The sequence below is a fragment of the Heterocephalus glaber genome, unplaced genomic scaffold (genome assembly GCF_053883595.1).
Source record: "Heterocephalus glaber isolate CG9 unplaced genomic scaffold, H.glaber_assembly_v1.0 deba00001509, whole genome shotgun sequence".
NCBI lineage: Eukaryota > Metazoa > Chordata > Mammalia > Rodentia > Bathyergidae > Heterocephalus > Heterocephalus glaber.
Genome location: NW_028258325.1, coordinates 44,484,121 through 44,628,299, shown reverse-complemented (window position 1 = coordinate 44,628,299; position 144,179 = coordinate 44,484,121). Strand labels below are relative to the sequence as shown.

The 144,179-nt window shown below is 40.0% G+C and overlaps 1 protein-coding gene across 5 annotated transcripts; it reads right to left on the bottom strand.

Annotated features, from left to right (window-relative positions):
- Positions 1-38,735: 38,735 nt before the first annotated feature.
- Positions 38,736-128,202, bottom strand: Kit (KIT proto-oncogene, receptor tyrosine kinase). 5 transcript variants are annotated; one of them, XM_087187667.1, is made up of 21 exons: positions 128,047-128,202; positions 93,380-93,649; positions 90,496-90,777; positions 89,131-89,267; positions 82,648-82,819; positions 78,440-78,629; positions 76,326-76,441; positions 58,253-58,367; positions 56,516-56,709; positions 55,176-55,282; positions 54,959-55,085; positions 54,595-54,699; positions 54,399-54,509; positions 52,515-52,665; positions 50,390-50,481; positions 49,856-49,983; positions 48,676-48,798; positions 42,637-42,748; positions 42,419-42,518; positions 41,957-42,062; positions 38,736-40,837 (listed from the first exon to the last, which is right to left on the bottom strand). In XM_087187667.1, exons 1-21 carry the CDS (start codon positions 128,111-128,113, stop codon positions 40,706-40,708), a joined length of 2,937 nt encoding a protein of 978 aa, XP_087043793.1. In that variant the 5' UTR covers positions 128,114-128,202; the 3' UTR covers positions 38,736-40,705. The 5 variants fall into 5 exon arrangements, with proteins under 5 accessions (XP_087043793.1, XP_087043794.1, XP_087043795.1 ...); XM_087187668.1 differs by having other exon boundaries at positions 50,390-50,478; XM_087187669.1 differs by having other exon boundaries at positions 56,528-56,709.
- Positions 128,203-144,179: the final 15,977 nt, after the last annotated feature.

Here is a 144,179-nt window from a genome sequence, read left to right as displayed (position 1 = left end):
TCTGAGTACAGATTTGCCCTCCCACTTGCTTTCCTCCCCTTGAAGTTTGCAGAAAGATGACAGCAAGAAGTACAAGACTAAGATGTGGCTCTCAGAGCCATCCTTCCTTTGTTTTCTTTTGTGTCTTCTCTCCTTCCTTTCTCCCTTTGCTGCCTTTCTTTCCTCTACCCACTTTATTTCTCACTCTTACAGATTAGTATCAGCTAATCTACCAATCTTAACTATAAATAGCTATTTTTTCATGTTAAATGGTTATCAATTATCTTTTATGTTCCAAAACTCCAAAATGTACATTTAACATTACAAAACTTTTACTAGATCATATGCAAGCTTTTATTTATATTTACACACACACACACACACACACACACACACATTATAGAAGGGGTTGTTGTTATTCACTGCCATCACATAGTTTTCTAGTGTCCCCCACTTGAGAAGTATCATGTAAGTTCTAGGAAGCAGAGTCTGCCTCTATATGTTAATATAAATTAGTCTTGAAAAATTCTTTCTTAAACCACCAGCAGTTGGTATTATAAAGTGTTTTTCAATATCAGACAGTCAAAATTCTGCTGTCGTAGTTTTTAAGTAAAGCAGGGACTCCTTGCCCCTGGCTGCTCAAATTCAGCCATTTCTGGGGGCAAGGACATCAACAATTTGGCAGAGAGAAAAAAAAAAGCTAGTGAAACCCAAGCGAAGTTTCAACACAGTGGCTGCTTTGGAACCCACTTGGAGGTTAACTTGCTCTTGTTTCTCCAGCATTGCCTTGCTTAGGGAAATTTGTACTCCAGTTCCAGCCAAGGTTCCAACTGCAATAAAACAGTGATAAGACGCCCTGGAGGGCTGTAGGCGAGCCTGCGGGTGGGAGCAGGGTCAAATCATATCACGGGAACAGGCTGGGATCTTACATCGCTTCAGTGTTGACTGTTTTCTGCTTGCCAACAGTGGGACGTTTGTTCTAGTTGTTAAATAATTAAATAGGCAGTTTGTATTTATTTAACATACAGACTGTAGCCAATTCCTGCTGACAGCTACCAAAATAACCCCACATTTCCTAGCTCAGAAAGGCGGTTCCCTGACTGCAGGGGCAGCACTGGAGATCGAAACTCTCCTCCAAGTCTCTGAACACCTTTTTTCATCACTTCAAACAATAAATCAGTTCACAGCGTGTGATCCAAAAACAACAGCCCAGTTTTATTGGATGAGATTCCATTCTCTGAGGCACTTCCCACTACCAGGGCTGAGCTGTCTTGAAACTATGTATGTCCCTGGGTAGAAAAAAGAAATGGCAAATTTTTCTCATTTGCACTTATCCGTTTAAAGAACATGAATTTTTGACTGAATTTTTTAAAAAGATGATAACCTGGAGTAGAAAGCTGGGAGTTGGGGAGAAGCCAGCTAATCCAGAAGTCAGGGGAGAAAAATACTTAAATACTACTGGATTAAGCTTTGGAACTATCTAGGATTAAAGTAAAAGCTCTGAAGATGGTCTTCTGAAGTGGCCAACAGAGGACAGGAAAGGCAGCCAAAGACAGCATCCTCTTAACCAGTGACAGTGGTGCTAAGAGAGACACTGGGACTATTCATATCTTATTTGTGCTTGACCTTGACACAGGCATATAAAATGCCATCAATGGTGATACAGCCCAGGGCCCTCCTGAAGTACACTGGAGCCCATGGTATGCAAGGTACAGTATTTAAGCAGTGCTCAAGAAGCATCCCCAAGACTCCAATTTAAGAGAAGCAGGCTACTTGCCCTGTCCTACTTGGCTACCCATATAAAGCATGGTGAAATGGGTGAGCACCACTGCACCACATCCCCTTATTCCTGGTGCTCCCATCAAGTGGCCACCAAAGGGTGACCCTGGGGTAGGAAGCAACCACAGGAGGAGGCAAGAGGGAAAACCCAGGGGGAAGAAGAAAGATAGCTTAATATCTTAATCAGCTTTCCCACTGTGGGACACAAAACCAAATACCTGCAATTTAAAGGAGAAGAGATATAATTTGGCTCATATTTTAAAGGGATTCAGTCCATGACCATTGATTTCAAGGCAGAAACATCAAGGTGGAAAGGTTCATGGTGGGTGGGAAGTAGAGCAAGGAACAGTGCCAGAGAGGAGGAGACGAAGGACCAGGCATAGACCCCAAGGCCATGCTTCCACGACCCATCCAGGCACCCCAAGAAGTTTGTTCCACCAATACCCCAGGTGGATCCCCAAAACAATCAAGTTAACATTCCACCCTAACCACCACACCTAATTCTTGTTCTCTTATTCTTCTCTGGCCTCTTAACCTATCTCTCGAATGTTCCATTTGTCTTTTGAATGGCTCTTCAGATAGCAGATGCCATGAAGGCCTCTGTTGTCATTAACAGAACTAATTATCCATGAGTCAAAATGGCTCCATCTTATCAAGTTCAAGTTTGGCAACACTGTAAAGATTAGAACTGAGGTCATTAAAACTATTCACACGAGTCAGAAGAAGGCCACTTCTCAGGGTGGCACAAGTACTTCCTCTGAAGTACTGTATCTGCAGCAGGAGGCCTCTTGCCTATTATCTGTGGCTTTTAAACAGTCTGAGTTCAGCTCCTTCATCTGTGAAATGGATCAGCCTCGCTTGTCCTAGTCACAGTATTGTCCTGAGGACTGAGAAGAAAAATGAAATGGAAGTGCTCTGTGCTCTGTCTTTCTACATTGGTCATTCTGTTCATTAACCTTAAGACACTACCAAATTCACTGTCTCTTCTGGGGATTAGAAACTATGGGTCCAACTTTAGAATCCAAGATTGTTGTTTTTAAAGTTGTCATCATGTCCTTCTTTTTCTCATTTGTAAAAGAAATAAGTTGTTCTATATGATCATCAAGATTTCTTCCAACCTTAAAATATGTCCATTATAATTCTTGATCTACTTGGGAATGAGAGGTAACATCTAAGTCAGTCTCTTCTTAGTGTCCGTTAGCTCACCCTGGAAGCACATATTCTGGACTTGGATGTTTCAAAAGCTGGACCAGAGGTCTTGGCATGTTTTTAAAGCATAATAATATTGGTGTGAAAGGTGGTAGTGGGGGTAGTGTATGCCTGTAATTTCAGCACTCTGGGAAGCTGAGGCAGGAAGATCATAAGTTTGAGCCCAGCCTGGCAACTTAGTGACTTAGTAAGATTCTATCCTAAAAAAAATTTTAAAAGGCTGGGGATGTAACTCAGTATGAAGGCCCTGGGTTCAACTTCAGTGTGGCAAAAAGTGGGAGTGTGGATAATAGAGGAATGTATTGCACTGCCTGAGATCTGGGAACTCATTCTTTGCAGTTGTTCAGCTATTCACAGCCAAGATACATTTTTGACCAGAGTCTAAAAGTCGTTCGATTGCAGTCTACAGTCTTTTTGCAGAAATCTCCCTCTAGCATATCACCTATGCTGCTGTCATCTGTTTCCTGGACCAAGAATCAAGTGACTAATGCCACAAGCAATGGAGTTGCTACATCGTTGACCTTTTGAAGAGTTCCTCACCTCTTTCCACATCTTATGTCTTCTCCACCGGCTGCCCCATCTACAGGATCCCTCTATATTCTTCTCCATCATTCATTTTATCCTCTACCACTCTCTATTCTCTCCATATTTTCCTTCTCCAGCCTCTCAGCTGAGGGCAGATAATATTTTCCATACAACTAACCTTCCATCAGGATCAACACAGCCAACTTCATTCCAATTTTCCATTCCTTTCTTCCTCCTTGTCCTACTCCAATTCCTCCCAAAGGAGGACGTGGAGACTTTGTCCAAACTGGAACTGAATACAATCAATAAGGACCCCAATAACCCAAGCCACAGCCTCACAGTACATTACACTCCAGCATAGTACTGAGAAGATCACAGAACCAAACAACCATCCCTTGTTAGGGTATAACTTTTTTATTTCCTATGGAGACATGGCATCCATAATATAGAGTAGACAAGGGTAAAGAAAGAAAAAATTACAGGTTAGATGTTATTGAAAAAGAAGATAGGGGGAATGAACATGTTAATATGAATACTACATGAAAGAAAAAAGCTAAATGAGATGGAGAAGCACTGGGGATAGTGTAGGAGTCAAAGGAAGCTATGGAGTGATATGGAGCACAAAAGAATAGGGGATTTAGCTCAGTGGTTCTGCCGCCTACCTTGCAAGTATAAGGACCTGAGTTCGATCCCCGGTACCAAAAAAAACAAGAAAAAAAGAATAGGGGAGAGAAAAAAGGAGGTGTGGAAAGTGTTGCTGGGTTGGTAGATTCTTATAACTTTTAAGACATTCAAATTAGAAGCTAAATTCCTTTTTGATTGCTTTTGCTGTTTGATTCATAAATCCTTGAATATAAATCTCTCAGAAACTGAGCCACATGGACCAAGGAGGCACACTGGTGACACAGGAGCCACACAGGTCACTGAAGGAGCTCCTGAGCTGTCTTTAGATTGAGCTTAGACCACTGAGGTTTTGAAAGGGTGACAAATCTCAGGACACACACACCACCACCACCACCGCCCCACCTCAGGATGCAGAGCATCTATCTCAGCAGAATTGGAGCCAGATAAACGGCAGTCCTGTGCATTTGCTACTTGACACATACTTCCTCCTCTGAGAAGCAATGCCTGGTTCTGGGTCTACCTGAAGCCATTAGGAGACTATCAAAGATGTAAAACTCTGCAATAGAGTGAAATACTGAAAGTAAGTGGGTTTAGTGATAGAGGAAGAATTGTCTCCCTCTGTAGTTCAAATGACACTCCAAAATCTAAATGATGTTGGTTTTTAAGGCAGAATCTGTAATTGTGTTCAATACTACCATCTGTTCAGCTTGATAATAAAACAGGCTACTCCTTAGACAGCCTGGAGTCATTAGGGAAAGTCTAGCTCTGCAGGATAAAATTCTTCTTTGGAATAATAACATTTTATATTTGTATAATTTCTTTCATCCAAGATTTCAAAGCATTTTCAAATAGTTTTGGGTGATAAGAAATGTAATGTTTCATAAATTAGGCTACATACATGTCAATACTTTGCCTGGGGACAAAAATTAATTATTCTGTGGAAGTGATGTTGATACCTAATTTTATCTCACCTACACTATAAAAGGATATTTATTAATATCCTTTATGGAAAAAAAAGAGTTTATTGGGGCCGGGGATTTAGTTCAGTGGTTTGGTCACCTGACTTGCAAGCGCAAGGACTCAAGTTCGATCCCCAGTACCAAAAAAAACAAAAAAAAAAAAAAAGAAAAGAGTTTATTTTCTTGGCATTGTGTTAAGTGCTTTATAGGTACTATCTCATTTAATCTTATAAATCTAGTTCAAAATCTAATCTCATTCCAGTGTGATTCTATCAAAGAAGTACTACTTTTATCCTTTTTCCACAGGTGAGGTAAATTAGGTTAGGGAGATAGACTTTTCTGTTGTCACATAGCTAAGAGAAGTAACGGAGTGCCCCTTTGTGGGTGACGGCCGATTAACTAGCAGTTTCTTTTCCTGTGATCAGTTTTCTTTTCAGCTGTCATGTGCATGACCACTTGTGCAGCCGTTAGATCTTGAAGAGATGGTCTTTATAATTCTGGAACTGTGTGGCTGGAATCTTTGCCAAGTCTTCATTTGTACCAGGAGCTCCATTATCCCTCAATACTCTATAAATAAAGAAAATTCAAGGGTGATTTTTTTAATATAGCAAATCACAATCCTCAACTGTCAACTGGTTCTCTAGAATTACAACTATAGGACATATCACAGCCAAAACTTTCAGAATTTGATGATGTAAAACATCATCTTTCCCCTGGATTGTTACAGTAACATTCTCATTGAGCTCCTTGCTTCTAGTTTTGTCTTCCTACAATGTTGACCAAGCATTTAGAATGATTGTCTTAAAGTGTAAAACCAAGTTAACTTCCATGCTTAAAATCATCCAGGGGTTCATGTCACATTTAGAATAAAGCCCGTGGCTACATGTTCTGCCCAATCTACCCTGGCTTACCCGTCTTCTGAGCTCAAAGTATGCCAGTCTCTTCCTGGTCCACTCCAATCCTGCCAGACTCAAGAAGCCTTCTTCAGGTCCTTAACACCAAAACCAAGTTCATTTTACCTCCATCCTATCATCTCCTGCTGATGCCTCTCCCGCTACTCCTCTCCCTGTCACTTCCCCCAGTTCCTCAGGCCTCAGCTATTGTCACTGGTCTTCAGTCCCTCTCATACATACATGCAAACACATATCCACAAGCACACTACATCGAAATTACACCTTTTCTTCCTTTCCCCTTAGCACCCTACATTATCTCTATTTACAATTTTCTATTTTTTGAGTACTTTTTTGTCTAATGAGTGCATCTTCAGCTGGACTGTGAGATGCATTTCTTTGTTTACCATTGCATTCCAGTGCCCAAGACATTGACTGACAATATTAGATGACAATGAAAAACACTTGATAAGGAGGATTTTCTGAGTTTAGTTCTTTATCCACCACCTAATTGCTATGCAAATTTTAAAAATATATTTAACTTCTCCAAATCTCTGTCTTTTCATCTGTTAAAAGGGTCTTATGGCACCAATATCACAGGATCTATGGAGAAGATACATGACAATGTAGGTAAAATGCTTCATAAACCAAAAACTGTATTGTAACATTTCAAACTTTAAATTCATTATAACTCCTCTAGAACAGAGGGCATTTTCTCCAATCTATTGGGCCAAACTTGCACAAACTTTGGAGAGCATGTGGTCAATTTTCGTAGTTAAAACCTGGGCACCAGGCCGAGGACACTCAGAGGTTCACCATGAGAGAAATAGGCCCAGCTTGTCCCCTGAGGATTGTATCAGTTCCTCCACTGAGCCAGGATGCTTATATTACTTATTTCTGCTTCATTAAAAACAAAGCCACCTATCTGGCCTTTTGTCCTCTTTCCTAACTTCTTCACCAAGCAAAAGGGAAACCCACAAGGCTATGTGTATCAACAGAGCACATGCCTCGGAGGATCATGGCAACTTGTGATTATTTAAAGTGACAAAATAATTAGAAAAGCTCTCCAGGCACCTCACACGTGTTCTCATCTGTACTCCAAGTGGACACTGTTCTCTTAACTGCTCCAGATATTTGGAAGGAAGGGCTCTGTCTGATGCTGCCTAGAACTTTTCCCGGGAGTTTGGTGGTGGCCTCCCTCTTCTTGGTGATCTACATGCAGACAGCAGTATTATCAGTAACTACATTAGGGCAAAGGCCAGAGTGGGCACAGGTCATTGATAGGGAAAAGGTCTGGTGGATGGAGGTCACCTGTACAGCCAAGGTCTAGGATATATATTTTCTTCTCACTTCTTTGACTTACCAGTCAGTTGACTGGTGACCCAGGTATTAGCTTTCTTGGAAGCTCCTGGAAATTGCCTAATCCCCCCTATAATTTTGAGGTGGACAGGGTAGCCCCAAGCAGACTAGTTCTGCTGCCTTTTGTTTTTCCATGTATTTATCTCTGAAATAAACAAGCAAGTACTCCAGTTACAGGTGGTATTCCAAAGACAATAGCTATTTGGGGTTCTTGTCTGGTACGAAAAGGCTGGAAGGTGTTTTCCAAGTTTGAAGAAGAGCCGAAGGGTCTGCCACTCACTGGGAATCCTGCTTTCTTTTCCTACAAAATGAAATGGCATCTGTGACCACTCCTTGCCCCAAGTCACTCCCTGCCACCGGCCCGTCTGTCTCTTGCTTGGGCCACTGGCATAGACTCCTAAGTGGATTTCCTACCACTGGTCTGGCTGGCTAGTTCATATCATGCCTAAGCTGTTCTCCCCACTTTACCTAGAGTGACCGTTCTGAGGCAAATATAATCACAACTCCCTACTCAAAGCACTATTATTATCCCCAAGGGCCCTGTGATACAGTCCATAGACAGCATGGCCACGAGGCCTGCCTTCCTCTCCAGCATTCTCTTGTGTAAGTCTTCTCTCCTCCACTGTCGCCCCTGCCCACTCTCATGGTCCAGACTTGCTGTTCTTCCAGCAGCTCCCCAGTAGGCTATACTCTCCTGGGGTGCTGAATCTTCACATGTCCATGAATTAGAGTTCATCTTCTCATTGCTACTTATTCAAAATATTTTCCTTGAGCTCCTACACTGTACCTAACATTGTACTTGGTAATGAGTAACACAGAATTTTCTCTTCTAGGAGCTCCTAGTCACTAAGACAGAGATGGATGAACAAACAACCACAGCTCAAATGTTAGAGAAGAGAAAATGAACCCATGTAATAGGTTGACCAGGGAGGAATTAAGGAAGGCTTTGCAAGAAATGAAGCAGAAGAATATCAATAATAAGAGCTCATGTTTACTGGACACTTACTTAGCTCTGTGCTAAGTACTTTACCAACCTTGTCTTATACAGTTCTTAAGGCAGCCTTATGAGAAGGATCTTATCAGGAAGGAGTGAAAAATGTTAGATATCACGAGTAGACTTCAGTTCAAACCCTGTCACCACCACTTAAAACTTTGTATCCTTGGGCAAATTATTTCAGTCCCAAGGCATTTCTACCATCTTCAAAGTGGAGATAATAATTTTTTAAAAATCAATATATCTTATGCTTTTTAAAAGAAAAATATATGTACAAACTTCAAATGATGCCTGGCACTTAGCAATGTGTATTAGAAGTTGGCTACTATTAATATTCTTCTGGGCTTAGCAGAAGTAACTTTCCCAGGGTCTCACAGCTAGGAAATGCCAGAGCCTGAATTCAAACAAGACCTGTCAGACTTCAGAACCCCGCCTCTAAACTAGAATATTTCTCCTGAGTCAGAACAATGAGTACAACTTTGTGATGAGTACTTGAAAGTATTTCTCAAAGTAGAAGTCAGAAAGAAAAGAAAAAGTTTTGTTGACATGGCACCAGCCTGGGAAAAGATACTTGGAACTGAAATCTGAACAACGATGCATCCTGCCTAGAGAAGCAACTGCTGAGGCTGTCAGAGTGCAGGTTGGTGTTCGCGTGGGAAGGAGCAGAAGTGATTGATATTGTGCCCGAGGCTGGCTGGGGGCAACAGGGGCAGCCTCCAGGAGCACAGAGCAACTTCAACTCACTCCTGTGGTCTTGCCCAGATTGGTGCTGCAGGGATCTACCTTGACTGCATAGGAGTCGCTCACTGAACACTAGCTTGAGCCTCTCCCTGCTGCTTTCCCTGGCTCTAACAGGAGCTGGAAGGATGCATCAAAGAAACAGCAGAGCTGGGGACCCATTCAGCAAACTTTAATTGCTGCAAAGGAACAGTTATGGTATATATACATAAAAGACTATAATTATCTGCGAACCCAATAAAACAAGTTTCAAAGGGCCCACAAAGACCTATTTACCAAATGTGTAATCTGTAATTACAAATCATCCACTGGGCAATCAATAGATGTTTTAAACCATTACTTGGCAGTTTATGGGCTTCTCAGTGAGATAGTTTTCCTGAGTTCTTTCATGTTTGTTTTTTAAACTGAAGCATATAAAAGAAAAGTTGATCATAGAAATGAGCTTCTCACTGCTACGGGGCTCATACCAGGGTGAAATATCTGAACTCTGGTAAGTTTACTGAGATAGATTATAATGTGGAGAATACTACCTAACAGCAATGTATTTGGACCTTGAAAACCGAAAGTAAGACTATGCTAACAAAATACTAGTCTTATCCAGGAAACCAGAATGTGAAGTCTAGGTCAATAGATTCTGACTCTTGGGCTGAATGGGGCCCTTGTGAAATGGTTTCTTCTACCTAGTCATTAATTCATCCAGAAAGTATTGGAATTGCTTTCCCACTCTGTGCTAACAGAGGAGGGCTGGATTGAAAAGGGAGAAGATAGATGAGGAGAGAAGTTTCAGAGGATAAATCTGCAGAAATTCTGCTCCCATGGAGCTTATATTTGGAAGTTGGAGTGAAGTAAGCAAGCCATAAGTAAATTTATAATATCAAAGACTGGTGGTTGCTATTGAAAAAGTAAAGAAGTAATTACCTTTACTAGATAGTGAATCTCTAATCCAATAGTTACTCTGCAGAGGGCCTCATGAAGATAGGTGCTCACAGAAGAATTCTTTGAGGATGTGATTTTTTAGCAGAGCACCAATTGATGAGAAAGATCCAATACCATGCAGGTCAGTAGTGGGCTTGCCACATTTGTAAAGCAAACAGAAGGCCAGTGTACCTGGAGCATCAACAGCAAAGAGGTATGAGATGGTCTCCAAGAGGCAGGCAGGGACTCCCTCACTGAAGGATTTGTAGGGATGGCAAGGAGTTTGAGCTTCATTTTAAGTGCAACAGGAAACTATAGGAGCATTTTGAATGGAGGTATGACATGAAAATATTCATTTAAAAAAGAATATTCTAGGTGCTGTGTGGATAATGCATTATAGGAGAACAGGAGTAGATCTAAGGAGTTAGGTAGAAGGTTACTGCAGTAATCCAGATGAGAATAGTGTAGCCAGCCTGGACTACATAGTGAGTGCAAGGCCAGCCTGAACTACATACTGAGACCCTGTCTCAAAAAAAATGGACATTTGGGGGACACTTATACAAACATATCACCATATATCTCTAAACCATGTGTTTATTGTTCTTTTCCTCTGTTACATTTCTTAATCAAATTTGAAATGTATAAGGCAACACACATGGGTCATTAGGAAATATATGTTAACAAGGGTAACTGATAAAAGTGGAAACAGTGAAGATATGCTAAATGAATGATACATTTTTTAAAATACAGGTTGATTTCAAAATACTAGGATCATTTGAGGAAAGTTATTCAGCTTTTGATCATCTTCTGACAAATTTATAAAATTTTGAGGACATTCAAAGGTCAAAGAGAAGATGCTTTGCCAGTTTAAAAATAAGACCTATGTAAGTCAGGATATTTTTAAATCCAGAGGAAATACCAAAGCATCATTTAGTTAATAGTCATAATCATTCTATTTTACCAAATCTTGTCTTACAGTTTCCAACAACTGGAAGAAACTCCTTTTCTTAGAGTCACAAACAAATTCTTGCCAACAGATTCCCATTATGCTCTGTTCTCATTTTTTAATTCATTTACTTTTACGAAATGAAAACACTGCTGAAAATGCCTCAAATATTAGCGATTCAGAGGGGCCAGGAATGTCCTAAGTAATCTTCAAATAACCGTAGAGTTAATCTCAAGGCAGAGGTTAGAAAAGCTGAGTAGTGCATTTTTCTTTCCATTATTCCTGTTGCTTCTTTCATTGGTGGCCAAGAGACATGGGACTCAATAAAGCCTTCCTGGGAATCAATGGGCCATGGGAAAGAGTGTTATTTGCACTGAAGCCAGATGAAAGGAAAGTGCAGCCACCCCACTGAGAAGGCCATGTGGAGAGGGAATGGACCTGGGACAACAAGGGGAGTGAGAGAATGGCTCAGTGATTCTGCCAAGCCAGCTGAGCTCAGTCTTCCTACCACTCCCACTGAGGTACCAGAAATGTGAAAAAGCCTGTTTTAGAAACTCTAGTCCATCATATGTGACTACCTGCATAGCTGGCACTATATGTTAAACAGAAGAACTTCCTCCAAGTCAACCCACAAAATCATATGAGATAATAAATTACTGTTTTTTAAATCTCTAATTTGTGGAGCAATTTGTTCTGCAGCAATCAATAATCAAAATGCACATTGCTACAAGAAGTGGGAAGCTTCCATAACAAAAACCTAAAATATGTAGCTTTGGGACCAAGTGGCAGGTAGAAGTTGAATGGGCCTTCAGAATACTTCTAGTAAAGGCTGGAAACATACTAAGGAAATGCTTATTGAAACCCACAAAAAAGATTGCCTGCATTATGCAGTTTCAGGAAGTTTATAAAATTGTCACCCATAGGGCCAGGGATTTAGCTCAGTGGTTCCGCCACCTGCCTCGCAAGTGCAAGCTCTCAAGTTCAATCCCCAGTACCAAAAAAAAAAAAAAGAAATTGTCACCCATAGTCACAGTGTTTACAGAAAGAGTAATTAATTAGTAACATATCTAAGGAAATTTTCAGGCAGACTGTTAAAAGTATCAAACTTATTTCATCTAGTTCCCTGATAAAACAGAGATTAAAGATGAACCATTCAGTTTTCATGCAGAATTTAGGGAACTTTTCAGAATATAGAAAATCCAAAATAGTCTTTCCAACCTGAAAAAGACTCTTAGATTAAGAAATGCTCTTGAGCACAAACCAAACCCAGAATGCTGCCAGTTAAAAATGGCCTCAGGACAGATTCAGATCCAATATGTGGTTGAAAAACTTTTTATGAAGACTACGAGGAAAATATAAAGTAGTGCCTCATAGACTCTCCCAGCTGGACAAAATAATTTTTAAAAGATTTTATTCTTTAGACAGAAAACACAGGTAAGTTTCTAAGTATCAGAGTAACAGAGAAAAAGAAATGCTTCAGAGAAATTCATCTGGCAGTAAAATGGAGGATGGGCTAGAGCTGAAAACCCTGAGAAATGAGGGGTAATTGCTTCTCAGTGACAGTAGTATTCTGTTCACACTATTTAGAAGAGTGTAGAACTTTCTGCTCCTGTTATAGTGCCTAGGACATAGCAGACGTACAAGAGGTACTGTTAAATGAATTGATATAGGAGTATCTTAAAAACGTCTCAGAATACTAACCACACAGGATACATGGGAATAGACAGCTCATGCAAAGAGCCGGCTTCAAATCAGCTCATTAGGTGAAGTTGATCCTGCCCTACTCTAACCACCTGCAGAAGCAAAAACAAACCTTTAGAACACATAGTGAAAAACTGACACACCTAAAAGAGTAAACAGAAAGATTTGCATAGTGGGAGATTTTTAACACATCTCTCTTAGTTATTATATAAGCAGACAAAATATTAATACAGATATAAAATATTTTAGTACCACTACAAATAAATTGACCTAATATATAAATATAGATATAAGTAAATATTAAATTGACCTACTTTATGTATATACTAGACCAAATACACGTACTTTTAAGATGCTCATGAATATTTATTTAAAGTGCCCAAATGCTGGGCTACAAAGTAAAATTTTAAAATTTTCAAAAGATTGAAATTATTTGGAATATATTATGTGAGCATTGTAGAATTAAGCTAGCTATCATAACAAAAATATTCCCAAGTGTTTGAAAATTAAGTAAAAGATTTAACAAAAAACTAGAGAAAATTAAAACTAAAGAAAGTAGAAAATGGAATAATCAAGATAAGAGCAGAAATTTATGAAAGAAAAACAGTGTACAATACAAAGAATTAAAAATTGATTCTTCAAAAAGACTAAAAACAACCTTATAAACTTATTGATGACCTGATTAAGAAAAAACAAGACAGACAATGTGCAAGTAACTAATATGAAGGGCCAGCACCCGGAAGGAAGCTCCCCCACTGCCATCCCAAGCTCCTAGGACAGAGAAGCTGAGCTGGTCCCAGAACCTGGAAGGAAGCTCCCCCGCTGCCATCCCAAGCGCCTAGGGCAGAGAAGGTGAGCCAGTCCCAGCACCCAGAAGGAAGTTCCCCCACTGCCATCCCAGGCTCCTAGGGCAGAGAAACTGAGTCAGTCCCAGCACCCAGAAGGAAGCTCCCCCACCACCATCCCAAGCTCCTAGGGCAGAGAAGGTGAGCCGGTCCCAGCACACAGAGGGAAGCTCCCCTGCCACCATCTCAGGCTCCTAGGGCAGAGAAGCTGAGCCAGTCCCAGCACCTGGAAGGAAGCCCCCCCCCGCTGCCATCCCAAGCTCCTAGGGCAGAGAAGGTGAGCTGTGTGGGTGCCAGAAGCACACCCCCGCCCCTCGTGGAAATGAGAAGACACATAAACAAGCCTCAAAAACAGACTTCTGGATCACCTACAGCAACCCCAAAGGGAAACAAGATGGAACAATCTGATACTCAACCACCTGGACTCTATGAACTGGCATCAAAAGAGTATCTGGGAAAAACGAAATCAGAAATAATTACTCAGATAACAGCAAAGATTTTGCTCATGGTGCAAGACATGATTAATAAATCTAGAGAGAACACAGATACAAAAATAGAGGATCTGAGGAACATGATGGAATCCCAACATAGGAAACAAATGGAATCAATAAAACAGATGCAAACAGATTTCCAGGAGATTAAAAACTCCATCAAAAGTCTGCACACCAGAATGAACCAATGTGAGGATAGAATTTCACATATAGAAGATAAGATTGCAATTAGTGACCAGGAAAAGAAAAATTGCTTTAAAATTGTAAGGGAACAAGAGAAATTAATCCAGCAGCTGCTAGATGATGCAAAGAAGAATAACATAAGACTGATTGGAGTCAATGAAGAAAGAGGAGAGAGTGCAGATGACATAAAAAAACTGTTCACAGAAGTGATGGCAGAAAACTTCCCAAGGAGGGGAAAAGAACTTGACATACAAATAAGGGAGGCATATAGGACTCCAACTGGCCTTGATCAAAAAAAATCTACACATAGGCATATAATAGTTAGGATTCCAGAAATCCAACAGAAGAACAAAATTCTACAAGCAGTGAGAGAAAAGAACAAATCCCATACAAAGGAAAGCCCATCAGAATCACAGCAGATTCTCAATGCAAACCCTCAAGGCAAGAAGAGCTTGGAGTGATGTATTTCAAGCCCTAAAGGAAAACAGCCTCCTACCCAGGTTGATGTACCCTGCAAAACTATCTTTCAAAATTGATGGAGAAATAAGATACTTTCATGACCATGAGCACCTCAGAAACTTCATGAATATCAAACCAGCACTCCAAAAAATTTTAGACAATACCCTAGGAAAAGACAATGAGGATCACAACCCCAGGAAACCAGCAGAATGAATCCATTGGGCGTGACAAATTAAACTCAAAGGGGGAGAATCCAACAAAAAGAAAAAGTCATGACAAGGCTTTGAAAACTTTGAACTTCATCTCCCTAATGAGTGTATAATTCAATCTTGTTATTGTACTGATTAGTATTTTTCTGCTTCTAGAGTTGTACACCTTTCCTTGTGCTGTACTGGCTATTTATCATCTTCTTGTGTCTACTTTTTATTTTTTATTTTCTTTTGGTACCAGGGATTGAACTCGGGTCCTTGTGCTTGTGAGGCAAACGTTGGAACCACTGAGCTAAATCCCCGGCCATTGTGTCTACTTTTTAATTGGGTTTTCTATTAATGAGCTCTGAGAATTCTTTATATATTCTGTTCATAGGTTATATGCATTGTAAATATGGTCTGTTTAAGGATTACTTTTCATTGTAATGATGTCATTTAAAGTCCTAAATTTTGATGTAATCTCACTTATCAATTTTTTTCTTTTATACATTATGTCTTTTGTATACTAGGTAGTTCTTGCCTACCTTGAATTCATAAACATTTTCTCTTATAATTTCTTCCTAAAGTTTTATACTTTTAGGCTTTCATATTTAGGTTCATAGATCGCTTCAAGTTATTTTCATGTATGGAAATAAAGGGTTGAGGTTAATTTTTTATATACGGATACCAGGTGTTCTAGTGCCATTTGCTGAAAACACTATCTCTTCCTTGGCTCTTGAATTGAGTTTATATTCTATAAAATGCTAATGTTAAATAATCTTTCAAAACTCAGTGGACCATATATGTGTGGTTCTATTTCTAGATTCTGTTTTATTCAAATGATCTATATGTCTTTCCTTACACCAACACTGCCTTGATTACTGTAGCTTTAGAAGAAGTCTTAAAATTAGGTACTAAACGTCTTCCAACACTGTTTTTGTTTGTTTTTTTTTAACTTTCCTAGGTCCATTGGACTCCTACATAACTTTTACATTTCAATATCCAATTCTTCATTTATAGCAAGTACACATAGTCCTGAAGTTTTATATATACCTTGTGTTTTCTAATCCTGATAAATTCAAATACAAGTTCTAGGGGCTCCTAGGGATTTCTTAGTATTTTCTCTGTAGATGATCATTTCATCTACATATAAAGATTTTGCTTCTATCTTGCCAATCCTGTCCTAATTGTGTCATTTTATTGCCAGACTATTTTGGTTGGGCCTAGGTTTCAAAGTTTAATGGACAGATAAAGAGTAAGCCTATCTGTCCTTGTTCCTCACCTTAAGGAGAAAGCATTGTATCGTCTCCATTTATACACGGCATTCTCGCTGGAAGTATGGAGTACTTGTCTTTAATCTGTTGAGAAAGTTCTGTTCTACTTCTGGTCTCCTGATAGCTTTTACCATGAACAGCTGTAGAATTTAGTCCAATACTTTTTCTCCAACTAGTGACAGGATCATATGGCTTTTTCCTTTCCTCTGTTAAAATGATGACTTTTGGGTGTGGATCTTCCAATGCTGAACCAACACTGCCATCCCTATAACAAAACCACTTTCTACATACTGCCAGATCTGACTTCTATTAGTTTGTTTTGTTAAACAAAAATTTCTATCTATGTTCATACTTTTTTCTTCTATTATCTTGATCCAGTTTTAGTATTAGCACAATGTTGATTCCCTAAAATGAGGGGAGAAGTGTTCCTTCTTTTTTCTGCTTTAAATGTTTGATATAATTTATCAGTTAAAATGTGTATGAGCCTGCTGTTGTCATATAGGTAGGTTTTCAAGCTAGGAATATACTTTCTTTAAAAGGTGCTATTCAAATTTTACATTTCCTCCAGAATTAGTTTCATTAATTTGTCTTCCAAGGTACTTCTTAGAAGTTGTGAAATTTATTTCAAAACAGATTTTTGAAATATGCTTTCTATATCCTTTTAAATTCTGTAAAATCTGTGGTAATGCCTCCTAGATCTTGATATTATAATTTAAAAAATGTACAATTGATATTGTGTAGCAGGAAGTAAAGGTCTAAAGGAGCAGGGGACGTGGGAGGGGTAGGGGAAAGGAAAAAAGGGAAAAGAAAAAATATGAGAAAAGGAAAAAAATGAAAACAAAGTCTTTGCAAATAGGGAAGGGTGGAGAGGGTGAAGGGGGGCAAGGGAAGGGGGAAAAGAAAAGAACCAAGAAACTCACGTATGGTACAAGATCCCAGTGGTGAATGTTACTGTATTTTATACCAAAAATATACCAATAAACTTAATGGGGAAAAAAAAATGAAGAGTAAAACAGTGATTCTTTCTAAATCTTACAGGCATTGAAAATATAATCAAAGGGTATCATGAATAATTTTTGCCAATAAATTAAAATATTTAGATAAAACGGACAAAGAGCTAAAAAAAAGAACCTTCCTCAAATCCATCCTGGATTGCATAGAATATCTGAGTGGGTTCTACACCTGTCAAAGTAAGTGCATCCACAGCAAAATCCTTCTGACAAAGAGTGGCTTCATCAGTGAAAAATCTTCCACCATTTAAGCTATTTATAAGGAAAACCCCATATCAATCTTAACACAAACTCTTTCTGAGGATGCAAAGAAAAAAGAGAAAATGCTTTTCAACTGGTTTTATTAGACCAAAAACAAACAAACAAAAAAAGCTTTTTATACTAAATTCTAGCAAACAGTGCAGGCCAGCGTCCCTCACAAACATGGATGAAAATTCTAAAAAGAGTATTAATGTTTAATGGTAGGTTGTATTCTCAGCACTTCCCACCCCTCCCCTCAAAAGAGTATTGGCAAACCCAAAAGAAAGAAAATGCATCAGGACTAAGCTAGGTTTATTCCACGAATGTGAAGTTGATTTAACATTTGAAAATCAATAGATATGATTTAGCATGCTAACAGAACAAAGGGAAAATCATATAATCATCTTAATAGAAGCAGAAAATGTACTCCACAAAATTGAACATCCACATGTGATTAAAAAAAAAACTATTAATAAACTTGAAAATACACTTCCTTAATCTAGCAAAGAATACTAATAAAGGGCCAGGGATTTAGCTCAGTGGTTTCGCCGCCTGCTATGCAAGCGCAAGGACCCGAGTTCGATCCCTAGTACCAAATAAATAAATAAAATAAAATAAAATTTCTATTAAAAAAAAGAATACTAATAAAACTCCTGGAGAACACTGAGCTTTGAGATCAGAGCATTGTGATAAGAGTCATTACTTCTAGTCAACATTATACTAGCATTGTAGGCAATGTAATACACTTACTGCAGTAATAGGGCCAGAAAGAATAAAAAGGAAATACATTGCGAGATAAGAAATGAAGCTGTTATTATTTATAAATGGCATGATCTGTGTGCATACCCAAGAAATTGATGTCTAAATTTTTATAAATAATAAATTAATTTAATGAGATTTTTGAATAAAAGATCAGCAAAGGTCATTTGTATTTGTATATGCCTGCTACAACTAGCAAAAAAAAATTTCAAATATCTTTTACAGTAGTCTCAAAGTAATCAAGTACTTATGACTAAGTCTAATGAAAGCTGTTTGAGATCTACACACAAAAAGTATTTGTCACTGAGAGGAATTAAAGAAATCCTAAAGTAAAAGTTGTATCATATTTCATAAACCAGAAGATTAATATTATAGAGATGTCCAGTTCTCCTCAAATTGATTTCTAGATTTAATGCAATGGCAATCAAAATTCTAGTAGATATTTTCATTAAAAATCAACAAAACAATTCTAAATTTTATATGAAATACAAAGACTTACAGTAACCCACTCAATCAATTATAAATTCCAAATTAAGACAACTTTCATTACCAAATATCCAGACTTGTAAAGCTCTGGTAATAAAGACTTAGTGTTGCATGAGAACATACAAATAGGCTAGTAATCCTATTTATCCTAGTAATCCTGCTGTAATCCCAGCACTAGGGAGGCTGAGACAGGATTGGTGTGAATTTGAGATCAGCCTGGGCTACACAGTGAGTTCAAGACCATTCTGAACTACAGAAGTGAGACCCTGTCTCAAAAAAAAAAAAAAAGAAAAAAGAGCATACCAAAAAAGCCAAAGGAATATAATTGAGAATACAGAAATAAATCTACACATAATTTAGTTACAATAAAATACTTTATTACGTCATACCTTATTGACAACAAAAGTAGCAATGTAGAATGGAGGGGAATTTTTTTTCAATAAATGAAGCCATGTCAATTGGTATCCACATAAAAACAAAATGCTGCTCACCCCTTACCTCACACCATACACAAATATCAATTTCAAGTAGGTTGTAGTTTTTAATATGAAAAGTAAAGCACAAATGACTCTAGAAGATAAAATTTGAAAGAGTAAAATATTTCTTAAAGCACAAAGTGCAATAATCATAAAGGGAATAGTTACTATATTAGAACATCTTAAAACAGATTTGCCAAAAGATCATTAAGAAAGTGAAGAGGCCAGAAACAGAGGAGAAGATATTTGCAATACATAAACCGACAAAGCACTCAAATCCAGAATACTTAAAGATCTCCTACAAGTCAAAAGAAAATCTTAGAATATTTATCATAGAAAACTCAATGAAATGATGGACAAAAGGTATGAACAGAAACTTGAGAGACATTAATGATGAAATGTCAAAAAGTCAAACAAATAGTTCTCAAATACATATTCAAAACACAATGAGGCTATTCCACAAATGCTCTGAATTGGCTAAATTTTTACAAGTCAGTGCATTACAAGTGATAGAATAATTTGGAGCAATAGGACCTGCTGGTTTGAGTGAGAATTAGTACAGGCATTCTGCAAAAGTGTTTGCCAGAATCCACTAAAGCTAAACCGTCATACTCTGTGGCCCAGCAATTGCACTTAGAATGTACCAGTGGTGGCGAACCTATGGCATATGTGCTGCAGCAGGCTGTTTGTTATCATTGAAAGCTCTAAAAGTTTTGCCATCACTGGAATCTACTAACAGAAAAGCAAACTCATGCTCAAGCCACATGTGCAAACGTGTCCATAGCAATACTCTCTTACTCAGTTCAAGCTGCTGTAACAAAGTATTGAAAAATAGAAGGCTTAACAAGTAAACATTTATTTCCTACAGTTCTGGAAGCTGAGGAGTCTAAGATTAAGGTGCTATTCCTGGGTGCTAGGCCTGTGAGGGCTGTCTTCTTTGTTGTATCTTCACATGATGAAGAAAGACAGCTCTAGTCTCTCTCTCTTCCTCTAAGGGCACCGATATAGGAGTACCATTCTCATAACCTCATCTAAACTTACTCATTTTTTTGGTATATGTGCTGCCAGAGTGAGCAAGTAAACTTACTCAGTTTTATACACCCCAGCTCCTGATTCTACCCCTTTGACATTTAGGATTTCAACATATGAATTTTGAAAGGAACAATTATATCGTGCATAACAGCCATTATTTAATAGCCCCAATCTACCAACTACAATGTCAGTCATTTATAAAATGAATAGGTTGTAATATCTCTAAAAATGGAATATTATGCAGCAGTTGGAATAAACTCTAGATATATATATATATATATATATATATATATATATATATATATATACACACATACACACACATGTGATCTTACAAACATAATATTGATCTAAAGAAGCTGGCTACACCAAAACAGAAAATTTAAAAATAAGCCACAGTAACCTATGCTGTTTGAAGTCAGCAGTTACCTTTAGGAAAAAGGGAATGGGGAGAGACGGGTTGTGGATACTGGTGCCATCCACCGCAATATGAATGGTGATAAGTGTGGGATCATTTTTGTGATAACTGACACAGCTGTCCACTTATTAATTATGGAGTTTTCTGTACACATACTATGATTCAATTAAAATGTTTAATTAAAAAATTACTTTGCCAGTGTGGGACAGATGGCCCTTTGATGCCTTCAGATGTGCATCTTGAGATGAGCATAACACCTCTTACATAAGAGTCTACCTGGAATGAAACATCTGAATCGAGCCATAGGGAAACAGCACTCAAACCCCAAATGAGGAACAGTCTACTAAAAGGGGGGCTGGAGAATTATACTCTTCAAAATGTCATTTTCATAGAAGACTAAGAAGGGCTGTGGTAACATTCCAGGTAAAGAGCCTGAAGACAAATTGCTGAGTGCAGAAACACAGGAATGGGAGAGAAGAACATCACATGATTCAGTGACTTAGAGATGGGAGCTTCCAATCAATGAATGTAAGTGATTGCTGACAACCACTGGAAAGCTGAGAAGGGCAATGCAAGAGTCTTTCTTAGAGCTTTTAGAGGGATCCCAGCCTTACTGAAACCTTCACATTGACTGTCAATCCTCTAAAACTGTGAGAAAAATACATTTCTAATGTGTTGTTAAGCCAATTGGTTTGTGGTACTTTGTTATAGCAGCCCAAGGAAACTAATACACCTAATATAACCAAGGACATTAGGACTCAATGACATTATGCACCTTACTCAAGTTCATGCACCTAGCAGTTAGCAGAACCGGAAGATAAAAAATATCTATCTGCTCCAAGCCCATCCTGACAGTTTCTATCTCCAACATTGACCTCTTCCGAGTCATACTTATAATACCCAGTGTCTACTTTAAATTGTCATTTGGATGACTCATGGGCATCGTATATGTGTAAAATTCATGACAAAACTAAACAGTAGATTTTTCCCCTCTTCTGCAACTACCTAGCCCATCCTTGCAACTTGTATTACCACCCAGAAAATTTTTTAATTGAAAAAACTGAAGTCACCCATGATTAGCCCCAGTCCCTAATTCTTTACCTTAATCTATCAGCAAGTCATGTTCATTTCACCTCAAAGTAAATCCTGAATGTAACCATCTTTCACTGCCTATATTGTGACCATGTTGGTCAAATCCACGTTATCTCTCAACATCCTGTGGTAGCCTCCTTCTTTCCCTCTTGCCCCTTACAATCCATTCTCCACCCCAAAGCCAGAAGGATCTTTTAAAAATATAAATTGGATCACATCACTTCCAGTTCTTTAGTGGCTTCCCATTGCACTAAATAAAAAAGCAGAGTCTTACCATGATGGAGTGGACATGTGTTGTTCCTTTGGTTACCTACAGATCCTAACTCATTTTCTACACTTGGGAAATTCCCCGTCTTTTGAGTTTTGATGGGTGACCGACTCTGCTTCCCACTCTGGAATGCTTCATACATTCACTTTCCCAGGCTTTCTTATCCCTGGGCAGTGGGTTTATGATTGCTCAGTAAACCAGCTACGCTTGCTTACTGCATCAACTTGACTGGGCCATGGGTGTCCAGGTATTTGGCTAAAAGTTATTCTGCATGTATCTGCGTAGGCATTGTTGGATTAGAGTAATATTTGAATAGGTAGGGCTGAATAAAGCAGATTATCTTTGCCAATATGAGTGGGTCTCATCCAATCAGTTGACAGTCTGAATAAAATAAAAGACTTAGTAAGAGATAATTCACTCTCTGTCCTCAAGTACATCAATCTTCTCCTGCCTGTGGGCTTGGACTTGGACAAGAACTTATACTACCAACTCTCCTGGTTTGCAGGCCTTAGAGACTTGGACTGGAACTGTACCATCTGCACTCCTGGGACTTCTGCCTCCCAAATGCAGATCTTGGGGCTTCTCAGTCTCCATAATCATGTAAGCCAATTTCTTACAACAAATCACACACTTGCACACACATCTGTGTGCGCACACACACATACTCATGTGCACATTCTATGTCCTATTGTTTCTGTTTGTCTGGAGAGCCCTGCCTACTACACCCAGTATGTAAATCAAACTTCACTGGCTGCAGGGACTCCACTCACACACATGTGGGCAGAAGCAGCACTGGCTGCCACCCAGTGCCCAAGGACCTGTGCTGGCAGGGCGGTAGCACAAACACTAGCATTCCAAGTGTCCAGTTGTCATCCTTGTGTCCCAATTGCTTTTCCATCTCTGTCCCTGGCAATCCTGTGGACACCAAAGCTCCTTCCAGTAAATTTCTTTTCTTTCTACTGAGTCCTGTCCCTTACAAAATCAACTTAGAGACATGGCTCACAAGGCCTTATGTGTCCTCATCACTGTCCTCTCCCTGTGGATGCCTATACTCCACCTGTGGGACCTTTATTCTCTAAAAGCTTCTGCCTCTGATCTTTGGCATTGCCTTCTGCTTGACAGAATGCCCTTCCAGATCTTTTTGTGGCTGCTGCCTCTTGTTTTTGAGAACCCATCTCAAAGGGCTCCTTCTTGGGGAGGTCTTTGCTGACCATGCAATTTAAATCAAACTCCCCACAGAGATTTGTTCATTTATTTTATTTTATTTATAACACTAGTAAGCCTATAAAAGTATCCTGTTTGCATTTCCACTTGTTTACGATCTATCTGCCCCTTAGAAACCATCTCAGGAGGGCAGGGCCTGGGTCATCTTGTTAGCTCTGCATTCCCAATCATGAGCAGCAGTGTGGATGTGCAGGGACCATTTTCACAGTGGAAGAATGAAGTCCTCATTGGGAGGTGGCCTGGCCAGACTTCCTCGCCTTTGCTCTGGCTCAGGTGTACTCTTCAGGCCTGAGCATTAATTTCTGAGTGTGCTAAACTCTTGAATGTTTTCTTTCTGAGGATCCAGGCTTTAGCTCCCTTAGGGTATCAGCAGGAGTGGTTTTCTCTGCGTCGACTGCTGCTGCCATTTAAACCCTGCGAACTGCTCGAGTTTGACAGTGAAAAGTTAGGAGACCAAAGCTGCCATCACCCCCGGCTACACATGTCACCCAGGAGCCCTGGCTGTGCTGGCAGCAAAAGAGCACCCGCTGGCACTTTCCACTGAGAAGCCACAGCAGCAAAATAGATTGATTTCCTTGCTCTGGTCTGTGTGGATCCTGAGACTACATTTCCTGCTGGTGGGGGTGGGGGGCTGGTTTTTCAGGGTGTGGGGGTTAGTCACAGGACCAGCTTGAGTGGGTGGCAGGGAAAGGAGAGCAGGGATACAGGGAGATGAAGAGGGGAGAAACAGGAAGGGAAGAGCAGATCCCAGGAAGCCAAAGGGAGACGGAGGGAAGAGAGGAGGGTGTAGAGAGCAGAAGGAAGATGCAGAGAGGATAGAGGGAACAGAGGTAGGAAAAAAGGAGGAGGGAAGGAAGGAGAAGGAGGAAAGGGATGGAGAAGGAAGAGAGCCTGAGGCCAGAGATGGAAAACAGAAAGGGAGGGCAAGCACAAGGGACTATGGCTCCAGCTGCCTCCTCTTTAAAACACCTCTAAAATTATATATTGACAAATTATAACCGCACATATTTATGGGGTACAAAATTACATTAGGACATTTTAATACAATGCAAAGTGACAAAATCAAGACTGGCCCCTTTTTAAAAATTCTGATCAGAGGAAGTTCCAGCAGGGAATTTCTGAAAAGCTCTGTTTTTCGTCCAGATCCGCAGCACAATCTTGACCTTTCTCTCCCCTGTGGGCTCCTGGCTGCCGACCGTGGTAATCAGCAAGACCAGGAGGTGCATGCGCTATCTGACAAAAGCCAGAGGAAGCACCCTACCTGTGCTACCTCTCGGTGCTCACAACCCTGTGAGGTGAGCTTGGCAATGGAGGCACATGGACGTTAAGTAACTTGCCCATCTGATAAAGCAATGGAGCTGGGATTCAGCAGTGTAGCTCTGAAGTCCATCATCTCAAACATCACATCCTTCAGTAAATACTTATTGAGTAGCCCCTGCAGTCCAGGCACTATGAAGTTTCTTCCAACTCCCCAGGTGGAGCTAATTGGCCCCTTCTCAGTGCTCCTGAGGCATTATGAGGACCTCAGGTCCCATGTAATGAGTGACATATTCATGGTCTAACTCCCCCAGGGGTCCACGTGCTTCTTCAGGATATTGCCTATGCCTCATTTCTCACTACATGATTGACATGTGGTACCCAGAAAATGTGTATTGTAAAGAAGACTATGAGGATTAATGATTAATTAATATTATCTGCTGTGACTTTGGAAATACAGCCTTAGATTCTAGACTCATGGGCTTCACGAAAACAGAAAATGTTAAGCAGCAGTTAAAACAGCCAAATGGGAAAGTATGAGTGCCTGCATGTGTCCTGATTAATATACCTCAAACTTAGCATCTCAAGGCAAGATTAAGGGAAATAATTTTTTAAGAAAATGTTTAAAAAGCAAGGGAGAAGGATCAGCAGGGTAGGAGACGTGGCATCATCAACTGGCAGTTCCCCAGGAACTGTCCATCCACGAAGGAATCCACCTGCTTTTACAGCTTTAGGTTCTGAGCAAGTGGGAGGGGCCCTGCGCAGCCATCTTGGACACTCACATCCAAGAGGGGACCTTGGTGGGATGACATGCAAGACACGGGTCACTACCTACTCTCAGCAGACTCACAGACCCTAGAGATCAATCAGTGAGATGTTTTCAAAATCTTTTTGAGTGGCAAAATGCCTTTTTCTAACCAGGTGCCTAAGCCATATAATTTTCAGGTAGCACTGGTTAAAACAAAGGTAGAGACCCAAGGTCCTATTCCCATCTTATCTGAAAACCACTGTTATATCACAAACATCTCATTTTAAAGATAATAAATCCACTCCCACAGAGTTTAAATCACCTACACAAAGTCACCTGGCTGCTTGACAGCATATTGTTGGGATTAGACAGACCCAAACAAGGTTTCCCCATTATGCCCTTCTGTTTCCTTTCTCATAAATATGACTGCTAAAAATAATGATCAGAATAGTGCTGTGTATTTTCTAGTGTGTGAGATTTCCAGGGCGATCTCTGAAGCCTACAGCCAAAGTGCTATTGCTTGTTAGGACCAGCCTAGTACCAGATCAGATGAAAAGTGAAGCCCTGAGTTATGCTCTGTGCATTTGTATAACACTTGACAAGTCTAAAACTCTTCTTCTTCAAATGTGGCAGTATAATTTGTTGAGAGATTAATTTGTGTGACAGGCAGAAGTTGCCAGAAGACAGCAGCCCTCTCTTTTGCAGCCTTCATTTTCTAAAGCCTAGGTTCATGGGAGGCATGATGATTGGTTTTCCCAGAGGGAGTGAAGAGGTGAGTGGGGATTTGAGGAGGGGCCACTGGGCATTTGGGGAAGTTTCCTGAGACTCACAGGGAATAGGAGTCTTGTGTTGTGGCCAATAACTGGGACTCAGGCTTTGCAACACCACAGCATTGCAGGGAGGAGCATTCTCAAAGGCAAAGGACTCCTGGGTCCCTAGGTGCACTGATTTTCAGCCCAAAGACCCAGTTTCCCACTGGCATGGAAGCAGCAGAAGTGCCCAACTTCAAGGGGCCATGCATGACTTTGAAATGAGCTTTTCTGGGCCAAGGATTTAGCTCAGTGGTTCCAGAGCCTGCCTCGAAAGCACAAGGTCCTGAGTTCAATCTCTGGTACCAAAAAAATAAAAAATAAAATAAAAAAGATAGGGCCGAGGATTTAGCTCAGTGGTGCCACCTGCCTCAGAAGCGCAAGGACCCAAGTTCAATCCCCGGTACCCAAAACAAAACAAAATGAACCGAAATGAGCTTTTCACAGTGGCTAAGGTGGACCTAACAAAAAGCCTCTCCTCCCTGTGTAGGTCACTGGGGAGGAAAAGAAGCCTCAAGACTGGGATTAAATCTCTGACCAGTTGAGTAGGACAAGGGTGTAGAACAGACAAAATCTGATTTAGAAAAATAAAGGTGATATTTCTTTTAAAGACCAAATGTGAGGCCAGTCTGGTGAAGCAAAGTGTGTCACCTGCCTTGTCTTTCGCCTCTATTCTCCACATCACGTGAGGCGGTTAGGACAGGTGTTATGATTTTCTTTGTTGCAGTGAGAAAACTGAGACTTGGAATGGCTTAGAGTGTCCCATGAGTAGGAAGGAGGTGAATCGGAGCTCAATTTTAACTTTGAGTCTCCAGTCTCCTCATCCCTAGAACTGTTACTTCCAATATTTGTCTCAGAAAAGAGAGGTGTAGTGGATATGACATAATGGGATAATTTGCTACTTAAGAAAAGATGAAAGGAATTGAGAGGAATTTTTTCTAATGGTGGAGCAGAAAGTATTTATGTCAAGTCACAAAGAGACCTAAGAGTAACATTTTATCCCAGGAATACAAATTTTTCTTTCTTCTTTTCTTTTTCTTTCTTTTCTTTCCAGTGTGTGTGTGTGTGTGTGTGTGTGTGTGTGTGTGTGTGTGTGTGTGTGTGATTCTGGGGATTGACCCAGGGCCTTGTACCTGCTAGGCAAGTGCCCTATCACTGAGCTAAGAAAAAGTGGCATATGTACACAATGGAGTATTATTTGTCCACAAAGAATGATAAATTTGAATCATTTATAGGAAAATGGATTACCTTGGGACCATAATACTAAGTGAAATAAATCAGACACATATATATTGAATAGTTTCCTTTTATATGAGAAACCCAAAGTATAAATAATTTAAAGAGCAAAATTTTAAAAATATGAAATAGATAAATCCTTTGCAAATGGGAAGGAGATCTACAGATGGAAAGAGGAGAGAAGGCAATGAGAAGAAAAGAAGTTAAGATGTGTTATGTACATGTAGCAACTCTCCACAGTGAATGTAATTACTATGTACTGAAAACATGTACTAATAAACATTAAAATAAAGGAGTATTTTAAAAATAAGAGTGTAGTGCATTGGCTCGTAGGATTCAGTGCAAACTTCTTTTAGCTTATGTGCAGCAACACAGAGTGCTTGACTAGGAAGCATTTCCTAGGCTCTTGGGAAGTGGGTTCGGTGCCACCCATCAGGAGTGCTTGCATGACGTTCAGAAGGTGGGAGTGAGGTGGAAACCATCTTTTCCTTTCTGCTTTGGCCTTTGCTTATTGGCACCCATGGGCATGAGGTTGTGTTTGTCTGCACTGCACTGCCTAGCCCTTAGTTCCATGGGTTTGAAAAGGCAGTGGAAGCAACCTTAGCCAGAGAAATTTCCTTATGTTTGGGTTGCATTTATGAGATGAGCTTTCAAAGTGAACAGTCCCCATGGGAGCCTTTTGACTTCCCTGAGTGCCCGAAAGAGCAGCATCTCTTGTGAGTCCATTTGGCAGTTTCTCAGGGAGAAATTCTTAGAGGACAAGTTTAGAATCTACTCTTCCTGCTCTTTAGGCCACACTATAAGCTCCTGATACTTGCTGTTATATCTCTCTCTGCTTGAAATAAAATGATCACAGGTTTGCCATGTGTACCCTGAATGACGCATTAAGTTACATAAAATAACATAAATCCCCCAAAAAGAAAAATGAAATGAGGGTGAAACAAGAAGTCTGGCATTAAATTAGTACAAAATATATATTATAAAATTATCTTCATTTTCAAGCGATGAATAACTATTTGGTTCTAAGCTTTCCAGGGATGTCTACAAAAAGGAAAAACAATGATTTTATTCACAAAGTCCACTAAGCAAAAACATTTTGATTCATGAAAAAGTACTACATGTTCTGGGACCAGAAAAAAGATTTATTTTATGTGTCTTAAAAGTGAGGTTAATGATAATAATTCAGTAGAAATGATCTGGGTCTAGTAACTCACTGGTTGATCAAAAACAACAACAAAGACAAACAAGCTGGTTAGATTTGGGAGTAATTATTTACAAATAACATCATGATATGGACAGATCTTAGACCTTTTATTTAAATTAATCCTAAGAATATATGTTTACTTTAATTTTTCATTGGAGGTTAATGCTCTTTCTGATTAAGAGTCCTCTGGCTTGACTTACAGTACCACTGTTCTGATATAAATCATATCCACAGTATATCATCTGTGATTTGGAGTTTCAGTTTACTTAACTTGAAGTGTGAAATTAGATAATTTATGAAGCATTTGAGCATCTCTTCTAGGATTTTTAATAGTCCTTTCCTCATTTTTTATAATTGTTACACTCATATCTTCTCTGCTAGCAACTTTTCTTAACTCTTAACTTATATAAAGTCTTTCCAAACATTCCCCTTGGCTTTTATTGCAATAACAATTCTAGTCATATTTTTTGGAATCTTTTAATATAAATAATTCTATATTTATATTAATTTAATATAAATATGAAAATATATTCTTGTAATAGCGACTTTGGCAGAAATTTTGGGAAACATAATTAACTTTGGTGGGCAAACAGCTTGGCTAGTGTGAGCACAAAGAGGGAGCCAAACTAGAGAAAACTGACCCAAAACATTGTGTGAGTTAGGATATCAGTCTTCAGGATTCACAGAAGGTGTAGAGGGTGCTGGTTAAAACAACGGCTCCTCTGGTAAGACCATGTATTGAGAACTGTACTGTCATACTTCACAGGGATTATCTCATCTAGTTCTACAAAGAGCCTATGAGCCAGGAGCTATTCTTATACTAGATGAGGCAACTGAGGTTCAGAGAATTTATGTAATTTCCCTAAAGCCTAATGACTAATACACAACAGAGGTAAAATTAAAACTTAAGTGCTGTTTCCACTCACCCAGTATTAATGTTCATAATAATGTTTATTCTGTAATTTCTTCTATCTGGGTTGGAAACTGATGGATCACCCCAAAATATAATTTAGCAAAAGCATCTCTGGGATTATGGCAGCATACAACCTGATCCATGCACACGGCTTTATTATGTTCGTGGGTAGAAATTGGATTTTAAAGGATGCACTGATTATTCTTCAGATAACTGTGCATAAGCATTGTTTCTATCAACCAGGCTTTTGATGGATTCTGAATGTCAGGGAGTTAGAGGTTGTATGGCCTGACAAGTACCTGGAGTGCTGCTATTTTCATTGCCCATTAAGAGCAGGCTAATGCTTTACCAATCAGGCCAAACAGGAGTAAGGATTGATTGACGTTCTTGGGAGGAGGGAGGCTGCACTCATTTGAGAGCAATTCAAAGGGAAAGTGATAACCTATTGTTATCTGAAGAGTGAATATCTCATGTAACTCTGCTGTGGTTTGGCTTTATTTTAATCATAGACAGCTAAACTGTAGAAGCAAGTATGTGATGGGAAAATAACTCCTTTTCTTCCAGTTTCTCTTGCAGACCTAAGAAAAGCTAATAATCTTTTTAAATACACTCAATAAAAGGCAATCCAGGCACACAGATACTCCTTCTACTTTTCTCAGTCCATTCTTACTTACTAAAGTATATTATATTTCAGATTTAATTAACTTTTAATGAGCACACACATGTCTCCCAGCACCACACCAGGCCCTCTCATATGAATTGTTTTTATTTACTAAACTAAATAAAATCAAATGTCACATATTTCTTTTATTTTGCTTTTAACCCAAACAAATGTATGCCATCTTCTACATTTGGTGGAAGTGAAGCAAAAAATATAAGATTTAGACTTCTAATAGTCAATGTGATAAGACCTTATGTGAAAATGTTAGATTTTTGTTATATCCATATATTGGGGAATTATAGATCTAATTTATATGTGATCTGGAGTGATAATCATGACACACTGTAAATCAAAATGTAAGTTGCAGAATGTGTAGTAAAACCCCATTTCTTTAAATAACATATATCTATATATGCACACACATGTGAAAATAGAAATATATAAAAGGAAACAAATCAAAGTTAACATTGATTACCTATAGGAGAGCATGAGTTGAGCAAGTCTTTTCAAAATATATAATCAGCCATCCATATCTGCAGGTTCTACATCCATGAATTCAACCAACCGAGGAGAGAAAATACATTTTTAAAATTGCATCTGTATCAAATATGCACAGATTTTTTGGTCTTGTCATTCTCTAAACAATACTGTATTTAAAGTATAGAGGAGAATATACATAGGTTATATGCAAATACTATGCCATTGCATATAGGAGGCCTGTGTGTTCTCAAACTTGGGTATCTGTGGGGGGTCCTGGAACCAACTTCTTGCAAATAGGAAGGAGTGACTGTATGTTAAATACACATTTAAATTTGATAATAAGGGCCTTAGTGCTGGAGAAAGCTGGAAAACCTACAGACCCTAAAGGTGTACTTCTTCTTTACCTTCCTGTTTGAGTCACGGAGGAGTCTATAAATGGCCAGGAGATATCTCCAAAGGGCCCCAGAGATAGGAAGCCTTCCAGGAAGAGGCGATATCAGATACAGTCAGCCTTATTTCAGCAGGATGGGATTCTTTTTTTTTTTTTGTATTAAATTCTTTTATTGGTACATTGTAGGTATACAAGACAATTACACTTCTCATTGGGAATTGTACCTTTATATAATGCATCTTGGTTCTTATTTTTTCCCCATTCCTAGCCCTCCCTTCACCCCCTCCACCCTTCCCTATTTACAAAGACTTTATTTCCATTTTTTCCATTTCTCAGCATTTTTTCCTTTCCCTTCTTTCCTTTCCCCTGTGCCTCCCACTACCCCTACCCCTTTGGACCTTTTATTCCTATTTTACATTTTTGATTATTCATTCTAATCATTGGTACATTTTAGGTATACAATATAATGACATTCATCATTGGAAATTTGCACCTTTACATAGTCTCTCTTGGTTCTTGTTTTTCACCCTTGCCCAGCCCTCCCTTCAACCCCTCCAGCCCTCCCTATTTACAAAAATTTTGTTCTTATTTTTCCATTTTCTCATATTAATCCCATTCCCTTCTATCCTTTCCCCTAGCCCTCCCACTTCCTTCCCCTTTGCCCCTTTTCTTCCTATTTCACATGACCTAAGCTGGTGAACTGCAGGGAACTTAAGAGTTGTTTCCAAAGGGTGATCTGTGAAGGGCTGGAAAGTCTGAGGTGTGGCTAAGGGAAGGGGCAGGGGCCTGGCAAATGGATTTCTTGGACCTCTGTTGCTACTGTCTGCTTTGTTGACAGGCAATTTCACGCATTGGGATTCAGCAGCAACAATAACAACACAAAGTTAAAATTTTTTATGCCACTAAGAGGGACTTTAGAGTCTAAGTATACCTTATCTTCTTGAGTCTCAGTTTTCTCATCTTTGTAATGTAAATCTCTGTCTCCCAGGACTGTTGTGAGAAAGGTGGACAATGGAATTAAATGCTTAGTGTTTAATAAATGTTGTTTAAATAAAAGAAGGGTCACTTTAGTGGTAAATCACAGCACAGATGAGATGGGTGATGGGCTTGGGAGTCTTTGGCTGTTCCATTGTCTTCAAATTTCCCAATCACCCTTAGATATCAGGTATTTCAGAGACCTGGGTAAAACTGTGCCCTGTGTGTGGCCTGAGCATCTATTCAACCTTGGGACTTTATCTTTTTCTGTCTGTTTGAAAAGACTTCCTGTTTGGGAAGTCCAATAATCTAAATCCCTGTCCACCTGGGAAGAAAAAAGGGCAAGAGAGTCTCATGAAGCTCATGTCCAGTAAGCATCATGGTGGAAAAGACTCCGTCTTTTGTCTTTGGCCAGGAGCAATCGGGAGGGTTTTTCTGAGCCTAGCTTATCCAGGACATCTGTCTTGACTGAAATGGGAACAGACACAGAAAGACAGTTTGACATAGTGGTTCAGAGCTCAAACTCTGAAACTAAAACTTCCTGGATTCATATCTGGCCTTGGCCACATACTAGTTCTGTGATCTTGGGCAGGTTAACTTGATCTATCTTTTAGTTTCTTATATATGTAATAATAACTATTACATATGGTTATTGAAAAGATTAGATTCATGTCTGAAAAGCATTGAGAACATGGTAAGTGCTAGATCAGAGGTGCTCTGGAAGAGTTAGCATACATGATACAATTTGCCATACCCATGTCCAGGCAGACATAACTAATCAACTACAGCATTCTTTTCTCATGGAACCTGTTTAAAATCTGCTACTCAATGTAGTTGCTAATTGATTGACTCACCAAATAAAAACTATCCTATTGGGTCGACTGGAATATCTGGCTGGAGCAGTAAAGAAAGTCAGTTCACCCATACAAGTATTCTATACCACACATGTGATACTCCCAAATTAAGCAACAATGATACTGTATGAGAGAGGTGTGGCTTTTGGATTAGGCATCCTCTTGTGCACACATAGGGTTTTCAGCTGCTCTAGAATGCCTATCCATATCCCAAGACCAGCAGCCATGAAGAAAATCCTTTTGCCTGTCCTCATTCTTCATTTGTAATAGAACAAGAGCAACTGTTAAGCCACAGACCACAAAGAAAAAGGTCAGTCTCATAAAACTCACCAAAGTCCTGCTGATGTGCGTGAAAAACCACTCACACTTCAAAGCCAGTCACGGATGGAAACCCACAGGTGAGCCACTAGAGAATGTTTATTTCAACCAGGAGCATTTACTGGGAGGACCCAGCCCTTGGGGGGTTAAACCCATCATAGAAGAACCCACATCATAAAAGCTGCATTTAACCAACAAAAGTGGAATCAATAGTGAAGGAGACATATGGGCAACAGCTTGTTAACTTATAACCAACAGTAACAACTGCTGAAGTGAGAGAAAGGTGGTGTTTTCACTTATACTAGCATTGATCTGAAATTCTTGCTTCACCCTGGCTAGGGCTCCTCTCTACCCTTCAGATCCCACACTCCTCTGTTGATTGGGGAGACTGTTTTAATCCCGAGGCTCAAATGGACAAGGCTGTTATTTGAAACACAGAGCGAGGGGTGTTCCTGGGGGACAGGGGAAGTTCTTATGTAACTTGGAAGCGATTGAGCAGATTGTGAACCTGTGAAATCAACAGACAATTCTGGGCCTTGACATTAGCTTTTAATTTCAGTCCCCATTCTTACCAACATCTTAGAAAGGTTAAGTAGCAAAGTGGTCGATTTGATTTCATTATTTTTTCTTGTGCTTTTGAAGTGCCCAAAAGAGCACCTAATGGTAAAAAAATAATAACAAAGGAGTCACTCATATATCAATTAGATTGATGAAGCTCCTGTTTTAAGAGGATCTAAGGTTGGGTCGGGGGTGTAGCTCAATGGTAGAGAGCTTACCTGGCATGCAGCAGGCTCTGGGTTCAATCCCTAGCACTGCAAAACAAGCAAATAAATAAAATCTTAGGATTTAGGGGTCACATTAGAGCTTGCCACTCAATTCCATTATTTATAGCTATCAGGTTTAGGGGAAGCTAGCAAGCTTCTCAGAAACAAAGGTTTCTTACCTTTAAGGGGAGATAGATAATATCTAACTCCTAGGGTAGTCATGGGGCTTAAATGAGGTAATATATGCAAAACATTAAATACAGGTACAGGTACATAGTAGGCATCGAAAACATCCAGAGAAAATCAGTGAGTGTGTTTGTGCTGTAAGAGTCAAATATGTGGTGTAATCTAAGAAAGAAAAATAATTAATTAAAATGATTTGAATACTTTAATGCCATGAGGGAAATTTTTAGAATAGCAGCAGCATTCTAAAACTGGGTTGTGGGGATAGCTGCATAATAAAAGCACTGAGGATACAACTGGAATGGTAGATTTTATGGCATGTCAATGAAAGTGCTGAAAAATTCTCCTTGGATAGGTACCAAAGGGGGATTTGGGTAATATAAAGGACAGAAATTCTCCTGCATGCAGCATAGAAAATCAAAAAGAAATACAAAAGATAGAGTTAGGGGTCTGGGGATTTAGCTCAGCAGCACCATGCCTTCCTGGCAAGCACAAGGTCCTGAATTCGATTCCTAGTACTGGAAAAAAAAAAGATAAGAGTTAGAGTAATGGAGGGTAGACTGAGAAGGTCTGAGATACACTGGGGTCCCAGAAGAAGAGGAGAAATAGGATGGTGCAGACAATTTAAAACTAACAACTTTCCAGTATTGATGAAAGACACCAATCCATAGATCCAAGAAGCTCAAATAAAATACAAAGAAATTCACATTTAAGACATAATTTTAAAGAAATTTTAAAGACCAAGAGAAATAGCAAAATGCAAACCACCATTCTGAGCTCTATATCTAGTGAGAATAGTTTCCAAAAATGAAAATGAAATAACAGCAAAAACTAAATGGGTCTGCAATCAATAGGCCTTTATAAAAGTTCCTCCTCTGTGTTTTATTATTCAGATATTGTACATTTCTTCCATTGTGCTAGATTTTGAATATCCAATGATTAAGTGCAGTCTTTAAATCAAAATCTACAGATTCAAAATCCAACTGAGGTTTACCATATTTAGCAAGCAAACTCAAGGGCATCAAGTTAAATTTGAATTTCAGATTAAAAAATACCAGAATAATTGAAAATGGGTGCTTTTGAGATCTTTTTGAGAGCCAGTTTTAGTACTCTGATGATGGGGTTGCTCAACACAATAAGGAGGTGAGACCTTTAGTTATGGGTTGAATTGAGTCCCTCCCAAATTCCCATGTTGAAGTCATAAACCTAAACTCTGATACTTCATGATGTAAACCTATTTGAAAATAAAGTCTCTACAGACGTAATTGGTAAAGATGAGGTCACACTGGAATACTATGAACCCATAACCTGATATGACTGATGTTCTTATAAAAAGGGGAAATGGACAGACACCCAGGGAGAGCACTATGTGAAGGTGAAAAGAGAGATCTACAAGCCAAGAACAGCCAAAGATTGACAGTGATCCACCAGAAATGGAAGAAGGGCATGAAACACATCCTGACAATGGCAGGGGCAAAAGGACCCATCTGCCACACCCTGATCTCAGCCTCCCAGCCTGCTGAACTGTGGAAGACAATCAAACTTCTGTTGGCCAAGTGAAGTACAGTAGCCCTACGGTAACAAAGTTTGCTTTATAGATGTTCCCTGGAAGACTGCCCAGCTAAAGCCCAGGTGGTCCTAAGAGCTCTCCTGTGGCAGCCCCCCCACACACACACATGCAGGTGCTGGCTCTGCTGAGCCTCTCCAAGGTCAAGCCTGGGGTGGTACCTTAAGCCCAGGGGTCTCTGATTGGCAGATTCAAGCTCCTCTCCCCACTTCTGGGACATGAAGAGAACATCAGCCATTTTCCCTTTTCCTCCCTACCTTTCCCCACTCACCCAAACCCTTCTTTTCTTTACCTCTCCTAATTCTCATGAGCAGCTGTGTAGGCCTCAGTAAGGCTGCCAAAGGAGCCTCCCCCACACTCCCCCCTTTTCTCTTCTCACCAAAGCCTCACCTCCCATCCCTGAGTGTGAAATGAAGCTCTTTGTAAGCTTCTTTCCTGAAGTTTTCTCTTTCCTGGAGCCACCTTCTCCCAGATGGCTCTCCCTCACTCTCAAATGATAGAATGTTTAATTATTTCCTCAAAAAAGTACTAATTAGCCACTCAAGAAGTACTAATTAACCACTTCAGGGGCACTGGCAGTAAGGAACACCTGTACCTCAAAGACATAGCAATTTGGTCATCACTTAAGTAAGGCAGGGAAGTCTCTCCTCAGCCAGCCCCAGTTGATGTGCATGGGCTCCCTCTACAAGGCTGAGACAGCACCAAGGCACCTGGGCTCAAAGGATGAGCACTGGGGTGGGTGCATGATGTCGCGCATAGAAAGGGAAGTGGAAGGGCCATCACTGATGAGCACAGGCAGGCCTGAATGCAAGTTCTGGCTATCAGTACTACTAAATGAATTTGGGCAAGTCTTAATGAATCTTTGCAAATTTGGGGCTTTTTAACCTCTGTCTACTAGTGATGGCGAACCTTTTGGATCTTTTAATGATACAAACAGCCCACTGCAGCACACATACCATAGGTTCGCCACACTGGAGGTAACTCACTTGAGTAAGAGATACCAGTGAAACAAGTCTGGGGATAGAAGTGGTGGGAAAGAGGATAAGAGCCAAAATAACTATAGTACATGGCAGAAAAAATTGTAAGAGCTTAGAAGTATAGAATGTCATGGGAATGCAGAGGCAACTTCCAGTTGAGACGATTTCACTGGCCTTGAAAAAATAGCAGTTTGTTGGAAAAGACAATATAAAGTCTGAAAATGGAACCAGAAGAGTATGGGGCATACTCATGGCTCAATGATTTGGAAGGAGACCCCAGAAGAAAGGCTGGAGTAAGAACATAGAAAGGCTTCAATTACTGGCTAAAATGCTGGAACCTACATAAAAGCACATAAATCATTACAGCAAAGTCAGTTCAATAGCATACTAGTACAATGTTGTTTGCATTTAAGAGACAGCAAAAAGCATTATTTGATTTTGTAATTCTATATGTGATATGCCAGCATTTAAGTATTGCTCATCTTCTCTACTTAACAAGCTTAATTAACCATAATGAAAGCTACCTTTCTGTTGTTGGTGGTAGTACTAGTGATTGAACCCAATGCCTTTGCACTGATCTACATCTCCAGCCCATTTTATAGTTTTTATATTTCATTTATTTTTATTAGTGTATGTTTGCAATATCCAATGGTTACATTTGTTTTGGGAAACTGGTACATACATGTATCTTGATTATTTTTGGTCTGTTTATCCCCACCCCCAAATCTCCAGTAAGTCTTCCCTTCTGATTTTTACCATCTCTTTCTCAATTTTTGAGATTGGATTTCAATAAGTCACTATATTGTCCAGGTTGGACTCAAACTTGCAGTCTTCTGCCTCCCAGAGTGGTGGGATTACAGGTGTGCAAAAGCTACCATTTTTTGAGAACTGTGTAGGTCTTTAGAGGCCTACACTAGTACAGTGTGATAGATACTACTACTATAGAACTGGAATATCAAGAGTAGTAGTAAATGGCAGACAGGGCTGGCACCAGTATTTGAATGCACTTTGAGCCTGGACACCAAGCACCCAAAACTACTTTGCAATAAAAAGCTGGGTCAGAGAAGGACTGATAACATGATTCTAACTCAAGATTTCACACACACACACACGCACGCGCGCGCACACACACACACATCCCTACATCACAGTGCAAACATTTGGAGAGAAAAGACACCTTTCTTTTACAGTCAATTAGCATTCATTTCTGTCTGTAATAACAGCAACCTGATTGAAATGTGGGTCTATTTCTGATTATTTGGCACATCCCTGGCCACACAAATCATCCTGACTTGAAAAGGATTTCTCATTACAGGTCACCTTTTAACCCTTCCCACTCTTTGCAGGAGATGCTTCTGCAGGTGCAGATGTCATGTCCATACGAAAATGATGTTTGGGTGTCTCACCTTTTCTTAATAGGATTACAGGGTGTAAAGTGGTGGGAGAACTCAGTGTCTCTCCAGGTCTCAAAGGTCTGGACAGAACTTTTTGCCCCTGCAGGATGTTTCAGCCACAGGTCAATACCTAACTCAAAGGCACAATGCACCTCCCTCCAATAAATGATGGAACTTAACTCCATCCTGGAAGCCAGTAAGAATAAGGATTGAGGGCAGAAGTCTTTCACAATGAAATTATCTCTCTTCAAAACCCAAGGCAGTAAGAATACAAATCACTATTTTTTGATATTCCTTATGTCAACTTTGGCCACCACTTTATTGTTCAAGTTAATTTTTTTTGGAACCAGGGATTGAACTCAGGTCCTTAGGCTTGTAAGGCAGGCGGCGGAACTACTGAGCTAAATCCCTGGCCCTGTTCAAGTTAATTTTTAGACAATCTCTTTTAGGAAACCTGTTGGGTACATTAGATTAGACCACATGAAAATTGCTGTTATTTTGCCAACAAAAATGGTCATTTCCCAAGAATCAACTTAATAATCATAGCTATGCGGAAATTCTCAAAATGTTTACTACTTTTTCAATTTAAAGACCTAAGGGGTAAGAATGAGAAAATGTAATGCATCGTAACATTTTTAGTAAATATCTATTGAATCTTCAAGCATATAAATCCTAGTATGATTTGATAGTCCTGCATGTATTTTATGCAAACTGGGTGCAAAATTTTCTGTAAGGGTGAATGCATTTTAAGAAAAAAAAAATCCCATTTGATTTGTATATTTACATTTTTATTAGAATTCTTCAGAACTGTCAACAATTGGACAACGTATCAGGAAAAATACACATGAAACACAACATCCTTTAAGCTTGCACCGCTTATATATTTACACATAAAGTTACTGTATATATAAAAAATATTTTCAAGGACTCATGGGCTCGGGAATATTCAAAAGACATTATTGCTACATTTCAATATTTACAAAAAAAGCCAAAAATAATTTCAAACATTAAGCAACTGCAAAAAAAAATCAGATGTAAAAAAAAATTATAAAAATATAAACTTTCAAGAATATCCAAGACAAAACTCTCAATGAAGTGCCCCTGAAGTACCTAGACATCTACAATTAACTTTTCTTACTATAATCAAAGTCAATAGGAATGCAAGGAATTTTTCAGACAAAGTATGGCAAATGGCAACAATCTCTTATGTGACAACACAACCCCAAAACTTGTTAACTTTGGAAAGGTGCGAGAGCATCAAACTCCAGTGCAAACAGTTACTTCCAAATTAATGGACAAACTACTTTAAATGTAGTCTAAGGGATGGATAAGGGAAAACCATGGAGGCAACATACCCGAATTTTGCAAGACAACACACAAATCTTGCCATGTACACATTTACCTCTTATATTAGGCAGCGATGAGGAGGGCGGAGAAAGAAGGTAAACTATCAAGAGTAGTATTTAGGCCACAGCCTAAAGGGTAACATTTAACTATGTTTCTCAGTGGAACAGTAGCATTACATACGGCCTAAAGAATGGGTACAGTATGTTGAGTATAAATAACAGAGTGCCTTAAGTGTGCATGGATTGCAAGTAGGTCAGTCCCTCAGCACTCCACTTCTGACAAGCCTCTACACAAGCTTTTGGTAAGCTATTCTAGACAGCTATGTACAGAAACAGGTCTGATGATGAAAGCCAAGTTACTTCTTGGGTACTTACTGAAGGACCCTATTGGACTCAGGGCAAAAACACCCCCTCAAATACATCTCTGCATGCATATATACACACGCACACACATACACTCTTACATGAGATACTGGCCCAATGTCCAGGACATGTCTGTAAAGGAGGATGAATCTAACTTTGACTTCCTGCTATACAAGAATCCAAACTAAGACAGCACTACTTTCTCACTCCTGCAGAATCCTGTGGTAGATCAGCAACTTCTTCAAACAGCATCAAATCCACTGAGTACAATGCTATTCTGAGGCTATCGGCTTATTCTGGACAATCGAAAGGGCAAGTTCATTGGCTAAAAGAGGAGGTTTTTGTTATGTCTGTGCTTGACAGTTACATTTTTTCCTTAAAAAAAACCAGTATTAACTGTTTCCTTCAAACTTGTATGGCTCAATCTATTCCTACACACAGCAGACATAACGCCAGGTTTGTACACAGAAATTAAACCTTGTGGGCTCCTCCTCCAATGTATGAACATGCACAATCTATAGATGAGTATATACAGACACAGGCTAGGGGGGCCTTGTCTCCAATTCAACTCCTGATAGCAAATTCTATTTAAAAACCAGGTCAGGTGTACAAAAGCTCATGCGATGGTCCACAGCCATGTCTTTATTCATGTTCAAGGGGCACTTTTTCTTGGCCCAGGTCTCATTCTCAGTGTGAAATACTAGATTTCATAAGGCCAGATGTTCATACTTGTATCCTTTGTTCTAATAATGTTCCATTTTCCACATGAAGGGCTTAGGTTTCAATTGGCAATCCCGATGTATCTTCACATCATCCTGGATCCTTTAGGCCAAATGTGCGTACTTCTTTTTATTCAAATCAACAACCAACCACGCTTTTCAAACAGAATTGGAGAAGCATTGGAAAGAAATCTGGGCATCTAGCCCATTCCACCCTCTCTTTCTCTAAATCAGAACTTTTTTTGTTTATAGTAGGAGCTACTTTGCTTTTGGGAATATATACAGTTCGAACCTTTACAACAGGTTGGTGATTGATGACAAGAAAATCATCAGCCACTAAAGTGTGCTCATGAAGTCAGGATTACCGTGGGGGACCCACTACCCTGGCACAAGATGCAAGTTGAAAGAAAACAAAAGAACCATTGTGGAAGCCAAAAAAATGGGGATTGCTCCTGTAGGGGAGACCCCAAAAGCTCGTCCTGCTCAGACATCTTCATGCACAAGGAGAGGCTGGGTAGAGGAGGCGCTGCTGCCAACTGAATTGACCCGCACAGAATGATCCACCACCACAGGGTTCTCTGGGTTGGGAGTACAATTGGCCAAGTTGGAGTAAATCTGGGAAAACAAGGCCAAAATTAATACTGCAGTCCCTACAGTGAACACAGTAGCAGAGCTTCAGAATGGCAAGGAACAGACAAGGACTTGTGAAGAGAAGTCGTTTACAAGATCTTGGCAGCTAAAACCTACATCATAATGATAAAAACAAATACAAGCTTGGTTCACTCTTCATTCTCCCCAAGAAAATCACTTTTCACAAGAAGTGGGACAAAAACATCTGTAAGTCTCACTCTTATGATGGGATCCATTTGGGAACAAGCACTATCTAACCCATTAGAAAGTTTTTACAAATCCCTATGGCCAACTGCACCCCAACTGCTGGTGTAATTTGCTGAGAAACTCATGGCTCTTCCAGGGGTCTTTAGTCAGGAATCAAAGCACTTGGGTGGAAAATACTGCTTCGTCTGAAATATGCCTTGACACCCTGCAGAGCAAGCTGTGACCTGAAAGTACAGAATAGCAGTGTGCCATTAGATAAGAGAGCTCCAAGCACACAGCCCGGGAAACAAAAAAAAGCAGCTTAAAAAAAATCTCAATCAAAGTAAGGATCGTTAATTCTTCCTTTAAAGTAGGGGAGGAAATAACGGATTTGAGCTTTCATCCCTCACTCCCCAAACCACTGGGAGGGATCTCTCAACTTCAAACAACTCCTGCTTCTCTGTGGCTTGTGGACATGACAGCTATCGCCATGTGCTGGCTACGCCTGTGTGAGCAGGAGGCTGACTTCACCGCAGTAACAAGCTGCCTTTCATTCTGGTTCACGGCACATCAGCCATCCCAAGGATGAATGGCCCTGACCAGTGAGGGAAGAGCACACCAACCCCATGATCTGCACTCAGGGGGGAGGAGGAAGCATGGCAAGTCCTCATGGAACTTGCATTTGCACACTTCTAAGCACAAAATCCTCCACCCTTTCCCCTCCCCATACTGCAGCCTTCTCTGGCTCAGAACACGAGGGTTGAGCATAAAGAATCGTTTTTCAGTCACCTCTCCTGAAGCTCACTTTACAGCCCAAGCCAAGGAGAGAAGTGGGGAGACAAATCCTCAGCCCTAAATCCTGAGGAGCACATACCTGGAAAAGGGAGGAGGGGGTTCTGGGCCTGGCCAGGTACTCACGTGATTGGTGCTATCTGAAATCTGTTTCTCAATGAGCTGAACGATCTGCTTGAATGTTGGCCTTTTTAGAGGATCAGCATCCCAACAAGTCTTCATTATGTCATAACTGCAAAAGGAGAGCCATTAACTGTCACTCCTAGATGCCCTTGACCTGTCACCTGTCTTCCAGTGCCTATTCTGCAACAACTTCCTAACAGTTCCAGGGCTGTGGACCTGGCCACATGAAGCGGCACATGCATAAAATAAAACACTGTGTAAGATATTGTCAAGACTTTCTGTATTCTTGGCAACAAGAGATTTTGAAAACTATAGCAATGACATTTGATCAGGGTGTCACAAAAAGAACTAAGTGACATTTCAAACTGCACAAGTGAAAACCCTCAACATCTGGATTTCTGTCTTTAAAAAGAAAACTAAAAGGGGAAATGTTATCTGAAGAAAAATATTCTCCTTGGGCCTTACATTTCAGCAGGTGCATGCTCGGGGCTGAGCATTCGGAACCCTTCCTTGATCATCTTGTAGAACTTGGAGTCAACCGGCATTCCAGGGTAGGGGCTGCTTCCTGTGACACAGACCATTGGCAAATCACAATCAGAAATTACAAGCAAGCAGGACACCAATAAAACCCCAAGAAGATATTCTGAGTCTAACGAACGTGTTTTTAGAAAGGATCATTTTACCTAAAGAGAAGAGCTCCCATAGAAAAATCCCATAGGACCAGACATCACTTTCAAATGTATACACGCAGTTGAAAATGCTTTCTGGTGCCATCCACTTCACAGGCAGTCGGGCCTAGGAGGGAAGCACACAGGTTCAGCCCTATTAAAGAAGAAGCTTTAAAAAGTGAACCAGGGCCAGGGATTTAGCTCAGTGGTTCCACCGCCTGCCTCGCAAGCGCAAGGACCCGAGTTCGATCCCCGGTACCAAAAAAAAAAAAAAAAAAAGTGAACCAGAAATACCCCTACAGGTGTTGTTCCTATTGCCAGGTTGAGGGTGAGAACTGAGGACCATCTCACAAGATCTTTATCTACAAGACGTTAGAAGACTCCCACAGCCTCTGAAATGGATGGTTCATGATTATATTACGTTATTTTAAACATGGGGACATAGCTGGGCATGGTAACACATGCATGTAATCTCAGCATTCAGGAGGCAGAGGCAGGAGGATCAATGTGAGTTCAAGGTCAACCTGGGATACATAGTTGAGTTCAAAGCCAGCCTGCATTACAAAGCAAGACCCTGTTTCCAAAAAAACAAAACAAAAAAACCCAACCAAATGTATAAATAAATAAACATGGAGACATTAGCATAACATGGTGATTAAGAGGACAGAATTCAGACACAGACAGGCCTGGGCTCTACTCTGGCCTCAAAAATTGGCCTTGAGTGATGCAGAGATTTGTTATTAGTTGCCACTGAATGTATTCCTCACCATCCTTAGTAACAGAAAAATGGCCTCCCACAATTAAGACTACATTTTCCAGCCTGATCTGCAGCTAGTGACTGGGCCGCTCAGTGGGGACCCTAGGAAAACCTCCTTAATATACAAAAGGCATGTATCCTCTGCTGTCTTTTTTTTGTAGCGTACTTTCCTTCACCCGGCCTTATGCATGTAATGGCTGGCTGGCTATCTGTGGTCATTCTGACCACATGGTCAATCCATGAAGACAAGGATTACACCCAGGAATGGCAAAATATGGAAAGGCATAAGGAACTGGTCCTCGGCACTTCATGGAACTTCTATACCAAGCCTGGCCTTCAATCTCTAGTCTTCTTGTATTTTAGGTTTTCAGTGATATGCAATCTAAACTGTCCCTCACTAGTACAATGGAAATATAACCTAAATCTTGGTAAGTAAGCCTCAGAATCTTCTGTAAAACAAAAATAACACTTCCAATTCCATGAGTTGTTTTATGGCATAAATGAGATGATGTGGGTAAAATGCTTAGCACACTGCCCGACTAATATCTGAAAAATCAGTCAGCACACCAAGAACTCAGTAAGTAGTAATGATGTCTGTTGGCAGTGGTGGGTGGCAGATTCAGGACATACATCCAATTGCTGGACTTCACATTTTCAACTCCTCCACTAAGGTCAAGCCCATGACTATTCCGCTTAGAAACAGTCTGAATTTCCAGATATTAATCTACTATAAAAAACCAAATCAATCCTCATAATCCATTCAGGATTAAAAACTGGGAAGACAGATTTTTCTAACCTTAAAGTTATTTTAGTAGGCTAAAAAAGTAAACACTTTCCAACCTCTCTCCCAGGATTCTGTGCTAAAGTTCAAAACAGGGCTGTTAACCTGAGAACTATGTGTGGCTTAAACTCAGGAGCCTGTATGTACACCTGGAAGGTAAAAAATGTCTTTATTTTTAGTAACTTCTAAGTGAAGTCTGGCTTTTTTAAAAACTACAAATGAAGATAATAAATCACAGTACTATTAGCAGTACCTGTGACTTTGTCTACTACAGTAATAATCACAGATATTTTCATACCCTATTAGTGTTTACAGGTATCTCAAAACAACATTTATATTCATCACTACTTTGAAATTACAGTAGTTTTTAGAATATGTTGCTCTGTGTAATAAAGAACCATATATATTGATGTATCAAATTTACTTTTTAAAATTTGAGAACTGATCCAACATAACTGCTCTTCTTGGGAATCCTATAATGGTGGTGGATACCTCTAATGCCAGCACTTGGGAAGATGAAGTAGGAAAATCACAAGTTTGAGGCAGCCTGAGTTCCATGGGGAGACTCAATCTCAAAAAAAAAAAATACGTATTTTACATAGTATTCAGACAAGGGATCTGTCAGCATTCCTAGACTGAGAAAGGGCCCATAGCCTAAAAATAACCAAGACCTCATGTGAAATGAAAGAACTTTCAGAGACCTGACCCAACAAAAAGATCTTGCATGATTCACATTAGCAGTATTAGAAAGTTCTAACTGGTTCACACCTAAGCTGACATTTGTTCTTTTAAAGCTTTTAACTTCATCTCCCTAATGAGTGTAGAATTCAGTCTTGTTATTGTACTGATCAGTATTTTTCTGGTTCTAGTGTTGTACACCTTTCCTTGTGCTGTACTGGCTATTTATCATCTTATGTCTACTTTTTAATTGGGTTGTCTATTGATGAGCTGTAAGAGTTCTTTATATATTCTGGTCATAGATTATATGCATTGTAAATATGGTCTGTTTAAGGACTTTTCAGTTTAACGATGTCAAAGTTCTAAATTTTGATGGAATCTCATTTATCAATTTTTTTTCTTTTATACATGTTTTTTGTATCCTAGGAAGTTCTTGCCTACCCTAAATTCATGAACATTTTCCCTTATAATTTCTTCTTAAAGTTTTATAGTTTTAGGTTTTCATATTTAGGTTCACAGATCCTTTCAAGTTATTTTTATGTAGGGAAATAAAGGGTTGAAGTTAATTTTTTATATACGGATACCAGGTGTTCTAGCGCCATTTGCTGAAAACACTATCTTTTCCTCGGCTCTTGAATTGAGTTTATATTTTATAAAATGTTAATGTTAAATAATCTTTCAAAACTCAGTGGACTATATATGTGTAGTTCTATTTCTAGATTCTCTGTTTTATTCAAATGATCTATATGTCTTTCCTTACACCAACACTGCCTTGATTACCATAGCTTTAGAGGAAGTCTTAAAATTAGGTACTAAATGTCTTCCAACAGTTTTTTTTCTTTTTCTTTTTCTTTTTCTAGGTCCTTTGTACTCCTAAATAACTTTTAAATTTCAATATCCAATTCTTCATTTATAGCAAGTATACACAGACCTGAACTTTTATATATACCTTGTGTTTTCTAATCCTGCTAAATTCAAATACAAGTTCTAGGGGATCCTAGAGATTTCTTAGTATTTTCTCTGTAGATGATCATTTCATCTACATATAAAGATTTTGCTTCTACCTTGCCTAGCCTATTGTAATTGTGTCATTTTATTGCCAGACTATTTTGGTTTAGGCCTGTGTTTCAAAGTTTAATGGACAGATAGAGTAAGCATATCTGCCCTTGTTCCCCACCTTAGGGAGAAAGCATTGTATCTTCTCCATTCATATAAGGCATTTTTGCTGGAAATATGGAGTACATGTCTTTGATCTGTTGAGAAGGTTCTGTTCTACTTCTAGTCTCCTGATAGCTTTTACCATGAACAGCTGTAGAATTCAGTCCGATACTTTTTCTCCAACTAGTGACAGGATCATATGGCTTTTTCCTTTCTTCTGTTAAAATGATGACTTTTGGGGGTGGATCTTCCAATGCTGAACCAACACTGCCATCCCTATAATCAAACCACTTTCTCCATACTGCCGGATCTGACTTCTAATAGTTTGTTTTGTTAAACAAATTTCTATGTTCATACTTTTTTCTTCTATTATCTTGATCCAGTTTTAGTATTAGCACAATGTTGATTCCCTAAAATGAGGGGAGAAGTGTTCCTTCTTTTTTCTGCTTTAAATGTTTGATATAATTTATCAGTTAAAATGTATATGAGCCTGCTGTTGTCATATAGGTAGGTTTTCAAGCTAGGAATATACTTTCTTTAAAAGGTGCTATTCAAATTTTATATTTCCTCCAGAGTTAGTTTCATTAATTTGTCTTCCAAGGTACTTCTTAGAAGTCATCAAATTTATTTTTAAACAAAGATTTTTGTAATATGCTTTCTATATCCTTTAAAATTCTGTAAAATCTGTGGTAATGTCTCCTAGATCTTGATATTATAATTTTAAAACTGTATAATTGATATTGTGTAATAGGAAGAAAAGGTCTAAAGGAGCAGGGGAAGTGGGAGGGGTAGGGGAAAGGAAAGAAGGGAAAAGAAAAAATATGAGAAAAGGAAAAAAATGGAAACAAAGTCTTTGCAAATAAGGAAGGGCGGAGGGGGTGAAGGGAGGGCAGGGGAAGGGGAAAAAAATAAGAACCAAGATACTCATGTAATGGTACAAGATCCTAATGATGAATATAACTGTATTTTATACCTAAAATGTACCAATAAACTTAATGGGAAAAAAAAATAAGTTGGGTCCAAAGACCCTCAGAAAAAAAAAGATCTTGAATGATTGACCTAAATTTGGGACAGTAACAAGTTGTGCTCCTTTCCTTGTTCTTCACTTATTTCTTAAATTCTCTACCCAGTAACCTGGTGAGAGTGACATCTGTGATTGGTTAGTTCAAGTGAACTAAGCTAAGTCCACAATGTAAAGGTCTGGTGGGGCCTTCACCATTGTCAATTACAGGAGCAAGTTAATAAGATGCTGTGGTGTAACCACTGTTGTGATTATTTAGATTCAAACAAGGCAACCATGAAAGATAAAAATAATATGGCCAGTATCATTTGAAGGTCTTGATACAGAATAACTAAACTTTACAACAGCTTTATGAGGCAGTTGCCAGCATTATTCCCAAGAGGAGAAAAAGAAAGCAAGGTATAAAAGTGTTGGATTAATTCTTGCCAAATATCACACAGCCACTAAATGATAAAGTTAGATTTTAACTCAACAAGACTAAGCCCAGAGGTCACTAGCTCCTTCTCTTGCTCTTTGTCAATATTTAGAGGCTGGAATAACGCACCAGTTTTCCTTCTTCCTTTCACTATGGTACCAGAATGAAAAGAAGCTGGTTTTACCAGTTCTCCTAATGGTAATACCTGGCCTGGACGAGCCTTTTCAGAAATGCATGCTCAGGTCAAGAGATAAAAACAGCAGTACTTATACAGAACCAAATGGAGCAGAGTCTACCAACAGAGATGCCACAGTTATGGAGAAAATATTACACTTTCATAAGGGACCAAAATGTCCTCCAGGAATAAATCTGGACTGTTCAAATGGGCCTGAGAAAACAGGCACAGAGGAATATATGCACACAGAAGTTAACAGTTTTCCATACCAACCAACGAGATACTGCTCTAAAAACCATGAACTCGGGCCGGGGATTTAGCTCAGTGGTTTCGGTGCCTGCCTCACAAGCGCAAGGATCCAAGTTCAATCCCCAGTAACAAAAAATAAAAAATAAAATAAAATAAAAAACTCATGAACTCTGCTTTTAGCCTCTACTAACTACTCTCATCGCAGATAAAAATCACTAAAATATACTGTGCCTTAGTCTCTCTACCTATTAAAATGGAAAGACACTGCATTCTAAGATATGAGTTTGTTTTGAGGATACAGTGAAAATTGGCAATGAAATAAAGCATTTAAAAAAATTCACTATGTTCTACAAACCAATTACTACTCATGAATCTACTTAAAAGCCTCTATTGATTATTAGATCCAACATTCTACAGAGCTAATTTCAAACTTGATCCTTAGATTTTAATCACTTCCACATAGTATGTCAATCTCCAAAAAATCCTCCTGCTGTGACCTTCAGGTCTACATTTATTACACTTCAGCAGAATCAAGTTCATTGCTATTCTCAGGCCATAATGAAAATTCAGGCTATTTCTGTTTCCTTCACATGCCCCATAATTACACAATTAGAATTAGGAATTCTACATTATCAAATGCTAGTAGTAGTAATGTTCAGCATTCCATGCAAATTTGCTGAAGTACACTTAATTTGATTGCTAAAAATGTATGATATTTCAAGGGAGGATTTGCATTATGAAAATCATTGAAAACAACTTTTATCAAAAGTTGAGACTAAAAATCCTTTGCAGAACTGTCAAACAGAGAATGGGTACTCACATTTCCTTTCACCACATAATTAGAATCATTCTTGATATCTCTGGCTAGACCAAAATCACAAATCTTTGTGATTCGACCATGAGTAAGGAGGATATTTCTGGCTGCCAAGTCTCTGTGAATACACTATTAGGTAGAGGGAGAAAAGAAAACCATTTAAATTCATTTTTACTTTCAACGAATGAAAAGTATTTTTAATTCTGAAAATGCTGCTTATATGATAAAAAACCCAAAACTTTTGTCTTACGTTTAAAGTACTCAGAACACCAAAAATAAAAATCAAAATTGGGCCTTGAATGACATTCACATTTTGTGTTTCACATCATCAGGGCCCTAATTACTATAATCGCTTTCAAAATCAATTCTAATAAATGATGCCCACCTTCCTCAACAATGCTTTCATTCATAGGAAAATATAAATAGTCAAATTGGGGTTTTTTCCAATGAAAATTTATTTTGCATGCATCTCTTTGAGTGTTCTTTCAGAGAGTTCCTAAAATGTCTTCACAACTTCAATCTGACATCTCCCAAGGACACAGGAAAATGGTCTTTATTTCAGCCATCCTATATTCTGTTTTGGTTTGGTAATTGTTTGGAAATGTCACCACCTTAAGGGTGGAAGTGTGACCTCATTCACTTCAGTTAGTCTACTGAATTCAGTTAGTTCTAGAGAATTCCTCTCATCCTTCCAGAATCCATATTCCTTATTTTGGTTTCATCATTTTCTTCATATTCCCATCCTTTCTCCCTTATTATTCTCCATGACCCCCACTTCCTGATATTTCATAAGCCATACATGTAATATTTAGGGTCTAACATCAATAAAACCCAACTGGATGCTTCACCAGGCATAGCTACTATGAGGTACATGCCTGTTTTTGCTGATAAAATGATTATCTATTTTTCTAGAAGCATATCAGATATCCTAAAGCCAAAAGTTGTAAATGAATTCACTGCATATAAAAGAATATTCATGGAAAGCTCATTTAGACAGGTTTGCACTTTAAAGCTTATAAATTAGAACAGGAATTCCAAAGAGACAGCAGTTGGAACATGAAGAAACTAAATTTCCTCTGCTTTTGGTTACCACACTTCAAAATGACACTCTGCATTCTAACTAGGGCTCTAAAATGCTGTTCTTTATTTAAAAGGGGGGGCTCTCCTGAGAGGCACTCTCACTTACATTCTTCGAGGCAAGGAAAGCCATGCCCTTTGCCACCTGGTAAGAAAAGCTCAGCAAGTCTTCCAGGTCCAGAGCCAACTCGTCATCCTCCATGATGGCGGGAGTCACATCTCTTTCTATGTATGAGCCTGGTAGGAAGAGAGGGATTTTGGAAGCAATGAAACCTTAAAGATTAGTAGAACACAGTGGTAATGACAATACCCAAGACTGATGTGAACTTGCAAGCCAATCACCTCCCCAGGGTTGAGGAAAGAAGGTGTTGCAGCCTAATATCAATAATCGACATTCCTGGACTAGGTCATAAGCTCCTTAGGGCAGAGAGATGGTGAATTAATTCTTAAAAATCCCAAACATACATTAAGATGCTCATATACAAACACATATGCTCCATCCCCAAACACCCAATCGGAAACCCTAAGAGCACTGACCCCTGGGTTTGCCACAGAGGGACCCTACTGGGAATGACCATACATTCCACAGTGCATGACAGAGCCTCTGTAAATAAAGTCCTGTCACTCCTCCATGGGTACCCACCTATTCTTGCCGATCTCCTTTTGTCTGCCTTGGTTGGGACAACATAAGAAACGCCAGGCTTCATGTCCATGTACTCATTGGTACTGTCACTGCTGGGAGAGATGTAGTATCCATCAAGTCATTACTGACTAGAGAATGGGGGGTTGGGGCAGCTAAGGGGCCCAATCTGTCACAAAATGGGCTGATTTTGAGAGAAGCAAAGCTACACTAAATGAGTTTATAAATCACGTTCTTAAAATATAAGTTTTTAATATTCAATATGAGGGTCCAATCCCCAGGAACTAGATGTCCTCTTTCTGTGGGGACTCAGGTTAGAAAGTCCCAATCTCTTGATCTGTGGATTTTTAATGAGAAACAGAGAGCCAAAGACATTATTTCATGTTACTCCCAACTCTCTAAATTAGCCTCCACAGAGACAAGACAAAAGGACAAGAGCTTCCAAGATATGTTGAGGGAGAGATCATTAACATGTAGCGACTGATGGAAGGAGGTTTAAAAAAAAAAGTTTGGTTCAGATAAACACCAATAATTTGGATGATTTTCTGAACCATCTGGACCTCTTGAATCTGCAACATTTGGCTGGAGACTCTTCAAGATTTCTAGTACTTCCTGCTTCTGATTAGCATAGAAACACCATGACAACAACCTCCTTCAGAGTGTGCTAGGGACTCCAAACCCATATGGGATCCCAAAGCACAAAGAACACCACACAGGACTGAACAATCCAGGCCATTATTTTTGAAAGTTAAAAAAAATGCATAGAGGGCCAAGGTTTTGGAAATAATGTAACAGGGCTCAAGTCTTCATATACAGAATGGTGTGGCCTGAAAACTAACAAAAGGTAGCTTTTACAGTATTTTATCACTTTAAATTACTAAAGTTTACAGGACTAAAAAGATAAAAATATAAAGCTTCACCTGGGATTTTACATTTTAGCCAGAGGTATGAAAAATGGTTTTAAGAGGTAATTGCCCATCAATAACATTTACTGAGGTCTCCTTGTGGGCCTGATGTTTAGTGATCAGCGACAAAGTTTTACCATATCAAAATATAGAAGATACAGACTCAAATTCTTACTTCCTTTTTTTATTTCTGTCCTGGGCCTCTCACATGCTGAGCACGTACTTTACCACTGAGCCTACATTCCTAGCTCCTAGAGTAAATTTTAAGAGGGACTGAGCAGGATTGCAATTTCCACTACAGCAGGTAATCCAGGAAATCTTAAATGGTAGATACTAATAGCATTCAGAAAGAAAGAACAGGCAAGGTATGGCAGAGAAGGAGTCTGTCTACTCTGGTTATAAACCAAACTAATTCTTCATAAAGGAACTTGAAGGTCTTTACACATCATTCAACTTTAGAATGGCATCAGTGATGAAAGAGATGAAAATGAGGCTCAGAATTTTTAACAAATGTTCTGGAGTAGTTAAATCTCTATAGCATAATAAACTAAAGGGGAGGCAGGTGTAGAGGAATAATTCAGAGCATGATGGCGGAAGTTTACATGTACAGATATGGACAACACTCTTTGCTATTTGGCTAAAAGTTTTAAAGTACTTTATTGTAACAACTTGACAGCCTTTAGCATCTTCCCTATGAAGATTCTCATTATAAATATGTATACAGGGGCTGGGCATGGTGGCACACGGCTGCAATCCCAGCACTCATAAGGCTAAGGTGAAGGAGCACCACGAGTTCAAGGCCAGCTTGGACTACATAGTGAGTTCAAGGCCAACCTGAACTACATAGCATGACCCTGCCTCAAAAAATGGAAAAGATTCATACAGGACCATGCTCAGCAGTATAAATGTAACTACATGTAAGAACGGAGCCATGATAAAAGAAACAGGTACAGAAGTCATTCGATTACACAGAACTAAGGCTCGGGGAAAAAACTAAACACATATTTTTAAAAAGCAAATATCTAAGTTCAACATGCTTTGAATCTTTAAGAATACTATTTGAACTTTCTAAACAGTTAATCACATTTAAATAATGTAATAATTCTTATTTCACACCTCAGAGTACCTTGGTTCATTTTTTAAAGAATCAGCCTTGATTGCAAACCCTTATGACCCCATGAACTGCCTGTCAACAGCTGACTATTTATGCAAATCAGTCTTACCAGGAAGACTCCTTTGAATGCAGAAGGTTCTTATAAAGTGCTGCTTCTGCCTGATCTTCCTGCTTTGAGCAAATAAATGAATCACGTTTCCTTCTCAAAAAATTCAAAAGATCACCATAGCAACAATATTCTGTAATGACCAGGGTGGGTCCTGCAAGAATATAAGAAAAGGTTAAAAAGAGGTGAAATTATACACTATAGATAATCCTGTCTCCCACAAAAATGCCCAGGGGTGATCATGACTATTAACATTCAGCTTCAATGATTGTCCCAATACAATTCTATTAACATCACTTTAAAAAGCAGCATTATATAGAGTAAAATTAACAAGCAAGTCCCTTTTTACTTAATCAATCTCTCTTTCTTTTCTTTTCTTTCGACCTCACACTGAATTATGTCCTTAGTCCTTTTTTAAGACAGGGTCTTGCTGAGTCAACCAAGTTGCCCAAGCTAGACTGAAACTTGTGATCCTGCCTCAGCCTGAATTTCTAAGGGACATGAATGCTAAGCCAGGCAGAAGTGCTGGCTTGCAAAGGTTCTACTATTACCAAGCTTCCTACGTGAATCCTTGATTTACTTCTGTTTATGGCAGGGCTTCACCACCCATTATAACGAATGCTATTATGGAAATGAAGAGCCGAGACTGCAGCAGAGTAGGAAAATCAGCCACATGGATCAGCCAGCTGAAACCTGACTGGAAGATGGGAAAAGTCCTGAAACAACCCCTGCTCTAAGCACTACTAGTGGGAGAGAATTCTGGTGTTATGAATGTTTAAAACTTAGTTCTGAAGCTAACAGGCAACTAACTGCCTTGGGTAGAAACCATCTCATGAACAATTCATGATGTGGTGAAGTGTCACTTATGGACTTGTGAGGGCTGGTTTTATGACATTATCTAAAGCTGTCAACTTTCCCATGATCTCTCCAGATCTCCACAAACAGCTCATCTTACACATTTTTGTTTCTTTAGAAAAAAATGCCTTCTGCAAACAAAGACATCCTCAATGGAGCCTTGACTAAGACTGCATAATTGGAAATTTATTTTTACAGAAGTGAAATGCTTGCTTCGTTTGGCATATATTTGAGAACTGGGCAACTTAGGGGCCTATTTTAAATCATGGTATGCAAATGAATATTAACTCTTTAATATCTAAACATGATCCAGCAAAACAAAATGATAAGAAAATTCTGCTGGTTGAGATGGGACATTCAAGAGAATGATGCTTTTGATGTAACATATATGACGGTAACTAGTGTATGTCCTGGCTGGTTTTTATAGGATGATAAAAGTAAAATCCACATTCTTCTTTAAAACTCATGTAATTATTCATCAATGTGGCCACTTATTTGTACTTTCAATATAAATTCCCAAATGTTTCTTCTTTCATTGACATATAATACCTGTACATATTTATGGGGTATTACAATGTGCAATACATATACATAATGTGCAATGATCAAATCAGGATAAGTCAGGTACAAAAGACAAATATCATATTCTCACTCATTAGTGGAAAGAACAGACTATAGGTGGTCACCAGAGGCTAGGAAAGGGTGTGGAGTACTGAGAGGGTGGGAATGGGCACCAAAACACACTTAGAGGGAAGGAAGTGGTTCTCATGTTCTACTGCATGGTGGGACAGTGATAGTCTACAACAACAATGATACGTTTCAAAATAAATAGACTTTGAGGGTTCCTAGAACACAGAAATGATAAAATGTACTTCTGAAGAACAATGAGGAAAACAAAAGCTAGTGACAGAGAACAAATTTCTGGATAAAAATCTTGTGAAGAGTTTATAATAAAGCATTGTCAAAATAATATTAAAACATCCCCCTTTTGGTAACCTGACATAATTAAAGGCCATTAGGACACAGCGTTACCTCCGACAGTGCATGCTCCCAGGAGATTCACAATGTTCATATGGTTTCCGAGGTAACTCAAGACCTTGAGTTCGGACATGAGGGCCTCTCGTTCTGTTAAGTGGGCACTTGCTAAAATTGGAAACAGCTTATTTTAGCAAAAAACCAAATTTGGCAAACTGGTATTAGGCACATCCTCTAGCCTACAGACACTTACGCTTGAGCATCTTGACAGCAACAGTCATGGCCGCATCTGATTTAACTAAGCCATAAGCAGTGGCTTCCACAACTTTACCAAAGGCGCCAGCGCCCAAAGTCTTTCCTTTAGGAAGAAGAATGGCAAGGTCAGAGGTGGCAGTGACATGTGAAGTTTCAAAATCCACAAAGGAATTTAAGACAAATGTGTCTAGAGACATTTCCCTACAGTGTTCCCTCTGCCAAACCTATCAATATCTGTGAAATTTCACAGCAAACATTTCTTGTTTCAGTGGAACAGAATAAAGGAAGCCACCAGAGTTCCCTAAAAGCACTGTTCTATCCACCCAAAAAGGCTACATGGAAAGTCCCTGTTTTGTACTGACCAAAACTCAACCTGTTTCTGGGAAACTCCCATTTGTGATCATAAGGAAGTTGTGTTGGGTCTATGTAAACATAATTGTTTCCATTTATCTCCTCAACAACCTTCCACTGCACTTCATACATGGGTTTCTGGGGGAGAAAAAGAAAGATATATCACCTTTTAATGATTAATGCCTTGGCCATTATGGCGCTCAAGGGAGAAAACAAATAGATGGTTACCTGTAAATATTTGTAGGTGAGAACCATCACAATGATGCACATCATACCAGCTGTGATCACAAAACCAATCAGCAAAGGGGTGAACAGGGTGTGGGGATGGGTTTGTTCTAAAATGGAAGAGAAGAGGGAACCACAAATTATTAGTGAGATTGGGTCTTTGGTCCAACCATCTATTTCAAATGGACCCACCTCACATCTTACAGTTCATGCAGGAGACACTTGGTTACAATTTACTCTTGCTATTCAAAGGAATCAAAATACAACCTCAAGCCAGATGACTGAGAAATTTAAATTTCTATAGCATACAAATAATTTTATGCTGTTTCAATGCAAAACAAGATCTGAATGGACTTTCCACTTCAAAATCCTTAGACAACTTTAATCTTCCTTTATGAACAGTTTAGTTTCTTTATGCTTTCTTATGTTTGCAAAATTTTCTACACTGAGCTTAAATGTCTTTCACAACTAAGAAAAGCACTTTTAAAGTATCCTTTTCATGGCCCTGTCTAGAAAGATGAATAATGTAGAACAGTGTAAGATTCTTCTCCTTATTACTAAAAAGTTGAGAAAATACTGCTTTTTGCCACTCTCGCCAACTCAAAAAAAGAAGAAAATTACAAGACCACAAAAAACTGAACCCTAAAAATTTAAGTACCAAGTTTGTCTTCTAACTTTATACCAATTCATCAATTTCTCCTCAAGGATCACTTAAGTTATGCTAAAAGAGCTAGTAACTCATGAAGCACATTGTAAAGAAACTGTTTGCTAGCATGATGATATCAAGGTCAGGGTTAACTTTCTGATATAGTGTCTGGCAAAGTCTTAATTCATTTTATTTTTTAGATTTTTTTGGTACTGGGGATTGAACTCAAGACCTTGTGCTTGCAAGGCAAGTGCAGCACCACTGAGCTAAATCCCTGGCCCTCATTTTATTTATTTTTTCCTCTCTTTATTGACACACTGAGAGTAATACAAATGTATAATTGAATTTAAATTTTAAATTGTCTTAATTATGCTTGAGCATAAGGTAAGCATATTCTGCTATTTACTTCTAACCTCTTTCTAATGGAGACAATTATGAACATTTAGAGACATTATACATGTGGGTATATACACACACAAAAATATATATAAAGAAACATGGTTAAAAGTACTCTGGAAAAGCATAAACTTCATTAACAAATTAGTACAGAATGAAATTTAGTGAATTTGATGACAGTATGGCATGATGTAAGTATTACCAGAAATGATACGGCCAATATTGAAATGGACTTAAAGTCATGATTGGCATGGTAGACAAAGCCTAATATCCCCTTAAATTGGAGTAAAAAGAAATATACCTTTGTTGTTACCTTTAAATGCAAAGTTAAAATAGGCAGAAATCTTGCCCACATCGTTGGAAGCCTTACACTCAACTGTGCCGTTGTGCCTGAACATGCTAGAATCTATAGAGCTCTGAACCAGGAGTTTTCCAAATGGTGGCACAGAGGAGTTCTGAATCTGGACGTCCACCGGTTGTACAGAATTAGAACATCTAGGGACAGAAAAGAACAAGGTAGCCTTATTCAAGGGAAACAAACAAATACGTGAAAACGCCTTGGATTTGGCATGTTTATAACAAAGTTGAAGTTTCACAATTAGTAATAATTCTTCTACAGCCATCAGAAGTTGAGTACTTCAGTGGTCCTGAAAAAGGTGCAAATTCCTGTGGAAAAGAAAGAGGGAGAAGTTTTGGGGCTAAACGTGAGTTTGAATCTTGACTTAAACACGCCTATTCTATCTACTCCAAGATTCAGGGGGGGAAAGCCAGGTGTGGTGGTGCAGGCCCATCACCTTAACACTATGGGAGGCTGAGGCAGAAGGATCTCAAGTTCAAGCTCAGCCTTGGCAACTTAGCAACTTAGTGAGATCCTCTCTCAAACTTTACCAAGAAAACACTGAAAAAGGGCTGAGGATGCACCTGAGTACATATGCCCTGGGTTCAATTCTCAGCACTGGTAAAAGAAATAATAGTGGCAAAGGCCAGACTCTGACTGTATTCAATGCCTGGCCACTTCCCATTCCCTTTGTAACACCTACAGTGTATATGGTAATTTTTACACTGACTACCCCTTCCACACCCACTAAAATATAGTCTCCTAAAGGTAGAGATCAGGTACGCACTGTTCACTAGACCAGCACAGTCTGACTCCCAGTCATCCCACCACAAATATTTGCTGAATGTAAGACTATAACTACTAGGGCTACTTCCACTGGAGCCATATACTTTCCGGGGGTCTTGGACCCTCCATATTATTCCCCTAAAGAAAACATTCCATAAAGCTCCTCCCCAAACAATAATCCTATGTAACCTCTGACATATTAGCATAAAAAGGACTATTCCATGAAAAATAAAACTTCTACCAGTATTCTGACTATTCAGTTCTGATGTTAAAATGGACTTTTAAAGCCAGAGCATTAAATAGCATTTGATGGATAAAAACAGCAATGCTGACCCCATTTTCATCTTAAGGTAATGTGAAAGGACAATTTAAGGCTTAAATGTGGACTGTGAGGAAGAAGCAGCACAATGCCAGGTGTTCTCTGTTCAGGGCCTGGGCACCTAATCAAGGAGAAAACCTTTTTAAAACCCACTGCTTACAAATGCCATATGTATATTGTAATTGCGTGATCATTACTTTTTGGTAACTTGACAATTAACTTGTGAGGTAATTTTTTCATGATAACTACAGCCACATTTCCCACACACATTACCTCCTGTGTATAGAATGGAAATCTAATTACTCTGTCCTAGAAAATTGCTTTATCTACCTGCAGGCTAGAAATTGCATGATAAATCCAAAAAGATAACCACCAAAATAGAGAAGTCATTCAGTAATCATTTTCAGCAAACAAAATTAATGTCTACCAGGAAAAACATAGTCATTATTCCTCTCTTAAAAAGCCACATGGATTAAAAAAAATAATCAAAACAAAGCTTTTTCATAAAAAAAAAATCTGAAAACACATTTCAAATTCAACTGAATTACAGTCCTTCCCTTCTGCATTTTAAGCAGTGCCAAAAATAATCATCTCACCTCTGCTCCATTCCTGGACAAAAATACCAATCTATTGTGGGCTCTGGGAATCCCGCTGCCACACACTGGAGCATGCCATTCGTGAGCCTGTCATAAGTCAGGATTTCTGGTTTTGCTGCAGGAAAAAAGAGAAACAACCATATATCAGACTGCTGAAGGGCCTAGGAGATTCATGCCACTCCTTCTAATCCTTGGAACCCTTGGGATCTGCCTATGAGATGGAGGGAACATTTGTTTAAAGGGGAGAATCTGAGCCAGGAGTGGTAGATACAGGGAGGTGGACATAAGGATCCAGCTAGGAATGACTTTCACAGTGACTGCTGCACAGTTCTGACCTGGACTATCACCTTCACCAGCAAATAGGGAAGTGGCCATCAACCCTTGCAGCCAGAGGGCACAGGATCACCAGTTTCTGCTCCCAGGGAGTGGGAATCTGAAAGACTGCTTCTTCCGGTCCAAACTCCAAGATTCTAAGGGGATCCCGGTCAAAGGATTCCTGCCAATGGGATTTTGAAGTTACTGTACCTGCGATGGGTGCAGTGACTGTGTGAACTGGAATGGATGAAATTAGGAGTTGTTAACAAAAAAAGAAAAGCCCTACTCTCTTCTTAAGGGACCAGAGGGGCAGGGATGATAAGGGATAAACACCCTTTTGATAGGGAAGCTAAAACATCAGAGTAAAGACAATATAGATTTTTAACTCCAAATCTTTATTTCAGATACCAAAAAAACAAACAGAAAATTAGAAGAGGAAACTAGACCAAGAATTTTATTCATACATGTGTCAAGAGTTTGAATATAATTAGGAAAAACATAAATTGCATCAGCAGGAAGGCTCTAATTTGACATTTCTGTGAAACTATTATAATCAATGGGTATTCAACAAGTTCAAGTCCTTGAAATTATTTCTAAAGTGAAAGAAAGATAAATTTAGATTGGGTTGCTTCCTATCCCTTTGAAGATGAGTAAGCTAAACTACAAGCATCATGAGGACAGGGATGGTAATGTGCTCCCCCTTACTCCTAGAGAGGCAGCTCCCACTGCTCCAAGGCTGAGTACAGAACCGTGAGGGTGGTGTGTGGACAATTTGAACACCAGCTCCCAAACTTAGCCATTCTCTGCCACTGAATTCTACTTGCCATGTGTAAACTGGGAATAATAACAAGAGCTATCTTATAGAGATGTTCAGACAAGAAAGAGCATACAGTCATGCCAGAGGCCCGCTATTCCATCCCTAAGTGTGGGCAGACCCGGGGAGCAGCTGTGTGGCCCAGACCAGCACAGCTGCAGGCGAATCCCAGCCAGGCTCCGACACAACTCCAGAGGCTCAGGCACACCGCCCTCCAAGCCAAAGGCCTGCCCAGAAAGGGGTTGCATTGGCACACGGGCTTCAGCCTCTCCCATACCACTGGACACAGCCAGAGACCTGCCTGGAGAAGAGCTGTATAGGCAAACAAGCAATATTCCCAGAGGCTCGCCCTGATACCATTGATAAGTGTGAGGAGACCTTAGCCAAAGCCTGTGCAGACAACAGAAACTGGGGTGCACAGCTCCCAACCAAAGGCCCTCCCAGACAATAGCTACATAGGGCCCCCAGTTAGAGGTACGCCTATATACCATGCCAAGTGTGCTCAGGCCCCAGCCAGAAGCCTGCCCAGACAACAGGTCAGCTCAGGGATCTAGAAGGCCACCATCCTGAACCCAGGAACTGGTGTACTTTTGAGCAGCAGAGTAAAGGCGGCTTGGTGGCTTGCTGACAATTCAAGACCACAAGGTGAGCAAAAACTTGCCTAAACAAAGACAAAGCAGGCTGTACCTGTTTAAGTGAGAAGACATGTGAACAAGTCTCAAAACCAGACTTCCAGATCACCTACAGCAACCCCAAAGGGAAATGAGATGGAACACTCTGATACTCAACCACTTGGACCCACTGAACTGGCAACAAAAGGGGATCTGGAAAAAATGAAATCAGAAATAATTTCTCAGATAACAGGAGAAATTGTGCCCCTAGTGCAAGACATGATTAATAAATCTAGAGAGGAGCTCAGGAACATGATGGAATCCTAACATAAGAAACAAACGGAATCCATAAAACAGATGCAAATAGATTCCCAGGACATGAAAAACTCTGCTGAAAGTCTACACAGCAGAATGAGCCAATGTGAGGACAGAATTTCAGATATAGAAGATAAGATTGCAATTAGTGACCAGGAAAAGAAAAATTGCTTCAAAATTATAAGGGAACATGAGAAATCAATCCAGCAGCTGCTAGATGATGCAAAGAAGAATAACATAAGACTGATTGGGCTCAATGAAGAAACAGGAGAGAGGGGAGATGACATAAAAAATCTCTTCACAGAAATAATGGCAGAAAACTTCCCAAGCAGGGGAAAAGAGCTTGGCATACAGATAAGTGAGGCATATACAATTCCAAATAGCCTTGATCAAAAAAAATCTACACATAGGCATGTAATTGTTAAGATTCCAGAAATTCAACAGAAGAACAAAGTTCTCCAAGCAGTCAGAGAAAAGAAACAAATCACATACAAAGGAAAGCCCATCAAGAATCACAGCAGACTTCTCAACACAAACCATCAAGGCAAGAAGAGCTTGGAGTGACATATTCCAACCCAGATTGATATACCCTGCAAAACTATCTTTCAAAATTGATGGAGAAATAAGATACTTTCATGACAAAGAGCACCTTAGGAACTTTGTGAATACCAAAACCAGCACTCCAAAGAATTTTACACAATATCCAAGGAACAGACATTGAGGATCACAACCCCAGGAAGCAAAGCAGAATGAATCCATCTGGCATGACAAGAAATTAAATGGAAAGGGGGAGAACCCAAGAAAAAGAAAAAGTCATGGCAATGTCAAATATGTTTCAGTTATAACCATCAATGTTAATGGTCTCAATTCACCAATCAAAAGAAACAGACTGGCAGAATGGGTCAAGAAGCAAAATCCAACAATATGCCGCATACAAGAAACACACTTAATTCAAAAGGAAACTAATAGACTGAAAGTTAAAGGGTGGAAAACAATACTCCATGTGACAGGAACCCCCCAAAAAGCAGGAGAAGCTATCCTCTTGGCAGATCAAGTAGATTTCAAACCAACACTGATTAAGAGAGATGAAGAAGGACACTACATTCTTGTAAAGGGAAGAATCCAAGAGGAAGAGATGACAATCATAAATTTCTATGCACCAAACACTAGTGCACCCAACTATATAAAACAAATACTAATGGACATAAAAAGTCATATATGTACTGATAGAATTGTAGTGGGGGACCTCAACACCCCACTGTCACAAATAAATAGATCAACTAGACAAAAGATAAGTAATGAAATACTAGAACTCAATCGAACTCTTGAACAAATGAACTTAACAGATGTTTACAGAGTCTTTCACCCCACAAAATCAGAATACACATTCGTCTCAGCTGCACATGGGTCATTCTCAAAAATAGACCACATATTCACACATAGAACATGTTTAAGTAAGTGCAAAGGAATTGAAGTTATCCCCTGTATATTATCAGACCATAGTGTGATGAAATTGGAGATCCATAGCAAAAGAAACTCAAAAAACTTCATACACACGTGGAAATTGAACAACACACTTCTGAATAACCAATGGGTCACAGAGGAAATTAAAGAAGAAATCAGACAGTTCCTACAATTAAATGACAATGACAATACAACATATCGGAATCTATGGGACACAATGAAAGCAGTATTACAAGGGAAATTCATAGCACTGAATACTCATATTAGGAAAACAGAACGAGCCCAATTAAACAACCTGATGCTGAACCTCAAGCTTCTACAAAAAGAAGAGCAGGACAACCCCAAAGCTCATACAAGGGAGGAAATTATAAAGATCAGAGGAGAAATCAATGTAATGGAGACTAAGAGAATGATACAAAAAAACTCAATGAAGCCAAGAGTTGGTTCTTCGAAAGAATCAACAAAATTGACAAACCTTTAGCCAAACTTGTCAGAAAAAGGAAAGAAAAGGCCCAAATCCATGCAATTAGGAATGAAAAGGGTGAAATGACAACAGACCCAGCAGAAATCCAGAGGATCATCAATACCTACTTCCAGAACCTATACGCCAATAAGATGGACAACACAGAAGAAATGGACAGATTCCTAGATACATAGGAATTACCAAAGTTGAACGAAGAAGACCTAAAAATTCTGAACAACCCAATATCAACCAATGAAATGGAAAATGTAATTAAAATCTTATCAACTAAGAAAAGCCTGGGCCCTGATGGCTTCACTGCTGAATTCTAAAAGACATTTAGAGAGGAACTGTTGCCACTACTGTTTAAACTCTTCAGTGAAACTAAAAGGGAAGCAATACTCCCAAATTCATTCCTGGAAGCAAGCATCACCTTGATCCCCAAAGCAGAGAAATACTCAACTGAAAAAGAGAACTATAGGCCAATCTCACTAATGAACATAGATGCAAAAATCCTTAATAAGATAATGGCAAATAGAATGCAGATCATCAAGAAGATCATACACCCTGACCAAGTGAGATTCATCCCAGGGATGCAGGGATAGTTCAACATACACAAATCAATAAATGTAATAAAGTATATTAATAGAACCAGGTCAAAAACCACATGTTCATTTCAATAGAGGCAGAAAAAGCATTTGACAAAATCCAACATGCATTTATGATAAATACCCTGCAAAAAATTAGAATAGGTGGGGCCGGGGATTTAGCTCAGTGGTTCCGGCGCCTGCTTCACAAGTGAAAGGTCCTGAGTTTGATCCCTGGTACCAAAAAAGCAAACAAACAAACAAAAATTAGAATAGGTAGACTCTACCTCAATCTGATGAAAGCCATCTTTGAAAAACCAACAGCCAATATCATACTAAATGGTCAAAAACTCTAATCTTTCACACTAAAATCAAGAACAAGACAAGGATGCCCACTATCACTACTCCTGTTCAATATAGTTTTGGAAACATTAGCCACAGCAATTAGACAAGAAAAGGAAATAAAAGGAATAAAGATAGGTAATGAAGAAGTCAAATTGTCATTACTTGCAGATGACATGATACTCTATATAGAAGACCTCAAGAATGCCATCAAAAGTCTTCTAGACTTACTAACCAAATTCAGTAGAGTAGCTGGATAGCAGGTCAACACACAAAAATCAATAGCTTTTTGTACACATAAAACAGACTCACTGAGAGAGAAATGGGTCAATCAATTCCTTTTACAAAAGCATCCAAAAAAATGAAATACCTAGGAATCAACCTAACAAAAGAAATCAAAGACCTCTTCTCTGAAAACTATAGCACTCTGAAAAAAGAGATTGAAGAGGATATCAGAAAATGGAAAGACATTCTTTGCTCCTGGGTAGGAAGAATCAACATAGTGAAAATGGCCATACTTTCAAAATTGCTATAGAGATTCAATGCAATCCCAATTAAAATCCCAGAAGCATACTTCACAGATGTTGAGAAAACAATCGAAGAATTCATTTGGAACAAGAAAAGACCTACAATAGCCAAAGTAATACTAGGCAATAAAGACAAGGTAGGGGGTATCAAAAATCTCCAACTTGAAACTATACTACAAAGCTACTGTGATAAAAACAGCATGGTACTGGCAAAGAAACAGACCTGAGGACCAGTGGAACAGATTAGAAGTTGCAGAAACAACTCCAGACACACTCAGCCACCTCCTCTTTGACAGAGGAGCCAAATACCCTCACTGGAGGAAAGACAGCCTCCTTAATAAATGGTGCTGGAGAAATTGGGTTTCAACTTGCCAAAGATTAAAACTAGACCTATATCTCTCACCATGCACTAGACTAAAATCAAAATGGATTAAAGATCTAAATATTAAAACAGAAACACTGAACTGGCTGGAACAGAGCTTCCGTAGAACTTTTATTTTTTTTGTGGTACTGGGGATCAAACTCAGGTCCTTGCGCTTACGCAGCAGGCGGCAAAACCACTGAGCTAAATTCCTGGCCCCTAGGTAGAACTCTTGAAGACATTGGGGTAGGAAAAGATTTTATAAACAAAACCTCAGTTCCCCGTGAACTAGTACAAACAACAAGTGGGATCTCTTCTTACTAAAAAGCTTCTGCACAGAAAGAGAAACCATCAGCAGTGTGAAGTGACAACCCACAATGTGGAAAAAAATTTTCACCTGTTGTCCCTCAGACAAAGATCTAGTATCTAGAATCCATAAAGAACTTAAAAAAAAAAAATCAGACCTCCCAAATTTAAAGACCCAATCCAAAACTGGGCATCTGAAATGAACAGACATTTCTCACACAAAGAAGTACAAATAGCAAATAAACATAGGAAAAAATGTTCAACATCACTGGTCATTCGAGAGATGCAAATGAAAACAATGCTGAGATTCCACCTCACCCCAGAAAGAATGACTGCTATCATGAAATCAACCAATGCTGCTGGGCCTGTGGAGAAAGTGGAACCCTACTCCATTGCGGGGGGAATGTAGACTGGTGCAACCACTGTGGAAATCAGTATGGAGATACCTCAAAGAACTAGGACTGTAAGTCCCATTTGACCCAGATATTCCCCTGCTGGGTATCTTCCCCAAAGAATTAAAAGAATCAAACCACAGTGATATATGTGCACTCATGTTCATAGCAGCACAATTTGTAATAGCTAAAACTTGGAAGCAGCCCAATTGCCCATCAACTGGGGACGGGATAAAGGAAATACAGGTTTTTTTAATAAAAAATGAGAAATTAGAGACATTTATAGCTAACTGGATGCACATTGAGGTGATACTCTTAAGTGAAATAAATAGGACACACATGTGTAAATATTGAATAGTTTCTCTAGTGTGAGAAACTGAAAGTGTAAATAAGGACTAAAAGGTATAATAGATAATGAGAAATAGGAATAAAAGGAGCAAAGGGGAAGGGGAAGTGGGAGGGCTAGGGGAAAGGAAAGAATTAATATGAGAAAAAGAAAAAATGGATTCAAAGTCTTTGTAGATAGGGAGGGGTAGAGGGGTTGAAAGGAGGGCATGGGAATGGGGAAAAAATAAGAACCAAGATGGATTACATAAAGGTGCAAATTTCCAATGATGAATGTCATTACATTGTATACTTTAAATGTACCAATATAATTAATTTAAAAAAAGAAAAAGAAAGAGCATACAAAGAACTGAGAGTGACTTGCAGAAATGAAACAATGCATCTATTAGTATTACTATTACTAACTCAGTTATTCTTTCTACTTGGAGTACCAAGAGGACAGCCTCCTTGGTTAATCCAGTCGGCTACAGATTAACTGTATCAGCCACTTTTAATACTCCCTTCAATGACCTGAAAATTCCTTGATAGTATGATTGTGTGTTTTAACCTGACTAGGAACTCAACATCAATTCTATTCCAACTGATAGGAAAAACAGACATGGTGAGAAGGAGAGACTGACAGATCAGAAGTTTAGGAAGTTTATTTTCCCAAAGAAAGGTAAGGTAGCACTAATAAATGATTTCTTTGGAGATGGACCTCTCAGCATTCACCTCCTTGGAGCCAAACCAGTTGGCAGGGATCAGGATGTCCACACGCATGACACACCCACCTGTCACTCAACCTGGCCCTGCTGATGGGCAGGCCATTTGGCAAATACACACAAAAGATGACTCTCCAAAGCATTCTCAAGGTAGGAGCATCCTTGAGAGTTTGGATCCAATGCCAGCTTTCATAAATAGAGCAAGAAGACGAGCCATCATCTTGCGAAAGCATCCATCTGGCAAGTTTCATTTAATTATCATGGGCAACTGTGTGATCAGGCTGAAAAGTAGGACATTACACACAAAAAAATAGTGGACTCTTAGGAGAATGATATTTTCTGGAGACTGCAGGCACGATGCGGTGGGTCTCTCTGACTCACTTTAAGTATCGCCTCTTTTTCCAAATGACCTCCAACTTTCCAAAACCAAGCTGGCTGGTCCCTCTCCCCATCCTCATGGCACTTGGGAACACCTGATGGTTTATGTCAGATCATGGTATGCCACTTCTTTCAGCCTCCATGTCCTCAAGAGCAGAAACCTTACAAATCAGAACTGAATCCTAGCACAAGGTCAGACACAAGAAAAGAGCAAATGAATGTTTATGATCCCACCGAAAGGAATAAGTCTCCAAGACCCCAAAGGCATTCAAAGAGACTCACAAGAAGGGACCTAATGCTGACTTTCCTGAGTAAGGGAACTATTTCCAGTTCTTACAAAAGAGTATAATAAGAAATCCAGGGCTGGGGATTTAGCTCAGTGGCACCGCACTTGCTTTGCAAACACAAGGTCCTGAGTTTGATCCCCGGTACCAAAAAAAAGAAATCCACAGGTGTGCCTAGCCATGTGATTGTTTTTAATATGGATACTAATGATGAGTGAGAAGTCTACACATAGATAGATGGCAGAGGTAACTGGATACCAGAATTCAAATAGGATTGAAGTTCATAATACAAATCTATTTATACCTACATTCCTGTTGTCACTTATCCTATACCACAATGACAAAGATGGACTTTTAGTGAATCTAAATATTGATTCAATAGAAGAAAAAACTTTTTAAAGGCTGAAAGAATACCTTATAGTGTTGAAAATGATTGTATCTGAGCAGTAGAGTTACAGATAGTTCCTATTTTATTCTTCTGACTTATTCTCTTATTTTATTGTACAGTCAGTCAACATGTAGCCAAAAAACGAACCTATAAAACATTTTAATTAAAAAATTGGAAGGGTCCAAAATTACATAATCAATTACATATAGCTTTGGTGACAAGTGCTGAGATCCAATCCTTCTAGCATCGACACCTGGTAGCAGTTAAACAATGGCCATGGCTGGCGATGGTATGGTCTGGCTGGCCTACCTCTTCCTGTGGGCCAGTTAATTGGGTGTTTTATTTTAAAGCTACTATCCCAGATGGGTCGTAACCTGAGGCTAGTGGAGCAGCTTTTGTCCTGTTGGGCTTTAGAAGACCTTGGATCTTCAATGTGGATTCAACTAAGAGAGGAGGTTAAATGGAGAATCCTGGGTCCTATCTCCCTAATTTCTGTATGTTGTGGATCTGACCCAACAATGTGCTTCATTCAAAACACTTTTAAAAGGGGCCGGGGATTTAGCTTAATGGTTTCATTGCCTGCTGCGCAAGCGCAAGGACTGGAGTTCGATCCCCAGTACCAAAAAAAAAAAAAAAGCACTTTTAAGGAACCCTGATCAGGGCCAGAACTAGAGAGAGGAAAGAGAGATTCCTAGAGTGTGACATGTCAGAGGCCACTAACACTAAGGGCCTTGCAAATTGGCACCTGCAAGATAGTGCCTCCTGAAATTCTGCAACTCTTGCCTCACCACTCCCCCAGCTCTGTCCCTATTGCTGATGGTGTGACACCTCACACCAAAAAAGGCTAAGTTAGCCCAGTCTAGTGTGGACTGTACATGACAAGCTACATTAGGAAAATGTTTAATTCATAAAGAATGAGGTAGGTAGAAATCTGATTCCTAAAAGTGAAAATCTGGGCTCATCTGCATTTTGTAGTGCCTCAATGCATCATGTAAGGCATTACATATACATTTTGCTGTTAAATATACATAAGTCTCTGCAATTCTCCAGGTTAAATCTGAGCTGTGGGTTCTCAGATATCCTGCAATAAGCAGTACACCAAATGACACATTCCCTAATTCCTCCCAAGTTGGAGGTTTAGATAAGCCTCAGAGGTGCGTACGTTATGTATTTTACAGAAATTTTAAAAATAGCCTTTTTTCCTCTCAAAGCATTGTGGACCTAAGTCCACTGATCAGCTTGTAGGCAGTAACTCTACTAAGAATTTATTGCTCATGCAATTAAAAATCCTAAACATTCACTGATTTACTCCAAATTTGTGATCTTAAACAATACTCCTTCTCCCAACTATCAGGTCCATGTGGAAGGCAAGAACAAAATGAATTTTAAGAACATAGCACAGATAATAAGAACTGGTAGCTGGGGCTGGGAGGCGATGCACACAGAACTATCTGGTGGAGGAGATCTTGCTTCCATTCATCTCTGGGTGGTGAAGCATTTACAGCAGAGCTGCTTTCTCCTCTGGTTCCATGTAACCATCTCCCGCTACACATGCACATTTGCCCACACTCTATAATCAGCAAGACAAAGAACACAGACTAAGTCTCCAAATAATAAAAGACTAAGTGGAGAGCAATCAGAGGGATGAATTTCTGCTCTTACAACTCCAGGTTTGCTGGTGTTTAACAGAGATGTCGCCACAATTTTCAGCAGTTTGTCACTACCCTGCTTTTTAGTCTGGGTGAAACCTACATTCTTGCCATAACACTTATAATAAAAGAATTTAAATCCGCCAAAATTAGAATGTAAAAATAACCCAAGCTGACTTTTTTACATAGTAAGGAAATATTGTATTTTTTTAGAAAATTCCCAGAGTAGATATTTTTGAAACATACTGTGTTTGCATCCTTGAGGATATCTAGAAATTAGTATATGGGAAGCTTAACAAAGTTCAACTATGATCTCCCGTACCCAGCTGTTTCTAACAGAATATCTATATATTTTTTTAAATTATTGTACTAATGAATAATAGTCACAAGACATCAGTAGTCTTTTACGATGAAGGTGAGATGGTTATTTCAGGTAAATATTTCAGGTTTGTGTGCCATCAAGTCTCCCCTGCCATGGGAGTACAAATTGTAGCCAGACATTTCTGAACAAATGGGCATGGCTGTGTTCCAGTAAAACTTTACTTACGAATACTGAAATTTGAATTTTATTCTCATGTCTCACAAAATCTTCTGATTTTTTTTCCCCAGTACTTATAAAAAAATTCTTATTTTGTGGACCATCCAATACCATCAGCAGGATGAATATGTCCCAGACGCTGACGCTTGCCATCCTTGTCCTAATCAGCTATCAAAAAAGACCTTTCAGGGGCCGGGGATTTAGCTCAGTGGTTCCAGTGCCTGCCTCGCAAGCGCAAGGTCCTGAGTTCTATCCCCCATACCAAAATATAAATAAATAAATAAATAAATAAATAAATAAATAAATACCTTTCAGCCAGGCACAGTGGGTGATGCAGCCTGTAATCCCAGCACTCTGGGAGGCTGAGGTAGGAAGATCGCCAGCTCCACACCGGCTTGGGCAACTTAGCAAGAAACATGTCTCAAAAAGAAAAAAAGAATGAGATGGGCTATAGTTCAATCCCTAGTACCACAAAACAAAACAAGATCTCCCAATCTCAAAATAAAGATGAAAAATGACTTCCTGGAAAAAGCCTTCCTCAGCCAGAATCACTGCACTAAATTTACAGGATCACTCACTGCTGTTGTATAGCCCAGACATAGGGTGGGGATGTGCACACACAGCACAATGCAGCTCCACATGTTGCCAAGGTGTGCGGGCATGAGAGAAAATGCTATTTTTCTATCCTGTAAAAATAGCTAAGTCATTTTGCCACATAATTCAGAAGTGGGGGTGAAAGGTATTGACACAGAAAAATTATGTACCTATTCTTGGGTTAATTTAAATTTCCACTGAATTACAGGTGACCCCTGCATACATTTATAAATGAAGGGGACTAATTTGATGTAAAAACACACCTGGCTCAATTGAAAAGGAAATTTCCATAGAGTGGAAGTTCCATAGTATAAAAGAGACTACTCATTCTGTTGTTAGACAAGTTAGGGGCCAATTCCAGCAAAGGTTATGCAGTTACATCCCTAAACCTGTTTCTCAGGCTTTTCTACAATGGGTATAAAATTTTTTTTTTTTTAAAGCCCAACTACACAACAGGTAAAGCCTTACAGACCCAAGCAGGCTACTTTGTTCTCTAACAGGTTTGACATTCAAACAGATTCTCCCCAATCAGCACACACCCTAAAAGACCAACTTTCTTAGGAGATGTGAAGGAAAAATAATGATACCAATGCTGCACTGGAGGGGGGAAATGTCTAGTTTAGAGCTACATCTGTTGGATTTTTTTCATAAAAGAGAAGCAAATTCTACAGTCCAAGTAAGATGCCATGTATTTTTTTTCCCATTTAAATGTCTACAATCATACTTGCATCCAAAGATTCTCTTGATAAGAGGAAAGAGATGTTGAGTATCACATCAAAAGCAACACTCAACCAGTTTGAGAACAAAAATTCATTTCTAGTTCAGGATAAAAACAGAGTTCAAACACTGCCAGATATCTCAAATAAACACACATAACCTATAAAAAGACTAATGTGAAAACACAAATTACTATCTTTTGCATAGATTAGCCACTGCACAAAGATGATCTGAGAATTATTTCATTTACTATGTCCTAAGAGCTGGCATAGCTGTATCATGCATACATCTGTGGAAGACAGAAGAGCATGAAAGACAATGACAGATGGTGACCTTACTAACTTCCAGGCACTTAGCAAGGTCACTCATTTGAGATTAAACAAGATAATTATAAACTTTCAGTAATCATCTGACAGGTTTCTTTTAAAACTCAGTCACATCATTTCAAGATCATGCCTCACTCCACAATGTCTCGAAATTGCATCAGACACAGGCTAACGGAATTATGAAAGATTTATACAATGAGATACCAAACAATGCTGTAGCAGAGTGTTTTTTGACAAGGAAAGAGATTCACAATACATCCGTGGCTCAACACCTAAAAGAACAGGTTATGAAGCACTATCATCACACATTTTTAATTAAAAAGTTTTAAATGATCTGGAAGAATAAATATGATAAGGAATATTAGTAATGGCAAACAATTAAATGTAAATAAACTTTAAGAGTAAAACTTAAAATCTTTTTTTATTTTTGCTTCAATACATTTTATGGGTTTTCTGCCCTTCATGTCACACTTTTGTAACACAAAAAAATTGTTTTAATTTAATAAAAATTATTTTTTTAAAAACACATGTGCACAAAATGTTTACACACATGAAGCTATCTTCCAGTCACTGTTGTGGCCCCACAGCAAACTCTCAAAACCAAGTATTTAAGTCAGAAAGGAGCTCTACTCAGTACCAGCCTTATTTAATGATTAAAAATTCCAAATATTTAATATGGGATTAAGTCTAATAGAATCCAATTAATGAGAGAAAAATACTAAAAGGCAAAGCCTCTCAAGCAAAAACCCCTAGAGAAATGTGTTGAAGTTTTAAAAGTTTAGCCTCTATCCACAAGGCTTGGATATCCACTTGTTTGGAAGATCCTAGCATTTTTTAAAAAATAGAAATTGAGGGGCAGGGGTGTAGCTCAGGGGTAGAATATGTGCTTTGTATGTACAAGGGCCTGGATTCAGTACCTGGCACCAAATAAATACCTATATATAAGAACAAGTAAACAGCTAAAAAATTAAGAGGTAGGAAAATGCTTCTAACTTCCGAAAGAGGCCACCAGTTTGAGAACTTTTGCTCTCTTCATTTTGTGGGATCTTCCTGAAGGGCACAATGACTCAAAGACCTCAAACTGAGCAGTTCCTGAAAACAAGCCAGTGACCATTGTTTTAGCCTGAGTAATGGTCCCTGAGATTCCAGCCAGGTGGGCAACCCAGATGGCTGGCAGGAGGTCTGAAGCTTTGTACACGACAGGCTTGACAGGTCTACTACCTTCACTTTTGGCAAATGGCAGGATGGCCATGTGCTTACTTGCAGGCCATTGTACCCACAGTGGCTTCTACCTACAATTGGCTCAGCCATCTGTAACTGCATTTAACTATGACCAAAAATACATAAAGGGCAGCCCACACTTGCATACGTGGTCAAAGGGGAACTTTTTAATCCAGAAGGCTTCATTCAGGGTGATGTATTACTTGGCCGATTTTGGTATGCTGTAGGATCTATAAATACTTGCTAACACCAGGCAGGATGTTAATTTTCTGATGCAGTGATTTAGAAATAATACATTATTTAGCATTTCCTTAAATTGTTTCTCAACCCTCTGTTAACACCCTTCCATAAATGGAGTGAAATTGGTGACTTTTGAGAGTAAATTTAGTGCAGTCCAGCAGGCATTTGGGTTTCCAGTCTAGGTCATCTTTAAATGTGTTCTATGTAGAACAATGCAAGAACAATGCTTTAGTTTTTGATGTCTGCCTATTCCCATAATCTGTGGTGGACCACAGCAGTCCTCCTCAACTGGCTAAAGTCACTATAGTATATACCTTTAAGACTGGAGAGAATTCTATGTATGACACCTACATACCATTTACCACATATTTTAAATTCACAATACTGACTTGGAAATGCTATCAGATAAATTTGGAAGTATCATTTATTTTAAGGTTATTGGATCTTTTTAAAAATCATTCCAGAGGTTTGAAAAAAATTGATTTGCCATATCATTCATGATCTCTATAATTACATAAATGACTTCAGGACTCACGTGGGCATTTAAAATTAGAAGCTAAAGTAAATTTATGAAACATTTACTTTACTCATTGCTATTTAAGTCCATAGTAATTGAACTATCCTTTACTGTTAGCCTTTACTTACCCTAGATCTGGTAAAAATCTTTTTGTATGAATATTGTAACTAAAGAGACCATAGGTTCCTAAATAAGGAGCACAGGCTAATTATAGAAGCTTGATGAGGCATCTACAGGAATGTGGGAAAGAGTAATGCATATGAAGAAAGCACTTTTGGGTAGTTTTTAAAGTTTTCAGAACTCTATTTTCCTCTCAATTTTCATTTGCAAGGGAAACAAATTGCCACTGTCATCAAAAGATAGCAAATTTTTAGTACTAAAAATTTGATTTCTATATATATCTTGGATACGCAATTCTAAGAGTAATTACGGTAAGGCAAATTCAATGCAAAGAACCACTGACGTTTGTTTTGATTTTTTCATGAAAATTCCCATCAGTTTCCACTGGAAGCTTTATTTAAAGATGGAAGTTTATTCTATTCTTGGCCATAAAAACCATCTAATATGTCACAGAGTTAGTTTAACAGACGCATGTAAATTGTGGCTTGGGTCGTTAAAACAGTATCAAAATATTGTCAAACTTAACATGTCACATATTTAATTGCTCTCAACACATGTAGTCAGAGCACAGTATTTTAAAAGTCTTCCACTAAGGGCTTAAAGCTCCCACCTGACCGTATATACACCTAATATATTGAAATCTATGCATGGAATTTTTAAAACAAATAGGTTTTTCAACCACCAAACATTTTACCATTCCAAATCAAGAATTTTCACTAGCATTTCTTAGCGCAGGATCTATTAAGCAATTATGTATCAGTGTCACTAAGTAGCCTGAATTTCTGCATTTATCCCATGCATTTATTATCTTGATTTTTATTAATTCTTATTTTGCAAAACATAATTTCTTTTACCCTTGAGCCTAAGTTTTATTATAGAATAAATCACACAGTACACCTATATGTTACTGCCTCAGCTAAAACGATGTAAAAATTGATCCAAGTTCTAAACTTCAAAATAACTCTGGCTTTTGATTTTAAAATTCAACAGAAAAAGTCCTACCCTGTAATACTGTTAACTCCTAAAAAAAAATCATAAATACGCTAACTATTACTATACAGAGTAACTGGGACAGAGACAGACAGGTCACATAAAAACACTACCTTTGTCAAAGCATTTGGAAATCCAATATGTTAGGTAAGTGAAATAAATGCCTTTAGTCAGCTTAGCGTTTGTAACAAACTGCTATTGATGAACAAACTTCCTGAAGAGCTTGCCCTTAGAGGACAGAGCCTACTTTATCCGTATCTGTATGCCCAGTGTGTTGAGCAGGACTTCACTGAATGGTTGGGTGGATATAGGAGACCCAGGCCCCACAATATAGGAAAGGCCTCCTACTAACAGGGAGGGGTCATTTTAGAAGGTTAATGGCCTATCTTATCTAGTTTCAAACAGGCATGTGTTCACCAGCAGAAGTGATTAAAACTGATCCTGTTGAATGGCAAATTAGCTTGGTAAGTAAAATGTACAGCGATTCTACCCCCTCCCCAAAAAGTCAGAAGTGTCCTTCTAGGGTCAATGTCTGAAGTCCTACAGATCACATAATAGCCATAGAAATGGGAGGAAAGAGGGGAAAGAAAACACATCTGTATGCCTCTCTGGTCCAAATACCAAGGAAAGTGACAGCATACAGCAGCACCTCATTTTATGAAGTCTCCACTGTGGAGCTTCTCCAAGTGACCTCTGACCAGTCCGCCACACTCATATCTGCCATCATTGGTCCCCAGGAGAAAGACTTGGAAACTGAGAAAGCAGTATTTGGAAGCAGTGATCTGGCAGTCATTGTTATATTTGTGGACTCTAAAAAGGTAAAAAGATCATGCTGCATTTTGTGTATCTCTGTTGCTTTATTTCACTTTGCTAGTAATTGGTTTTCACCGTACTTTACAAGTAATATTGATCCACATGAATTGAGAATCTTGTGGAAAATGGAAAAAGTCCTTTGCGATAGATAGGTAAGGAAACAAACACAGTTCCACCTCCAGAGAACCCAAAATAAAGTCTTATATGAACAACGCGCTTATTACACTTGGAAGGATACTGATTTGCCTATAGTCATCTCTTAAATCAGTTAAGTATTAAGATTTTTAAGAAGCAGATAATTTTGTCCATGAGTAATAAATACATTAAGCTCCTTTGATTAACATCTGAATTAATCTAGAAATATTTGAATTGAGAGCTAATGAGACACCAAATAATCAAAACTTCTGATAAATTGAAATATTAATTAACATGTTTCAGTTGGAAAGCGGAAGTTCCAAGTTTGGGACGATACATTCCTTCACCTGGCCTCCCACAGAGGCATAATACACATAGTATATTAAGGATTCTAGGAAGGCCAGTAATTTTTATAGATATGTTTAATAATAAGCATATGAACCTCTATCTAAACTCATATTAATATCTTATTCAGAAAACACAATTTTGGAAATGCTGATAGTGTCAAAAACCCTCTAGATTAGCAATCAAAAACTTGTCCAGAGTATCACTTACTGCCTCTTTGTTTGCTTCATTTATAAATAAATCAGCCTATTGAGCTGCCACATCAAATGGGTAAATGCTGTAAAATCATAGCAAGAAAGTTCCTTCTGGGCAAGGAATGTCTCCGAGTCTTTGTTCCCACAACCTCCTCCTATAACCCAATATACGAAAAGTGCTGGCAACTACCTAAGTTGTTCTGTACAGAGTGTTCTATGCTGTCTTCCCATTCCCCACACACCCAGCATAGCCAATTCCAGCAGGGATTACTGTGCCACTCCCTTGGAATTCTCTGGAGGTTTCCCCTAGGCAGAAATGGTTGGTAAGCCCCTGGCTGTCCTTCCTTGGAAATGCAGGGTGGACCCACAGTAGACTTGAGTACAGGAGAAGCTCTGCATTTGGCAAAAGCTCCACGTGGGGCTCATGCCCACTTGGCCACAGCATCTGTGCAAACATTTCTTTCAGGAGATGTCGGGAGTGGGAGGTATGTGGGACCACAGCAGTGCAGGACTGTGGGGTTCCCGTGAACACAGCCACTCTCCCTCTTAAACCACTGCTACTGCTCCCACAGTCCCCACGTGGTACTCAGCAATGACCCATTCAGCTGGATCAATACTGCACTGTTCCAGGTGGGAGAACACTCTAAACACAAATACTATCACAGCCTTGAACAAGAAAGCACTGTGACAAAGGAATCGCGTCAGGGCTTTGACAGCATCTCTTTCCCACCTAATGCCATGACCCAGCTCCTATTCAACATCAAGTTTCCTGCTTCAACAATCGATAATAAAACATTTTCCCTCAAACAACTGTTACTTTCAAATTCTGCTGCTTCTCTGTTTATTTCACAGGGGCCCCCAGAATGTGAACCACTTCTTCAAGGTCATGTGGTCAGTGAAATGTAGGACAAGGAATTGGTTTTCTTTTCTAACCACCAAACCACGAGGTCTTTGTTAAGGTCAAAATTATCATGAAGCATTATTTACATAGCATACAAGGAGCTCAGTTCAGCAGCTGTTACAAACACGAGGCACAACGTGAAATAAAAAAATCAAGAGATAAGGAGCCCTTCATTTTACTTACTGTTCACGTAAACAGTAAATGTCACGGAAGCATTGACATCAGAGTTGGACACAAAAAAAGTGTAAGTGCCTCCTTCGGTCGCTTTTAACCGGGTTAGATGAAGTTCGCTGACATATCTAAAAAAAAAAGACAATAAATCAACCTCCTACAGACAGTCTGCCTTGAAGGCCATGTCTTTTTCACAGTTTCCACCTGGAAATATGTGTCTGTTTGGAGGAAAATATGATTCATTTAATTCAGTATTAACAAAATCTATGCTAAGAAATGCACAATTTGGGACAGATGCCTGCCGTGTGAGAGAACAAGAGTGTAGAGAGGCTATCTGATCATTCTGCCACCTCCCAGCCTGTGGTCTCTTCCTGCACCTTGGTTTCCCTGTGACCACTTCCTTCTCTGCCCGTGGTGTTTTCTCTAGTCTCCCTCTCGCCAATGTTCTAGACTCACCGGCCTTGCTTGGCTCTGATGTTTCCCACCTGGTGATGCCACTGGAATCCAAGAATTCATCATCTTCTCTTGATACTTCAAGCCCCCTCAGTGCCATGCAGAGCTACAAGCCCCTGGTTTTCCTCCTCCCTTACTACATACTGTACTTCTCTTCCCAGGGTCTGCTGTAGTATTTGCCATTCACATTTCTGCTTGACTTCAGGGATGCCAGAGCTGGTGTGGAGACTGGGCACATATGGCCCTTGAGCAATTAATGGTGTTCTCTTCGATGTGATTGTCTTGTGGAGCAGCACACAGTGGCCTTGCTCACTTTTCTCTACACCACACACCTGGTAACCTATTCTCACTGAGCCACCTGTTGCTTGCACACAACCTTCCAACCCCCACTGTCTTGCACCTCTGAGCTGCCTGCGTGCCCCCATCTCCTTGGTATAGGTGCAGCTCTGATGCCTTGAACCACAACCTTCTGACACCTCCCATGCATGTTTAAGCCACTGGAGAGCAGACAGCCCGACCAGGTCTGCAGTCCAAGAGTGACTGCAATGGGGAGATATATTAGTGCAGAGTAGCTCAGGCCACCTGACCCATGTCCTTACTTGGTTCCTTTCTCTACCACAATGACAGGTCTCTTCTTCTGCATAAATCCTTTGCCACAGAATTCTTATTTCAGGCTCTGCTTTCAGGAAATAATTTCCTACCTATGATACTTCCTACCTAGACATTTCCACTCAAGAGTCCCTTGTCAACCTCAAATTTAACAAGTCTTACCATCCTTCCTCAGAAACTTGCCTTCCTCCTCCTCTCCCTGTATAATATGGCCCCTCATCATCTAACCTAAAAGCATCTTTAGCTCTTACCTCCTCCAATCTCCTTGATCACCTGGATCCCTCCCCAAATACTCTTCCCCACTTAATCCTTAGTCCTCAGTCCAGGACCCCATCACTTCTCACCCATAATTCTCCAGCAGATGACAGCTCCTCACTGGAAAAGCACACAAACTCTCCCCAGGCATCTACTTCTTGTCAGTCATTTGATCTTGGTCAAATCATTTCACCCTTCTGTACCTCTTTCCTCTCCCAAAAATGGGGAAAATAAGAGTGCCTACACATAAGGTTTGTGAAGATAGAAGTTACTGAGTTAGTATGTATAAGGTACTTAGAACCATGCCTGACAGAAAACAAAAGCATGTATAGCACATAAAAAGTACTATTATACTATCTTTTATTATAATGTTTTGAGGATCAAATGAGAGTTATGATGTAAAAGCTCTTGAGTTCACTGCCCAGCTCAGAGCTACTATACTTAATGGTTCTGTTTCCTTAGTTTTAAGAAACAAGTAAAAGGTACCAACTTGCCTCTTTCTCCGTACAGAATTATTTATTGTGCCCTGAATATATGGTCACTGCTTTGAGCTATCAGAATTCTAGGGAAGAACTGTACCCCATTTTAAAAATGATAAAACAGAGATAGAGATTCTGTGTGTATGTGTGTATGCATGCACACATGCATTCTAAAAACACAGCAAAAAGGAATGTTTGTTTGAGGATTTAAGACTTCCTTCCTTACCTGGGGTTCTTCTCTCGCACTGATGGGTGACAGAGTGGCATCTGAAAAGGCCAATGAGAAGAGAGGGGCACAGGCATGATCCCCAGCACAAGGCCCATTCTTACCTGATGTTACTTTCAGTCTCAGACTTGGGATAATCTTCCCATTTGTTGGTGGAGGTCCTGTTCATATATATCCACTGCTGGTGTTCAGGCTTGGGGTATGCCTCATATTCAACAATCAAATCTACATTTTCTCCATCATTTACAAATACAGTAGTGTTCATCATGGAGAAGGTATTAATGAATCCTTTATCTAATTAAAATAAGACAGAAACTGTTATCTACCACTATCCTAACCAAAAAAATACAACTTCCACTTGGAATTACAAGGTGATCGACTGACTTCCAGTATGAGTTGGCAATAAGAATGAGTAAGAAAAATCTAACTGGCTGTGTTACTTTTCATTTTGCTCTTGCAGACCCACTGTCCTAACAGGAGAAGGCAGGCACTGGAAATACTGACTCTCTCATTGCTGCCTCTGAAGCAATTCTCTAAAAGATCTATCATCATCTCTAAAGTCTTCTCAATCTACTAAGCCTTAATGTTTATTAAGTTAAAATGCATTTGGATTAAATGGCCCAGATTCAGATTGTTTATGTGATTAGAAGGTGTCATAAGTTAAAGGAAAGAGATGTCATGTCCAATAAAGATATTGAAAGAATGTCATTTTGTATATGAAGAAAAATAGACTTAGATCTTCTCATATCATATATAACTGATATATCAGACAGCATGTTAACAATCAAACCATACTTTTAACCAAACTCTTCTATGACTTTTTAAGAGAGGACAAGTTCTGAGGGTTTTTGGAAGCAACAGAAGAAAAAACTATCATAAAAGACTCGAATACATAAACATTTTTAAATGTCCATACAGTAAAATTAATTAGGGTAACAGAGAAAAGAGGATATTAAAATACAGAAGGAAAACTGTTTGGCTAAACTAGTAATTAAAATTATGATACTGCCTTTCACTTATTAAAAATAGCAAAACTAATTTAAAATAAATTCAAGAATCTTGCAAGTGTGATAAAAGTAGCACTCTGAATTACACACTGTAAAACTGGCACAGTTCTTTTAAGAAAGCATTTAGCCATATAGATATTTTTAAATTATCTATTTTTAAATCAAATCCTATAACTTCCATTAGAGAGCACTTCTTAAAATGGGGTGGATGGAGATACATACAAAAAAGTGCCATTTGTACTGTTTATGATTTTTTAAATGACAAAACAAAGAATTGGTTAGATAAATAATACAGCCTTAGATATGATCACATAATAGTTTGAAAGGGGGCATAAAATAATCGCTTATATTATTTTTATAGTCACTATTTATAGAAAGTTTACTATGTACCAACAACTGCACTTCAGCATACATTTTACTTAATACACATGTTTACTCTTCCAATACTGAAAGATAAAGCTTTAACTGAAAGACAGAGGTCATAGATTGATAGCCTCTAATTTGTAGATAGAGCATATAACCTCTAATTTATAGATGAAATAAATGATTTATATTTGGCTCAAAAGCCACATAGCAGAGACTAGCTTTGACTATAAATCTGAGACATCAAGGGTAGGTTCTTTTTACTATAGCATATCCCAGAGTCTCTATATATTTTAGGTGAGAGACAGTAAGAATATAAATAAAATTGTATGTATAATTAAAACTCTTATATACAAAAATATAAGCAATGTACCAAAAATCCCAAAAAAGGTTATATCAAATTAATGGGATTACGAAAGAATCTTAACTTTATTTTTCAAACTTTTAACATGAAATATAAAATTATCATTCATTAACTTTGGTGCTATCTAGTTAGATACACTGTCCCCACAAGAGTCACTATAGTTTTTACTGCTCTTTAGTTTCCTACAGGTTCAAAACAAAAAGTATGGTTCAACTGTCCTTTTTCCACTGTACCAATTAAAAAAGGATTTTTCAGGTGAGACTGAAAAATCATCCAAATGAAAATTGGAGAATGATGGAAATCCCCAACCCTGTATGTGAATCATAAATGATATACTCTCTGCCACTTATTAAGGCAATTTTGGTTACTTTTAAGGGAATAAATGATTTGATCTACATGCTACATTAAATTTTCTCAAGGTTCTTAGGTTCTCAAGTTCATAAGTTCCGACAGTACACAATGCAAAATATTCAAATATTTCAAACAATATTTGCACTGAAATTATTTCTTTCACAACAGCCATACAGAAATACTTAGATCCTTCTAAATTTTTTCACTCTAGGATTATGTCTTATAATGAAACAGAGCTTCAAATTCATGGAATGTAAGAATTATTAGAACTCTACTATGGTTGCTAAAACATAAAGAATCAAAGAACTTCACTCAATTTGTCATAACACAAAGTATTTTTTTTTCATGTACTTCAGCATTAAGAAATTGGTGATACATTAACATTTAATCAAGTACAAACTCTATACCTGACAGTTCCATAAAATCTACTGTACTTTCACCTTTCCACAGCCATAGGAGTTATGAAGCTGTGTTTCTCAGAAAAGAAAATGCAGGCAGAGCTAAAGTAGGGTGCATTAGAGTGTTAAGACTCCTACTCAAAACTCAGTCAGCTTCCAGCTACTCTTGCCACAGATACAAAAAAGTGTAACTGTGTGAGATGATGTGTTGTTAAATTGCTTCACCTTTTATACTGTCTACATACATCCTCATCACATCACATTGTACAATTTAGCTATAACTTTTTAAAAATTATTTAAAAACAAATCAACTCAGGATGGTCTCCAATCCTTGTTCTTTCCCCCACTCCATGTTGTACCCAAATCCTACTCCAAGTCCCTAAGCATTACTTTCCTCTTTGTTTCTTCCTGTTTCTGTTCCACCCCACCTCACTCTCAAAACAATATAAAACTAGATTCAGATTTCACAACCACAAGTCTTTCCAGTCACACATTTATAATTCTTGGAAATAGATGAATGGAGTTTTAAAATCCGATTACATACAAGAATATGCTCAAAACATCCTTACTAATTGCTTTCTGGAGCTGAAGCTGATATATCAACATGCTCCCTAATCAACTTAGCAAATTAATGCTTATGGCGTTTAATATTTTAAAAGCACAGTCTTCTATTCAAATTAATAAATGGTTCACAGTCACGTTTAGGGACAAAGTAGTACACTTTCTGTGTACTGCCTCTGTAATTGCAAGTGAAACATCTTTTCTGGTTCAGTCTGGTGAGATACTTTCCATTAGAACATGGGCTTCAGAAATACCAACATTTTATGAGATGATTGTTGGATAAATCAGAACTCTAATAATGCCACATAAATTATTGAAGAAATTTGGGGAGGGGAAAGGAGAGATATGAAAACAAATACTGCCTCATTTTAGTACTGCTCATAATGGTGAATTTCACCACCCTGGAATATTTAATCAAAGCCAAGCACTAAGAATATGACGGCATTAAAAAGACAGGAAAATAGATTAAATTCAAATAATATTCAAAAGGTATTAAGTGCAAACAAAATAATTTTAAAATAACTATTTTGTTCTCAGGAAAGCAAAAACATCAAGTAACTCACTATCCTCTGCTCTCTTTAAGTAGATGCTTAGGAAACAAATATTTAGTGGGATTTCTAGAGTAGGGAAGACAAAGGTAAAGCAATTGTGCATACCAGATATGATGAGGTTGGGGCAGGTGACCATGTTTTCCTTGATGCTATATAGAACTCATGTCACAATAAGCCTCCTTTCTGAAGGCTTATGCTATAATCTTTACAGTTGCAGAATAGGGTGAGGTAGAGAGGAACAAAAGCAATATATGCTCAATTCAGCTCATAAGAAAAATGAGGGAGAACTAACAAGTGACAAAATAGTGAACCACATGACAGGGGAGTCCTACTAAAAGACTCAGAGAAAAATACTTCAGGCTCTGAGCATTTGTGCTTCTGACAAAAAGTCTACCACTACCTCCAAAACTCAGACCTTTCATCAAGGAGAATTTTAGAAAAAGCTCAACTAATACTTCACTTTGTGGGTGGGTAGCACAGAGGAGAAGTTTAACTTCAGTAACATCTTTCCACTTTCCTCTGTAGAAATGGTAGAAGTTGCTTTTGTGTGCTAGCTGTAAGATCCTACAGAGATAATATTCATTCATTCATTCATTCATTCAGTGATAATAAAATTCTAAGAATCTGTTCTTAGAATTCCATTTACATAAAAAGGAAACTGTCTAGTAATTTCTTTTCACTATTTCCAGTAATTTATACATTTCCATAGATATTTACCTACTACTTTCAAGGTTGTTGTGACATTTGCTGATCCAAAAGTATTATTGGCATAACACATGAACACTCCAGAATCATTAACTCTTGTTGAGCTGATAGTCAGTGTTTCCTGACGTTCATAATTGAAGTCACCCCGATGCCAGCTATTACGTTTTACCTGTGCTTTAGTTAGCTGGTTTCAGAAGGGAGGAAAAAAAAAAATCAAAGATTACCATATAATTTATATTCAAGATCATTCCTAAATTAAAAATAGCAGCAATTAACTTCTTCATATTAGCATTCATTATACATGACTTAAGTAGGAATAATAAAGCATCATGGCAAGTCTGTCACTGGAACCCTTCATGTTACAGAATTATATTGAAAGATAGTCATTATTAATAATTAGAAAAAAACCAGGAACACTAATTTCAAATTCTCTGCAGTATTAGATTTTAAAAGTTACTATCTAAAAAACTACAGAATACTGATATTTTATGAGTCAGCATACTTATATTAACATTTCCTGCTATTAATCTTTTTCTGTTCTATATACCAGCGACCAAAAGAAAACACACAGCTACTAACAATGTTTTATTTTATTAACATTTCTTATCTCCAGAAATTAAAACAGAATCAGACTGCATTCAACTAATTTGGAAATTCATCCTACAATTCTCAGCACAATTTTGACAACTCCAGAAGGGAGTGCCAAGGTATATGAGACATAGAAGATCAAGCCCCAAAGTATTTGAGCAGTGGCTGAAGATAAAGGACTGTGAATTTACCCTTGTGTTATCCCGCCCAGTCAGCATTTGTCTGTAGACAAAGACACTGGAGAGATTGCTTGCATTTAAAATATGCAAAAGCTTAATATAAACTACAGTAGTTCTCTTGAAAAGATTTTAAAAAGAGTTGAAAACAGCTTTCTACCTCTTCCAAATTTTCGGTAATGTACACACATTCGTATTACAATGGGAAAAACAAAACAACTATAAAGTCAAAGTGAACAAGAGCTGTTACTGACATGGAATGGGATCCAGGGTTATTTCTTGGCCAGGATATGGCCCTGATACAGTCAGACTGCAGGCCAGTGTGGTGCATCAGAACACTCCTTCTGGAAAGCAGCTTGGTAGGGTGTTCATACCCTGACTAACTCAGCAAGTTTATTTCAAGAAAATAATTTAACAGAAGACAAAACTCCAAGATCCTTACTGCAGCGAAAACTTGGAACTGAGCATCTATCAGGTAGAGATAACAACAAAAATTATGACTACATGGTAAATAAATGCTAATGTGACTTAAAAAGCATACTTTGAATGTACCTTAAAACTATAACCATGTGATGAAATATGCGTGGGGAAAGAGACAAAATATATGAAAAACAATTACAGGCTATGTACCATTTATAAAGACTAGCAACTTGTGACCACTATGCACTTAATATACAGCAGTCCAAATTGAGTTATGCTGTAAATACGCATAAACTATGTCCCAGATTTTGATGACTTGGTAGAAAAAAAAATGCAAAAATTTTATTAATAACTTATATTAATTATAGGATGAAATAACATTTGGATACACTGGGCCAAGTAAGACATATAATTAAAACCAATTTTAGCTTTTTTGGCTTTTTGCAATGTGACTGACAAATTTAAAAGTACATGTGAGGTCTGTTCACATTGTATTTCTGTTATATAGCATTACTTTCTACAAAGGTGGGATTATGCCCATTTCTATTTTTTTTAAATGGTATCTGTATATAAAAAATTAACCTCAACCCTTTATTTCTATACATAAAAATAACTTGAAAGGATCTATGAACCTAGATATGAAAGACTAAAAGTATAAAACTTTAAATTATAAGGGAAAATATTTATGAATTTAGGGTAGGCAAGAACTATCTAGGATACAAAAAATATGATGTATAAAAGAAAAAAATTGATAAATGAGATTCCATCAAAATTTAGAACTTTAAATGACATCATTAAAATGAAAAGTAGTCCTTAAACAGACCATATTTCCAATGCTTATAACCTATGACCAGAATATATAAAGAACTCTTACAGCTCATTAACAGACACCCCAATTAAAAAGTAGACACAAGAAGATGATAAATAGCCAGTACAGCACAAGGAAAGGTGTACAACTCTAGAAGCAGAAAAATACTAATCAGTACAATAACAAGACTGAATTATATACTCATTAGGGAGATGAAGTTCAAAGTTTTCAAAGCCTTGTCACGACTTTTTCTTTTTGTTGGATTCTCCCCCTTTGCGTTTAATTTGTCATGCCCAGTGGATTCATTCTGCTGGGTTTCTTGGAGTTGTGATCCTCATTGTCTTTTCCTAGGGTATTGTCTAAAATTTTTTGGAGTGCCGGTTTGGTATTCATGAAGTTCCTGAGGTGCTCTTTATCATGAAAGTATCTTATTTCTCCATCAATTTTGAAAGACAGTTTTGCAGGGTACATCAATCTGGGTTGGAGGCTGTTTTCCTTTAGGGCTTGAAATACAACACTCCAAGCTCTTCTTGCCTTGAGGGTTTGCATTGAGAAGTCTGCTGTGATTCTGATGGGCTTAACTTCGTATGTGATTTGTTTCTTTTCTCTCACTGCTTGTAGAATTTTGTTCTTCTGTTGGGTTTACGGAATCCTAACTATTATATGCCTATGTATAGATTTTTTTTGATCAAGGCTAGCTGGAGTCCCATATGCCTCCCTTATCTGTATGTCAAGTTCTTTTCCCCTCCTTGGGGAGTTTTCTGCCACCACTTCTGTGAACAGTTTTTTTATGTCATCTGCACTCTCTCCTCTTTCTTCATTGACTCCAATCAGTCTTATGTTATTCTTCTTTGCATCATCTAGCAGCTGCTGGATTAATTTCTCATGTTCCCTTACAATCTTAAAGCAATTTTTCTTTTCCTGGTTGCTAATTGCAATCTTATCTTCTATATCTGAAATTCTATCCTCACCTTGGTTCATTCTGCTGCACAGACTTTTGATGGAGTTTTTAATCCTCTGGAAATCTGTTTGCATCTGTTTTATGGATTCCATTTGTTTCCTATGTTGGGATTCCATCATGTTCCTCAGATTCTCTATTTTTTTATCTGTGTCCTCTCTAAATTTATTAATCATGTCTTGCACTATGAGCACAATCTTTGTTGTTATCTGAGAAATTATTTCTGATTTCATTTTTCCCAGATCCTCTTTTGTTGCTAGTTCAGGGAGTCCAGGTGGTTGAGTATCAGATTGTTCCATCTTGTTTCCCTTTGGGGCTGCTGTAGGTGATCTGGAAGTCTACTTTTGAGGCTTGTTTACGTGTCTTCTCGTTTCCATGGGGAAGCGCCTGCGTGGCTCACCTTCTCTCCCCTAGGAGCATGGAATGGAGGTGGGGGAGCCTCCTTCTGGGCACTGGGACTGGCTCACCTTCTCTGCCCTAGGAGTGTGGAATAGCAGCAGGTGAGCCTCCTCCCAGGTGCTGGGACTAGCTCACCTTCTCTGCCCTAGAAGCGTGGAATGGCAGCAGGCGAGCCTCCTCCCAGGCGCTGGGACTGGCTCACCTTCTCTGCCCTAGGAGCATGGAATGGCAGCTTATAAGTTCTTCCACTTCTGTTTTTAGCTTCAAAACTAAGATGCATTGCCACTTTCAGGGGCTATCATTCTTATCAGCATCCACAGCCTGTGCCAATTCCATAAAATCAAAGAGGAAACATATTTTCTGGTCTGTGAGAGTTTCTGCAATCACAGCACTCCCTGAGGGCGAAAACAGGGTGAAGACCCGCGGGCCCAGCCCAGGAGGGCTAGCTTCCTCCAAGGCTGTGTTTGACTAGGGTTGGGGAACTGTGGAGAGAGGGAGGAGAGGCGGGGGTGGACACTGGCTAGGAAAATTACTGCCCGGGAACTAACCTATTTCTATTTTTTTACTAATGATATGATTTTGGAATTTTTTTGATGGGGCAAGTGCTGGGGATTTATTCCAAGGCCTTGAACTTGCTAGGTGCATGCTCTGCCACTGAGCTACATTCTCCAACCCAATTTTTGAAAAAAATTTACATCAAAATAAGCATGCATAAAAGCTGACTGCTAATGGTGACTAAAAAGAAAAAAAAGTGGCTTTTCTATAGCTGTGAACTCTTGGGCAGGTCTGATACCATTAGTCTTAGCTTTTGTCCTAAAAGGGTATGAAGAAACAAATGTGTCTTTCAAGGCCTCTCCAGTTTGGAACAGTATGGATTTGAAGCCACCCCTTCTGAGTTTCCTGTATAATTGGCAGAAATCTGCCATTGTGCTACATAAGATCGATAGCTAAGAAAAGGCAACAGCAAACCAAAGTGACATTTTCCTACTGGCCTTTCTTGGGTCATTGTTTTTTCAGATTTCTCTCCAAAGGCAGTGACAATGATTAGATAACATACTAAATTCTAAATTGAACGTACCTTCCCTCTACTTCTTTCATGAGCCTAAGAGTCCATAACACAGAGCTAATCAGGAATATTAGTCAATGCCAGACCAAATGGCTTGAAGCAATATCCACATCCAAACCAAAAGATCATAATTTAGGATACTGTCAAGCTCAGAATTAAAAGTAAGTAAAAATACTAGACTTTAGAACCATTAGAAAAGCTAACCAAGATTAACAAGTGTTGAACAAATGCCAAGATTCTTTTTATGCTTAAGTAAATAACTGCAATAAACCTAAAACTCATTTTTATCCTATATTTAATTATAAGTTAAGCTTATTATAAATGATCAGGATCAAATATTATGATTTTTAAAATAATTTAATAGTGCTAACAGTATTCGAAATTAAGCCAAAAATATCAATAACAAAATTCATGGGTGAATGTTGGCAGAGATCCAGGAGCCCCATCTGCAAGTCACACATCACATATTGTTCGCATGTGATTTGGTTTTCTTTAACCCTTGGCAGTGCACACTGGGATTTCCCCAAAGAGCTCCCAACACTAAAGGTTTATCTACCAGTGGCAGTGGATTAATTGGGAATGGCATGCAGGGCTCCTGGGAAAAATGGTGCGGAACAAAACCGCCTGGGGCAATTTAATTTCTCATCTCAAAAAGGCTAATTTTCAAGTTATACAGAGGCTCAAATGTACACACACAGTCTAAATTGTCCTCTCATCTGAAATCAAAGATTATAGAAAGCCAATTAATATGGGATTGTGTCCTGTAAAGTTAGCCAAAAATCCATACCGAAGCCATTATTCTTATTACATTATATGGCGTGAAAACTAAAACTTATTTCCCCGGGCCACGGGTTTGAAAGAACAAGTCTCTGATACAAACCACCCTCCAGATCAATGGCAGGCTTGATTTAGTCAGATACCATCCATCACATCCACATGAATACCACCACAATGCCTCTGCATTATTCTAATTGCCACAGCTGGTTGTTTAAGCAAAGAATCTTTAAATAGGCATGAAACAGAATCAATAAATAGGCCAATGTTGAATACAGGGAATGATGAAGAGGAGGAAAAGAGGCATAAAATATGGTACTTTGTTTCTAATTAATATATACAATTATAATGAAGAGAAACCACTGTGATAGTTAAGTCGGAGACCAAGATTATTAAAAAAAAAATTACTGAAAACTAGCTCAATCAGAATTTTAAGGCAAAATACTGGAGAAATTAAGACAATTTAAAAATCTTGTTATTAATATGAATATTGAGAGAAAAAAAAAATCTTCAAATAAAACTAAAATTGGCTTGGCATGAGTCTCAGTTGCAGCATGCTGGCCTAGCATATGTGAGGCCCTGGGTTTGACCCCCAGCATTGTGTGTACATAGGCACACACACACATAAAAGATATGCCTAAGACAGTACTGACATATATACAGCAGTTATTGAACATGCATTTGTTAAACAAATGATAACCTAAACATGTCTAAATGTTTCAGATTAAAGATAACCATTTTATTAATGGTAACTAAAACAAACAAAACCATTAGCAACTTAATCTCAGGTGACCAGCCTCAAAGGAGGAAATCAGATCTCTAGGCCCCCCCCAAAAAAACCTCTCAAATGATGAGACCATTTTGTGGGGAAGGAAAGAGCTTTCTTGTTCATATCTGAGTCTATTGATTCTTTGTAAACATGGAAGGGAAAAAAGGCAACTCTACTATCTTGAGGCATCTGGCTAGGGCAGAAAAATTGCTTTAAATCACGCTATTTATTTATACAGTTAACCATTCTTTTTTTTCTTTAATGTCCCCACTAAAATCATTTACAGAAACAGTGTTAAGTAGTAACACAAGGCTGCTGTTCTCTACAATTTTCTCAGGATTTACAACATGACAGCTATTTGTCACTAATGTGGAAGTACATAATGGGCACTGTGCATCTGAATGCTCCCAGACAACTTTGACTAAACAGACATACCAGAGGACTCATGGCCAGCACATGCTTTCAAAGAAAAACCTTAAAATCTCCCACACAGCAAGAACAATATATTAAGACAAATTAAAGAAATAATCCACTCACCTGACTGTTCTCCTTTATCCACACTGCGCCCACAGAACTAGACACATCTTTTATTGTGCATGTCACTGTAAATTCTTCCCCTTCCCGCAGAAGATAGCTGGGTTTGGACACAGACACAACTGGTATAGCTTTGATGGCTAGAATAAAAAGAAATGTAGCTCACTAATAATTGGCTTTATTACAGCATGAAATTTTAACTTGCCTTTTTCTCCTCCAATGTGCACAGCTTACTGTCATCTTTTAAATAAAACACAAAATGTGATATGAACCTACCTGTATTACTTGCATATCTGAAGACCTCTACAATAAAGTCACACATCCTTTAGGTAAATTCATTAATACTGAGTGGTGAGGTACGCATGTCTACATGAGATCATACTGCTTCTGGAAAATGTTTTTTTTAAAACAGAAAGCCCTAGCATAGTGAAGCAGCTTTATGATTGCATGGGATCTGACTTAATTATATTCTTTTAACCAAAAAGGCACCTTTTCCACATGTTATACAAATATCTTGCATATTTCTGCAAATTCCAAGTTTTAAATAATCATGTTTTCCTTAATTTGAAGGATACTTTTTCAAAAGACTTAATAAAAACTGTACTCAAAAGCTGAACTTCAACTGGTACTGAATAAGGTAATCTCAAAATCTAGATCATCTTCCAGCTACTGAAATAGTGTTTATAATGCCACAATAATAACAAGGCCCACTGTTATTTGTTACTTCCTTTTCAATTCTCAAACAGTTTGAGAATGCATCAAAATTAATTGCCGAAAGAGAAAAGTCAATTCACATGGCTATTGTAAATTAAAGAATGAATTAGTAATCCCAACAACTCAGGAGCCTAAGGCATGAGGATCACAGTTTCAAAGCCAGCCTGGACAATTTAGAAACCCTGTCTCAAAGTCAAGAGCTGGGAGTGTAGATCAGCAGCAGAGCATTTGCCTAGCATGTATGAGGCCCTCAGTTTCATCCCCAGTACTGTGGGGGAGGGAATGACTCACAGGTTGTTTCAAACAACGTAATTAAAGCTTCTTTCCCATTGGGTCCCTCACTGTGCCAACACATGATGCAATCATGCAAATGTGGCACCACCCAAGCCAGTAGGTTATGACCATCCCAGTATGGTCTAAATGTCAGTCTACAGCAGACACACTCATCTTAGCTAGTGAAAGGCACACACCACCACTTGGGTTTGGGATTGTGAAATGAGGAACCCACAAGCAGCTGTCTCTATTTGGAAGCTAAGGGGAGCCAATAAAGAGCCTGGGTACTGCTTACCTACACTGTAGCTGACCAGGAAGGAAGAGAGAAAGCATCTTGATGAACAAAGTCTCCGATGCCCATAAGGAAGGAAGGAACCGTACCTGCCCTCACTTTCAGGATGAATCTGTCCGACAGCACCAACTTGCCCTCCTGGTTGGCAGTGCAACGTAAACAGAGCCGATGGTAGGCACGCTTCACGTTCCTGATGGTGATGCCGGCCTTGGGGTCGGGGACAAACATTAGGTCCTTGGGGAGAGGTTTCCCCTCGCACTCCTTGAGGGAATAATTGGTCACCTCTGGGTCTGTCAGAGGACAGCGGACCAGTGTGTCATTGTCTTCTTTCCCATACAAGGGAAGGCCAATAAGGAAAAGCTTGGCAGGATCTACAAACACAGCAAAAATCAGTAGTTTAAATGGCTGGTCACAGAAAGCATTTTTAACAGATCTAAAATGTTGCCTTTTGAGTCCAATCTCTGTGCAAGCAAAATTTATCCAGATAGTGCTTTCAGGTAACAGTTACAATTTATTAAACACTTGCCATGTGTCAAGGACTAAGGTTGGACCACTACATACTTTTTATCTTAATCTTCACAATGTCTCTGTGTACCATAGGTTGAGCAGCCTTTTTCCAAAATGTTTAAGATTATTAGTATTTCAGATTTGTGAATATTTGCATAGACTTTACTAGCTGAGTTTCCTTAATCTGAAATCCAAAATCTAAAACTAAAGAGTGTCATGTTGGAATTGAAAACGTTTCAGATTTCAGAGCATTTCGGATTTCAGATTTCTGGATTTGTGATGATTCAACCTGTATCATTATCACCACTTTACAGATGAAGAAGCAAGTCTCAAACAGTGACACTCCTCAGGTGACGTTCCCTGGAAAATGCTATGCAATTTCAAATCCAAATCTCAATGATTCCAAAACTTGAGTTCTTAAGACCCTGAGAATATTTTAATAGTCCCGCCCAACAGGAGCAGCAGCCAAGAGTAAACCAGTCTGATGATTCCAACTGAGGGCACAGAAAGGTTTTACTGCCTCTAACCCCTCTGTGTGGGACCTTTTTCCAGAGCTGCCAGGCTCCAGAATGGCTCAGCTCTTGAAGGGAATCTAGATAACTCTGAGCAGGCTGAGCGGGGCAAATAACATTCATATTCCTGAGGAGAAATACATAACATCAGAAAAAGAAATAATCTCAAGTGCACAAGAAGAGGTTATGATTTTCGAGAACACCATAGCAGACACTGTACTGCCCACAGCAGGACCCTTGTGAGTGCAAGGGGACAGAATGGACCATTATGCCATGATACCAACATGGGTAGGGATGGCTCCAGCAAACAGGGAGGTCCCACAAGTAAAGACAAGCCTGTGTGTTCTTCAGGCAGTCTGCTGCCACCCCCTCTGTGTGATTGATAACACAGATGTATGTGTGGGTCCACTGATTACATTTAAAAATCTTTTTCAAATTGTCCTTTCCATCTGGAAATCAGGTGTCCCACAAAGCTGAATTTGACATCATTAAAAATATACCTGTATTCACTTAAGTTTTAAAACAATGACAAAAATAAAGTACATACCTGTCAGCCTTACTAATTTCCTTTGTATAAGTTACAATATGATGGTCAAATTATAATCTGAAGTAAGAGTTGGTTGTTTTTCTGTCTGCTCATTTTCAGTCATCAGAGTCTATCTCCCACAATGATGGCCTGCTTTCTTTCATGGCTGTGATATAGATTACTTCAGAATCTGAATATCTTAAATTGTAATAATTATGGGTAGATCTAAGTTATAAAAGTGTGTGTATTCTGTGATTGAGTTGGCTACTTCTGCAGTTTTCCTCACATATTCAGTTTTCTACCATCCTATTAATAAGCAGAATGATATTTCATTACCACCTGGAAATTATAGCACACAGGGGCTGGCTCAACAATAATGGGACCAGAGCCCAAAGTTAAGCTATGGCTTATCTGTGCATACTTCTTCTCAGCCACCCACTTAGGAAAGGACAAAGGACAACTGATAACTGAGGAAAAGGCATAGTCAATTTCACAGCAATCCTCGGGGGTCAGCTTTATTAACCTGATAGAGCATGCTAAAATTTGCATCACCCCCACCCCCCAACAGTTCCCTGAGGCAGAGTGAGCAGGTCACCTTATCCAAACACTGCAGGGAGGAAACAGGTTCTAGCCCATCCACTAGTCATCACAGTACCATGGATAAGGCTTCTTACCTCAGGCCTGTCTTTAATGATAGCCCCAGGCCTCTTACACCAAGGACAAGAACTAGAACTTATTTCTCCTCCTGTAACTTGGATTTGTCTCTTAAACTGTTAGTTCAGTTTTTAGTCAACCAAAGGATACAGTCCTGCCCAGCAAGATAGTAAAAGCACAAACAGATGAGTCACTAAATTTGTCAAAGGAAATGAAGGATAGAAAGCCAATGGTCACATTTCTTTTTCTTTTGTTTCTAAGAGATCACATTTTTGAAAGGAAATCAACTCTACAAAGAATCTGTGATAGACACAGAATGACCGAGTTGATTTTTTTTTTTTTTCAATTTACTCCCTAAGAGTGGACCAAATCTTTTGAAGTGCAGGTCTATTGAGACTTTACAGGCCTTTGGTTCCCTGAAGCATTTTTACTAAGTGAGAATATCTAGAATCTCAAGGCATTAAGATGCTGGTGTCCCAAAGGGCATAATTTGTTCTCAGGGTTTACTCAGAGCACTGGCACAAATGGGCTAAACATACTGTAATCTCATTAGGAAGAACATCATAGCCTTGCAAACCTCCAGCTGTGGTCACACTCAAAGCCACCGTGTATCAAAAGCTGGTGGAAACCAACAAAGAAACACTTGGTTTAGGATTTCTAGACACAGCCAACAAAATTTTACCTATAGCTTAGTCATCTACATGTCATCCAAAATTAAGAACCAAGTGTTAAGTGTCCTCTAAAGCATAACATCACACAAAGCCAAGCATTTACCTCTAACAAATACATAAATGGAGCTGCTTAAGCCATCTCTGTTGATGCACGTGTATTTGCCTGTGTGGGCAGCCTCGGCTTTTTCTCTGATCCATTCACTGTCCTTATTCTCACTCACATCACCCAGGGTCTTGAAAGTCCATCTGACAAAGGCCGGATCGGTGCATGTCAGCCTGATCTGGTCACCAGCTCTGACTATTAACTCTGATTGTGCAGGAAGGATGGATGGGGGAGATAGTTCCCCTGGACTTGCAGATGGCTGAGAAGAACCTGCCAAGAAAAATAAGAATCGTGTTGAGTATGATCTCCTTCTTTGGTGAAATGAAGCATTTCTTCCAATACTGAGTTCCATCTTCTGTGCACTCTACAATAAAAATAGGATGAAGCTACCCTGCTATTTATGGCTGGAGAGGGAGTTCTAGCTAAAGTTTCTTAAGTTCATCTAGACAGTTATTTTGTGCAACCCTCAAGTTAATCCTAAGGGTCACATTTGGTGTACAAGCTGGGACTTGCTGGCTGCCACGGCCTTCTTAGGGTTAAGCATACAAATGGGTCAAATTTCCATTCTGATTGTGGACCACTGTCATGGTGCTGACATGCTGACAGTCAGTTTAAAAAATCTCATGCTGTGGAAGCAAAATAACAAAAAGCTATCAGCCAATCACTCTTTTGGCAGAATGTACATGACATGACATCTCTGGATTTTTCCTGAACTTTTACTAATTCACATTATTTCCATCTAATTCTCCTTACATGGCAATGTTCACCAAAAGGAGAACCATTCACAAATCTCCAAATAATAAGACGAAAAACAATCATCTCCTTAATAAGATCAGAACATAACTTATTTGTGGTATACGCTGGGTTTCAAAGTCATCAACCTCATGCCTAGACAAGAAATAAGTGTATCTAGTTTATAAAGATACACACTGTAGATGCCGAGTATGAAATCTGAACCTTAGAAAATTTTCAAAACCAAGCATTCATTCATTCATACACATGCATGCATCCATGTATGCAAATATCTGCAAAAGCACTGTGCTAGATGCTGGGGGAAAAGTGTATGTTGGTGTGACACATTACCATTACACACTTCAGAGCTTAAAGAACAAAGTATTTAGGTGCCAGAATAACTTAACTACAGCTCTAGGTTTAAGCTAAATGGAAAGAAGTGGGCAGCACCTCAACCATATCAGAAGAGGCAAAGCAGGAGGAGGAGGCGGCACGAGGAAAAGACTGGCACTGAGGTTGGCATGTGAGGCCTTCTGAGCTACACAGAAACCAGCCTGGTTGGGAGACAGGGCTCCTTGTGGAGGCCAAGTGAGGTAAGATCATGTAGGCTGGAACCAGATTGTCAAGAGCTCTCCACATCTGGGTGTGATACCTGCAATGTACCACAGACCATGCAGACTCACTACATGCTTTTCAGGGGAAAATGACATGCACAATGAGGAAAGGCATGGAAACCACTGCTCTGCAAGCAAGGTGATAGATAACCCACAATAAGAAGTTAAGAATAAAAAAGATGACACTATGAGAAAAAAGAACGTTAACGGTTATAGGTTTCAGTGGAATAAAAAACCCAGAAGGTTGATTCATGGATGATCTGGTGAGGGGGCTGAAGAAAAGGTCCCTGGGGAAGATGGGCTAGGCCAACAGCACAAGAGAATTCCCAAGGGGCTTTCAACTGCTTCTGTAGGATTATTCAGAAAATGAGTTGGGCATGGTGCACGCATGCATGTAACCCCAGCACTTGGGAGGCTGAGGCAGGAGGATCGCTGAGAGCTAGAGGGCAGCCTGGGCTACATAGTGAGTTCAAGGCCAGAAACTATACAGTGAGACCTGGTCTCAAACAAACAAAATTAAGTAAAAAAAAAAAAAAAGAAAGAAAGAAAAGAAAATGGTGCATGGGACTTGTGCCCCCTTCCCCACACACTCCAGGCTGGAGACAGGCTGGCCTGAGTTCAGGAAGAGTAAAAGCCATCCAAGCAAAGAAATGGGCAGATGGGGCAAAGAGCATGGGTATAAAAGCATAAAAGCCGCAAGAGTAAGCTTCACACTGGTCTTTCACAAGTTCAGGACGGCAGAGGCTGAGGACCCAGCATGACCAGCAAGGGACTGGGGCAGGAAAGCACAGACCTGCTGGCACCTGGTATGGGTAGATGAATAGACTTCTCAGCAGTGGATTGCTTATGACCCAAAACTCAGATGGTCACAGCACAGGGATGACTTGTAAAGTTAAAAAAAAAAACAGGACCAAATCATCAAAGGAAAAAAAACCAAGCACCAATCTCAAAGGGCTCTACCAGCCGAGAGAGTAGGAAGAGTCACAAGAGATTTTGTAAAGGGACCACTAAAAGGGAAGGAGAGAGGCAAGGAAGAGGAGACATCAGAAAGTTGCAAAGAGAAGGTGGAGAGTTCCCAGGGCAGGTACCAGAGCAAGATCACAGGGAATGAACAAGAGCCCTCCCTTACAGAGACCACTGGAAATCCAAGAACACAATACAGGTGAGTGGAAACTGCTGTTTGCTCCAGGTTAAAGGTTCCAAGCGTCGACCTCTCCTTGAATGCCTATGGCACTAGAAGACAGAAAAATCAATCTGTTGCCAAACAAGGGTGAAAAGCAAAGGAAAGAGAACTGCTCACACGTGAGGACAGAAGGGACAGAGTCCATGGATAGGGGACACCCAAAAGGGCTAACAGAAGGGTTGAAATTGTTCCCTGCACAAATGTGCAGCGATGACCAGCCTCATTTCTTATTTATTATCCAAATATTTCACCTGGAGGCACTGATATAGCCCCATTGTGTCAAGCAAAGTACACCTCAGACCAAAAGACTCCCAAGCAGCCTTGATTTGCTGAAAATAACACTAAGGTCAGTTATAATCATTAAATGTATTAAGCAGCAGTGAGGTGAGAAGTGATATAGGCTGAGACAATCTGTATCCACTAGGCCCTGGATCTAAGTGGAGCAGCCAGAATCAGGGCACAGAGTGGCTGGGATTGTTTCCAGAGCTATACAGTGCATTAAATAATGAAGATAGAAGTAGCAACAAATGGAGATGCTACTATATTGTTTTAATTATTTACCCCTTTTTACAAAGGAGGTGTTCACACTTAAGTCTCATAATATTGATGGTGAATTTGATCCAAAAATTCTCAAAAGATTTCTATTGCAATGCATTTCAATCAATTCAATTTTCTCCTGAGTCGATCTTACTTCAGACAGACAGAAGTAGAGCATTTTAACAGACTAAGTGAGGGTGTGGCTGTTGAATTAAGACTGTCTGGATTTGCATCCTGGCTGTGCCCCTTACTGACCCTGGGGCAAGTGACTACTCAATTCTGTCTCAGGTTCTCCGTATGCAAAGTGGGGGAAGTAGTAGCACCTATTTTATAAGACTTTTGGGCAAAGCACTTAGAACTCTGCTTGGGCACACAGTAAACACAAAACACATGATACCCAACTTATTCTAGAAACAGAACTTCTTATCAGCCCTCCAAATCAGTCTGGACTCACCCACTCTTCCTGTGTCTGTGAATGTGGCCCACATGCTCCTGGCTGACTTCCCTCCCTATAGCAGTAAACCCTGGCCATCTTTTCTAGGGAGCCTCCACTGCACATCCCAGGTTCCTTTCCTCCTGCTGCCCTACCCCAGACAAGCCGTACCATCTCACGGGGAGAGAACAGCCCTGCTCAAGCACCTCCCTGCAGGCCCAACTGCACCTCAACCACCTCCTAACCCTGAGATCCACAGCCCCAATCCCCTTCTTGACCACTCTGAAGCAGCATCAAAGCCTGTAACAGATGCAGCAGTGGCAGCAGCCAACACTGGCCTCATGGAAGACTTGGAAAGCCCTTCATGTGATTCCTCTCCAGCTGTTTTCCCCAGACCCAGCTTGCCTCTCCTAGCCTGACCAGCTAAAGGTCCTGAGACCATTCTTCACCCCTGCCATGCCCACCTCTCTGCCTGCATCCCCAAGACATACCCTCTCCACCAGTCCCCCTTCCTGTTGTGGGAAAAGCATGCCAGAAGGCCACCTTCTCCATGGATGTGGCTCCCTGAATCTCTGGGTCATGACGACCTGCCCTCCCTAAATCCTGCCAACACACTCAGCCACACCACATACTGTCGTACACTTAACAATGGACCTGGTCCATCCTATGCCCACTGTGAGGTCTCAGACCTCACAAAACCAAATGGCCCCACTCCCCTGGCACAAGCAAAAAAAACATTCCCCTCAACCTCTGAACGCATAAAAGGCAAGACAGGATCCTAAATATCCAGTCCCTATATGGCTGCAATTTGCTGCCCTGTCCCCAAAAGATGACAGGTCAGTTCTGTTGGCCCACCAAAATTGATTAAAACAGCTATGGAGTGAGGTGCCATGGTGTGCACTTGTAATCCTAGCTACTCAGGAGGCCGAAATGGGAGGATAACAAGTTCGAGGCCAGCCTGGGCAATTGAGCAAGAACTTATCTCAATATAAACATTCTTTAAAAGGTCTGAGGATGTATCTCAGTGGGTAGAGGACTTGCCTAGCATGCACAAGACCTGCAAAATCAAGATCATTACTTTATGGTTAACTTCTAATTTTATGAAATAATTCTTAAAATAATTACCATCAAGAGGATTCAGGGTTTTATTTTCACAAATGATTTATAAGTTCAACACTCAAACTCATACTATAAAATAAAAATAGGTTTATTAGGGTAGGAATGTGAGTAATGTGTATTCCCTTGTTTTCAAAATATCTTAAATGTTGTTATAATGGTCTCACAATTAGGAAAATGTAGAGATGAATAAAAGGGAGGGAAGAAGGAAAGGAGGGATGGAAGGAGACACAGACATTGATTCACATTAAAGGAACATCTTTCAAAAGGTATATCAACTGAACTTTGAAACTGCTCTGAAATTATACATCAAGAAATGTATCTGACACACAGCAAGCTCCCAACAAATGTTTATTAAATTGTATTTTACCTACCTCCAGACTTTTTGTGTTAGTAAATGTACTTCCTTAATTATGTTTGACTACATTATGTTTGGTTAAAAATTGTTTTCAGTCAGAGATGGGGGTGTATACCTTTAATCCCAGCACTCTGGGAAGCTAAGGCAAGAGCATCAGAAGCTAGTCAAACCTGGGAATTTAGTGAATTAGCTAGACTCTCTCTTAAAATTTAAAAAAGGCTCAGAATATAGCTCAGTGCAAAGGTCTTGGGCTCAATCCCCAGTACACACACAAAAAAGTTATTTCTATTCCCTGAACATATGTTAATTTTTTTTTAAAGTTATACAACAACACCCATCACACCACTACTCTGGGGACAGACTCCAGTAATGAACAATTGACTAAGAAATCCAGGTACCACTCAGTAAGTACTTATCCCTGGTACCATGCTAAGGGTTGAACCTCAAAGACAGTCCTTGCTCACTCACCAAGTGCAGAGAGAGTCCTTCAACAAAAGAGGTACTTATGAACAGCAATGTTAAGGCTTTAAAAAGCAACGCTGACATGTTCACTGCTCACAGACTCTTTTGGGTACTTGCAATGTCTCCCCTATTGCTGTTATAAAATTTAACTACACCCAGAAGAATTCAAAGCAGGGACTCAGACAGATACTTGCGTACCAACATTCATAGTCATTATTATTCACAATACTATTATTCACAATATTATTCATAATATTATTATTCACAATAGCCCAAAAGTGGACACAACCCAGGTATCCATAAGAAGAATGGATGAATCAAAGGTAATCTACATGTGCAATACAGTATTACTGAGACATATAAAGAAATGAACCACTGATGCGTGCTACAAGAGACCTGACAACTATTATGCTAAGTGGAGTAAGCCAGACACAGAATACTGATGATCCCATGTATTTGAGGCTCATACCTAGAGGAGGATTAGTTCAGAATTTAAAAAGTAGAACTGAGGTAACTGGGGCTAGGGGGATGGAGGTTTATTGGTTAATGGGTGGCATTTTTGTTTGGAGTGATGAAAATTCTGGAAATGGGTAACAGGGATGCTTGTACAATATCCCAAATACACTTAATGTAAGTACTGTATGTTCTATAACAATTTTTTTTTTTTTGCGACAGGTCTTACTATGTAGTTCAGACTGGTCTCGAACTCACTATGTAGCCCAGTCTGGCCTTGAACTCAGGGCAGTCCTTTTGCTTCAGCCTCCCAAGTGCTGGGATTTCAGTACCATAATTCTTTTAAACTCAACAATTTTTCAAGGCTTAACATCTGAAACTTTCCCCAGGTAGCCTGGCTCTTTCCCATCTGACTGCTCCCACCTCTGGTTAAGCCTCTGTGAGTCCCCAAGAGGTGTTTTAAATCACATTAAAACATTATTTGTATAATTTGTGATTATTTTTAGTTGTTCCACATAGTTGTGCTTGAGGGCACAAACCACATCTTCCTTCCCTGTCACTTTACACTAAGCAGGCACTGATAGAATTCCTAACTCAGAAATGAAGGACCTAGAAACTCTTGTTCTCAAACTTGAAGGCCCAAGGAAGGGTAAAAGTTTTATCTTTGCTCTTCTACTCACACCACCTGATCACCTGGATTTATTCCCAAACCTGTTAATGGAAGTTGTGCCTGATATTGTATTATGTAAAAATAACATGCACAAAGTATATGCTATGCAAACTGATGAAAAATGAGTGTATGCATGGGGGGAAGAGTTAAGGATCAACTGGACTAAATGGATGACTCCACCAGAAAAGTTCTACCATGGAATTCAATGTGAGTGAAACATGAGAAGATTAGATAGGGGGCTCCAGTTCACAAAAACAGAAAGAAATTCTGTATTTGGCCTGTTCCCGAAGGACTATACTTAAGAAGACTGAAATAAACCACAGGTAATCCTCTTTGGGTGTGGCACATGGCTAGGATGGTGGCTCAGAACTTTCCTGACAACTGTCAATCAACCAAAAGCAAAAAGTAATGGTTGAATTTTTAAAAGGCTTTAGCACTCTATCAAGAGATATCCCAGCCATCCATCTTTCACTTTTTAAGCAAAAATAAAATATTCAAGTCATACCTGCATTTTTTTTTTTTACTGCATGTCAATTTAACAGAGTAGTCAAGAGTCCAGCCTGCCATTCTGGGCTGGGGGAACTGTGTAAGCAGGAGCACCCTGCTGGCTGGGCATGGGGCGTCCCGTTCCCTGCAGTGGTGGTGACCCACAGTAACCATCTCAGCCAGATCACTGCACCCTTCACAATAGGCTAGAGCTGCAAGGCCTGGACTTACAAGTGGGGTAAAAAATGAAGAAGTCATTTCAAAATCTTTCCTCCTTTGAACACAAATACAAGGAACCAGGTAAAATAATGGCTGGGAAGAAAACCCACAGAGAGAGGCCTATTCTGGTTTTGGGGAAGTAGAGCAAAAACAACTTCAACCAAGCCAAAACTTCTATGCTGTAGTTCAGCAACTCTTCAATTCACATACTGTTTAACCACAACTCATAATAAAAAAAACTAATGCCATGTATGGCATATTGTTTCTGACATACTTTTATGTCCCCATAGGAATACAATGGATAAAAACCAAGATGGAAGAATCCTAGTAATTGCCCACAACATCCTGAGGGCTTTAAAAAACAAAGACATGATACTGGAAATAGAATAAAGCTGGGGGTGGGGGGAGAGCTCAGTGAAAGGCACACACTACTCTTTCCCAGTGGCAGGGAGACTGGAGGGCATCTCTGAGTCACCCACACACTGAAAGCTATACATGGAGGACTCAGAACTGCCCACAATCTACCATGGACACCCCACACCACCCTCAGTATTGAAATCTTCCTGACAACACACACCTGCCGCAAAAGTAGAACTAGATGCCAATGAGCCCACAGCCATGTACAGCAAAATAATGAAAATGAAACAAAAACATGGAGAGATGACAAACATGCCACAGGACACAAGGGAGGCAGCTATAATGCTATCCAGAAAGACCTTGAAAGGCTCCAGGAGGAGGGGCTGTGAGAGAGGAGCCAGGACACCATGGGTGTGTTTGAGTGTGTGCTCAAGGAAAGGAGGGATGAGGTCATGTCTTCAAACTAGGAAGGTCTACGGTGATTCGGCAACAGCTAGTCCGACGCGGACCCTCCTCCACCTTCAGCCTCCAAATGGTGCACTCTAAAAATCCAAAGCAAGGTCTCTATGTGTCTCTGTGGTCTCTGCCTCCCAGAATGCCAGGAATACAGCAGGTGCTCAATAAGTACACCGTGAAGGAATGACCGCAGTACAGGCAATGTGGAGCTGCAGACAGGAGGATGGATAACGGGACCTGCCACTGCTCCAATCTAGGGAGTTTGCTTACGACTTGACTTGGAAGGTCAGTTTCACTTGGTGCCAAACAATCTCAAGTACTCTTTTACATCACTTTACTTATTGTAAATCAGGAGGTAAAGTCAAATGTACTTTTGGGAGGGCAGAAAGTATTCCCTTTCAAGGAAATCAAATATAACTAACATACCCAGACCCCTAGGACCTCTGACTTTTTAAAGTGGCTTCATGGGACCAGGTTGCGAACAGTCCTAAATGCATCACACATGGATTTGGCATTCTCTTTCGAAAGGATGTTCTGGGTAAGGGAGTTCAAATATATCTTTAATCCAGTAATATGAAATGAAAGTACTTATCTGGGTGGAATTCACCATAAAAATCTATGCATGTGTAGACATGAGATAAATAATAAGTAACTGACATAATCTCACTATCTTTTAAGTCTCTGACTACAATTCTCCTATGTCTAGAGACTCAAAAAATATTATTTCTTTGTATAGTGCAAATTTCTATTTAGCTTTTAAAAATTAAAGAAATTTTCTACTTACATGCCAGATTTTGGTATTCCCTTAGGTAAAGGTTATTTAGTGATTGTGCAAAATCTGTTTCAATATCTGAGCCAGTGAAACATTCCCAGCATGAAACACAGATACTTAAGCTAAAGTTAGAGTGTCCATAATTAAAGGCAAACAAAGCTGGGTCAGTAACAAAGCAAAAACTTCTGAAATGCATCTTCATAGATGAAAAGGCAACTGAGCTACCATTTGATCTGTGAATACAAAGAGGGGGCTCACAGCTCAGAGGGGAGATATTCACATGAATAATTACCGTACAATGAAGCAAATGCAGGCAGAAACACAAGACAGAGTACCAGTTTCCTGACTTATGCTGCCTCAACTTGGGATTTTTTCACCTTAGGATGGTCAAAAGAGTGATCCACATTCAGTAAAAACTGTGTTTCAACAAATTTTGAATTTTGATCTTTTCCAAGGGAGCAATTTGCAGGATAGTTTCTTACACTGGCTCAGCTCTATGAGGTATTCAACTCTTTAGTGTCATATAGACTTCAGGTTAGACTGACAAAGAGAACTACCATAGGGACACAAGTGACAAATAAACCCTTGGGCCTTTAACATGTTACTCATTAAAAGCAGACTTGTGTTTTCCGCTGAAACAGGCAGGGACCTAAAAAGGCAGTTTTTGCTAAAACCTGTAACTCTTTCATCACTAGAGCAAGTCAGTGGCAAGATGACTTTGCTCAACTGAAAGTTAATGTGTTTTCAGAGCATGTTTAGGTAGACCAGGCTAAGCTAGGACGCTGGGTAGTCAGGTGTATTAAATGCATTTAGGACTTGCAATATTTTCCACATAGGATGGGCTCATCAAGGCATAACCACATCACAAGTCCAAGGAGCATCTGTATTAAGGAAAACTCAGCTGGGAAAGCAGGGGATGGGCAAGAAGGGCCATCCTAGAGCTCAAACTGAAAAGCATTTGTGGCCTGACCAGGCTGCTGGTAGGATAGGAGATGTCTTAGATAGGAAGGACTAGAGCAAATATCACAGAAGAAACCAGTTAAGCGAGTGCTTAGCAGTCACACAGTCTTAACAGAATTGCTGCTGCATGGAGATGAGAGGCCAGAGAGCTACGGAGGACAGGAGCACCATGGTGCCTCCTTAGCCATCAAAAAGGTAGCGAGCCTGTCCCAACAGCCCTGAGGGGAACAGAACTGAACACAAGGTCAGCTAGATGCCAAGGATTGATCCAGACAAGAGCTGATGGGAGCACGAACCGGCTACATTGGGGACGGTGAGGGCAGATGGGGGTTTCCAGGTGAGTAAAGGGCCTCGGGGCAGACTGGTCCCAATCAGTGATGAGGCAAGGAACTAGACAGCCCTGTTTTAGTTTCCATGATGGAGAAGTGGGGGTACCAGAAGGTTGGGGAGGAAAATCAGATTTCCGGCCATTTGGACCAGCAAGAGGCAGCTACAAGGTCATGGGGCTAGGGAAGGGTCGGGGCTAGAACATACTCTGGAGTCTTACTGACACACAGTGGGTGGTAACCAGTCATGTCCATGAATTCACCCAGGAGGAAAGAGTACACAGAACAGACAAAGCAGAGCAAGAAATGACAGGGCCTAAAGTGGACAAAGAAGGAAGATAATGGTGATTCTGTTGGTAAAGAAAAACCAGGGCATTCCAGAACAGATGGTGCAGACAGCCTTCTAGATGGTCACTGGAATATCTGAAGACATGGCAGGAGGTAAGGGAAAATGATAGAGAACCAGCCCCAGAGTCTTCAGTGTGCAGGCTTGGCCACTTACAGCGATGAGGAAGGGCAGTCATCTACCACATCTCTTATTCCTGGCTGCACACAGGAATCTCTAGCAAAGCTTGAAAAATGCAAATGCTGGCATCCTAGCTGTAACTATGACAATCAAACCGGGATGCCTGGGCATAGGGCTTGTACTCTGGTACTCCAGTAGTGGGATATGGGAGGAGGACAGCCTTGAGCTGCCATGGCAGGGTCAGGAAAGTGGCAACCTGCTTCTCAGGCTCCCCAGCACTAGAGAGGGATGTCCCCCTGCAAACATGGGTGCCCTGCTCTGGTGAGTGGCACTCCACCCCATCTTCCCACCCCTGCTCCTCTGTGTGGGCTGTCAGTAGGATGGATCCACCTGTGGTTTGGGCCCTTCCTGCCTCTGCTACTGAGAACTGTTTCCTCCTCAGGCCCCTATCAGCCCCTCTATTTTCTGTCTTAACCACATGGACAATAATCACCTGTGCCAATCATATCTTTCCAGTAGTATTTGCATTTTCTGCTTTATTTTTGTGATCCCTGGGCAAATTAGGCAGACTTCATTCTCTAGTATAAAGTACTTCCCCACTCAGGTTCCTCAACATGGCCCAGATAGGGGCTTCGTCTTATTGGTACCCCCAACTCACTACTGCTAGGTTCTGACTTATAAGTGTGCCATCTGGTGGCCCAAGAAGTTGCCATTGGGCTCCTCATCCTTTTTGAAAAGCACACCCAAGATCAAAGAGATGTCAGATGTTCCACTACTCCTGAGGAAATTAACTTAAGAGCAACTGGCTGTAGTCATTTGGGCTTCCTATAAAGGCCTTGTGAAGTTCTGACATCGGTCAAAGCCTCTCTCACGTTGGAAGACATGAGCAACACTATTAAATGTTGGTTGTTCACTATGATGTTCAATATTTGTAGATTTTACCAAAAAAAATCTTTAACTATCCTCAAGCAATTAGTGAAGGTAAAGGGGGAAAATGTACTGGCAGTGACATAGACATTCAGGACTCTTAATTTCTCTAGGACTTAGTTGCCTCATCTGAAATATGAAAGAGGTAGTCTAAGGTACCAAAAGTGCTAAAATTCCAGGATCTGTTAAATCCTTAAAAGAGCCAGTTGTTAGACATGGAAGATACTCAAATGTTTGTGTCTAGAGTAAAAAAGCAGTGATTCTCTTATATGATAAACATAAATAATATAACTAAATCACTCATTTTGCTTTTACATTACTATTCGGACACAGAATTAGAATAAGGGACTAAACGTGAAATTTGACCCATGGCTGTTACAGCTTATTAAGTCTATAATGGCTTTGAAGATGCATGAATCTTTCAACACTCTGAGGAATCAGCTAATTATTTTGCAGACTTTTTTTTGCAGTTTCTTCTAGAAATTTGTACATCACCAGCAATAAAGGCTTTCCTAAGAGGGATTAATATATTCTCTACCCATTCATCCTAAGAAAAATACAACTCAATGTTTGAGGAAGTAGGACTTCCCCTCCTGATCTCTAACAAAGATACCTAAGGAGAGGAAATCTTCCTCAGCCATTATGAAGTGAGTCTTTGGGGAATTAGATAAGGTCTGGATTTGACAAGCACATGTGAGGCTACATCCCTGAGCCAAAAGGAGGAACTTTCTCATTTCCAGCAAGGTTTTTTCCAACAGCTCACTACAGCTCCTGTTGTAAATATGCAGCTTTCCTTGTTTTGATTTCTGGAAAGCACTTATTGAAATGTGAACCAGATAAGAAACACTAAGGACTAGAATCCGATAAACACCAGAATGAAGCTCTGGCCATCTGTAAAGCTTGGTGGGTAGGCAGGGGCTCTTCACTTCTTTCAACATTAACTTGCTTAACTTAAAGAACAACTAAGAACAAAGCAGAAAAGAGCAGGTCAAGAAGAGCATGGCAAAGGTCAGGCACACTAGTCACAGCCCAGCTTGACCCCGGAGCTACGCAAGCACAGAGGGGCCCTGCTCCCTCCCATCAGATGCTCTTGGCTGCAGGCTCTGCAGACGGGGCAGCTGGATCTCCTGTGATTCTGCTGGGGCCAGGACAGGGCACAAAGCCTTCAGCAGGCGCTGCCCCATGCACACGAGGGAGGTGTGGGCACATGGAGCTCCAGTGCTCATCAACTAATCTGCTTTCTCCTCCCTTCAGCAAACACAGAATTCTGCAAAACGCCAATTTCTGCAGAAGGGGAAATGAGGTTGTGATGGTGACAAAAATCTTATGAAACAAAAAGTGGGCACTCTTAAGCTCTAGTTCTAATTCTATGGCATTCAATTCTAATGGAACATTAATAAGTGAGGAACTAACTAATCACACTCATGCCATGTGTATATGTATACATATATATGCATACCAATACACACATGACAAGTGGGCCATTTAAGACATTTCTTTTATTATGGTAAAATATGCATAATATGTTACCATTTTAACTATTTGTAAGTGTCGGATGGAGTGACATTAGTTCACATTGTTGTACAACCATCACCATCATCCATTTCCACAACTTTTCATTCCCCCAAACAGAAATCCTAATGCACACTAGGTTACTACTCCCTATGCCCTCCTCTAATCAGTGGTTACCAAGATTCTACCTTGCTTCCAAGATTTGATTTTTCTTGCTATCTGATGTAAATGGAATACTGTTTTTCCTTGTATCGCTCACTCATTTTACTCAACACAATGTCTCAAGGCTCATCTATGTTGTATAATGGCAGAATTTCCTTCCACTTTAAGGCCGAGTGCTATCCCATTGTGTGCCTCGGCCACTTTTATTTTCCATTCATCCTGACATCTGGATCATTTCCCTGAGGCATTTTTAAACTCCATTTTCAACTACAATCTTCACTTTAGAAAAACCTCTCAGACTTTCTAGCTCTGAAAAATGCTAGGAATCATACTTGCCTTAAGTAGATAATTATGCTAATTTCATCATAATGGGTAAATCTATACATGTTACTGGTGAATCCCACTTTTAATGGGCCTGTCAGATAAGGGAAATTGCACCTTCCCTCTATACCACACACTGAGTACACAATGGTTTTTCCTTCTGTTTCCACTTTCAAAATGTCATCTTATAGCCACAGGGCTGGCTTATACCAAATGAATTAAAAAACAAAAGCACTACTGTGTGTGTGTGTGTGGTGCTGGTGATCAAATCTAGGGTCTGGAGCATGCTAGGCAAGTGCTATACCACTGAGCTACATTTCCAGCCCCTAGTAATTTTTTTCTAAAAGGAATCTTATCTGAGATAGTTGCTAGAGAAAAGGCATTGATAACTGTCCTGCAGATAGACTTGCACTAGTAGGAGTAAAATAGTTTACCTGTAGCTTTGGATAACAAGCCAGGATGAATCCCCTTTCTCTCTTCTGTTCAAAGCAACAAGGAACGATCAAGTTCTTTCTATCCCTTGTCTTTTTTTTTTTTTTTTTTTTTTGGTACCAGGGATTGAACTCTGGACCTTGCTCTTGTGAGGCAGGCGCCAGAACCACTGAGCTAAATCCCCAGCCCTCTCTCTTCTGTTCAGACTATGAGAAACTGCAAGGAGCCCCTTTCTACTTGCTTCTATGTTATCTTGTGTTTTTTAGGTGCTAGAGAGATTTCCAGGAAGACAATGAATGTGTTTTAGGGTTGAATTGAAAGGACTCAGACAAAGCTAAAGAGCTGATATGGGAGAAACCCAGGGAATCCTACTTGAAGCAAAAGCCCTGGGAAGGAGAAAGATAGCACCTGGGTTAAGGGCAGGGGATTCCCCATGGTTGGCCCTTTTTCAGGTCTTCAAAGGGGGCACAAAAGTAGAGACCATGTTAGAAAATTATTCATAAAAGCTTCAGAAAAAATAATGTATACAAACAGACAAAGCAAAATGCATCAAAATGTCAAGGCCAGTGTCTGGGAGTCTTTGTACTTACCTTGCAACTTTTCTGTAAGTTTGAAATAATTTTCCAAGAAGGAGCTTTAAAAACAGTAGACCCAGCTTTGCAACTTTAACAATATTTTAAAGTCTCTAGAGGCAGGATCTGAGGCTGCAAATGAAGAGTGCTTCACTAAACTTGGGTGAGCAAATGAACAGCAGAAATATAATGCATCAGGTGTGGGTTTGAGAGCCAGACACGCAGGGAATTCCAATCTAAGCAGTGCCAAGCTTTGGGGATGCCAACTCTGCCTCTCCAAACCTCAGTTTTGACATCTATGAACTAGGGGTAAAATAGCTCACTTCATCTCTTTAAGTATATTATATTCAATGAACATCCCTTTTAGCACTGCTGGGATCACTGCACATGACAGTACCAGAGAAAGCATCTGGGAAACAACCTTCCTGGAATGCAAAAAAGAGGGAGGAGGGGAAGTGGCTGTGGAATGCACTGAGGTTATGAGGAAAAATGGCATCTGCTGAAGATATATTATTCAGGGTAGGTACCAAAAGACAAAGGTACATTCATTCCTCTGTGCTGCGAACTCTCCTTGGCCAGCTCAGCAGTTTGTAGCTATTCTGACATAATTCTAATTCTTAGAAAATTGTGTTTATGACTTTTGTCATAAACTAAAGAACTGATTTTTGTCACACACTAAAGAACTGCTACATGCTGGGTGCCTGGGCAGCAGTGAGCAAGTCCAGACCTCCCCACCCTCACTCATGGAGTTTCTATTTAGCTCCAGGATGAGCAAGACCAATAATTATACAATTATATAATTACAATGTAATGAGTGCAAAGAAGTAGGCTCCACAGTGAGAGCTGAACTGACCCACCCTGGGAGGTCAAAGAAGATTGCAAGGGTGACTCAGGAATTGGACTCCAAGATGCACCAGGAGCCCAGAAGGAAGTCCAGGGCCCTTCCCACTGGGCAGAAGATAGGAAGCTGGACACCTTTAAGGAGCAAAGGGAACTCCAAAGCAAGTGGGGCAAGGTGTGTCATGCATAGTAGAAATTGGCAGACTTGAAAGCGACCCATACAGATACACTTTATTCTAAAAGCTGGACAGTCTCTGAAAGGTTGTGACTGGGGTGGGTGACAATCACATTTATCCTTTTAAACTACACCTCTAGAGAAACCTCCTCCTTTCTCCTTCACACGTGCATATTTCTGGAACCCTTACTGCTGTACCAAGGTATTGCAATTGTCTATTTTCCTGTCTGGACTAACTAAAACTCCACTCTCTTAGTCCCACAGAAGGAAAACTGAGAGCTGCACCCTCATCTGACCCTGAAGGAATTCAAGAGGCCACAAAGCCAGCCATTCTGGCACCCTGACCACTGGTTCTCAAACTCTAGCCTGCAAGGGACTCCCCTGAAGGGCTTGTTAAATAAAGGTGATTGCTGGGTGCTGCTCAGAGTTTCCAGTGCCAGCAGGTAAGGGTTTGGCATCTCTGCCCGGTGCCAGGGGCTGCTAATGCTGTGGGTCCAGGTGACACATGAGAACTGATGACCCCTACCCCACATGGCAGATAGCTAGTGGAAGAAACCCAAATCTAGGGCATTAGTGCAGCAAGAAATTGCACTGAGATCTGTATCTTGGAGCTCAAAGCAAACCTGTAAAAACAGATTTTCTTGAGTGAGTGAATCTGCCTGGCTTTTACACCTACAAATCGGCCCCGCACTGGGTCCCCTTGACAAGCCTTGGCAGCCAGTCGGGCACAGATTTCTCGAATCCCCAAGCTTTCAAAGTGGGAAATGTTGCAGAACGCACCAGTCACAGCTTCAGGACTCCAGAATAGTGGCACTGGGTGGCAAAGACAACTTCTGCAGCACATCAGACCACAATCTGGTGCACTAAGTCTGAGGGCCCAGTGCCCATGCTACCTCTAGGTGGTAGTGGTGGGGGGCTACTGACCCCCCACTCGCAGTTGTTGAAAAGCAGCGAAAGAGTACAGGTGTCTCCTTGTTCAGTCCATGTTTTTCCACAGGGCCTGTTAAGTGCGCACCACACAGCTCTTGGTGAGTAGCAGATACCACTCACCAATTGTCTAAATTGCTAATCAGATAATTGCTGCAATAGTTAAATCTCCAGCCATTCTACATCTGAATAAACAAAATAGAAAATAATTAGACCAAAACAATCACACTGGTTTAAAAGCACACTAATGGACAAAATTGGTTTATTCAAATTTGTTTCAACATTCATCAGAATGCTTGCTGGTCAATTTGCTTAATGAGTGTTTACTTTTCTCTTAATTTTTCTGGGGTGACATTCACTTAGAGCAATACAGTAATCCTGCTTCCCTTTTACAAAGAATTCTTAATAAGCAGCCTTGTGTGCAAAATGATCTCTTCTCCATCTCTTTGCAGGAAACAAGAGGAAATGTCTGAAACCAATCTTGCTCTGATTTCCAGAACTACCATAAATAAATAAATAAATACTTTCAATATTTCCATTGAGAAACTTTTACTTCTTCCTTCTATGACTTTAGAATAATGATCATCCCTAAACCAGGAGTGAAGAGGCCAATTCTAAAATTATAACCTTTTAGAATGTTAATTTAGATCAATGCCCAATTGGAAGAGACTCAAGTTGGAGGAAGGAAATTTAGTACTTTTGGAAATCTAAATTAATATTATATCAAGCTCTGGCGGCATTTTTTTCCAATGACTATAATTAGAGATATGCAAATTTTTCACTGGAGAAAAAAGCTGAGAGGAAAATGCACCTAATTAAGTAATAACGTTATCTTTATTAGATGGTATTAAAAGTATATATGTGGTTCAATGCTTTCACAATCATTAAATTCCACTACTTCCTTCAGAACTCAAGGAATCTTACGCCAAATAAATAATAGCAAAAAGATGTCACTTCTTATGAATTTTCCCAAAAAAACAGGCAACTTAGCCATAAGCTTCCCAGTACTCAATCACAAACATTATGTCTTGTCATAAACAACAGCTTAGAAGGCTAATGTCAGGAGGCCAGAAAGTGTTCATTTTCATGCTATAATCAGTTTTCAGAGACAAATTTTTAGTAACTTATTTTGAAATAAATTTATTTTTAAGGCAACGACCTGTGATTTAACATTTTACTTTGGCCTAGATTTGGTAGATCCAAAAGTTAACAAATTTTATGGTTAAAAGTCAACCTGGGAATATGGTGGTAGCTACGGGGTGATTGCATAATTGTTGAATCTCCTCAACCATAAAAATGGGCAAACAGAGTGGAATGAAAAACCACAGCCAACATCTACAACAGAACTAGGTGATAAGGTATCTTTCAACCTCTGTTATAGGAGGACTGAAGACAAACTACCAGCTACAGGGATTACCATTGGGTACTCATTGGAAAGTACCTAAAAATGGCCACAAAAAAAATGGAAGACATAAGTTCCAGTTTTACTAGTGAGTGCAGAGAGGACTGTGATACAAATGTGTCTATTGTGCTGTAATCTTCTGGAGTGTGGGAAATCTGATTCCAGGACAAAGTCTCACCCTGAGATGAAACTAGTTAAATAGCTCTTTTGCACATGGGAAAGAGGTGGTGGGGGGGGTTAAGATGTGTTTGTATTTGTACCAACCCCCACAATGAATTTAATCATTACATACTAATGTGTACTAATAAAAAAATTTTAATTTTAAAAATTTAAAAAAGGATGGGGATATAATCCGGTGTGAAGGCCCTGTCTATTAGTTCGATCCCTAGTACGGGGGGGGGGGAGGAAGAGGGGGGGTGCAGGGATTTAACTCAGTGGTTCCGCTGCCTGCTGCGCAAGAGCAAGGACCCGAGTTCGATCCCCGGTACCAAAAAAAAAAAAAAAGAAAAGAAATGGAAGAAAAAAGCTAGAGGGTACACTAGATCTGTGAGGCTAGAAAAGCTATATTGGCCCACCCTCTCCTAAAAGTACAAGAAAAAAGCAAACAACAGAAAAGAATTGCAATTGAATTCCAAATGGTGATCTTTTAAGAAAAACTAAGAACCAGACAGAAAGATATAGTGTAGACAATAAAATCAGGCCAGAAAGATGGAAAAACAAACCTAGAACATAATCTTTCAAAATGAATGAAAAGAAATTAAGCAAATGAAAGCTATAAAGAAGAGCATCAAGCAGAATTTTCAAACCTCAGAAATGAGTTGATTGAAGAAAATGAAGATTTTTAAATGGCAATGAAAAACTAGAAAATAATTAGAAGGAAATCAGTTCAGAAGTGATGGACAAATAAAACACAAGAAGAAGTAAAAATGAACAGTCCCTTAAATGAAAAATAAAAGTAAAATTTCCGAAAAACAAATTATAAAAGGACTAAAATGATTTGAGAAAATGATATAAAAGATAGGCAAAGAAGACTGAACATATACATAATGGGAGTTCTTGAGTCAACAAAGAATAGAACAGTAAATGCTATGCTTCAGAAATCTTTATGAAATAAAACACTTGAAATTACATATTTAGCAAAATGAAGTACTACTCAGCCATAAAAAATGAGAAATTAGAGACCTTTATAGCTAAATGGATGCACATTGAGGCGATACTCTTAGGTGAAATAAATAGGACACACATGTGTAAATACCAAAGAGTTTCTCTGCTGTGAGAAACTGAAAGTGTAAATAAGGACTAAAACGTATAATAGGTAATGTGAAATAGGAAAAAAAGGGGCAAAGGGGAAGGAAGTGGGAGGGGTAGGGGAAAGGAAAGAAGAGAATGGAATTAATATGAGAAAATGGAAAAATAGGAACAAAATCTTTGTAAATAGGGACGAATGGAGAGGTTGAAGGGAGGGCTGGGCAAGGGTGAAAAATAAGAACCAAGAGAGATTATGTAAAGGTGCAAATTTCCAATGATGAATGTCATTATATGGTATACCTAAAATGTACCAATGATTAGAATGAATAATCGATAATGCAAAATAGGAAGAAAAGGTCCAAAGGGGTAGGTATAGTGGGAGGGGCAGGGGAAAGGAAAGAAGGGAAAAGAAAAATGATGAGAAATGGAAAAATTGGAAACAAAGTCTTTGTAAACAGGGAAGGGTGGAGGGGGTAAAGGGAGGGCTAGGAATGGGGAAAAAATAAGAACCAAGATGCATCATGTAATCGTACAAGTTCCCAAAGAGAAATGTAAATGTGTTGTACACCTAAAATGTACCAATAAAAGAATTTAAAAAAAAAAGAAATTACATATTTAGCAACATACCACGTCTCTGGAAAAAAAAAAAACAAACCCAGAGCAGCCATCCTATAAAACTACTGATTTCAAAGAATAAAGGTAAAAATATTCCCCTGGGTATCTAAGTAAAAATATCAAGTTAACTGTGAGAGAAAGAAAATTAGATTATCCTAAGACTTTGGCAACATTTCATGGCAAAAGGCAATACAGTAAAACATTAATGATATCTGAGTAAAGATTAAATAGGGCAGGGATTTCCAATCAGCCAACCAGACCTCTAATACCACAGGCAAGCTGCCGAGGCCCACCATCCAGAAAGCACTTGCCATGGTGCCTCGGGAGGCATCCAGTACAGGAAGAGCTTCAGAATGGAAGGGGACCACATAGGACTGGCAGCCAACATTAAGTACATATAGTATTTACCAGTTGGGTGTGGTAGTGACCCCTATAATCCCGGCAATCTAGGAGGCTGAGGCAGGAGTGTCATAGGTTCAAGCCCAGCCTGGGCAACTTATTGGGAATCTGTCTTAAAATGAAAAATAAGGGACGGGGGACACTGGGAACATAGCTCAGTGCAAAGGGCCTGGGTTCATTCCCCAGTACCACCCCAAAAATATTTACTTGTGGAAGTAAGGCCAAATGATGAGGGCATAGAGAAAGTATATGATTGCTATTTGAGTTGATGGGGTAGTTTTAGTATAGCCATTGGAAAAATGGGGGAGGGTGAAATTCTGAAAATATGCCCTCTGATTTATAGATAATTAGCTGAGAGAAAAAGGTATTTCTCCAAACTTTCACCTTGGGAAAGAGAGAAGAACATCAGGCTGCTGGCTAATTTAAATGTTACTCACAGCAAAACAACAACAACAACAACAAAAAAAACAGAAAATAGCCCCTCAAAAGAGCAGAATATTATATGAAGATATCAAGATTGGCTCAATTATTAGAACCAAAAAATACAAATCTTTGCAAATACCCAAAGGTATATAAAAAGAGAAGGTAAAATAACAGAAGAATACAGCATTTATCAAGTATTCTTGTTTAGAACGAGAAAAACTAAATATGATCAAACCTCTAAATCAACAATTTACAGGAAATGAAGGAAAAAAGAACGTGTTAATTACCACAGAAATGCAATCAGCATAATTCAGACTGAAAAGTGCACAGAATACAGTTTCTTCAACAAAAATATGGGGCTAAATCCTACAGATAAGCAATGGCATAAAAGACATATCAACTCATCGCAGTGTGCGGATCTTGTTTGTTCTATTCAAATATTTATGTATTTGTTTTTCTTTTTATATTTATTTCCAGTAGGGGCAATATGGATACTCTATACTCAATAACACGGTAGAATTATACTGATTTGGAAGAATATGATACTGACATCATCATTATACTTAGAAAAGGGAGTCTGTATCTGACAGCTACATTGAGAATATTTATATATGGGATTCATGAAAAAGGAAAACAAAATTTCCTAACAGAATAATAGGTAATAACAATAGTTGATATAGATGAATTCTTTGAACCTTGAGTCACGCTTCGATATGGGAGGATGAACTGGACAAAGGCAAAGCAGAAGGTTGGCCATGCTTGGTGTTAAGTTGGATAATGGATATGAAGATTCATTACATTATTCTGTTTTAAAAGCTCCCTTAATAAAAAATGTGCATTAAAAAAATTAATGTGACATTCAACTATTCCATGTTGAAATGAAACAGCTGCTAATGGGTTTTCAAACAAGCCAGAGAGTAGCCTAGAAATCATAGGCTCCCTACTGATTTTGAAAATCTGTTTACCCTCCCCTAGTCAACTGATAGTAAATTTAAAGATGATCTATTTAGATGTAATTCTCACCCGGAACAACAAGTGCTAACCAATGATGATTACACTAGAGAAAAGGAATTGTCAAACCTGGAGCAAAACCACTGATTTCATAACTACTTAAATTCCCAAATATGTATACCTGCCCTCAACCAAGACTGTGGTCACTGGGGACGGCTTCTGGCCCTAACCCAAGAGGCATTGCTTTCTTTCCCTGGACAGCCTCGATTTTGGATTCTTCCTGAGAATCAGAACATAGGTAGCACGAGTTCTACACCAGCACTCAAGAACAGACAGAGGCCCAGCGGCGGTAGTGACAAGCACTCAAAAACTCCCACTGACCCAGCCCACCCTATCTTCCCCACCCCACACCTTTTCCTGTCCCCCTGTATTCTTCGGCCTTCTCTTCCTTAAACCAGCCTCTGCCTTGCCTTTCTCACTTTCTCCCAGACTTGACCAACATGGAGTTGAAACAAGTCTAAAGTTATCTGCTTTCTCTAAGAAAGACCCTCAGCTTTCTTTTTTTCCGCTTTTCTTTCCGGACCTAAGGTCTTGAGAGGAAAAGAATTCACTAGAACCTAAGCCCCTAGAGGACAAGGATTTCGGCCTGGTATGCCCACTGCTATCAATGCCTCAAGAATTATGTGTGATTTCTCTGGATTTCTATGGAATCTTCACAGGCACCAACAGAAAGATGTGCCAACAGAATGAAGCTGTACTCAACAGGTGGTCACACCTGCTGTCCCAGGTGGTCCCCAGCCCCTCCATGGGAAGCTCCTCACCCACACACCCAATCCCTCCACCAGTCTTCTCTTTGTAAGGTGGTAAGTCTGAAACTGCAATGATCATTTTAAATAATATCCCTCAAAAGTGCTGGAATGTAAATTAGGTAACAGATTCAGATCTACTGAAAAAAAATTCACAAACCCTTCTACATATGCTAGTTTATTTTAAAAAGCAGGGAGAGGGGTTCTCTTTTATCAAAATGATGCCTTTCTGGTTCAGCTAAAAACTTACCTACCATTTTCCTGCATGCAGTATACACACAGACTATACTAAAACAAACAAAAACATTTAAATATCTCAACTAGCATTTTCTAATGACCTGTTTTAGATTAAGAATCCTGGTTTAATATCACAACGACAAAAATCCTAAGAACCAATTCATATGGTGTTTTATCAGCCCACTAAATATCACCCATTTCTGGTTTTTTGGTTGTTTTTTTTTTTGGTATCGGGGATCAAACTCAGGTCCTTGTGCTTGCAAGGCAGGCGGCAGAACCACTGAGCTAAATCCCCGGCCCTATATCATCCATTTCTTAAATTGAAAATCTTTCAAAAAAAACCTAGCCATGAAGGAAGAAATACACATTGTGAAAATTTGGATGGAAACACATTTAAAATATTTTACAAGCTAAAAATTATTATTACTGTACTTTTAAAGTACTACCTGTACTGCCTCCATTCCAGTCTTTCCAGGTAGAATTCTGAAGTTTGTTTGTTTTAATATAGTCTACTTTTCTTTTTAAGCACACACTGGCCATACAGGATAGTAATAGCCACCTTCGCAACTCTAAAATCTCCAATAAATATTTTTTCCAGAAGCCAATAGCTACATGGATTCCTTTCTATGAATGTGCCCTTCCAAGAAAGACATATTCATTTTCAAAGTTCATTGTAATGAGCCTCTGGTCCAGCAAATCCTCTGCTCAGGGGTACACATAGGGTATGTTATTCATATTACTGGGGATCCCAGATTACTGTACTTAGGAATTTTCTATCTGCCTTTGAAATAACCTAGGTCACCTTGGGCAACCCAAATAAAGCTGGACATTTCAGCCTCATTAAGACACAAGTGAAGGAGTCAGGATTTTTCCTCTTTCTCATTTTCCTCTTGCCTGTTCTACACTTGATCAGGCAAGGCATTTCTAGGCCAGTGTCATCAATTCTGTCTTTCCTTAGGTGACAGAATTCTGACCACCACAGCCACCTGGCTCCCTAGTACTCAGCAAAGGCATTGATTTCAGCACCGACTCCTTCTAATGTAGGACTGAGCAGGAATCGGGAAAGAATCTCGAGGTGTTCCAGCCCACACAGGACCCCTAACCCAGGTTTTGAGGGGCTTATTTATCCCTGCTTATGCTTGAACAAGTGAGTTGACATAAACAAGGCTTGTAAAGCTTGCTACATACTACTATTTATCATATTTACCATAGTAGTAAAGATTTAAAATTTGTTAATAAGCCAAGAATCAGAGATCATCTATTGCCAGTATCAGACAGGGAGAACACAAAACTTATAATCTTGACTGGAGCCAGGGTTATTACGTAGGAAAGAAGGAGATGGTAATTAGTTTTGGATTTAAAAACAATTCATGCTAGATTTCCATTGTACATACAACATATGTAATGACATGCAGAAGTGAGATGCATACTTTTCCATTTTTAAAGTTATTTCTCTGAAGTATCTACTTGACCAGATTACATTTACAAAAATGTTAACACATATGGCACTGTAGGCAATACTTCAAATCCTGAAAAATAAAACTCCAAGTGCCCTAAAAATTGTCCCATGTCACCCTGCACTACTCCCTCCAGAGATTTTCTGAGAGTCTTTTAACTAACACTCACCCTCTGCCTTGTGTTCACACTTTCATGAAATCCTATCCCACTCTTCAAGATTTATTTCAGGGCTCATAATTCCCTTTGAATAAGCCATTCATTCTATACAGGAATTGATGCCTACATCCTCTAACCCTACGGTAATGATCATGACTAGACTGTTATTTAAATCTTATTACAAATGGCATGGCATGAAATTAGCATCTACCCATTATTGATCTCTTTAAGGCAAGGATCCCATCTAGACATCAAACATTTCAATACGACAGGGGGAAATGATGTTATCAACCAGAAGCTATTGAATTGCAATTTCGTTTCCACCACCTTCTCTCACTGGACCTCTGGCTGATCATGACCATGAAATGACCAACGGTAAAGGGCAGATGGGAAGGAAGTAAACTAGAGGGAATAATCCAACCCAGAGTAATCAAGCGAAAAGGACTGAAGTGGTCCATCCTTCATCCATGCAGACCTCTCCACCTGGACACAGGCTGGGAGATCACGTGGCTTGATCACAGGTTAGCTCTAAACAACTGATTATGGGGTTTCTCCAGACCTTGGCCTTCCCTTTATCTCTCTTATTTTGACACTCACTTTAAGCTATTGCACTACACAACTTGTTCTGTGGTTAAATCCTCCACCCCAGCAGATCAATAACTTATTTTATGGCTATGGGCCCTTTCTTGGCTGTTTTCAATATAGCCAAAAACTATGAGTCTATCCAGTATTTATGAAAAAACACTCTACCCCACAGGCAAAGGAATGAGGCAAGAAAAATGGCTGCTTATTTTGCCATTTTCCAATTATTCAGAGAGGATTTCAGACAAGCCTTTAAAGGGTCATCAAGACAAGTGAGTTGGGTAGGACCTAACCATTTCAAAATACAATTATTTTGCTTGCCTCACCTCTTCAGCCAAGACCCCATAACCAGGTCTCAATACAATTAAGTCTTTTCCAACTCTTCCATTACAGAATTTTTCCTACACAAAACACAAAAACAAAACAAAACCAAACAACTCTCAATTTCATTCTGGAGCAATGTAACCTATGTGCATTTTGTCCCATTCTTCACCTACAAAGAACAAATATTTGAAGACTGCCATTCACTAACCCTTCCCTCACCTTATCTTCTCCAGGATTCATAAATTCAATTTCTTTAAGTTGCTTTCAAAGGGCCTGTCTCCCAAAGCCTTCACCAACTGTGTCCTCCTCTATATCTAAAAGGTCTATTTCGCTCTGAGAAAAACAAAAACCTTCAAAATGGTCTCACACAAAGAAAGTCATTATCTTCCTACCATATCATTCTTTTTCATGAAAACTTCCTTTTCACTATGAGTGGTATGCATTTGACACACAATTCTTTATAATCCCTAAATCTTACCATAATATCATAGACCTTGTTTCTGTGTCTTTGTGGTTTTATTTTTTATATGGATTTGACCCTCAGAGGAATTTCATTTTTATGATCTACCATCATGTCTGTAAAACTGAGTTTCAAGTAAATGCAATCTGTAAATAATCAATGCACAAACCGAACAGAGTCCATCACCACATTCCCTCCCGAAAGAGCCCACCTCTCCTCCTGGCTTCATCTCCGTGGATTCCACAGGACTAACATTACTCTCAGTCACCTCCACCCACAAGACTCTTGCTCACCTTCCCCTCGGTCTCCTCAGTGCCTGACACAGAGAAGGTGCCAGACACGGCCTGCCAAGTGGATGAAGACTATTATCTTCCCCACATCTTCCCCGCACTCACCTTTCTCTCCTCAGCAGACCTTTGTCACCCAGGCCCTCACCCCTCCCTGCCACCACACACACTCTACAGACCCTGACTGAGTATCTTTCTGCCCAATTCCTCACCAACACGTTGCTGTGAGCCATCCTAATCGAGTCCCCTCCAAAACTCTCCCTCAGACACCTGGATGCTCAGGTCCTTAGCAGCATCCTTCACACCCACCAAAAAATGGAAACAAACCAAACATCCATCAATGGATGGAAGGATAGCTAACACAATGTGGTATATACATACAATGGAGTACTATTCAGCCCTTAACACATTAACAACAGGGATATGAAGGGGCCATCATTCACAGCTGCTGGGTGACTTAAAGGATTATGGTTACGTGGTTACATGCATGACTGTCCCATGCATGACTGTACCATTTCTACCACCAGTAGTACGAGCTGCCGGATGGGACAGTCATGCATGTACCACTAGTGGTTCAAGCATTAAAAAGGAAGGAAATTCTGACCTACAATACAACATGGGTGAACCTTGAGAACATTATGCTAAGTAAAATAAGCCAGTCAGAAAAAGCCAAGTGCTTCATGGTTCCACTCACAGCAGGTACCTGAATAGACAAATTCAGGGACAGAAAGTAGCCTGGGCTACAGGGAAGGAAAAGTTGTTCCTAAATGGGTAGAGTTTCAGTTTTGTAAGATGGAAGTGTGCTGGAGATCAGCTGCCGAACAATGTTAATGTACTTAATACAATTGTGTATATTTTACTAAAATTAAAAAAAAAAGAATTCCCTTAGTCTTGGCTGCCCCCAGTCAAGGAGCATCTGGAATTTTGCCGCAGGATGTGCTGCTGTGCTTCCCAGATTGTGTGGCAGGCTGCAGTGTGTGTTTAGCTGACATAAGGGTGAGCAGGTGGCTCTGGATCTGTGACCCTGCTTCTGGGTCAGATCCATCTTAGCCTGGACTTCAAGGCCTTCTTTACAGTCTGGACCAAATTAATACTTCTTGGACTAATGAGAATTCCATATTCCAGCCCCTTTCCCTCCGATTCCTTACCTTAGCCATCTCATCAAATGAAAGCTCTGATAATCCCCAAATAAAACCTTACTGCCTGGCTCCATGTTCCTGCTGCTTTTTCCAAGTGAAGCTTCAATTACAGACACACTACTCTACTTGTTTAATGTGCAGAAATTAATCTCAAATTTTTCCCCCCAGAGAGACACTTTTACTGATCCCTGATCTCTTTTATCACCTACTCACCAAGACTTGGGCTCCTCTCCTTTAAAATCCTGCCTAGTGCCAGGCGTGGTGCCACATGCCTATAATCCCAGCACTCGGGAGGCTGAAGCAAGAGGATCACCCTGTGAGTTTGACCAGCCTGAACTACATTAGCAAGACCCTATCTAAAAAATAAAAGGAAAGCTAAAATGCCTAGAGCACTTTGTATCTATGCTACAGAGTTCTACTCTGCATCAACAATAGCTATGAACTTGTTCCATCTCTCCCAGCCCCCCGACTCCTATCTGCAGACCCTGCAAAGATCCAGGCTCAGGATTGATAAACCTTTGTTAAACTGAATCCAAGATGTTCACTGAGCACTTATTACATTCAAAGCTCAGGAGAGTCATTAGAGCAATAGTTACTGAGCACCACAGTGACTGGCCCGGGGCAATGGACAAGTTCAGTTTGGTTCCTGTACTCAAAAAAAAAAAAAAAAAAAGTTAAGGAAAAGCTCAATTCCTCACTCTCACAGTGGTTTCAAACTTATTTTATGTAATAAAAATATAATAAGTCCCAAATGAGCCACTTGCCTAAAAAAAATGGCCGTTTAGAGATCTGCTCTCCTCCAAACTTTTATTCCAAATCTTTTGTCCCCTTTGGTAGAAAGTCAGCTAAGAAGAAGAAAGGTTACATAAAAGAACAGGAAGGAGAAACACTATGCATTACCTAACAAGCTGGACTTTCTGAAAACTAGCCATTAAATGAACAAACTTATCTTAATGCAAAAAGTAAATAAAAACAACCTACATGATCTGGTTTTACACCATTTCCATTATTTTTCTCAGAGACAAAGCTGAAAGAGGAACCTAAGAAAATCCACATGATGGTGGAGTCCAACGTTTTATCTTCGAGGGGCTCCATGTTGAGGATGTCACAAGCAGAACTCATATTTTAATCCCCTCTGGAGCCCTGTGCCATCACCCCCATTTCACAGATGAGAAGATGGAGCCTAAGGAGAGGTTAAGCATCTGTCCTACACCTCACGGCTGCCAAGTGGCAGAACTGGGGATTAAAAACTCAGCTGCCCCCAGAGGACAAATGTACTCTGTGCCAAAGAAGGGTCACAAAGAGGGAAAAGTCTCTCAAGGCCATGACCCATCCTGACGGCTGACACTGACAGAGGAGCTGAGAGGCTCTATGCATGGTTCCAAACTAATGCCTAAGGAGATTTAACTGACCTTGATAGATAGCAAGAGGTTCATACTGATTTGACACAGGTCTCACTTTAACTTGGTCTTAAACACCCAGCAGAAAAGAATAACTGAAAGAGTTATAAAATAATGCCACAGTAATAAAGCTAGATATAAAAAGGGGCTGCAGTCACTGACCCCTTCTGGCAGTTTCTAGCTATACCAGTAGCTGACCACAGTTATGGATCATTAGGAAAAAACTATGGTAAAATCTTTAAGAGCTCAGCTAAAGTTTTAAATTTCTTAAATGAGATTTGTTCTTCAAATTGTCTCTTACCTTAACAGCAAAAACTAGAGAGATTTATGGCCAAGTACCAGACTTACACATACATAACCTTTATCAATGAAAGAATCTAAGAGCTAGCAGGTTAAAATCACTATTTCAATTTTCTCCCCAACCTGCCCTCTCATTCCAGTGTGCTCATGCTTAGATTATACATTCTCTAATTTCTTAAAAGTTTTGTTTATTCTTGCCTAGAGGCTGCCAAACTCCAAGCAGTCATACAAATGGAACCAGTGACAAATGTGCTAGACTTCTTTTACCGGGATCCACCAGATCAACCTTGTAAACAGCTCATAACTGCTAAACTATATAATATGACTTCTATGTTGGAATTCTGAAGTCCCCTGGACCTTCTCTTTGTCCTCTTTGTGGGAGGCTATTATTAGTTCCTCCCAGTGGAAACCCTTGTTGGCTATATTCATAGCAATCCTGCTGACCTTATCATTTGGTCCATGTATTAACTGTTCCTTTGGCTTTGTCTCCTCCAAACTCAAAGCTATACAGCTACCAAGATGACAATGCCTGGCACCTACTGAGGGCCTTTAGATAGACTCTGTGGAGTAACTCTAACTGCTGATCACAACTACGACCCTCTTCAGCTGGAAGTAGCCAGAACTATCTTAACTATCTTCGCCCTTTGCCCCCTCATAGCAGTTAGGGGGTACTTCTTCAGAAGGGGGAATACTGCAGATAGGTAAGTTAATGAGATATCTTTTGTGCAGTTAGATGGGACCAGACCTCCAGGAGCCAACAAAGCAAGGAGCTAACAGGGAGAACAACTGAGGCACATTCACTGGTTAGCATCATAAAAAGGAAAAGAAGTACTACTCCTCCTAGAGATAGATAGCAGTGATTGATATTCTAAATGGGAAATTCTTGTATGTGACTTGTCTTCCCATTTGATCCCCATTTAATCAATATTACCTGGGCGACTGTACTTGTAATCTTATTGGTTGGTCATGGTTTTCTCCCACCTCAGGCCCGCCTTGTGGATTTCCATTGGTCTTATAGTTTTGTCCCACTTTGCACCCACCTCATCACATGGGTTTGCTGTATTTTTTTAACATCTTTGAAAAGTGGAGTGAGCGAGCAACCCACTTTCCGGTCCCCCTTCTGTCCTCTCTTAGGCAGAAGCTTTCTTTCTCCCAATAAATTTTTCCTACTCTTAAAAAAAAAAAAAACTCAGTCGCCCTTTTCAGAAACCAAGCTCTTCACTCTGTTGGCACATGCCCTGAATAATAATTTAGCCTAAACCTTAAATTCTGCACAAACTGTTGAAATCTTAGCTGTAAAGGTATGCACTGGAAGGTATCTAAGGAAAGTGTCATGACCAAGATGTAAGCATGAAGACCAAAGCACAAGATGAATGGGAAAATTATTAGGTATGAAAATTTTTGTTGGAGGAATCCTCTGAGGTGTGGGGGGGTTTTTTTCTGGGGGAAAAAAGTCTAAGATCTGTTTACTTTCTAAGACCAGTAATTCCCAACTGTTACATCAAAAGCTATATAAAACTCAAGTCAAAAATTAAAAAGTTCATTTCATTTTCAAAGCTGTTAAATTAGTATTTACTGATACCCATGTGCAAAGATTATAAAAGAAGATGGTCAAATTTTACCTAGTGGAGGAGTTCACTCACTTATTAAGATGCTTCACCCATTCCAGACCCTATCTCAAACACCTTTACAAGAATCTTTCTAATTTTTAGGGCAACTATATTAAGAGTAAGTATTGCCAGAGATTTAGCTCAGTGGTTCCACTGCCTGCTTCGAAAGCACAAGGTCCGAGATTGATTGATCCCTGGCACACAAAAAAAAGTTATGGGCTGGATATTTAGCTCAGTGGCACTGCACCTGCCTTGCAAGAGCAAGGTCCTGAGTTCGATCCCCAGGACCACACACACACAAAAAAGAGTAGGTATTATTCCCCTTTTAGGCATCATAACTTATTTTACAATTAAGAATTACAAGTTTTACACCCAGCAACACATTTACTGGCACAGAGAGGTTAAATAATTTATCCAAAATCACACAACAAAATAAATGGCAAAACCAGGACGAAACATTGCAGGTCAGAAAGGTTAAGCAACTTGCTCTAAGGCCACAGGGCTGTCAGTTTTAAGTCCTCAGCCTAGGATAGATGGCCTGAGGATGCCCCAAGATGCTGGTCCCACCTCCGTTCCAAAGCCACCCAGAAGCATAGCTCTGTCTTATGGGCCCAGGCTTCAGTTCTTCAAGCGAAGAAACTGAGACCTTAATAAAAAATTCTCTAGATCTTAAAATACTGCCTCACTGTTTTCTGAAAAGCATCCTGAGAGCAACAAACATGGCCACAGGCTATTGGCTTACTACCGTTTTTTCACTTAGTAGACTCAAAACATGAGCTACATGATCATATTTCTAAAAATGTCAGAAATCAGAGTCATTAGGCCAGGCTTATTCTCAAGTCCTCTACAATCAACAAAGATTTATACTGAATTGGCCCTTGATTGAAACTTTTACCTCTGTTAACTCCCCACTAAGCCCTCCTTCTTTTGAATTTTCAGCCGTGAAAATATCTATTTGAGTTACTGAAACTGCATATGAAATTTTGCATATTTGGATTCCTGCAAATGTCTTTTAATCCCACTTTGGAAAAGTTACCACACATGAATGCAGCAAAATAAAGCACTCCCTACATCCTAGCCTGCCAACTCTTAGGCTAAATTCATTCCCAAGAAAATGCTTCTTCGGCAGCCCTGAACACTTCTAAGGACTCCTGAGTGGCCATCCAGCCCAGCTGGGAGAATTCCACTCAGGACACCATGGGTCCCTCGGCTCCTTTCCTCCTGGCCTTCTTTAATCAGAAGACTTGAGGAAATGAGTCAAAATCCTATGCGTAACTTCTAATGGCTGTCAACAACAGCAGCAAAATTCATCACTACAACAACATCTGTACATAAATGTGCTACAGGGGAAGCCCACAAAATACTTGGCACTTTTCTGATGAGGATTTCTCTGGGGAAAGGCAGGCTATAAGTGGGAAATGGTAATTCTAGCTCATCACGCTTATCCAGTGTCAACAGCTAGTAGTATCTGCCACTATTGGGGGCTTTCTCCTTCACAAGTAGGCACAAGTCTAGGATGCTAAGGCAGTTTTTATTTTTCAGAGTCGGGGATGGATTTCAAGTGACTTGCACTACTATTGTGAAGATAGCTTATCTCCCTCTCTGAGGGACCCAAATACCTAGAGCCCTCATACCACAGGCCAGATGCCCCCCAGCTATAAAGTAATGAACGCTTCTTCAGTGAATATTTCCCTAAATTGAGAACACTCTAATTCAAATGCCATAAAACAGGCAATCCTAGGCCCTTTTCACATTCAACATTTCTGAACAAGCCTCACTTTACAACAGATTCTGGTGAGCCATGTAAATGGATACGCAGTAGGGCATATGGAGCTTCACTCAGTCTCCTCCACTGATTTTGTGCAAGTGACTTATCCTCAGCCAGTTTCTCCAGTTGTAAAATAGCAGTAGTAGTAATAGTACTACTTCCTGGGGTTAGAAGTACAGGAAGTACCAGGTAAAGGCCTCAGCATAGGTCCTGGCACACAGTTTCCAATTATGAGACAGGACTAAGTACAACCCACATGTAGTATGAAATTTAAGGCACGTTAGAAAGCACATTGCAGAAGTCCAGCACACATGATTTATAAAGTCTTAAGAAAACAAACGTGTGGCTGGGTGGAAAAAAACCCACAATTATCTGAGAACCCTTACAAAACTATCATGTTATTCCCAGAAGACTAATAATCCAGAAAGCCCTGCACCAGGTGCTGCGCAGGCCTCCAGCCACACACCTGCAGGAACAGGGGGAAGAAGGCATGATTCACAGGTCTTCACAGGTCCATCCTGTTGGTCCTGGGAGCTGTAACTGCTAAGGGGGGGGGGGGCAGGAGGAGGTGATCACAGAGCTGGCACCTCTCACCCCTACAGAGCCCCGGATCAGGGAAGTAGGACACCCCCCAAGTACCACCTGATCCCTGGGACCTGGAGAAGCAGCAGGGGTCCGGAAGAGAGTTGAGAAAGAGCGCTGAGTCTCCACCCAGAACTCTGGAGGAGCCTTCTGGACCGGAAGGGTCTTTCCTGACTTCGATGCCCTGCAGTACACTCTTGAGGAAACTAGACTCCTCAGAATGGACATGACTTGCCCAAGGGCACACAACCAGTATATGGCCAAGAAAAGAAAAGGAAACAAGAACCGGAGGGGCAGATGAAGGCTCTGTCACTATACCACACTGCCCCCAAGACAGACCTTAAATTCCTTTTGCCAATAAGCTATAGGACAGAGCAGGCTAATCATGAGGACATGGGGACTATTCAGTGCAGTCTGTGTTCCACACGGGTCCAGTTCACATACCTTTAATTAAATTTAAAAAGATAAGACAGACAATATAAAAACCATGGGGTCACTTTAAGCTAAGGCTTCCGGACCTTCGCTGGTGACCCCCGTGACCCCTCCCTGGGCGCAGGAGTCCAGATGCAAAGCCTCTTCCCGGCAGGAAACCCCTCTCCAGGCCTTTGAATAGTGGGGTGGGGTGCTGGGTCTTGAGACCACGGTGAAACTGTCGTCGTCTCACAACAGGTCACTATTGACGCTCCTTTGCCAGCGCTTGTTTCCTCTGTAGACTCACTTTCTATCCTTACATCATCGGCGTAATCTAAACGTTTTTGTTTTTGAATGACCTGAGGAAGAACAGGGCTTGGGGATTGCCAGGCGCGCACACCAGCGACACCTGGACAAAAGGGAAGAGAGGCAGGAATCTGACTCAGGGGCTCCCGAGCCTGCAGACTTCCTCTCCTGAAGACCCGAGTTCCCGCGCCTAAATAACCGGATTTTCCTAACAGCTTAAAGATCCTAATGGGAGCTATGGGAAGTTCCACTCCATCACCCACCCTCACCCTAGGCAGCCCCGAATGTAGATAACCACGTGGGAGGGGGCTCGAGAATCCCAAATTTCCTGAGGAATAGAGACACCTGCGATTACAGGTCGCAGACACCGGGACGCGCGGCTTCCAATGCCCTGTCACGCAGGCCGGGCGCTCTGGCTGGGCGCGCGAGGCGGCGGGGTTGGAGACCGCAGCGTCCCAGCCCCGCTCTCCCTGCCTCTGCGGAGCAGGCAGGCAACGCAGTCTCCAGCCGCTGCCCGGCGCGTGGCAGCAACCAACGGAACGACTGCAGAAAGGGGCGAGCCTCCAGCACCCGATTTACAAAAAGCACTAAGTCTGCAACCTAGCGGCTGCTTGCTACACGCCCTGCCCGAGTTGCCCGTGCCACCGCCACCTCGAGGCTCGCGGGGTCCCGCCCCTGAGCCGCACGCCGCGCGCTCCCGGTCCGAAAGCTCCACCGGACGCCAAGAAACGCGGCTGCCTCGGGTTCGCCTCCACGGGTGGCGCCGCGCGGCAGGGGCGGCAGGGCTCGGTCCCCAAGCTCCGCGCACAAAGAGCGCCGGCGGTTGGGAAGAGCCGCTGCAGAGCAAAGAAAAGGCTCTCCAACTTTGCCCTCCGCGCCTCCGAGGACCTGTGGGCTGGTCCTCCCCTCGCTGGTGACACACACGCAACTTTTAACAAAGGGAAGCTGCGGCCGCGCCTCGCTCGGCGAGATAACGCGCTCAGTGAGAACCCCCGAGCCGCCCGCCTCGACCATCCGCGCACCGTCGGCACAAAAGCAGCCCCAAACTCCCCCGCAGACTGCAGCCTCGCTCGTGCCTAATTCCCCCCGCTGTCCCTATTCCCGGAAGACCCCAGGCTCTGCGCCCCCTGCCAGCAGCGGCTGGGGTCTCCGGGCTCAGGTGAGCGAGGTAGGGAGGAGGAGAGTCTCGGGGCCGCCCGGAATCTTCCTGCAGGCTGCAGTGCACTGGCACTGAATGGCCGGCAGCCCCTCTCGGGACGCACCCCGGCGCGTTCAACCTTCCCCGGCACAGGTGCGCCTGCTGGCGAGGCCTAGGTACCCGTCGGACTCTCTCACCTGGCTGGACGCGGAGCAGGAGGTGCAGGACGCAGAGAAAATCCCAGGCGCCGCGAGCGCCTCTCATCGCGGTGGCTGCGCTGGCTTCGGAGCTCCGTTCCACGTTCCAGCTCTCGCCCGAGTGCACCAAGCGCGGCAAAGCCGAGCCCCCAGAGCGCGAGCGCCGAGCAGCGCCCCTCCTCCCGCGCCCTCCCCTGTGCGCCGGCCACGCCCCTCCCGGCGCCCCTCCTCGCCGCCCGCCCTCGCTAGCTCCCAGCCGCGCCGGCCCCGGCCCTCGGACGCGTGATCCCGCAGAGCTGCGCCCGCCTGGAAGGGCTATCTGGAAGGGCAGGACGCGCGGGTCATCTCCGCGCGCCCTCGACCCCAAGGCCCTCCGTCTCCCCTCGTCTCCTCCCGGGTGAAGTGGTCGGCCCGCCCCAGGCGGCTGCTGGCCGAGGCCGGTGCTGCCCGCGCGCTGTGTGAAGCCGGGCACCACGCGCAGTGGGCAACCGGCCGGCCACCTGACAGGTGCTCCCCGGATAACAAAACAGGCTCGTACGTGAGGAGGCTGAACGACGCTGGGAATTGGAGGGCGCGGGGTTAGGAAACTGGGTCCCAACATTCTTCTCCATTTCTGTTAGTGTGGCGCCTGGCACCGTGGCAAAAGGTTGAGCCGGGGTTTAGGTAATTCTTTTTGCTCACTTTCTCCACCTGCTCCGAAACTGTAGAACACAGTTGATTTCCACCGTTCAGTGTGGCCTCCGCCCAACAGGCTCTTGACTAGACTTTTCTAGAGACCCGGGCGGCGCAGTGGGGAGGAGCGCCTTGTGAAGCTTGCTCTGGGAGCCCTGGCTTGAGCCCATTTGCTTTTTTCCTTTTCTTTTCTCTCTCTCTCTCTCTCTCTCTCTCTCTCTCTCTCTCTCTCTCTCTCTCTCTCTCTCTCTCTCTCTCTCTTTCTTTCCTTTCTTTCCTTTCTTTCTTTCTCTTTCTTCCTTTTCTTTCTTTCTGTCCGTTTGCTTCTGGAACTCTTTCATTTTTCCTTCCTTTCCTCCTTCCTGTGTTTCCTTCGTTTTTTTTCTTTTAATTTATTCTTTCCTGTTTCTCTGCCTCTGTTTCACACTCCAGTAATGGAGCTAATGTCCTTTTGGCTACCTTAGGGCAGGAGCGAAAAAGTAAAATGATTCTCTTCAGCCAGACTCCACTGCCTAGGAAGTGCTTCCTCCACTTACTCATGGTGGCTTTCCCAGACTGGAGGGTACCAACAGTGTCTGTGTAGGGTGTTGTAATTCTTCTTATCCTGTTATTGCATCCTCACAGAGGCAGCTTTGTGAGTATGTAGAGTATACGTTTTTATTCTAGAAGTGTTCTGACAAACATCACAGACGTAACATGGGGAGACCCAGGGGTTGAGCCTTTATTTTAAGACCTACTCCTAGTAAGGAGAGCGTTTTGCATACATTCTGATAAACCAATAAAACAGGCCTGCAGAGAGCTTGAGGATGAAAACTAAAAGGGAAATACCCATTAGGAAAAACAGAACATAGAATAATTTTGAAGTATCATACAAAATTTGTAATTTCTCAGCTCTCCTGCTCTGTTTAATATTGAAACCTAAGACTCCTAAGCAGGTTTAAGAAAAATAATTTGTAAAGGTATATACTAAAAACTTGTCAGTACCAGAGGATGGTCAAATGATCATTATGTTTTACTGGCTATCTTTACATTTGTTTTTTTTTTTTATTTATTCATTCAAGAAGCATGTTCAGAGTGTCCTCAAGGAGGAGCTCGGGCCTAGGTGCTATTGTTAATACACAGATGTGGACCTTGTCCCCACAGACCTTATGGAAACATCCTGAAATGTGCTAGCAAATGGTTCAAGTTATACAGCTATGGGAGAGGGTCTTATCAGACAAGACCTATGGGGGGGGGTGCTGCTGCTGAGGATTGAACCCAGGACCTTTAAACTGAGCCACATTCCTCCCTCCTTTTTAAATTTTGAGAAAGTGTCTAAGTCATCCAGGCTGGACTGAAACTTTCGGTCCTCCTGTCTCACAGGCTTGGCTATCATTCTTGTTTCTTAGGGTAACAGAGTAAAAGATACCACTGAAAGCAATCACAGGTTTCTGGGATCTTGATTTATTTCTAAAATCCATTTTGTAGTGAGGAAAAAAGTCACCATGAGTTAAAATATCAACATTATGCCAGAGAGAGAAAAATTACAATTTTCTTCTTCAATCAACTGATATTGGAGAGGATAATGTATTCAGAAGAGTGGGTGAAAAGAGACCATATTGCAATTTAATTCCAGTCCAGAAACTTCTATCAGGAAAAAAGAAAAAAAGAATAGAAAAGTATGCAATGCTGGACTGTTGTTCCTGTTTGTTATTCAACAAACATTTATTGAGCACTGAAGTAGACACCAAGACCGACAAAGTAAGACAAAGTCTCTGCCTAGGGGAATTCACAACACAATGGAGAAACAAACACCCAAATAAGAAACTAAAATATCTGCTAACAGAGCTCCTGTTCAGCCAGTAAGCACCAACTCATCCATATTGGCTGGTAGAATATTGAAATCCTTCTGTACTGATATTTAAAAAGCCATCCCCTAAATACCTCTTAAATCCCCTTCACCCCAACCCACTCTTGAGACACCTGAAGTCTCTTTGGATCCAGCAATTACAGATTCAATTCGGAGCACAGGAGAGAGCCTCCAGTACCTGTGCTTTGTAGGTTGTTAGCAATTTGTAATAACACACCCTGTCTGGTTTGGAGTGAAAGAAGGCAAATATAAGGTGATAGTGATACAGGACCTCCAAATGATATAAGGGGAAATAATATAACTTCCAACCTGCTAGATGTCAAATATGCTGAGTTCGTGTTCCCCAAAATCAAAGAATGAATTCTAAGAAACAACTGAGGTTAAGAATAGAAAATATTTATTGAGGGAAAGAGATAGAGCTCCTGAGAGGGGATCCAAAAGTGGGTTGTCACAGACCCCACTTTACACAGGAAGTTTTATAGATCAAAATCACAAGATGGGTACAATGTGGGACAAAACTGTGATCAACGAATAGCCGTTTAGGTTGATCCAATAGGGAAGCAACTCATGTAGGAAGTGTACATGGAAAGAGCAAAGAAGAAATGAGTCTGGAGTGACTGATGCCTATCTAGACTTCATTGCATCAAATGATACTGATCGTAGTATGTTGTTTATCCCTTGGGGAGGTGTGTAGACCTACTCGTTCATCTTTATCTTAAGTCTGGCTCGGGGTGATGTGTTTCAGCCTTTCCTGGATCCAAGGATTCAAAGTCATCAGGATTTGAAAGGTGGGATGTGGTGCAGGGTGTATATGTCTGTATGTAACGTGACTTCTACTCCATCTCTGTCCTTCGCCAATATTTTCTTTCCTGTGGTGCTTTGCTCTCCTCATGTGCATTCTGGCAGCTCCGGGCTTACAGCTTATTAGTGCCAGTGGAAGCAGAGCTTTCTTGCCCCCATGAACACTTCTCATAAAAGTCCTACAATTGCTGGGCATGGTGACCCATGCCTGTAAGCTCAGCATTCAGGAAGCTGAGGCAGGAGGATCTCTGTGAGTTCAAGGCCAATGTGGGCTACATAGCAAGACCCTGTCTCAAAAAGGCAAAACCAAAAAAAGCAAAATATTCTATGACATAAGGTACAATGGTAGTACGATGTTTAATTGAATGTATGTACCATAATTCTGGATTTTAATCATTTCTCTACTTTTGCTGCATTTTCTTTTTTCTTTTTTTGGTACTGGTAATCAAACTCAGGGCCTTAAACTTGCCAGGTAGGCAATACCACTGAGCTATATCTGCAGCCCTTTTTTTCTTTTTAAAGAACAAAACTAAATTTAATCTGAATTGCTTGCAGATTTTTTTTTTTTTTTTTTGGTTGTTGAGTTTTTGAAACTGTCTCACTATAGTTCAGGCTGGTCTAAAACTCACTTTGTAGCCTAGGCTAGCCTCAAACTCATGGTGATCCACCTGTTTTGGCCTCCTCAACACTGAGATTATAGCCGTGTGCCACCACACCCAACTTTTTCTGCAGTTTTTAATGTTCATAAATTACCTGGTGCTGGGCATGGTGCCACATGCCTGTCCTCCCAGCACTTGAGAGGCTGAGGCAGGACGATTGCAAGTTCAAGGCTAGCCTGACCTATCTAGTAAGACACTGTCTCAAAAAACAAAACAAAACATGGGCTGGGGATTTACCTCAGTGGTTCTGGCACCTCCCTTGCAAGTGCAAGGTCCTGAGTTCGATTCCCGGTACCAAAAAAACAAAACAAAACAACAAAAACCACACAACTGACATGGCAATGAATATCTTTGAGAATAAAACTTGCCTGCTTTTGATTGTTTAGATTCCTAGAAAAGAAATCACCAAGATTGTAATATTCTTCACCTTTGGTATTCAATAGACTCTTTTTTCAGTCATCATCGACAGTCATTTCTTCAGCTTCCAGGCTGCCCACCAACCCAGGGCCTGCCTGCCCCTGTGCCATTCTTAAGCAGCTAGGGCCTCCCACCTGCCTGCTATCATCAGCAGCAGATAGCAAGAGCTACAGCTAGATTCAAACAATGACAAAGAGCAGAAAAACCATCATTCTGAGCTTGGGAAGATGGCAGAATGGTGAACAGTGGAGAGAGGGCCTCTCCAAAGCTGGTGGCTGAGAATTGAAGCCCACTGGGAAAGCGAAGATAGCCATTGCAATAAAGACTCAGTGAACTACAGTGTTTGGTGAGTGATTGGAAACCCAGACGTGCTGTGGGGGAGGGTCAGCTCAAACCTGCAGCAGAATTGTGCAGAGTTTAAACCCATAGCAGGTCAGGGATCTCACTTCTGGCCTCACAACGAGAAACCAGCCTGAATCTCAGTGGACTACTATGGCTGGCTCGTTGAGAATAAGTGACTCATATCTGCAGGCTGCTGCCCACACTGTCTACCAGGAACAACAGAGATATGCCTTGAAGGAGAATTTTTTTCTTTTCTTTCCTTTTTTTCTTTTTCTTTTTGCTTTTCTCCTCCTTTCTTCCTCTTCTTCAGTTCTCTCCTTTCTTGCTCCTGTTTTTCACATCTTTTTTCTTGATTGTTATTTCTATAAGAGCTTGAATACAGTTTCTAGTTCTCCTGTTGCTGTTAATTTGTTCTTGCCTTTATTCGTTCCTTCTCTCTTTTCCTCCTGTCTTCACCAGTTTTCCAAAGTTGACAGGATCTTCCTGCATCCTCTAGCCCTATTTCTAACCTTCCCCTTTCCTTCTATTTCTCTATCCCCCAAGCCCCAATTCTTCCTAAGTCTTCTACTTGAAAGGTAAATTTGCTATACGGAAGGGGTTATTTACTGCAAACATATTTCCAGTTGGTACTAGATTTTTATATACAACCTCAAGTCTAGTTTATACAGTAGAGGATGACAGATAAATATTTACCACAATTTGTCATTTTCTGAGCTGTATTTGATGCTATTGTTGTTGCCAATTGCATTACTTTGGCCAAGGTGAAGTGATTGCTCTCGTCAGTCATTCTTCCTGGTATACCAAGACTGAGATTTCATAAGGGCCATTACAGACTCAAAACTCAAAAACCAGCGATACCTGGAAGATGTCTCTGAGAAATAGTCATTCCCTATGGGTTCTAAATACTACTAATAAACATGCTAGCAATAAATAATACACAAACATCAAGCCAGGAATTAAACCAAAAACATTAACAACAAAATAGAAATGAGAAGACACCTAAACAAGATGCAAACCCAGACTTCCAGATTAAGAAAAGCAAATTCAGGAGGCAAAGAGAAGGAATAATCTGAAAGCCAACCATCTGGACTTGCTGAACTTGTAACAAGGGAGGAAATGAAAGAGGCTCTGGAAAAAATAAAATCAGAAATAATTTCTCAGTCAACAACAGAGATGGTGACCGTAATGAAAGATATGATTAATAACTCTATAGCAAACACAGATTAAAAAAAAATAGAGGACGTGAGGAAAATGATAGACTCCATGAATACACAACATAGGAGAGAATTGGAAAACATAAAACACATCCAAACAGATATCCAAGAAATTAAAAATTCCATTGAAAGTTGCTGCAGCAGAATAAATGAATGTGAGGACAGAATTTCAGATATAGAAGGAGGCAGCTAATGAACATGAAAAAGACTTCTTAAAAATAACAAAGGTACCAAAAAAAAAAAAATAGCAAAGGACAGGTCAGGGATTTAGCTCAGTGGTTCTGTCACCTGCCTCACAAGTGCAAGGTCCTGACTTCAATCCCCAGTATCAAAAAAAAAAAAAAAAAAAAAAAATAGGAAAGGATGATGAGAAATCAATCCAGCAGCTACTAGATGATGCAAAAAAAGAATAATTTAAGATTGATTGGAGTCAACAAAGGAGTAGGAGATAGCACAAAAGACATAAATAAACTATCATAGAAGTAATCACAGAAAACTTCTCAAATAGGGAAAACGAATTTGACATAAAGATAAGTGAGGCATATAGAATTCCAACTAGCCATGATCAAAGAAAATCTACACATAGGCACATAATAGTCAAGATTCCAGAAATCCAATATTAAAAACAATGAGAGAAAAGAAACAAATCACATACAAAGGAAAGCCCATCAGAATCACAACAGACTTCTCAACACAAACCCTCAAATCAAGGAGAGCCTGGAGTGAAATATTTCAAGCCCTAAAAGAAAACAACCTTCCACCCAGATTGAAGTATCCTACAAAACTATCTTTCAAAATCAATGGAGAGGGGCCGGGGGTTTAGCTCAGTGGTTCCAATGCCTGCCTTGCAAGTGCAAGGACCCGAGTTCAATCCCCAGTACCAAAAAAAAAAAAAAAAAAAATGACACTCAAAATCAATGGAGAAATAAGTTACTTTCACAATAAAAAAAACACCTGAGGAACTTCATGAGTGGTAAACCAGCACTCAAAAAAATTCTAAACAATGTCCCAGGAAAATACAATAAGGATCACAACTCCATGGAGCCCAACAGAAGGAATCTATCAGGCAATATGAGAAATTAAATGCAGAGGAAGGCTACTCCAACAACAGGTAAAGGTCATGACAAGGATAAGTCAGTACATACCAGTTATAACTATCAATGTTAATGGCCTCAATTCACCAATCAAAAGAAATAGACTGGAAGAATGGATCAGGAAGCAAGATCCAACAATATGCTGTATGCAAGAAATACACTTAAATAAAAAAGAAACTCGCAAGTACAAGGTCCTGAGTTTGATCTCCAGCACCAAAAAAGAAACTTATAGGGCTGGGATTTAGCTCAGCAGCACTGCAAGTGCAAGATCCTGAGTTTGGCCCCCCAGTACCAAAAAAAAAAAAAAAAAAAAATCAGAAAAAGAAATTCATAGATTAAAAGTCAAAGGGGGAAAACAATACTTTATGTGACAGGAACCCCCAAAAAGCTGGGGTAGCTATCCTATTTGCCAACAAAGCAGATTTCAAACCAAGACTAATTAAGAGAGACAAAGAAGGACAATACATTCTTGTAAAGGGAACAATCCAAGAGGAAGAAAAGACAATAATAAATATATATGCACCAAATATTAGTGCACCCAACTATATAAAACAAATATTAATGGACATGAAAAATCAAATAACCACTAATACAATAGTAGTGGGGGATCTTAATACTCCACTGTCACAAATAGATCAATTAGACAAAAAATAAGCAATGAAATACTAGAACTCAATCAAACTCTTGAAGAAATGAACTTAACAGATGTTTACAGAGTCTTCCACCCCACAAAATCAAAATATACATTCTTTTACAGCTGCACACGGGTCGTTCTCCAAAATAGACCACATACCCACTCATAGAACATGTTTAAGTAAGTGCAAAGGAATTGAAGTTATGCCCTGTACATTATCAGATCATAGTGTGATGAAATTGGAGATCAATAGCAAAAAAAATCACAAGAATTTCATAAACTCATGGAAACTGAAGAGCACACTTCTAAATAACCAGTGAATCACAGAGGAAATTAAAGAAGAAATCAGACAGTTCGTACAATTAAATGACAATGCCAATGCAACATATCAGAATCTTTGGGACCCAATGAAAGCAGTCTTACCAGGGAAATTCATAGCACTGAATACTCACATTAGGAAAACAGAGTGAGCTCAATTATACAAATATCAGGCATCTAGAAAAACAAGAACAAGACAAACCCAAAGCTCATACAAGGGAGGAAATTATAAAGATCAGAGCAGAAATCAATGCAATGGAGACTAAGAGAATGACACACACAAAAAATCAATGAAGTAAAGAGTTGATTCTTTGAAAGAATAAATGAAATTGACAAACCCTTAGCCAACCTTAGCAAAAAAAAAAAAAAAAAAGGAAAGAAAAGGCCCAAATCTATGCAATTAGGAATGAAAAGAGTGAAATTACAACAGACCCAGCAGAAATCCAGAGAGGATCATCAATACCTACTTCGAAAACCTATACTCCAATAAGATGGAAAACACAGAAGAAATGGACAGATTCCTAGATATGTACAAATTACCAAAGTTGAAGGAATAAGACCTAAAAATTCTAAACAACCCAATATTAATCAATGAAATTGAAAACATAATTAAAAACTTACCAGTTAAGAAAAGCCCGGGTCCTGATGGCTTCACTGCTGAATTCTACAAGACATTTAGAGAGGAATTACTGCCACTACTGTTTAAACTCTTCAATGAAATTGAAAGGGAAGCAGTACTCCCAAATTCATTCCTGGAAGCAAGCATCACCTTGATCCCAAAAGCAGAGGAAGACCCAACTGAAAAAGAACTATAGGCCAATCTCACTAGTGAACATAGATGAAAAAATCCTTAATAAGATACTGGCAAATACAATGCAGAAGATCATCAAGAAGATCATACACCCTGATCAAGTGGGATTCATCCCAGGGATGCAGGGATGGTTCAACATAGGCAAATCAATAGATGTAATATACTATATCAATAGAGCCAAGGACAAAAACCATATGATCATTTCAATAGATGCAGAAAAAGCATTTGACAAAATCCAACACGCATTTATGATAAAAACCCTACAAAAAATAGACAGTCTCTACCTCAATTTGATAAAAGCCATCTATGAAAAACCAACAGCCAATATCATACTAAATGGTCAAATACTGAAATCCTTCACACTAAAATCAGGAACAAGACAAGGATGTCCACTATCATCACACCTGTTCAATGTAGTTTTGGAAACAGCCACAGCAATTAGACAAGAGAAAGAAATAAAAGGAATAAAGATAGGAAATGAAGAAGTCAAATTGTCATTATTTGCAGGTGACATGATGCTCTATATAGAAGACCCCAAGAACTGCACTAAAGACTTAATAACCAAATTCAGTAAAGTAGCTAGACGCAAGGTCAACATACAGAAATCAATAGCTTTCCTCTATATGAACAAGAGACTCACTGAGAAAGAAATAGGACAAACAATTCCTTTCACAATAGCATCCAAAAAGCTGAAATACCTAGGAATCAACCTAACAAAAGAAATCAAAGACCTCTTCTCTGAAAACTAGACCGAAAGCAGCATGAGGGGTATGAAGAGCATGCAGTGCAGCACAGATGGTGAAGTGGGCCTTGGAGGACAGGGCTGAGAGCACAAAGGTGAAGAAGAGTTTTGTATGACTAGGTGGGGGTGCGCACCTGTAATTACAGCGCTCTGGGAGGCTGAGGCAAGAGGATCACAAGTTTATGCCCAGCCTGGGCAACTCAGGAACACCCTCAAGATTAAGAAAATGAATAAAAGAGCTGGGAGTTAGTTCAGTGCAAAAGCCTTTGAGTTTGATCCCTAGTACTGCAAAGAAAACGGACTTACATGTGTTACAGAATGTGACCTTTCTGCCTTGGACCTCTGTAGACAAGAGTCACTAGTGGACTTTAAGCAGGGTTCGGATGGTGTAAGTTTATGTTCTGGGAAGATGGTGGGGAAGCTCAGTGAAGGATGAGTTGAAGGAGTGCAAAACTCAGGCAGGAAGAAAATGAGGGAGCTTAATGCAGTGATCCATGGAAGAAACGGGAAACTGAGGTAAGTTTACAGAGGGGAGAGGTGAGGGGAGGAGCGCATGAAGATGATAGGTGAACTTCTTAGGGCTGGTGATCAATAGTGTTATGGAAGGCAAGAGCGACTCCAGGATGATGGACCTACCTGGCATGAGCTACCTGTGTTCCCCAAGTAAGACTTGGAGGTAGATTGAGTGAAAGACTGTGGGATTGAACTTGTTGGGTCTGAGATGCTCTGGGTTTCTAAACACCAGATATGCAGGCCTGAGGCTCAGCATGGGTCCAGGCTGTAGAGAGGCAGCTGTGGCCTCAGATCTGGATGAGGTCACTCCAGTGAGAGAGAGTTCCCTACATGGAAAGCAGAGGCAGATGTCATCTCCTTGGGGAATACCCACATGGAAGGGGCAAGCATGTTAAGTAAAAAATCACAGAAAACCATTGTTTTGAACTAGGCTTTGGCACCGGTCCCAACAGACCAGGCCAAAAATCAAAATAGAGGTCATTCAGGCTAAAGTTGCATGTCAGTAATGCTAAAGCTGAGACATTAAAGTGATCTTCCAAAAAAAATGATTAGAGTTGACAGCCAAATTTCCCATACAAGCCAGTCTCATTCAACATGATAATGAAGTTCCCCCTGCCTTAATCCTTAAACAAAAAGATAACCTGAAGCAACCTGTTAACCAATCAGTTGTTTGTCAATTCTGCCTTCCTGTCCCTGCTTCATAAAGAAAGTAACTTTGAAATGATCAACCTGCTTTTTGTTTTTTATTTTTTTGTTTCTACTTTCTTCAGCCTTTTTTCTGTCTATAAAACCAACTCCTCTGGCTCATTGGAATATTTATAGTATTTTATGGACTTAGATGTTCCTTGATTCTAGAATCAACAGTAAAGCCAATTGAAATCTTTAAATTGGCATAAGACCCTAGGTTTGAGCCCCAGCATGGAAGGAAGGAGGAAAATCATTACATTGTTGTAATTTTGTTCCTTGACAGAAAGAGAATCCCAATCAGCAGTGATCAGAGAGGAAAGAATGGGGCTGTGGTAAAAAGAGATTTTCAGGAAAGTGGGAGTGTTCAAATTATCATACCTCTTAGGGAGCTCAAACAAGGTAGGAACAGAAAAATATCATGGAAAATATCAGTTTTTAATTATAAGGACTGAGAAGCCTAAAACTATTTAATTAGTTAGTAATAAATTCTTTATTTACCCTAAGTCACTTAATCCTCTCAATATCACCATAAGTACCCTTACTCTTCTCCTGTTACAGATAAGGAAACTGAGGCACGAGGAAATTGAGTAATTTCCACAAAATTTGAATCAGCACAGGAATTCTGACTTGGTAGCCCCTGTGTTACTGTAACATCTCATGCCTCCAGTTAGCCTGGAAATCTTTGGTGAGCTTAAAAGCACGCTCTCATACCCTCCCTGTCATGCACAATTTGTGCAGCCAGAATTCAGATTGCAGTGGGTTGGGTTGTGCATTAAAGTGGAAAAAGTGGACCCAAGAATTTATGCTTTGAAAAGTTTTCAAGGAGTTCTGTAGTATGAATAAGGAGAGGATGAGGCAAGAGATCTAGGGGAGGCCGGAGATTTAGCTCAGTGGTTCCACCACCTGCCTCACAAGTGCAAGGACCTGAGTTCGATCCCCAGTACCAAAAAAAAAAAAAAAAGAGAGAGAGAGAGAGAGATCTAGGGGAGACTGGGGAGTTCTGAGCAGCCTTGAGATGAAGAAGGATCTTGAAGATGCGGGGCAGGTGGGGAGTGATTTTAAAAGGAAGATAGAGGGCTGGGGATTTAGCTCAATGGTTCTGCCGCCTACCTTGCAAGGGCAAGGTCCCAAGTTAGATCCCCTGTACCAATAAATAAATAAATAAATAGGAAGATAGAAACATCATCAAAGAACACATAAAAGAATGAGCACTGGGGTGTACCTCAGTAGTAGATTGCGTCCTTAGTATGTGAAGGCCCCTGGGTTCCATCCCCAGCACTGCAAAAAAAAAAAAAGAAAAACAGAAGGAACAAGTCCACTAACAAATAGGGTCAGTGTTAGCATTAATTTTAAAAATCCTAGGAAAAAATCTCCTGGTGTGTATATATATATATATATATATATATATATATATATATATATATGGCATATATATATATATATATATATATATATATATCGGGGCAGTGTTCAAAAATCAATCAGTCAATAACAAAAGGGTCTCTGATCTAAATCTTTCTTGCCTCCCAGAATGAGAAGTATTTCTAAACTTTTACAGTTGTAATCAAAGTTCCATAAATCCCCTTAGCACATGGTTCAGAACTCTCTTGTCATATATCTTTCTTTGCCTTACACCAGAATTATTTGTAACCTTGTCAGTCCCTCCACTAAATAATAAATTCTTTGAGGAAACTGCACTATAACTCAACTGTGGGTCTCACCGAGGGCCTTCCCAAAAGAAGGCCATCCATTGCACTGCATGTGCAAACCTATAGGTTTGCAAAACTGAATTACAGACAAATTATGCATTTAAGTGCTTTTTTCTAGATTTTTAAAATTTCAGCAGGATTTTTTTTAGCCCCAGGAAATCCAGCATCTTGTGTCATTATTATTATAAATTTGTTATTCTTACAGTGAACATTATGACTTTTTCATCATTTTTACATTTTCCTTTTGATAAAGAAGTCACATTGCATTGCTGCAGGAGTAAGAAATACGTTAAAACTACCAAGTCTTAAAGAGTTGAGTAAATAGAAGGAGTAAATACAGGTTTAACACAAGAAAGAATACAGATAAGTAAGGTTTCCTGGTCCTTGGGGGATCAGGAGGCAGAGTTGTTTATCATCTTGTGTAGTTCTTAAAATTTGCAACTAAATGATCTCAGATTAGGAGTTACCCCTAATTCCTTATTGATAAACACAAGCCCGACAATGGATGAGATAGCAGGATGATCAGGGTACTCTTTACACCTTAGCATAAACCATTCCCAGTCACAGAAGGACCTCTGCTCATTCATTGTCCCCAGGGCGCCAGAGGTTAAAGAACTCTGGAGATGAGGGTATTTAGGGAGAGAAGAACAAGAGAAGGAGATAAATGGGTGAAGGATGAATCTAAAAGGTGTGCTCTTTAAAAACACACCTGATGTTTCCAGTGGTATTGTAAGATGGTCCTATAATTGATCACCTTGGGTGTGAAAGGGCAAAAGAGCACAACTGGGCGTTCCAAGAGGAATGTTGTCCCTAGCAAGGGGCAGAGCATCTGCTGCACCTTTTAGCGAGGAGTGAGCTCCCTTCTGGCCCAGGGCCCTTTAGGAAAGAAATGTCTTGGAGATGTGGCTGCAGGGGCTGAGTGCTACTAACCTCAGCTTGGAGGAAGGTATAAAGAGAGAGTGCGCAAGAGCTCAGGGAGTGTAAGCAGCCAACAGCATTGACTTGTATGTTTTTAAAAAATAATCCCTGGCCAAAGTCATTATCATAGTCATCATCACCTTCCTAATGTAATTATAATTATATATTATTATTCATAGCATGATAACCAGAACTATCCACCTTTCTACTACTGTGCAAATGCCTCTAGGACTTATTAATGGGTCATAACTATGTCAGGATGTAATACGCCTGGTAGCTAATGTTTACAGTATTGAGTAATTATAATATTTCATGTACTGATCCAAGTGTCTGTATTTCCAAGTAGCTGTCTCCTTCAAATAATCTTTGGAGGTAGATTTGTTATTAGTCCCATAGGTCAGATAATTTACTTATGGTCACCCACTAGCGAGCAGTGAGAGCAGGCTGGGAACCCAAGCGTCCTGAGTGAACCTCTATAGTGTGCCACACTACTGTTCCTTGTTAATGCCATACTGTCTTTCTAATACTTGACTGTTCAGAACCACAGTGTAGGAATTATTTTTTCAACTATTCCTGCATCCTCCACAGTGTCTTACACCAGATGAAAGTTCAGAATTGGCCGGCTACAAACCAACCATTAAGTAATTAAATGTAGGAGGAAAGGGAAAGAGAAATAAAAATAATTAAGATGTGTTATGTACAAGTACCAACTCCCCATAATGAATGTAATCATTATGTCCTGCAAACACTGGCTAATAAAAATTTTTTAAATGGAATAATTTAAACCCTGGCAGGATATTTGATGGTTTTAAACAAGATTATTATTTTTAAGCTATGATAACAGCACTGACTAGTATTGAAAGAGAGTCCTTATGATTTAGAGGTATACACTGAGTGTATGATGAATGTTAGGGCGTCTGAGAGTCACTTCCAGTTTTTCTGTTGGGAGGTGGGAGAGACAGGAGGAGGAGGGGGAGTGGGTGGAAATACAGAAAAAGCTAGATTGGCCAAGTGGTTGTTGAAGCTGGGTGGCAGGACACAAGGGTCCATCATACTACTGTAGATGTTTAACTTTTTCCAAGGTAAACAAAATTGTTTGTTAAAATTAGGAAAATGGATAAAACCATGGTAATGCCCTGGCCATAGGCAGCACACTCATGTCCAGGGCTCCTGTCAGCAAGCTTGAACCCAGCCCAAGTGCCCCAAAGTGCTCTGGGCCCAGAGACTTCCTTCCTCCTGGAGAGGTTTGCCCCTAGTGGTCTCTGAGGTCCCACCCAGCTCTAAAAGTTTATGTTTCTTTGATCTGGGAAACATAGTTAAAGAGAAAAAAAGGTCCACCAGCTCCTCCTTGGAGATCTCTGACCCAGAGAGGTGTCTTTAGTCCCCATTGTGCGCTGTACCTCCAGCTTTATTCTTCTCCCTAACTGTGGGACCTTGGGCATTTATTGAACCTCTTTGCACATCAGTTTCCTCAGCTATAAAATGGGGGTGAAAACAGGTCCTACCCACCTCCTAGGGCCGTGTCCACAATTACAGGAATTGATTGGTGTAAAGTGCTGAAAGGAGTGGTGGGCACAGACAGCACCCAATAAAGGACGATACATCTTTTACTATCTGCATATGGTAGCTTTTAGAGCTAATTGTGGCTCAGCAAGGATGCATGATTTAGCCAAAGTCTATCTGTTTTAATAAACAGTGGAGCAGACATTTATTTAACTGCAAGTTTCTGACCATAAATCCAGTGTTGCTTCCATTCAAATTACCCTCCAAGGGCATTATTATGAAAAACAGCAAATGATGAAAGATTATGCTAGACAACAATCTAGGAGGATCAGGTAGTGGCCTAAGACTCCAGCAGATGACTCCAGTCATCAGAAAATAAGTTAACATTTTTTGCTAACACAAAAACTTAGTCTGAGTCGCCTCTGGGTCTTGGAGCCAGCCGGCCTCTCCCCCAGACAGCCTGGAGCCCAGTGCAGAATGCTGGGTGGCTGGAAGGTAAATTACACCAGCCAGCAAGAGCCAGCCCAGCCCAGAGAAGGGGACAGGGCCTTGTTTGCACACTGAAAAGCTTTGCAGCCATGCACATTGGGTCCTTTGAAAGAACTGGGTCTTCCAAGCACTCTGACCTCAGGTGACCAGGGATTATTTTTCAAAATGTAGCTTATGATGAGTAATTTTTCCAGCAGTTCTACCACCGTCAGCATCTCCTCTTCTCTGTAGCCTTAATCTGTCTTCTCAAGATTTTTATACTTTTTAGAGATGTTATGTGTTAGAGAAATGAGATTCATCTCTATGATGTTAAAAATGTGTTGTTAAAGGCAAAGAGAAGGTCACAGAATAGTTTGTGTAGGCTGATTCAAATTAGTTTAAATATTGGGTTGAATGTTTAAATACAAAGTTGTGGATCATTTGACTTTTTTTGTATGGTTCCACCTAATATATGAATATATCATTGAAAAGACAGGTGCCAGTTGTTACTGGTTCATCTTTGGCTAAAAGGGTAAAATTGGGATTTGGGGAGGGTGGGTAGAAAGGTTCACTTTTCTTTGTATCTTTACTATTTGAACTTTTATTATAATACATTCATGTATTACTTTTATGGTTTAAAAATAAAATAAGTTGCTATTTGCCAAATTTAGCTACATCAAATATTTTCTGGAATAAACACAGGAATTAATAAATATTTATATAAATTAAATATTCTTATCCTCAATGCTCTTGCATTTTGCATATGCTAAGACTACACAGTA

Bases quoted from the DNA above. Each gene is read 5' to 3' on its own strand.
- Kit (XM_087187667.1), bottom strand. From the start codon at position 128,113: ATGAGAGGCGCTCGCGGCGCCTGGGATTTTCTCTGCGTCCTGCACCTC. The intron at 49,984-50,389 runs GTGGGTACCCAT...TCTTCCTACCAG, and splicing joins AAGGAGATCGGCAAGAATAG to GCTCATACATAGAAAGAGAT. The intron at 40,838-41,956 runs GTGAGTACCTGG...TTGTTTTCCCAG, and splicing joins TTTCAGATAGCACCAATCAC to ATTTACTCCAACTTGGCCAA.